The 122,150-nt window shown below is 36.7% G+C and overlaps 2 protein-coding genes across 2 annotated transcripts; one reads left to right on the forward strand and one right to left on the reverse strand.

Moving 5' to 3' along the window:
- Nucleotides 1–269: 269 nt before the first annotated feature.
- On the forward strand, nucleotides 270–2,422 carry LOC149896932 (uncharacterized). The gene is made up of 3 exons (XM_090117078.1): nucleotides 270–404; nucleotides 1,448–1,594; nucleotides 1,967–2,422. The coding sequence occupies exons 1-3, from the start codon at nucleotides 402–404 to the stop codon at nucleotides 2,420–2,422; spliced, it is 606 nt and encodes a 201-aa protein (XP_089973204.1). The 5' UTR covers nucleotides 270–401.
- A 29,799-nt stretch (nucleotides 2,423–32,221) lies between these two features.
- Nucleotides 32,222–116,177, reverse strand: LOC149896933 (ribosomal protein S6 kinase alpha-5-like). The gene is made up of 18 exons (XM_090117304.1): nucleotides 115,159–116,177; nucleotides 107,953–108,021; nucleotides 87,347–87,480; nucleotides 85,502–85,586; nucleotides 71,298–71,413; nucleotides 70,283–70,471; nucleotides 43,918–44,090; nucleotides 43,437–43,518; nucleotides 42,251–42,413; nucleotides 39,920–40,032; nucleotides 39,303–39,422; nucleotides 38,734–38,838; nucleotides 38,190–38,351; nucleotides 37,437–37,555; nucleotides 36,945–37,041; nucleotides 36,407–36,509; nucleotides 35,797–35,948; nucleotides 32,222–35,578 (listed from the first exon to the last, which is right to left on the reverse strand). Exons 1-18 carry the CDS (start codon nucleotides 115,577–115,579, stop codon nucleotides 34,577–34,579), a joined length of 3,405 nt encoding a protein of 1,134 aa, XP_089973430.1. The 5' UTR covers nucleotides 115,580–116,177; the 3' UTR covers nucleotides 32,222–34,576.
- Nucleotides 116,178–122,150: the final 5,973 nt, after the last annotated feature.

Here is a 122,150-nt window from a genome sequence, read left to right on the forward strand (position 1 = left end):
TTTTTTTTCTCTTACGCTTGAGTATGCTCAGGAATAGAACCCTTTCATTTTTCAGGGTCTGATTCGATGTGGTTTAATTGTTATTAAATAAACAAAAATAATAATTAATAAATATTTATTAAAAAAAAATTATGAGGCGTGCACTTTTGGATTTTCCAAATTATTTTAAAATATACTCAGTCCTGCACATACAATATCATGCTATTTGCAACTTTACTATTGAACCTATACATTAAAAATTAAAATGCTAAAAATAATTACATTTTATCAAATGTGTAGGAAATAAAAGCAGCTTACGAGCATGAAGCTGAAATCTTCGGTTCGAGTCTTGGCGATGAAGTTACTATCAAAGAGATAGTCAGCGACATGTACCAGCTTGAAGAGCCTTGCTTGCTGAAACTATGGTAAGTCAAATCCAACTAATTTAATAATATTATAAATGCGAAAGTTTGTGCGGATGGATGTGTATGTGGAGGTGTGTATGTTTGTAACTTTTTCACACAATTACTACTGAACAGATTACAATGAAATTTATCACACATATAGAGGGTAACTTCGATTAACACATAGGATAGGTTTCATCTCGGAAATCCCACAGAAACGGGAACTAGCGGGTTTTTCTTTGAATACGCGGTCGAAGCCGCGGGCGGAAAGCTGGTGGCAATATAATATGAAGCATTTTAACCCATATGAATATTTAAATAAATAGCAAAATGCCTAAATTAATATCTTTCCGGTTTCAAAAACATTTATTATTTGACTCATTATAATTTTTACATGGTTATTTTTTTAGGTACCTAACGGAAAATATTTTGTTTTTATTTATTTGTACTGCCTAAAGGTACGTACCTATTTAAATTAACTCTTAAAATACGTACTATTGTAAATTAAACCAATATCACTACATAGTATAAAACAAAGTCGCTTTCTCTGTCCCTATGTCCCTTTGTATGCTTTAATCTTTAAAACTAAACAACGGATTTTGATGCGGTTCTTTTTAATAGATAGAATAATTCAAGAGGAAGGTTTTAGTATGTAATTTATTAGGTTTTAGACAAAGCGGGCGAAGCTGCGGGTGGAAAGCTAGTTTACTTATAAGAGAACAATATACATGATTGACTTGAAGGACTACACTTATTTTTATCCGGCTTGAAGGACCACGCACAAGTTCCACAACGAAAAACGAAACATAGTTGTCAATTTAAACAAACAAATAACGATGAATATTCATAACTAGCTGTGCCACGCGGTTTCACCCGCGTGGCTCCGCTCCTGTTAGTCTTAGCGTGATGATATATAGCTTATAGCCTTCCTCGATAAATGGGCAATCCACCGAAATAATTTTTCAAATCGGACCAGTCGTTCCCGAGATTAGCGCGTTCAAACAAACAAACAAAAACTCTTCAAATGTATAATATTAGTATAGATTAACACAATTATTTTACAGGAATGGATAAGCGCTAACATTTTGGCACTTCCGAGCACTATGAGTCCAGCTCTGCAATTAACTGAAAAGTTTGTGAACGACTTGAACGCTGCGGCGGCCATCTTTACTGAGATTTCCCATAAGTGCTTGCTATTCTTGCATATAGAGGTCAGATTTTTTTTTATTTAGTTCTCCCAATCAATTTGTTTGGTTTGAATTAAACATTAAATTATTAGAGGTTTACACCGTTTACTAATTGAAGATTAAATTACCAGAATTATGAATAAAAGTTTTATGTGTGTGTGGATACTGGATTGCACCCTTGGGGGTGGTTACAGGTTATGTCGGTAACGAAGTATCTTATTTATTCTTTTTGTTTTGATCTTGCCGTAATTATAAGTCTGTAGCCAAACCATACTACTATTGTTTTTACAACATTTAAATTGTAATGAACGGTCTATGTAAACTGTATTAATCAATTATTACGTGTAAAATGAATACTTTTTATGTTATCAAACACAACCCCTACTCGTGTTACAGTACATAATGAACGGCTTCGGCGATATGATGTCGGCCGCGGTAGTATGGCGCTGGCAGTCAGCGCTGAGACACTGTCTTGCAGCGCTGAGACACTGTCTCGCAGCGCTGAGACACTGTCCGGCAGCGCTGAGACACTGTCTGGCAGCGCTGAGACACTGTCCGGCAGCGCTGAGACACTGTCCGGCAGCGCTGAGACACGGTCTGGCAGCGCTGAGACATTGTCTGGCAACGCTTAGACACTGTCTCGCAGCAATGAGACACTGTCTGGCAGCGCTGAGACACTGTCTGGCAGCGCTGAGACACTGTCTGGCAGCGCTGAGACACTGTCTGGCAGCGCTGAGACACTGTCTCGCAGCTCTGCGTCTCCCGCACGACGCGCTCTGCTGCTGGCACACCCTAGGTGAGGCTCTATGGAGCTATATTGGGAATGTAATAGGTGGTGACCAAAATGTGTAAACTGCACCTTCTCACGTGGTTATGTGAGTATACAGGGTGTAATCGTTAAGTGTGCACAGGCGATTATTCCGTAACTATAACAGATATCAAAAAACTTTAAACTGATGTCGAAAGCCCTTTACCTAATGAGTAAAATGACAGTAATAACTTTTTAAGAATAAAACGGGAAATATCTAAAAAGTTTACATCAAACACTCCCATACATTTATACTGCTAACACGTTCGGCGGCACGCAAGGTACGATTTTATACTGCTAACACGTTCGGCGGCACGCAAGGTACGATTTTATACTGCTAACACGTTCGGCGGCACGCAAGGTACGATTTTGTGTTGCTAAAACTAGAGGCGGCACGAAAGGTACGATTTTATACTTCTTACACAATTGGCGGTACGCAAGGTACGATTTTATGTTGTTTAAACTAGAAGCGGCACGCAAGGTACGATTTTATACTGCTAACACGTTCGGCGGCACGCAAGGTACGATTTTATACTGCTAACACGTTCGGCGGCACGCAAGGTACGATTTTATACTGCTAACACTTTCGGCGGCACGCAAGGTACGATTTTATACTGCTAACACGTTCGGCGGCACGCAAGGTACGATTTTATACTGCTAACACGTTCGGCGGCATGCAAGGTATGATTTTATACTGCTTACACGTTCGGCGGCACGCAAGGTACGATTTTATACTGCTAACACGTTCGGCGGCACGCAAGGTACGATTTTATACTGCTAACACGTTCGGCTGTACGCAAGGTACGATTTTATACTGCTAACACGTTCGGCTGTACGCAAGGTACGATTTTATACTGCTAACACGTTCGGCTGTACGCAAGGTACGATTTTATACTGCTTACTCGTTCGGCTATATGCAAGGTTTGAATTTATACTGCTAACACGTTCGGCTATACGCAAGGTTCGATTTTATACTACTAACACGTTCGGCTGTACGCAAGGTACGATTTTATACTGCTAGCACGTTCGGCTGTACGCAAGGTACGATTTTATACTACTAACACGTTCGGCTGTACGCAAGGTACGATTTTATACTGCTTACACGTTCGGGGGCACGCAAGGTACGATTTTATACTGCTAACACGTTCGGCGGCACGCAAGGTACGATTTTATACTGCTAACACGTTCGGCTGAACGCAAGGTACGATTTTATACTGCTAACACGTTCGGCTGTACGCAAGGTACGATTTTATACTGCTAACACGTTCGGCTGTACGCAAGGTACGATTTTATACTGCTTACACGTTCGGCGGCACGCATGGTACGATCTTATACTGCTAACACGTTCGGCGGCACGCAAGGTACGATTTTATACTGCTAACACGTTCGGCGGCACGCAAGGTACGATTTTATACTGCTAACACGTTCGGCTGAACGCAAGGTACGATTTTATACTGCTAACACGTTCGGCTGTACGCAAGGTACGATTTTATACTGCTAACACGTTCGGCGGCCCGCAAGGTACGATTTTATACTGCTAACACGTTCGGCGGCACGCAAGGTACGATTTTGTGTTGTTAAAACTAGAGGCGGCACGCAAGGTACGATTTTATACTGCTAACACGTTCGGCGGCACGCAAGGTACGATTTTGTGTTGTTAAAACTAGAGGCGGCACGCAAGGTACGATTTTATACTGCTAACACGTTCGGCTGAACGCAAGGTACGATTTTATACTGCTAACACGTTCGGCTGTACGCAAGGTACGATTTTATACTGCTTACACGTTCGGCGGCACGCAAGGTACGATTTTGTGTTGTTAAAACTAGAGGCGGCACGCAAGGTACGATTTTATACTGCTAACACGTTCGGCGGCACGCAAGGTACGATTTTATACTGCTTACACGTTCGGCGGCACGCAAGGTACGATTTTATACTGCTAACACGTTCGGCTGTACGCAAGGTACGATTATATACTGCTAACACGTTCGGCGGCACGCAAGGTACGATTTTATACTGCTAACACGTTCGGCGGCACGCAAGGTACGATTTTATACTGCTAACACGTTTTGCAGCACGCAAGGTACGATTTTATACTGCTTACACGTTCGACGGCACGCAAGGTACGATTTTATACTGCTAACACGTTCGGCGGCACGCAAGGTACGATTTTATACTGCTTACACGTTCGGCTGTACGCAAGGTACGATTTTATACTGCTAACACGTTCGGCTGTACGCAAGGTACTATTTTATACTGCTAACACGTTCGGCTGTACACAAGGTACGATTTTATACTGCTAACACGTTCGGCTGTACGCAAGGTACGATTTTATACTGCTAACACGTTCGGCGGCACGCAAGGTACGATTTTATACTGCTTACACGTTCGGCTGTACGCAAAGTACGATTTTATACTGCTAACACGTTCGGCTGTACGCAAGGTACGATTTTATACTGCTAGCACGTTCGGCTGTACGCAAGGTACGATTTTATACTGCTAACACGTTCGGCGGCACGCAAGGTACGATTTTGTGTTGCTAAAACTAGAGGCGGCACGCAAGGTACGATTTTATACTGCTAACACGTTCGGCGGCACGAAAGGTACGATTTTATACTGCTAACACGTTCGGCGGCACGCAAGGTACGATTTTATACTGCTAACACGTTCGGCGGCACGCAAGGAACGATTTTATACTGCTTACACGTTCGGCGGCACGCAAGGTACGATTTTATACTGCTTACACGTTCGGCGGCACGCAAGGTACGATTTTATACTGCTAACACGTTCGGCGGCACGCAAGGTACGATTTTATACTGCTAACACGTTCGGCGGCACGCAAGGTACGATTTTGTGTTGCTAAAACTAGAGGCGGCACGCAAGGTACGATTTTATACTGCTAACACGTTCAGCGGCACGCAAGGTACGATTTTATACTGCTTACACGTTCGGCGGCACGCAAGGTACGATTTTATACTGCTAACACGTTCTGCGGCACGCAAGGTACGATTTTATACTGCTTACACGTTCGGCGCCACGCAAGGTACGATTTTATACTGCTTACACGTTCGGCGGCACGCAAGGTACGATTTTATACTGCTAACACGTTCGGCTGTACGCAAGGTACGATTTTATACTGCTTTACACGTTCAGCTGTACGCAAGGTACGATTTTATACTGCTAACACGTTCGGCGGTACGCAAGGTACGATTTTATACTGCTTACACGTTCGGCTGTACGCAAGGTACGATTTTATACTGCTAAAGCGTTTGGTGGCACGCAAGGTACGATTTTATACTGCTTACACGTTCGGCGGCACGCAAGGTACGATCTTATACTGCTAACACGTTCGGCGGCACGCAAGGTACGATTTTATACTGCTAACACGTTCGGCGGCACGCAAGGTACGATTTTATACTGCTAACACGTTCGGCGGCACGCAAGGTACGATTTTGTGTTGCTCAAACTAGAGGCGGCACGAAAGGTACGATTTTATACTTCTTACACAATTGGCGGTACGCAAGGTACGATTTTATGTTGTTTAAACTAGAAGCGGCACGCAAGGTACGATTTTATACTGCTAACACGTTCGGCGGCACGCAAGGTACGATTTTATACTGCTAACACGTTCGGCGGCACGCAAGGTACGATTTTATACTGCTAACACGTTCGGCGGCACGCAAGGTACGATTTTATACTGCTAACACGTTCGGCGGCACGCAAGGTACGATTTTATACTGCTAACACGATCGGCGGCACGCAAGGTACGATTTTATACTGCTTACACGTTCGGCTGTACGCAAGGTACGATTTTATACTGCTAAAGCGTTTGGTGGCACGCAAGGTACGATCTTATACTGCTAACACGTTCGGCGGCACGCAAGGTACGATTTTATACTGCTTACACGTTCGGCGGCACGCAAGGTACGATTTTATACTGCTAACACGTTCGGCGGCACGCAAGGTACGATTTTATACTGCTAACACGTTCGGCGGCATGCAAGGTACGATTTTATACTGCTATCACGTTCGGCTGAACGCAAGGTACGATTTTATACTGCTAACACGTTCGGCGGCACGCAAGGTACGATTTTATACTGCTTACACGTTCGGCGGCACGCAAGGTACGATTTTATACTGCTATCACGTTCGGCGGCACGCAAGGTACGATTTTATACTGCTAACACGTTCGGCGGCACGCAAGGTACGATTTTATACTGCTAACACGTTCGGCTGTACGCAAGGTACGATTTTATACTGCTTTACACGTTCAGCTGTACGCAAGGTACGATTTTATACTGCTTACACGTTCGGCTGTACGCAAGGTACGATTTTATACTGCTAACTCGTTCGGCTGAACGCAAGGTACGATTTTATACTGCTAACACGTTCGGCTGTACGCAAGGTACGATTTTATACTGCTAACACGTTCGGCGGCACGCAAGGTACGATTTTGTGTTGCTAAAACTAGAGGTGGCACGCAAGGTACGATTTTATATTGCTTACACGTTCGGCGGCACGCAAGGTACGATTTTATACTGCTAACACGTTCGGCTGTACGCAAGGTACGATTATATACTGCTAACACGTTCGGCGGCACGCAAGGTACGATTTTATACTGCTAACACGTTCGGCGGCACGCAAGGTACGATTTTATACTGCTTACACGTTCGGCGGCACGCAAGGTACGATTTTATACTGCTAACACGTTCGGCGGCACGCAAGGTACGATTTTATACTGCTAACACGATCGGCTGTACGCAAGGTACGATTTTATACTGCTAAAGCGTTTGGTGGCACGCAAGGTACGATCTTATACTGCTAACACGTTCGGCGGCACGCAAGGTACGATTTTATACTGCTTACACGTTCGGCGGCACGCAAGGTACGATTTTATACTGCTAACACGTTCGGCGGCACGCAAGGTACGATTTTATACTGCTAACACGTTCGGCGGCATGCAAGGTACGATTTTATACTGCTATCACGTTCGGCTGAACGCAAGGTACGATTTTATACTGCTAACACGTTCGGCGGCACGCAAGGTACGATTTTATACTGCTAACACGTTCGGCGGCACGCAAGGTACGATTTTATACTGCTAACACGTTCGGCGGCACGCAAGGTACGATTTTATACTGCTAACACGTTCGGCTGTACGCAAGGTACGATTTTATACTGCTTTACACGTTCAGCTGTACGCAAGGTACGATTTTATATTGCTAACACGTTCGGCGGTACGCAAGGTACGATTTTATACTGCTTACACGTTCGGCTGTACGCAAGGTACGATTTTATACTGCTAAAGCGTTTGGTGGCACGCAAGGTACGATTTTATACTGCTTACACGTTCGGCGGCATGCAAGGTACGATCTTATACTACGTTCGGCGGCACGCAAGGTACGATTTTATACTGCTAACACGTTCGGCTGTACGCAAGGTACGATTATATACTGCTAACACGTTCGGCGGCACGCAAGGTACGATTTTGTGTTGCTTAAACTAGAGGCGGCACGAAAGGTACGATTTTATACTTCTTACACAATTGGCGGTACGCAAGGTACGATTTTATGTAGTTTAAACTAGAAGCGGCACGCAAGGTACGATTTTATACTGCTAACACGTTCGGCGGCACGCAAGGTACGATTTTATACTGCTAACACGTTCGGCGGCACGCAAGGTACGATTTTATACTGCTAACACGTTCGGCGGCACGCAAGGTACGATTTTATACTGCTAACACGATCGGCGGCACGCAAGGTACGATTTTATACTGCTTACACGTTCGGCGGCACGCAAGGTACGATTTTATATTGCTTACACGTTCGGCGGCACGCAAGGTACGATTTTATACTGCTAACACGTTCGGCGGCACGCAAGGTACGATTTTATACTGCTAACACGTTCGGCTGTACGCAAGGTACGATTTTATACTGCTTTACACGTTAAGCTGTACGCAAGGTACGATTTCATACTGCTAACACGTTCGGCGGTACGCAATGTACGATTTTATACTGCTTACACGTTCGGCTGTACGCAAGGTACGATTTTATACTGCGAAAGCGTTTGGTGGCACGCAAGGTACGATTTTATACTGCTTACACGTTCGGCGGCACGCAAGGTACGATCTTATACTGCTAACACGTTCGGCGGCACGCAAGGTACGATTTTATACTGCTTACACGTTCGGCGGCACGCAAGGTACGATTTTATACTGCTAACACGTTCGGCGGCACGCAAGGTACGATTTTATACTGCTAACACGTTCGGCGGCATGCAAGGTACGATTTTATACTGCTAACACGTTCGGCTGAACGCAAGGTACGATTTTATACTGCTAACACGTTCGGCGGCATGCAAGGTACGATCTTATACTGCTAACACGTTCGGCGGCACGCAAGGTACGATTTTATACTGCTAACACGTTCGGTGGCACGCAAGGTACGATTTTATACTGCTAACACGTTCGGCGGCACGCTAGGTACGATTTTGTGTTGCTTAAACTAGAGGCGGCACGAAAGGTACGATTTTATACTTCTTACACAATTGGCGGTACGCAAGGTACGATTTTATGTAGTTTAAACTAGAAGCGGCACGCAAGGTACGATTTTATACTGCTAACACGTTCGGCGGCACGCAAGGTACGATTTTATACTGCTAACACATTCGGCGGCACGCAAGGTACGATTTTATACTGCTAACACGTTCGGCGGCACGCAAGGTACGATTTTATACTGCTAACACGTTCGGCGGCACGAAAGGTACGATTTTATACTGCTAACACGTTCGGCGGCACGCAAGGTACGATTTTATACTGCTAACACGTTCGGCGGCACGCAAGGAACGATTTTATACTGCTTACACGTTCGGCGGCACGCAAGGTACGATTTTATACTGCTTACACGTTCGGCGGCACGCAAGGTACGATTTTATACTGCTAACACGTTCGGCGGCACGCAAGGTACGATTTTATACTGCTAACACGTTCGGCGGCACGCAAGGTACGATTTTATACTGCTAACACGTTCGGCGGCACGCAAGGAACGATTTTATACTGCTTACACGTTCGGCGGCACGCAAGGTACGATTTTATACTGCTTACACGTTCGGCGGCACGCAAGGTACGATTTTATACTGCTTACACGTTCGGCGGCACGCAAGGTACGATTTTATACTGCTAACACGTTCGGCGGCACGCAAGGTACGATTTTATACTGCTAACACGTTCGGCGGCACGCAAGGTACGATTTTGTGTTGCTAAAACTAGAGGCGGCACGCAAGGTACGATTTTATACTGCTAACACGTTCAGCGGCACGCAAGGTACGATTTTATACTGCTTACACGTTCGGCGGCACGCAAGGTACGATTTTATACTGCTAACACGTTCTGCGGCACGCAAGGTACGATTTTATACTGCTTACACGTTCGGCGCCACGCAAGGTACGATTTTATACTGCTTACACGTTCGGCGGCACGCAAGGTACGATTTTATACTGCTTACACGTTCGGCTGTACGCAAGGTACGATTTTATACTGCTTTACACGTTCAGCTGTACGCAAGGTACGATTTTATACTGCTAACACGTTCGGCGGTACGCAAGGTACGATTTTATACTGCTTACACGTTCGGCTGTACGCAAGGTACGATTTTATACTGCTTAAGCGTTTGGTGGCACGCAAGGTACGATTTTATACTGCTTACACGTTCGGCGGCACGCAAGGTACGATCTTATTCTGCTAACACGTTCGGCGGCACGCAAGGTACGATTTTATACTGCTAACACGTTCGGCGGCACGCAAGGTACGATTATATACTGCTAACACGTTCGGCGGCACGCAAGGTACGATTTTGTGTTGCTCAAACTAGAGGCGGCACGAAAGGTACGATTTTATACTTCTTACACAATTGGCGGTACGCAAGGTACGATTTTATGTTGTTTAAACTAGAAGCGGCACGCAAGGTACGATTTTATACTGCTAACACGTTCGGCGGCACGCAAGGTACGATTTTATACTGCTAACACGTTCGGCGGCACGCAAGGTACGATTTTGTACTGCTAACACGTTCGGCGGCACGCAAGGTACGATTTTATACTGCTAACACGTTCGGCGGCACGCAAGGTACGATTTTATACTGCTTACACGTTCGGCGGCACGCAAGGTACGATTTTATACTGCTAACACGTTCGGCGGCACGCAAGGTACGATTTTATACTGCTAACACGTTCGGCGGCACGCAAGGTACGATTTTATACTGCTTACACGTTCGGCGGCACGCAAGGTACGATTTTATACTGCTATCACGTTCGGCGGCACGCAAGGTACGATTTTATACTGCTAACACGTTCGGCGGCACGCAAGGTACGATTTTATACTGCTAACACGTTCGGCTGTACGCAAGGTACGATTTTATACTGCTTTACACGTTCAGCTGTACGCAAGGTACGATTTTATACTGCTTACACGTTCGGCTGTACGCAAGGTACGATTTTATACTGCTAACTCGTTCGGCTGAACGCAAGGTACGATTTTATACTGCTAACACGTTCGGCTGTACGCAAGGTACGATTTTATACTGCTAACACGTTCGGCGGCACGCAAGGTACGATTTTGTGTTGCTAAAACTAGAGGTGGCACGCAAGGAACGATTTTATACTGCTCACACGTTCGGCGGCACGCAAGGTACGATTTTATACTGCTAACACGTTCGGCGGCACGCAAGGTACGATTTTATACTACTAACACGTTCGGCTGTACGCAAGGTACGATTTTATACTGCTTACACGTTCGGCTGTACGCAAGGTACGATTTTATACTGCTAACACGTTCGGTGGTACGCAAGGTACGATTTTATACTGCTTACACGTTCGGCTGTACGCAAGGTACGATTTTATACTGCTAAAGCGTTTGGTGGCACGCAAGGTACGATTTTATACTGCTTACACGTTCGGTGGCACGCAAGGTACGATCTTATACTGCTAACACGTTCGGCTATACGCAAGGTTCGATTTTATACTACTAACACGTTCGGCTGTACGCAAGGTACGATTTTATACTGCTAGCACGTTCGGCTGTACGCAAGGTACGATTTTATACTACTAACACGTTCGGCTGTACGCAAGGTACGATTTTATACTGCTTACACGTTCGGGGGCACGCAAGGTACGATTTTATACTACTAACACGTTCGGCTGTACGCAAGGTACGATTTTATACTGCTTACACGTTCGGGGGCACGCAAGGTACGATTTTATACTGCTAACACGTTCGGCGGCACGCAAGGTACGATTTTATACTGCTAACACGTTCGGCTGAACGCAAGGTACGATTTTATACTGCTAACACGTTCGGCTGTACGCAAGGTACGATTTTATACTGCTAACACGTTCGGCTGTACGCAAGGTACGATTTTATACTGCTTACACGTTCGGCGGCACGCATGGTACGATCTTATACTGCTAACACGTTCGGCGGCACGCAAGGTACGATTTTATACTGCTAACACGTTCGGCGGCACGCAAGGTACGATTTTATACTGCTAACACGTTCGGCTGAACGCAAGGTACGATTTTATACTGCTAACACGTTCGGCTGTACGCAAGGTACGATTTTATACTGCTAACACGTTCGGCGGCCCGCAAGGTACGATTTTATACTGCTAACACGTTCGGCGGCACGCAAGGTACGATTTTATACTGCTTACACGTTCGGCGGCACGCAAGGTACGATTTTATACTGCTTACACGTTCGGCGGCACGCAAGGTACGATTTTATACTGCTAACACGTTCGGCGGCACGCAAGGTACGATTTTATACTGCTTACACGTTCGGCGGCACGCAAGGTACGATTTTATACTGCTTACACGTTCGGCGGCACGCAAGGTACGATTTTATACTGCTTACACGTTCGGCGGCATGCAAGGTAAGATTTTATACTGCGTACACGTTCGGCGGCACGCAAGGTACGATTTTATACTGCTTACACGTTCGGCGGCACGCAAGGTACGTTTTATACTGCTAACACGTTCGGCGGCACGCAAGGTACGATTTTATACTGTTAACACCTTTGGCGGCACGCAAGGTACGATTTTATACTGCTAACACGTTCGGTGGCACGCAAGGTACGATTTTATACTGTTAACACCTTTGGCGGCACGCAAGGTACGATTTTATACTTCTAACACGTTCGGCGGCATGCAAGGTACGATTCATACTGCTAACACGTTCGGCTGAACGCAAGGTACGATTTTATACTGTTTACACGTTCGGCGGCACGCAAGGTACGATTTTATACTGCTAACACGTTCGGCTGTACGCAAGGTACGATTTTATACTGCTAACACGTTCGGCTGTACGCAAGGTACTATTTTATACTGCTAATACTTTCGGCTGTACACAAGGTACGATTTTATACTGCTAACACGTTCGGCTGTACGCAAGGTACGATTTTATACTGCTTACACGTTCGGCTGTACGCAAGGTACGATTTTATACTGCTAACACGTTCGGTTGTACGCAAGGTACGATTTTATACTGCTAACACGTTCGGCGGCACGCAAGGTACGATTTTGTGTTGCTAAAACTAGAGGCGGCACGCAAGGTACGATTTTATACTGCTTACACGTTCGGCGGCACGCAAGGTACGATTTTATATTGCTTACACGTTCGGCGGCACGCAAGGTACGATTTTATACTGCTAACACGTTCGGCTGTACGCAAGGTACGATTATATACTGCTAACACGTTCGGCGGCACGCAAGGTACGATTTTATACTGCTAACACGTTCGGCGGCACGCAAGGTACGATTTTATACTGCTAACACGTTCGGCGGCACGCAAGGTACGATTTTATACTGCTAACACGTTCGGCGGCACGCAAGGTACGATTTTATACTGCTAACACGATCGGCGGCACGCAAGGTACGATTTTATACTGCTTACACGTTCGGCTGTACGCAAGGTACGATTTTATACTGCTAAAGCGTTTGGTGGCACGCAAGGTACGATCTTATACTGCTAACACGTTCGGCGGCACGCAAGGTACGATTTTATACTGCTTACACGTTCGGCGGCACGCAAGGTACGATTTTATACTGCTAACACGTTCGGCGGCACGCAAGGTACGATTTTATACTGCTAACACGTTCGGCGGCATGCAAGGTACGATTTTATACTGCTATCACGTTCGGCTGAACGCAAGGTACGATTTTATACTGCTAACACGTTCGGCGGCACGCAAGGTACGATTTTATACTGCTAACACGTTCGGCGGCACGCAAGGTACGATTTTATACTGCTAACACGTTCGGCGGCACGCAAGGTACGATTTTATACTGCTAACACGTTCGGCTGTACGCAAGGTACGATTTTATACTGCTTTACACGTTCAGCTGTACGCAAGGTACGATTTTATACTGCTAACACGTTCGGCGGTACGCAAGGTACGATTTTATACTGCTTACACGTTCGGCTGTACGCAAGGTACGATTTTATACTGCTAAAGCGTTTGGTGGCACGCAAGGTACGATTTTATACTGCTTACACGTTCGGCGGCATGCAAGGTACGATCTTATACTACGTTCGGCGGCACGCAAGGTACGATTTTATACTGCTAACACGTTCGGCTGTACGCAAGGTACGATTATATACTGCTAACACGTTCGGCGGCACGCAAGGTACGATTTTGTGTTGCTTAAACTAGAGGCGGCACGAAAGGTACGATTTTATACTTCTTACACAATTGGCGGTACGCAAGGTACGATTTTATGTAGTTTAAACTAGAAGCGGCACGCAAGGTACGATTTTATACTGCTAACACGTTCGGCGGCACGCAAGGTACGATTTTATACTGCTAACACGTTCGGCGGCACGCAAGGTACGATTTTATACTGCTAACACGTTCGGCGGCACGCAAGGTACGATTTTATACTGCTAACACGATCGGCGGCACGCAAGGTACGATTTTATACTGCTTACACGTTCGGCGGCACGCAAGGTACGATTTTATATTGCTTACACGTTCGGCGGCACGCAAGGTACGATTTTATACTGCTAACACGTTCGGCGGCACGCAAGGTACGATTTTATACTGCTAACACGTTCGGCTGTACGCAAGGTACGATTTTATACTGCTTTACACGTTAAGCTGTACGCAAGGTACGATTTCATACTGCTAACACGTTCGGCGGTACGCAATGTACGATTTTATACTGCTTACACGTTCGGCTGTACGCAAGGTACGATTTTATACTGCGAAAGCGTTTGGTGGCACGCAAGGTACGATTTTATACTGCTTACACGTTCGGCGGCACGCAAGGTACGATCTTATACTGCTAACACGTTCGGCGGCACGCAAGGTACGATTTTATACTGCTTACACGTTCGGCGGCACGCAAGGTACGATTTTATACTGCTAACACGTTCGGCGGCACGCAAGGTACGATTTTATACTGCTAACACGTTCGGCGGCATGCAAGGTACGATTTTATACTGCTAACACGTTCGGCTGAACGCAAGGTACGATTTTATACTGCTAACACGTTCGGCGGCATGCAAGGTACGATCTTATACTGCTAACACGTTCGGCGGCACGCAAGGTACGATTTTATACTGCTAACACGTTCGGTGGCACGCAAGGTACGATTTTATACTGCTAACACGTTCGGCGGCACGCTAGGTACGATTTTGTGTTGCTTAAACTAGAGGCGGCACGAAAGGTACGATTTTATACTTCTTACACAATTGGCGGTACGCAAGGTACGATTTTATGTAGTTTAAACTAGAAGCGGCACGCAAGGTACGATTTTATACTGCTAACACGTTCGGCGGCACGCAAGGTACGATTTTATACTGCTAACACATTCGGCGGCACGCAAGGTACGATTTTATACTGCTAACACGTTCGGCGGCACGCAAGGTACGATTTTATACTGCTTACACGATCGGCGGCACGCAAGGTACGATTTTATACTGCTTACACGTTCGGCGGCACGCAAGGTACGATTTTATACTGCTAACACGTTCGGCGGCACGCAAGGTACGATTTTATACTGCTAACACGTTCGGCGGCACGCAAGGTACGATTTTATACTGCTAACACGTTCGGCTGTACGCAAGGTACGATTTTATACTGCTTTACACGTTAAGCTGTACGCAAGGTACGATTTCATACTGCTAACACGTTCGGCGGTACGCAATGTACGATTTTATACTGCTTACACGTTCGGCTGTACGCAAGGTACGATTTTATACTGCGAAAGCGTTTGGTGGCACGCAAGGTACGATTTTATACTGCTTACACGTTCGGCGGCACGCAAGGTACGATCTTATACTGCTAACACGTTCGGCGGCACGCAAGGTACGATTTTATACTGCTTACACGTTCGGCGGCACGCAAGGTACGATTTTATACTGCTAACACGTTCGGCGGCACGCAAGGTACGATTTTATACTGCTAACACGTTCGGCGGCATGCTAGGTACGATTTTATACTGCTAACACGTTCGGCTGAACGCAAGGTACGATTTTATACTGCTAACACGTTCGGCTGTACGCAAGGTACGATTTTATACTGCTAACACGTTCGGCGGCATGCAAGGTACGATTTTGTGTTGCTAAAACTAGAGGCGGCACGCAAGGTACGATTTTATACTGCTTACACGTTCGGCGGCACGCAAGGTACGATTTTATACTGCTTACACGTTCGGCGGCACGCAAGGTACGATTTTATACTGCTAACACGTTCGGCTGTACGCAAGGTACGATTATATACTGCTAACACGTTCGGCGGCACGCAAGGTACGATTTTATACTGCTAACACGTTCGGCGGCACGCAAGGTACGATTTTATACTGCTTACACGTTCGGCGGCACGCAAGGTACGATTTTATACTGCTTACACGTTCGGCGGCACGCAAGGTACGATTATATACTGCTAACACGTTCGGCGGCACGCAAGGTACGATTTTATACTGCTTACACGTTCGGCGGCACGCAAGGTACGATTTTATACTGCTAACACGTTCGGCGGCACGCAAGGTACGATTTTATACTGCTAACACGTTCGGCGGCACGCAAGGTACGATTTTATACTGCTTACACGTTCGGCGGCACGCAAGGTACGATTTTATACTGCTAACACGTTCGGCGGCACGCAAGGTACGATTTTATACTGCTTACACGTTCGGCGGCACGCAAGGTACGATTTTATACTGCTTACACGTTCGGCGGCACGCAAGGTACGATTTTATACTGCTAACACGTTCGGCGGTACGCAAGGTACGATTTTATACTGCTAACACGTTCGGCGGCACGCAAGGTACGATTTTGTGTTGCTAAAACTAGAGGCGGCACGCAAGGTACGATTTTATACTGCTAACACGTTCAGCGGCACGCAAGGTACGATTTTATACTGCTTACACGTTCGGCGGCACGCAAGGTACGATTTCATACTGCTAACACGTTCGGCTGTACGCAAGGTACGATTATATACTGCTAACACGTTCGGCGGCACGCAAGGTACGATTTTGTGTTGCTAAAACTAGAGGCGGCACGCAAGGTACGATTTTATACTGCTAACACGTTCGGCGGCACGCAAGGTACGATTTTATACTGCTTACACGTTCGGCGGCACGCAAGGTACGATTTTATACTGCTAACACGTTCGGCTGTACGCAAGGTACGATTTTATACTGCTAACACGTTCGGCTGTACACAAGGTACTATTTTATACTGCTAATACGTTCGGCTGTACACAAGGTACGATTTTATACTGCTAACACGTTCGGCGGCACGCAAGGTACGATTTTATACTGCTAACACGTTCGGCGGCACGCAAGGTACGATTTTATACTGCTAACACGTTCGGCGGCACGCAAGGTACGATTTTATACTGCTAACACGTTCGGCTGTACGCAAGGTACGATTTTATACTGCTAACACGTTCGGCGGCACGCAAGGTACGATTTTGTGTTGCTAAAACTAGAGGCGGCACGCAAGGAACGATTTTATACTGCTCACACGTTCGGCGGCACGCAAGGTACGATTTTATACTGCTAACACGTTCGGCGGCACGCAAGGTACGATTTTATACTGCTAACACGTTCGGCGGCACGCAAGGTACGATTTTATACTGCTAACACGTTCGGCTGTACGCAAGGTACGATTTTATACTGCTTACACGTTCGGCGGCACGCAAGGTACGATTTTATACTGCTAACACGTTCGGCTGAACGCAAGGTAAGATTTTATACTGCTAACACGTTCGGCTGTACGCAAGGTACGATTTTATACTGCTTACACGTTCGGCGGTACGCAAGGTACGATTTTATACTGCTAACACGTTCGGCTGTACGCAAGGTACGATTTTATACTGCTAGCACGTTCGGTGGCACGCAAGGTACGATTTTATACTTCTAACACGTTCGGCAGCACGCAAGGTACGATTTTATACTGCTAACACGTTCGGCGGCACGCATGGTACGATTTTATACTGCTAACACGTTCGGCGGCACGCAAGGTACGATTTTGTGTTGCTAAAACTATAGGCGGCACGACAGGTACGATTTTATACTTCTTACACATTTGGCGGTACGCAAGGTACGATTTTATGTTGCTTAAACTAGAGGTGGCACGCAAGGTACGATTTTATACTTCTAACACGTTCGGCAGCACGCAAGGTACGATTTTATACTGCTGACACGTTCAGCGGCACGCAAGGTACGATTTTATACTGCTAACACGTTCGGCGGTACGCAAGGTACGATTTTATACTGCTAACACGTTCGGCTGTACGCAAGGTACGATTTTATACTGCTAGCACGTTCGGCTGTACGCAAGGTACGATTTTATACTCCTTACACGTTCGGCTGTACGCAAGGTACGATTTTATACTGCTAACACGTTCGGCTGTACGCAAGGAACGATTTTATACTGCCAACACGTTCGGCCGTACGCAAGGTACGATTTTATACTGCTAACACGTTCGCCGGTACGCAAGGTACGATTTTATACTGCTAACACGTTCGGCTGTACGCAAGGTACGATTTTATACTGCTTACACGTTCGGCGGCACGCAAGGTACGATTTTATACTGCTAGCACGTTCGGCTGTACGCAAGGTACGATTTTATACTGCTAACACGTTCGGCTGTACGCAAGGTACGATTTTATACTGCTAACCCGTTCGGCTGTACGCAAGGTACGATTTTATACTGCCAACACGTTCGGCGGCACGCAAGGTACGATTTTATACTGCTAACACGTTCGGCGGCACGCAAGGTACGATTTTATACTGCTAACACGTTCGGCGCCACGCAAGGTACGATTTTATACTGCTAACACGTTCGGCGGCACGCAAGGTACGATTTTATACTGCTTACACGTTCGGCGGCACGCAAGGTACGATTTTATACTGCTAACACGTTCGGCGGCACGCAAGGTACGATTTTATACTGCTAACACGTTCGGCGGCACGCAAGGTACGATTTTATACTGCTAACACGTTCGGCTGTACGCAAGGTACGATTTTATACTGCTTACACGTTCGGCGGCACGCAAGGTACGATTTTATACTGCTAGCACGTTCGGCTGTACGCAAGGTACGATTTTATACTGCTAACACGTTCGGCTGTACGCAAGGTACGATTTTATACTGCTAACCCGTTCGGCTGTACGCAAGGTACGATTTTATACTGCCAACACGTTCGGCGGCACGCAAGGTACGATTTTATACTGCTAACACGTTCGGCGGCACGCAAGGTACGATTTTATACTGCTAACACGTTCGGCTGTACGCAAGGTACGATTTTATACTGCTTACACGTTCGGCGGCACGCAAGGTACGATTTTATACTGCTAACACGTTCGGCTGAACGCAAGGTAAGATTTTATACTGCTAACACGTTCGGCTGTACGCAAGGTACGATTTTATACTGCTTACACGTTCGGCGGTACGCAAGGTACGATTTTATACTGCTAACACGTTCGGCTGTACGCAAGGTACGATTTTATACTGCTAGCACGTTCGGTGGCACCGCAAGGTACGATTTTATACTTCTAACACGTTCGGCGGCACGCAAGGTACGATTTTATACTGCTAGCACGTTCGGTGGCACGCAAGGTACGATTTTATACTTCTAACACGTTCGGCGGCACGCAAGGTACGATTTTGTGTTGCTCAAACTATAGGCGGCACGACAGGTACGATTTTATACTTCTTACACATTTGGCGGTACGCAAGGTACGATTTTATGTTGCTTAAACTAGAGGTGGCACGCAAGGTACGATTTTATACTTCTAACACGTTCGGCGGTACGCAAGGTACGATTTTATACTGCTAACACGTTCGGCGGCACGCAAGGTACGATTTTATACTGCTAACACGTTCGGCTGTACGCAAGGTACGATTTTATACTGCTTACACGTTCGGCGGCACGCAAGGTACGATTTTATACTGCTAGCACGTTCGGCTGTACGCAAGGTACGATTTTATACTGCTAACACGTTCGGCTGTACGCAAGGTACGATTTTATACTGCTAACCCGTTCGGCTGTACGCAAGGTACGATTTTATACTGCCAACACGTTCGGCGGCACGCAAGGTACGATTTTATACTGCTAACACGTTCGGCGGCACGCAAGGTACGATTTTATACTGCTAACACGTTCGGCGGCACGCAAGGTACGATTTTATACTGCTTACACGTTCGGCGGCACGCAAGGTACGATTTTATACTGCTTACACGTTCGGCGGCACGCAAGGTACGATTTTATACTGCTAACACGTTCGGCGGTACGCAAGGTACGATTTTATACTGCTAACACGTTCGGCGGCACGCAAGGTACGATTTTGTGTTGCTAAAACTAGAGGCGGCACGCAAGGTACGATTTTATACTGCTAACACGTTCAGCGGCACGCAAGGTACGATTTTGTGTTGCTAAAACTAGAGGCGGCACGCAAGGTACGATTTTATACTGCTAACACGTTCGGCGGCACGCAAGGTACGATTTTATACTGCTTACACGTTCGGCGGCACGCAAGGTACGATTTTATACTGCTAACACGTTCGGCTGTACGCAAGGTACGATTTTATACTGCTAACACGTTCGGCTGTACACAAGGTACTATTTTATACTGCTAATACGTTCGGCTGTACACAAGGTACGATTTTATACTGCTAACACGTTCGGCGGCACGCAAGGTACGATTTTATACTGCTAACACGTTCGGCGGCACGCAAGGTACGATTTTATACTGCTAACACGTTCGGCGGCACGCAAGGTACGATTTTATACTGCTAACACGTTCGGCTGTACGCAAGGTACGATTTTATACTGCTAACACGTTCGGCGGCACGCAAGGTACGATTTTGTGTTGCTAAAACTAGAGGCGGCACGCAAGGAACGATTTTATACTGCTCACACGTTCGGCGGCACGCAAGGTACGATTTTATACTGCTAACACGTTCGGCGGCACGCAAGGTACGATTTTATACTGCTAACACGTTCGGCGGCACGCAAGGTACGATTTTATACTGCTAACACGTTCGGCTGTACGCAAGGTACGATTTTATACTGCTTACACGTTCGGCGGCACGCAAGGTACGATTTTATACTGCTAACACGTTCGGCTGAACGCAAGGTAAGATTTTATACTGCTAACACGTTCGGCTGTACGCAAGGTACGATTTTATACTGCTAACACGTTCGGCGGTACGCAAGGTACGATTTTATACTGCTAACACGTTCGGCTGTACGCAAGGTACGATTTTATACTGCTAGCACGTTCGGTGGCACGCAAGGTACGATTTTATACTTCTAACACGTTCGGCAGCACGCAAGGTACGATTTTATACTGCTAACACGTTCGGCGGCACGCATGGTACGATTTTATACTGCTAACACGTTCGGCGGCACGCAAGGTACGATTTTGTGTTGCTAAAACTATAGGCGGCACGACAGGTACGATTTTATACTTCTTACACATTTGGCGGTACGCAAGGTACGATTTTATGTTGCTTAAACTAGAGGTGGCACGCAAGGTACGATTTTATACTTCTAACACGTTCGGCAGCACGCAAGGTACGATTTTATACTGCTGACACGTTCAGCGGCACGCAAGGTACGATTTTATACTGCTAGCACGTTCGGCTGTACGCAAGGTACGATTTTATACTGCTAACACGTTCGGCTGTACGCAAGGTACGATTTTATACTGCTAGCACGTTCGGCTGTACGCAAGGTACGATTTTATACTCCTTACACGTTCGCCGGTACGCAAGGTACGATTTTATACTGCTAACACGTTCGGCTGTACGCAAGGTACGATTTTATACTGCTAACACGTTCGGCGGCATGCAAGGTACGATTTTGTGTTGCTAAAACTAGAGGCGGCACGCAAGGTACGATTTTATACTGCTTACACGTTCGGCGGCACGCAAGGTACGATTTTATACTGCTTACACGTTCGGCGGCACGCAAGGTACGATTTTATACTGCTAACACGTTCGGCTGTACGCAAGGTACGATTATATACTGCTAACACGTTCGGCGGCACGCAAGGTACGATTTTATACTGCTAACACGTTCGGCGGCACGCAAGGTACGATTTTATACTGCTTACACGTTCGGCGGCACGCAAGGTACGATTTTATACTGCTTACACGTTCGGCGGCACGCAAGGTACGATTATATACTGCTAACACGTTCGGCGGCACGCAAGGTACGATTTTATACTGCTTACACGTTCGGCGGCACGCAAGGTACGATTTTATACTGCTAACACGTTCGGCGGCACGCAAGGTACGATTTTATACTGCTAACACGTTCGGCGGCACGCAAGGTACGATTTTATACTGCTTACACGTTCGGCGGCACGCAAGGTACGATTTTATACTGCTAACACGTTCGGCGGCACGCAAGGTACGATTTTATACTGCTTACACGTTCGGCGGCACGCAAGGTACGATTTTATACTGCTTACACGTTCGGCGGCACGCAAGGTACGATTTTATACTGCTAACACGTTCGGCGGTACGCAAGGTACGATTTTATACTGCTAACACGTTCGGCGGCACGCAAGGTACGATTTTGTGTTGCTAAAACTAGAGGCGGCACGCAAGGTACGATTTTATACTGCTAACACGTTCAGCGGCACGCAAGGTACGATTTTATACTGCTTACACGTTCGGCGGCACGCAAGGTACGATTTCATACTGCTAACACGTTCGGCTGTACGCAAGGTACGATTATATACTGCTAACACGTTCGGCGGCACGCAAGGTACGATTTTGTGTTGCTAAAACTAGAGGCGGCACGCAAGGTACGATTTTATACTGCTAACACGTTCGGCGGCACGCAAGGTACGATTTTATACTGCTAACACGTTCGGCGGCATGCAAGGTACGATTTTGTGTTGCTAAAACTAGAGGCGGCACGCAAGGTACGATTTTATACTGCTTACACGTTCGGCGGCACGCAAGGTACGATTTTATACTGCTTACACGTTCGGCGGCACGCAAGGTACGATTTTATACTGCTAACACGTTCGGCTGTACGCAAGGTACGATTATATACTGCTAACACGTTCGGCGGCACGCAAGGTACGATTTTATACTGCTAACACGTTCGGCGGCACGCAAGGTACGATTTTATACTGCTTACACGTTCGGCGGCACGCAAGGTACGATTTTATACTGCTTACACGTTCGGCGGCACGCAAGGTACGATTATATACTGCTAACACGTTCGGCGGCACGCAAGGTACGATTTTATACTGCTTACACGTTCGGCGGCACGCAAGGTACGATTTTATACTGCTAACACGTTCGGCGGCACGCAAGGTACGATTTTATACTGCTAACACGTTCGGCGGCACGCAAGGTACGATTTTATACTGCTTACACGTTCGGCGGCACGCAAGGTACGATTTTATACTGCTAACACGTTCGGCGGCACGCAAGGTACGATTTTATACTGCTTACACGTTCGGCGGCACGCAAGGTACGATTTTATACTGCTAACACGTTCGGCGGCATGCAAGGTACGATTTTGTGTTGCTAAAACTAGAGGCGGCACGCAAGGTACGATTTTATACTGCTTACACGTTCGGCGGCACGCAAGGTACGATTTTATACTGCTTACACGTTCGGCGGCACGCAAGGTACGATTTTATACTGCTAACACGTTCGGCTGTACGCAAGGTACGATTATATACTGCTAACACGTTCGGCGGCACGCAAGGTACGATTTTATACTGCTAACACGTTCGGCGGCACGCAAGGTACGATTTTATACTGCTTACACGTTCGGCGGCACGCAAGGTACGATTTTATACTGCTTACACGTTCGGCGGCACGCAAGGTACGATTATATACTGCTAACACGTTCGGCGGCACGCAAGGTACGATTTTATACTGCTTACACGTTCGGCGGCACGCAAGGTACGATTTTATACTGCTAACACGTTCGGCGGCACGCAAGGTACGATTTTATACTGCTAACACGTTCGGCGGCACGCAAGGTACGATTTTATACTGCTTACACGTTCGGCGGCACGCAAGGTACGATTTTATACTGCTAACACGTTCGGCGGCACGCAAGGTACGATTTTATACTGCTTACACGTTCGGCGGCACGCAAGGTACGATTTTATACTGCTTACACGTTCGGCGGCACGCAAGGTACGATTTTATACTGCTAACACGTTCGGCGGTACGCAAGGTACGATTTTATACTGCTAACACGTTCGGCGGCACGCAAGGTACGATTTTGTGTTGCTAAAACTAGAGGCGGCACGCAAGGTACGATTTTATACTGCTAACACGTTCAGCGGCACGCAAGGTACGATTTTATACTGCTTACACGTTCGGCGGCACGCAAGGTACGATTTCATACTGCTAACACGTTCGGCTGTACGCAAGGTACGATTATATACTGCTAACACGTTCGGCGGCACGCAAGGTACGATTTTGTGTTGCTAAAACTAGAGGCGGCACGCAAGGTACGATTTTATACTGCTAACACGTTCGGCGGCACGCAAGGTACGATTTTATACTGCTTACACGTTCGGCGGCACGCAAGGTACGATTTTATACTGCTAACACGTTCGGCTGTACGCAAGGTACGATTTTATACTGCTAACACGTTCGGCTGTACACAAGGTACTATTTTATACTGCTAATACGTTCGGCTGTACACAAGGTACGATTTTATACTGCTAACACGTTCGGCGGCACGCAAGGTACGATTTTATACTGCTAACACGTTCGGCGGCACGCAAGGTACGATTTTATACTGCTAACACTTTCGGCGGCACGCAAGGTACGATTTTATACTGCTAACACGTTCGGCTGTACGCAAGGTACGATTTTATACTGCTAACACGTTCGGCGGCACGCAAGGTACGATTTTGTGTTGCTCAAACTATAGGCGGCACGACAGGTACGATTTTATACTTCTTACACATTTGGCGGTACGCAAGGTACGATTTTATGTTGCTTAAACTAGAGGTGGCACGCAAGGTACGATTTTATACTTCTAACACGTTCGGCGGTACGCAAGGTACGATTTTATACTGCTAACACGTTCGGCGGCACGCAAGGTACGATTTTATACTGCTAACACGTTCGGCTGTACGCAAGGTACGATTTTATACTGCTTACACGTTCGGCGGCACGCAAGGTACGATTTTATACTGCTAGCACGTTCGGCTGTACGCAAGGTACGATTTTATACTGCTAACACGTTCGGCTGTACGCAAGGTACGATTTTATACTGCTAACCCGTTCGGCTGTACGCAAGGTACGATTTTATACTGCCAACACGTTCGGCGGCACGCAAGGTACGATTTTATACTGCTAACACGTTCGGCGGCACGCAAGGTACGATTTTATACTGCTAACACGTTCGGCGGCACGCAAGGTACGATTTTATACTGCTTACACGTTCGGCGGCACGCAAGGTACGATTTTATACTGCTTACACGTTCGGCGGCACGCAAGGTACGATTTTATACTGCTAACACGTTCGGCGGTACGCAAGGTACGATTTTATACTGCTAACACGTTCGGCGGCACGCAAGGTACGATTTTGTGTTGCTAAAACTAGAGGCGGCACGCAAGGTACGATTTTATACTGCTAACACGTTCAGCGGCACGCAAGGTACGATTTTGTGTTGCTAAAACTAGAGGCGGCACGCAAGGTACGATTTTATACTGCTAACACGTTCGGCGGCACGCAAGGTACGATTTTATACTGCTTACACGTTCGGCGGCACGCAAGGTACGATTTTATACTGCTAACACGTTCGGCTGTACGCAAGGTACGATTTTATACTGCTAACACGTTCGGCTGTACACAAGGTACTATTTTATACTGCTAATACGTTCGGCTGTACACAAGGTACGATTTTATACTGCTAACACGTTCGGCGGCACGCAAGGTACGATTTTATACTGCTAACACGTTCGGCGGCACGCAAGGTACGATTTTATACTGCTAACACGTTCGGCGGCACGCAAGGTACGATTTTATACTGCTAACACGTTCGGCTGTACGCAAGGTACGATTTTATACTGCTAACACGTTCGGCGGCACGCAAGGTACGATTTTGTGTTGCTAAAACTAGAGGCGGCACGCAAGGAACGATTTTATACTGCTCACACGTTCGGCGGCACGCAAGGTACGATTTTATACTGCTAACACGTTCGGCGGCACGCAAGGTACGATTTTATACTGCTAACACGTTCGGCGGCACGCAAGGTACGATTTTATACTGCTAACACGTTCGGCTGTACGCAAGGTACGATTTTATACTGCTTACACGTTCGGCGGCACGCAAGGTACGATTTTATACTGCTAACACGTTCGGCTGAACGCAAGGTAAGATTTTATACTGCTAACACGTTCGGCTGTACGCAAGGTACGATTTTATACTGCTAACACGTTCGGCGGTACGCAAGGTACGATTTTATACTGCTAACACGTTCGGCTGTACGCAAGGTACGATTTTATACTGCTAGCACGTTCGGTGGCACGCAAGGTACGATTTTATACTTCTAACACGTTCGGCAGCACGCAAGGTACGATTTTATACTGCTAACACGTTCGGCGGCACGCATGGTACGATTTTATACTGCTAACACGTTCGGCGGCACGCAAGGTACGATTTTGTGTTGCTAAAACTATAGGCGGCACGACAGGTACGATTTTATACTTCTTACACATTTGGCGGTACGCAAGGTACGATTTTATGTTGCTTAAACTAGAGGTGGCACGCAAGGTACGATTTTATACTTCTAACACGTTCGGCAGCACGCAAGGTACGATTTTATACTGCTGACACGTTCAGCGGCACGCAAGGTACGATTTTATACTGCTAACACGTTCGGCGGTACGCAAGGTACGATTTTATACTGCTAACACGTTCGGCTGTACGCAAGGTACGATTTTATACTGCTAGCACGTTCGGCTGTACGCAAGGTACGATTTTATACTCCTTACACGTTCGCCGGTACGCAAGGTACGATTTTATACTGCTAACACGTTCGGCTGTACGCAAGGTACGATTTTATACTGCTTACACGTTCGGCGCCACGCAAGGTACGATTTTATACTGCTTACACGTTCGGCGGCACGCAAGGTACGATTTTATACTGCTAACACGTTCGGCGGCACGCAAGGTACGATTTTATACTGCTAACACGTTCGGCTGTACGCAAGGTACGATTTTATACTGCTTACACGTTCGGCGGCACGCAAGGTACGATTTTATACTGCTAGCACGTTCGGCTGTACGCAAGGTACGATTTTATACTGCTAACACGTTCGGCTGTACGCAAGGTACGATTTTATACTGCTAACCCGTTCGGCTGTACGCAAGGTACGATTTTATACTGCCAACACGTTCGGCGGCACGCAAGGTACGATTTTATACTGCTAACACGTTTGGCGGCACGCAAGGTACGATTTTATACTGCTAACACGTTCGGCGCCACGCAAGGTACGATTTTATACTGCTAACACGTTCGGCGGCACGCAAGGTACGATTTTATACTGCTTACACGTTCGGCGGCACGCAAGGTACGATTTTATACTGCTAACACGTTCGGCGGCACGCAAGGTACGATTTTATACTGCTAACACGTTCGGCGGCACGCAAGGTACGATTTTATACTGCTAACACGTTCGGCTGTACGCAAGGTACGATTTTATACTGCTTACACGTTCGGCGGCACGCAAGGTACGATTTTATACTGCTAGCACGTTCGGCTGTACGCAAGGTACGATTTTATACTGCTAACACGTTCGGCTGTACGCAAGGTACGATTTTATACTGCTAACCCGTTCGGCTGTACGCAAGGTACGATTTTATACTGCCAACACGTTCGGCGGCACGCAAGGTACGATTTTATACTGCTAACACGTTCGGCGGCACGCAAGGTACGATTTTATACTGCTAACACGTTCGGCTGTACGCAAGGTACGATTTTATACTGCTTACACGTTCGGCGGCACGCAAGGTACGATTTTATACTGTTAACACGTTCGGCTGAACGCAAGGTAAGATTTTATACTGCTAACACGTTCGGCTGTACGCAAGGTACGATTTTATACTGCTTACACGTTCGGCGGTACGCAAGGTACGATTTTATACTGCTAACACGTTCGGCTGTACGCAAGGTACGATTTTATACTGCTAGCACGTTCGGTGGCACCGCAAGGTACGATTTTATACTTCTAACACGTTCGGCGGCACGCAAGGTACGATTTTATACTGCTAGCACGTTCGGTGGCACGCAAGGTACGATTTTATACTTCTAACACGTTCGGCGGCACGCAAGGTACGATTTTGTGTTGCTCAAACTATAGGCGGCACGACAGGTACGATTTTATACTTCTTACACATTTGGCGGTACGCAAGGTACGATTTTATGTTGCTTAAACTAGAGGTGGCACGCAAGGTACGATTTTATACTTCTAACACGTTCGGCGGTACGCAAGGTACGATTTTAAACTGCTAACACGTTCGGCGGCACGCAAGGTACGATTTTATACTGCTAACACGTTCGGCTGTACGCAAGGTACGATTTTATACTGCTTACACGTTCGGCGGCACGCAAGGTACGATTTTATACTGCTAGCACGTTCGGCTGTACGCAAGGTACGATTTTATACTGCTAACACGTTCGGCTGTACGCAAGGTACGATTTTATACTGCTAACCCGTTCGGCTGTACGCAAGGTACGATTTTATACTGCCAACACGTTCGGCGGCACGCAAGGTACGATTTTATACTGCTAACACGTTCGGCGGCACGCAAGGTACGATTTTATACTGCTTACACGTTCGGCGGCATGCAAGGTAAGATTTTATACTGCGTACACGTTCGGCGGCACGCAAGGTACGATTTTATACTGCTTACACGTTCGGCGGCACGCAAGGTACGTTTTATACTGCTAACACGTTCGGCGGCACGCAAGGTACGATTTTATACTGCTAACCCGTTCGGCTGTACGCAAGGTACGATTTTATACTGCCAACACGTTCGGCGGCACGCAAGGTACGATTTTATACTGCTAACACGTTCGGCGGCACGCAAGGTACGTTTTATACTGCTAACACGTTCGGCTGAACGCAAGGTAAGATTTTATACTGCTAACACGTTCGGCTGTACGCAAGGTACAATTTTATACTGCTTACACGTTCGGCGGTACGCAAGGTACGATTTTATACTGCTAACACGTTCGGCTGTACGCAAGGTACGATTTTATACTGCTAGCACGTTCGGTGGCACCGCAAGGTACGATTTTATACTTCTAACACGTTCGGCGGCACGCAAGGTACGATTTTATACTTCTAACACGTTCGGCGGCACGCAAGGTACGATTTTGTGTTGCTCAAACTATAGGCGGCACGACAGGTACGATTTTATACTTCTTACACATTTGGCGGTACGCAAGGTACGATTTTATGTTGCTTAAACTAGAGGTGGCACGCAAGGTACGATTTTATACTTCTAACACGTTCGGCGGTACGCAAGGTACGATTTTTTACTGCTTACTCGTTCGGCAGCACGAAAGGTACGATTTTATGTTGCTTACACGTTTGGTGACACGCAAGAGATGATTTTATGTTGCAAATATTATAGACCGGGAGATACTGACACAAAATTTCGAGTCATTTGTAACAGGATGGCGGTTCTACAGGGGTCTTAGTACGCAATGACAAAAAGAAAAACGATGGCGTGAACGCTGGTACCGGCGGCTTAGTCGCGTGGGCGTTAGTCGAACTCGTCGGAAAATAGCGAAAGTCAAACGATTTGTAACAGTATGGCACTTATTTTTCCTGTAAGTTTGAGGATCAACAAATATAAATACAAAATTTCAAAGATCTAAGTGTTGGAAATCCTCACTTATATAAATTAATAATAAATTAAGTTTTCAAGTATAACAGCACTTTTTCCCCCTACTAGAAGTATGGCAAATATAATAATGGTCACATTTTATCAAATACTCTCCAAAAATCCAAATGCAATACTGGTACAAAAAGTTTGGCGAAATAAAAATTTTTTGCAGATTTTCGGCGGTATGGCGACCATTTGGAATCGTCCGAAAAGTATGGCATGGCGATTTTCGTAAATGGCTGCACGACGATAGTTACCTGTGCAAAAGTTAGCCTGGTACAAATGGTTGAATGATTGTTTTATTTAAATCAACACATTCGCGTCGGTATGGCGGGCTGTAAGTCACACCGGAAAAGTATGGCATGACACTACCGCCTACTACTTTTTTATGGGCTATCGGTAAATTCTAAAATTTTTGTGTTACAAATCGTTTGACTTTCGCTATTTTTCCGACGAGTTCGACAAACGCCCACGCGACTAAGACACCGGTACCAGCGTTCACACCATCATTTTTCTTTTTGTCATTGCGTACTAAGACCCCTGTAGAACCGCCATCCTTGTTACAAATGACTCGAAATTTTGTGTCAGTATCTCCCGGTCTATTAGTATGTGAAAGAATAAAGATGATCCAATTGTAATCAGCCTTATTTTATTATATCATTGTTTACTACAATGTTGTATAATCAAAATGATAATATTATTTAGTTATTTATTTAATAAATTTATTAAAAATACATTGTGGTTTTATTTTTTCCCTTGAAGCCGATCTATTATTACCAAACTATAAGTTGGATCGGCAAAAGTTATTGTTTTGCCTTAGCAGCTTCAGTACAAATATGTATCTGAATAATATTTTATGAACACATTTTGGACCTAATGAATTAATATAACTCAGGTTAGACATAGCGATACTACAATTTTGTGTATGATACTTATTACTAACCTATCAGAAACTGATTTTATACACGACACAAAATCTATCGTTAAATTAATAATTATTCTATAAATAACTCCAAAATCTGCATATAAGTGTACAATACTGACTCCGGCTCACGCAAAAACTACTGTAGAGATTTTGATTTAATTATTTATGTAGTCCTCGACAACATATTATAAAGTATAGACCTTAAAAATTATAATTTTATATTATTACAAACTGTGTCCCGCGGTTTCATCCGCATTGCTCCGCTCATGTTGGTCTTAGCGTGATGATATATTATAGCCTATAAACCTTCCTCGACAAATGGGAAATCTAACACCAAAAGAATTTTTCAAATCGGACCAGTTGTACCTGAGATTAGCGCGTTCAAACAAACACACTCTTCAGCTTTATAATATTAGTATAAATATAGATTATGTAGTTTTAAAATCATCTACCACGGAATACATTATAATACCTAGTAACAGAAGGTTCACTGTCTAACTTGGCCCTAACAAAAGTCAACTTTAGGCATAAATGCTGCTATAGTTTTGTTATTATTGTGTCATTAAGGAAGGTGGACCCCAAAGACAGGCTGTCCTAGTTTGGGGTCCAAATGTTACATGTTTGTACCTAACCCACAAATTGATCAATAAATGATTTTTATTTTTATTTTAAATATTTGCTAGCTATATAGCTATAATAGCTTAGGGTTGGTACTCGCCGCCGATGTATCATGTACGCAAACACACATTTCACGTTTTCAAAGAAAAACCCGCATAGTTCCCGTTCCCGTGGGATTTCCGGGATAAAACCTATCCTATGTGTTATTCTGATGTATAAGCTATATTGTGGTAAAGTTTCATTCAAATCCATTCATAGTTTTTACGTGAAAGAGTAACAAACATCCATACATCCATACTTACAAACTTTCGCCTTTATAATAAGGTAGGATGAAACATCATAAAAAAAATGAAAAACCTGAGTAGGTAGATGAGAAAAAATTATCAAGTTGTAGCAAAGATAATAATATAACGCTAGTTTTAGGTATTAGATAATAATAAATAGAGAAATTATTTTGAGAGCTTTTGTATTTATACGTTTTTATTCTCAGGATGTTAAATGAAGGTTTAATGATTCTGCTATCAAGCACTAAGCGTAGACTACTAATGCCATCCATCTCAAAGAAAAAGCTTCAGTACTGAGCAAATAATGACCTTTGTATCATTGTATGGTTAAATAAAATGGTTGACTGAAAAAATGTTTATCTATGCAGTATAAATGTAACCCCTGAGTACAGTCACTAACAAAATAATATGGTACACAGCATGCCCTATTATTTAAAGCCCCAATAAGCTATATTAGCAAATATTCGATTTTGATTTTATTAAAATTCATTTACACAATTTTTGTGTTAGACACCTTGTGTAGTCGTTTTTTCCAGATATCATTACGATATCTCTTTCCTTTTCATTGAGTTACACCTCGGTTCGATCATAAATAATAGGAAAATAAAACAATGTAAAATGTTAAAATGGTATATTTATTACAATCCAATATCTCCAGCCGGCATTCGTGTTTACAAAAACATTTATTTAATCGCCGACTCTTCAATAATAACTTCTAACACTTTATAAAATTATATAATCTTTTTTGGTTCAATCCATTAAGTGCACTTCAAATGACGTAGCTTATTTCATATCAAGCATTCGGAAATTTACAATTTCCCAAAAAATTTGAATGTATGTATCTTCGACTTGGTACATTGAAAAATACATTACATTTCGTTTTAAACACATCAAGATGTTATTCGACTACTAAATAAGGTTGCGTTGTACACGAAAGTAACGAAATTATTGCCTAAGGACACAAAATACGAGTTTCACACTCGAAAGACATTCATTGGTGAAGAATTACATCAATTTTGATAAATTGCGAATCGTTTATAATTTAATTTTAAACTCTCTATGATTTACAACAATCCCGATCAGCTTTGCCGCTTGCTGTGAATTTTAAGAAAAAAAAGCAGCGAAAAAAAAAGTTAATTTGACATTTGACAGCAAGCAGCGAACCCGCCAAATTTAAATATTAAAAATTGAAACAGATTATATTCTATTCATCACAAATTTTAAATAAGCTCTGAACAGATTAACACAAGTCTACGATACGAAATATATATAAGTGCAAAATCATTGATATGCCTCTAGACTTGAAGCGGCGTTCCTGCATATTATTATAAACACATACATAAATAATGATAATCTTCCACCGATTTTTGTACTAATTCTAACGTATTTACAATCAAAACAAACGTTTTTGGTAAAAGCGCTTAAAACAAAAAAAAAATCTAAGAAAAAAAATACGTGGAGAACAATTCATTGTGATAATTATTTAAAATTGTGTATTAAAAACGCGTATTTGCTAAAAATTCAACAATTCAAGCACGCTTTGGCACTTTCACCATTCACAAAATATATATTTTTTGGAAGAGATGTAGATAGAATTACCTTGAAAATCGCACTATGTTATATATTTAACAACATACTAACCACAACAGTTTAAAGATGATTTTTAAACGCAAAGCCTTGTCAAAATGTTCATTTCATTTACAATTAGTGCAATTTTAAAGGGAATAAAATCAAAGAAACACGAAAACTCATTTACAAATTTATATCTATTACACTAAATATTTCAAACGAATATACATATACAACATTATATCGAGATCTGTTCAACTGTTTGTGAATTTTGATTGTAAAATAAATTATTATGCTCGAAAGAAAATGATAGAATAAGTAAAAAGGTGTAGATAGGTTACCAACACAACATTCGATCGACGTCAAAGTGAGATGGCATGATTCAACTATCGCGAGCGAAAGAGACAACTGAAGTAAAATGTTGCTAATAAGCCACATTTCAACCTGTATATAAACCTTTTTACTTATGATGGGAAAGAAATGTAAAAAAATGGAATTTTAAACTTTTTTTTTCTAGAACAAGTTAATATACATGTCATAGTACTATAGAGCATAACAATTCTAATATTATTTCATCTATTATTATCAACAGATTGGTAAAATATTCAGTAATCGATTTTAATAAGGTTAAATGAACAGACAGAAAAAAATTTAGTATTGGAATACTTGATTCTTGCGATAGTTTTTATATATTTGTAGTTCTCAGTACATATTAATGATATTTATCCATATATGTATAATATTCATAATAATACTTGATAGTACAGTTGAATTTATTAAAAAATGTTATATTCTTCTTTTTAATGATATTTCTTATCTGTCGCAGGCATCAAGTTAAATTTCATTTTAAAAAGAAAAAAAAAGATTGTCTATGATAAATTTATTTAAAAAAACGCGAAGGCACATTGGGTATAATCGATTACTGTATATTTCACCGAATACACAGGGGATGTAAATAAAACATAACCAATTTAACTATTAAGTGCGCAAACACACATCCGACCTTACCTAATTACAATAATAATTAATTATTAATAATAATAATTGTCTATTCAGAATACATATTAACAAAGAATTAAATCTAATGGTAATTTTGGGAAAACGGGACCTTAAATTAATAGTAACATTAAATAATAAAAAAAAGAAAACACTTGTCCATCGCACACTCCAACTAGGCGTTAGAATAACTTAAGAAAGAATTGTTTTTAAATAAATAACTTTAAACTAAACGATGAGCAAGCGTCCGTGTTGCGTCACTATATTTTTTTTCGAATTTTTTATCGATTTTTTTTGGAATTTTTTCGAACGCTGGAATTAACTACGAATCGTAAACAGTCTATGGGGGTGGAAAAACGATATTTTAGCGATATTTTTCATACTGCGGGTAGGAACGAATTAGTTTTCACCTGCGATTGGCGCGGGTGCGAGTGCGCACGGGCGCCGTCACTTTCACTGTCACGTTTTTCGCGTTTTTCTTGTTGTTTTTCACCGTTTTTCCGTTAACATTCGGTTTGGCCTTGGCGTTCGTTGCCTTGGCTTTACCGTTTCTCTTGTTAACTCTCTTGTTTCTGGCAGATTTACTGCTCTCTATGGAATTGACTCGACGATCCGACTCTATAGATAGAGTCGGGATGACATTTTTAACTTCTGACGGCGACAGACTAATTTCTAAACGTCTACGTCTCGATCTTGTCATTCTGACGTTATCGTCAACTTTTTCTGGCGAAGCTTTCCTATTCCTTTTCGCTTTGACAACTTTTCTGACACTTTCATTGCTTTTACTCTGTCTGCCGTTCTGTCCTTTCTCCCTTAGTACAGGTTTGGTCATCTCTTCGTGTTTGCGTTTCCTTGTAACTCTCTTTTCATTTTCTATCGACTCCTTTTGCGTTATTTCTGGAACTTTCCTAGGCCTCCCTCTACCACGTTTTTCTGGTGTTTCTACCCGACTACGTAGTTCCATTCCCTCCTTTTTGCCTTCGATTTTTCTTCGTTTTCTCGGTACAGGAGATTGCGATACTTTTCTACGTGTCGTTTTAGGGAACGCTACTTCCGTGTCCTCTAAGCCTTGACTACTTTCAATATAGATATAGTCATCTAGTTTAGATTTCGGTTTAGAGTAAGTCTTTTCTACTGGTTTGACTGAGGGTACTTCATCACTCGAATCATCGAAAGTGGGTTCAGCCGTTTCGTTGACTGGCGTGTCTTGTGTGTTTGCTTTTATGAGTTCAACATCGTTCTCTATGGAATTCTTGTTCATTCTGTTCTTGAGGTTGTTTATGGTTTCTAGAAGACTGTTCTCTCTGGTTTCTTCTTGCTCTATGGCGGTTTCAACCGGCTCAGATGTACTCGACTTTCTCTGCTTGTTCTTATTTCTGCGCTTGTAGAGATCAGCTTTTGTCATGTCCTGTGAGATAAAATCAAATGTTAAAAATACATTAGAAGATATCATTTATTCGGACGGAATATTGTCAAGTAACCATTTTAATACTTTAAATGTAAAATAACAGCAACTATCAACTCTACTTGTCTTGAAGACACTTATTTTGCAGCCATTCAGGAATGTGTTCTTTTATCTATTTATCTCGCTCTCTATCACTATCTCCCCCCCCTCCCCCCACTCACCGCAAGCCTGAAGCCCTGTGCATCACTATCAGGCTCGTTAACACCGAGAGCTTGCAATAACGCTCGTACTCCCATCCTTTCGGCTGCGCGTACGCATAATAATGCGCGAACTATGCGCTTGCTGTCCGCTGATACTGTGGCCCAACCCGCGCCTAGAATGGAAAATACATTTATTTCAAAGATTAAGGGGATTCGAATACGTATAATATCGATCTCTGTTTTAAAAAAACATGTACTGTACGCGTTCAATAAATTAATAATTTATAATGTATTAGCTTTCCACCCGCGACTTCGCCCGCGCAGTCAAAGAAAAACCCGCATAGTTCCCGTTCCCGTGGGATCTTAAAAAACTTATCCTATGTCCCGGGGTAAAAAGTAGCCTATGTCCTTTCTCGGGTATCAAAATATCTCTATACCAAATATCATGCAATTTGATTCAGTAGTTAAGGCGTGGAGTAACAGACAGACAAACACTTTTTGAATTTGTATGTAAGCATGTTCGCATGTACGTGTGCATGTACACCTGAACGTATGTATACCTGTAAGCATGTACACATGTGTTTTCCGGGACAGCTAGTATATACAGAGAGATAAACAAAAAAACACTGACCGTCCATAGAGAAGGTGCCGGTTCGAATCCGGTCCATGAGCGACGTGACGGGTTCCTTCCGAGAACTCGGCGCGAACGGCGCTTTGCCGCAGAGCATACAGTACTGGAAACAAGACAAAATAATTATTATACTAATATTTTATCATAAAAATGCTACATACATATTGCATAATAGAATATCTAAATAGATATTTAGCTAAGCAATATGTACGCAGCTTTTCGTTGAGTGGAAAAAAAAAAACAAAATTTATTTCGATCAATGTTTTGTGTGAAGTGAATTTTCTACAATTAATAACAAAAAACTTAATTTAGCAAATTATAATAAATAAATAATAAATTCAACCGCGATCATAATATCTACTGCAGAATGCATGTACTATAAATAGGCACAGTAAGCTTAAACACACAAAAAAATAGCACGATTTTACTTCCCACAAACTTAGCAAATTTACAAACTACCCCCTCTCAAAAAAAAATTTTTTTTCTTCATTTTTTATAATTTTTTCACCATTTTTACTAGTAAATAGTATATACTCACAAAAATAACGCCCAAACTCCACATATCACACTCGGGCCCGTATCCAGAGCCCGTGCCGCGTACGCAGGATACAACTTCAGGCGCGGCGTACGGTAAACTGAAATAAAATAGAATCATTTTAGGAATAAGCTTTTTTGATACGTAAACAAACTATTAATTTCGATTTTTTTTTGTACATCATACGTTGGCACTTGGCATCAATTAGAATATTTTATTTTTAATTGAAATTTCAGAACTAAACAAAAAAAATGTGTGCGTGTACTAGTGTACACACGTAAGAAGTGAAACTTCTTTATGACCTTATTTTTCAAAAAATAATTTACTATATGCAACTTTACAGAAATACGTCGAATCACGCGTGGTAGGGATAAGAAAAAGATGGCGCGTAACGGAAAAATGTCACGCGTAACGAAAAAATGTTACACTAAATTTTTTTCCAACCCCGATAAAGAAGTTTTACTTCAAAAATATGTCCAAATAGATCCAAATTACCTAAAGCACGGTGTCATCATTCGTTGCCGCTCTTCGCTTTCAGGCAGACGACGCGCGAAACCAAAGTCGACAACTTTCACTTTAGCCTCGTTCAGACGGGACGTCGTTAGGAGAATGTTCTGGAAAGTTTATTTTAGTTAAAAATAATAATAGTTTAAAAAACTAAAAAACACGCTTTTAGTTCGGTTTTCTATAAAACGCGTGTTTTTTATTTTTTTTTAACTATTATTTATTTTATCAAATTAGTGTATTGTCATCGGTCCTCAATAAATCTACAAAGTTTGAACGAAATCTGGCCGTTTAAAGTGGGTCAAAATCGCGCCCAAAAAAGTCGGTTACAAACATACAAACATACAGGTGAAGCTAATATAAAGCGTGTAATAATCACCATCAACTTTGTTTAAAATAGTCATGATCAGACCATATTTTATTTAATGTTGTTGAAATCATTCAATAGTCTTTGCTTGTTTGAAGATTACTATTTTACATTTCTATTTAATTTAGCGCTAACTTCTCTTCTCCTTTTGTCTCTTCATCTACATTTTTAGTAATATTTTTATCCAATTATAATAAAACCATCATTTTGAAGTGTTTTGAGAGTAAAATTCCAAAATCGCGTCCGACAATACCATCACGTCTTGCAGTAAGGCGACCATTTTGTTATCTTTAGATATTGCCAAAGCAGTTTCACTTACAACACGGCGATTATTTTGCTATCTTTGAATGCAAAGCAGTTTCACTCCTGACACTCACCTCCGGCTTGATATCCCTGTGCACTACACGACGTGCGTGCATATGTGCTACAGCTAGCGCCAATTGAGCCAGTAACCGGCGAGCTACTCGCTCACCAACTGTCCCCAGTTGTGAGGCCAGTTCCCCGCCACTGGCCAGCTCTGTTACTATGTATGTGAACGCCTGTAACAATAACATCATCACCATCAACCTTAAGGAAAAGTGTGGGTCATATGCGAAATATGACTCGTTAGAGGTTCAGATATGAATATGTTGACTTCGTGTTTTAAATAGCAGACCCGTACGTCAAAAAAATAAACACATAGAATTGTTTAATGATGATTTGAAGAGCACTCTTTGCAATTATTTTCTATCGAGCCGATTTCGTCCAATTATGTATAGAGTCCGTCCACGGTCTTCGAAATATGATGAATATTAACATATATTTTTTTTGATGGGCTAGAATAAATATCTTTTCTTAAAAAACTGCTCAAATAACTTCAATTTGGTCTTGTCAGCCCCTTAAATGAAGGTATTTCTTTTAATTAATTCAAATTAAACTTACAGAATCCTGGAACACTTCGTGCAGTGTGATAATGTACGGCGACCCTTGACACGCTTTGAGCAGTTCTATTTCCTGTTTCACGTCCTTCTTTTGTGTTGATATTATCTGGAATTTGTCGTATTAATTAACTTCAATATTTTCTTAATTTGAAGTTTTTTTTTTTTTTTATTGGCAATAGGGAAGCGCTTGACCACAATCTCGCCTGATGTTAAGCTGAGATGTGGTCTAAGATGGAACGCGCTTCCCTAGAAGGTACCTGTTCACTCTACGCTTGAAGACCCTTTTAAGTTAATTTGGTTTTCTGAGAAATAATTAAGCGTGACTAATAAAACTTAATTTTGTCTCTTTCCTATTATTATTACAATAAAATCTGATTATATTTAACTTAATAATAAATAAATCTTTCTAAGGCAAATTCTACTTCTTGATTCACTAATCTTTTCACTATCCATTATTTATTTGCTACACTAACACATTATCTATAAGTTCTTTTACCAATCCTATTCTAGCAAAAAAAAAAAAATATTTTCCTACAGCAAATTTCCTATAAGAGAAATTACTATAATTACCTTAACAGCATATTCTTTCCCCGTCTGTCTGTGTATACACTTTCTGCAGACCGCATACGAGCCGTCACCGAGGAGCGGCGTGCTCAGATCTACAGCGTACTTTTGGAAGAACGGCGAATCCTGCGAAATAACATGTATAAATAGGTTTTTGTCGAAAAAAAAATAGTAGTAATATAGTTTTAACACAGCAGAAATGAATGCAAATGAAAAAACTTGCTCAAAGGCACAAAATATAAGAAAAATTTGCTTTGGAAGTAGTTAATAGGCTGTTAACATGTAATAATAAGAAATTATTTGCTCGCCGGATCGTATCAAAAAACAAATAAAAAATAGATATGTCATAACCAATAACTAACGATCAGAACTAGATTAACTAGATATAAAACAAAATCCGGCTCGAAGGACCAATAACTCGAGTAAACGTATAGTCAAATAGTTTCATTTAGTCCTTTTTCTACATGATTTAATCTCTACATAGAAGGATACTTAATCCTAAAAAGGACACAAAAATTAACTTTATAATGACTATATAAAGTTTTCAGTTAATTTTAAAGGCGTTACTAAAATCTCACTTTAAATAACTATTAACAAAACATGAAACACATAATAATATTTACCTTAGCAACCCATCCCTTAAGTTTGTCATGCTTTTGTCCCGTCGCCTGCATCCATATCTGGTCGGAGATCACATTCTCCGAGAACAAAATGCTCGGCGCTACGTACGAATAGCCTGTAATAGAGGATAAGTATTTTAGATATACCCTCATTATCGATTAATACAAAAAAATAGCTGGATGAATATTAAGTTGATGAACAAAGTGGATTGCTAGTTGAAGCTATAGTTTCGGTTTGTGTTATATTTCAGCCAATGCCAATTCAAAAAAAAGTAATTAATTTATAAACGTTATTACAGTATATAGACTAGAGTAGATAATTTTTGTAACAAAAAAAAATCGCAGTCGGATGAAACCCATTAGAAAAGGAGGGAAATATGATGAAAATTAAAGGAAAAATAAATTACGGTCAATCTGAGTTCGGGAAAAGGGAGGGGGGAGCTTTTAAGAGAAAAAAATGGTTTCTCTTGATTTCCGACAAAACTACAAGTCCTACGGAAAAAAGTTCAATGGCAAAGTTGTAGATAATAAAAAGATCTACAACTTTTGTATTGACAATTTTTTCACATAACCTCAAAATTTAGGTGAAAAATTCAAAAAACCAAGTTTTTGGTTTTTTATTTTTATCTACTTCAAAATTTATTTTTTTTTCAACGAAATTTGGTGGAAACTTGCTTTATTATGTCCCAAATACACTGTAATTTATTTGACTGAAAATATTTATTTTTTCGCCTTATTTTGAATTAATACCAAAAAAACAACCTAATTTTCAATCAAAAAGTCACCCGTCAAAATATTAGCTTTTTTCAAAAACTTGGGGAGCCTTTTATTCATTGAAATCTCTTCTTTCATATGGTGTAAAAAAAATAAACATTACCATAGTAAATGTTCTCAGAAAATGCATACAAACAGTGTGAAAATGAGCTTTTACTAAATCAGGCACACTTCTCAAACTACCTGAAATGTTTTTATCGACATCATTTTGCTTTTGAATATGCTGTAAAATATTATACTTAGAACAGATAATTTTTTTTCTTTTGAAATATTACCGAAAAGCCGATACAAGAGAAGATATAGAGTTCGAGAAGTGTGCCTGATTTAGTAAAAGCTAATTATGACACTGTTTGTAAGCATTTCCTGAGAACATTTACTATGGTAAGGTTTATTTTTTTTACACCATATAAAAGTAGAGATTTTGATGAATAAAAGGCTCCCAAAGTTTTTGAAAAAAGCTGATAATTTGACGGGTGACTTTTCGATTGAAAATTAGGTTGTTTTTTTGGTATTAATTCAAAATAAGGCGAAAAAATAAATATTTTCAATCAAATAAATTACAGTGTATTTGGGACATAATAAAGCAAGTTTCTACCAAATGTCGTAGAAAAAAAATAAATTTTGAAGTAGTTAAAAATAAAAAACCAAAAACTTGGTTTTTGAATTTTTCACCTTAATTTTGAGGTTATGTGAAAAAATTGTCAATACAAAAGTTGTAGCTTTTTTTATTACCTACAACTTTGCCATTGAACTTTTTTCCGTAGGACTTGTAGTTTTGTCGGAAATCGAGAGAAACCATTTTTTTCTCTTAAAAGCTCCCCCCTCCCCCTTCCCGAACTCGGATTGACCGTAATTTATTTTTCCTTTAATTTTCATCATATTCCCCTCCTTTTCTAATGGGTTTCATCCGACTGCGATTTTTTTGGACTTTTTATTATTTTTAAAGGGATCTACCCCAGTGTAATAGGTGTTATAAAAAGTCAATCTTGAAACATTTATTAATTTCAGCTTCATCAATATCCATTCGCAAGTTGGAATTGGTCGCTAGAACTTTACCAGAGTCGTGACATATTTTTTCTAAATAAAAACAACTTATTGTGGTGCTCATGCGCGTGCGCAGCCGAGATTTCCTAGTAATTTCACCTCATCCCTATGTTACAGGTAATCTGCCCAGTCACGGTTTTATGGGGGAAAGAGCTATAATATAGGCAGGACACATACCTAAAAGTAGCTTTTGATGGTGTGCATTTTGACCTGTGAAAAGTCTCTTTACCTGGGAATGGCCCGTCATGGTGCTCATGCCTATGATTTCCTAGTAATTTCGCTTTTTCCTAGTAATATCGCTTTTTCCTCGAGTTTCGACCTGTGAAACCTACAAGATCCGTTGCCCAGACCATCTTTTCCACGATATTTATGTAGTAAGACATTGACATTCTATTGTTAATTTTTTCATGCCAATCAATTGGCGATTTGTGCTGAACAATGAATTATGTAACATCTGTAAATCTTTCACATTTCTTGCAAAATAAATCATTTCATATCATTTCATTTCTTACTCACCCAGAAACAGTTTGTCGTGATGTTTGGGCGCGTGTGCAGGCGAGTACGTGGGCCGCATGCGAGTGAACTCGCCCGCGAAGTTGCTTGTGTCCGCCGCGTGGGATAGTGCCGGTACGAATGGAGCGGGCACTTCGCGACGGGATACCGCTTCCCAGTCTAAGTTCTGGAAGAGACATTAAATTAAAATTTAAAATCATTATTAACATATTCAAACTCAAACATTCATTTATTCAATTAGACTACTATTTAGTAGCACTTTCGAATCGTCATTACATAAGTATTGCACGCCTCATAAGCGAAGCGTTGAGGTGGGTACTACTGTCACTTCGCGCAAAACATCTGATTTTTCAAACTTAAAATGTCTTTATGTATCATACATTGCACTTGTAAGATAATACATACACACACATATTAAGAAAAAACACTATTTTTAACGTTCATGATATTTTTGATGTCATTTTTGTTATTTAAACTAGTTAAAAAACAGTTTAAAAAAGTTCTGTCTTGGACGTCCGTGTGTCTGTATGTGCGGATCCTTTTTCTTGTTAACACGATAGCGACCGAAATACTTTACTAATCGAGTCTTTTTTTTCTCTTACGCTTGAGTATGCTCAGGAATAGAACCCTTTCATTTTTCAGGGTCTGATTCGATGTGGTTTAATTGTTATTAAATAAACAAAAATAAAAATATTTATTAAAAAAAAATTATGAGGCGTGCACTTTTGGATTTTCCAAATTTTTTTAACATTTACCATCGATTCGGAAAACAGTATCTATGGAGAAGAATCGGCAAGAAACTCCATAGTTGCTCTTTTAAAATCATGTCAATATTACATAATATGTAACTGATATCTAACTACATAATATATTATATATTTTGGAAGGAAATTTAGTAAAGAAGGATTGATTTATGCATTTTTTATTCTTTCTTTTTTTTTGCGCTATCCTTATTCTTTTCACATTTCCTTTTCTACCAGGTTGCCTGGCAGAGATTGCTGTGTACGCCTATTGTGTAATAAGGGATAAGGGCGCCTATTGTGCAAAATTTTTGTACATCATTAGATTGCACTAGATTTCCTTACATTGTTTTGTACAATAAAGTATTGTAAATAAATAAAATATTTATAAAGTGTGTGTGTGTGTGTGTTTGTTACTGAATTGCGATTGTTATTAAACTTAAAATTACCTTGAAAAAAGGATGTCTTTTAAGTTCTTCTGCATCATCTTCGCCGCCGCCCAAACGTTTCCGTGGATCTTTTACTAATAATCTGAAAAAAAAAATTACATTTTTATGATAACACAGTCTTTCAATTTCACAAAAGAAGAGTCACCAAATATTATGTTGCAGTATACCTATAATAATTTTGACGAAACGATTTGACATTACTTGCGTCTGTAGAGACAAGACTCACTTTTTAATAAAGTCCTGGGGCCTTAGACAAAGTAACAATTAAAAAACGATAACGAAGTTAGAAAAGGCAAAAATGTATGGGATTGACATACGCCGCGTTAGATCACGTGGTCTATCTAATGTCAATCCCATACACTTTTCCTTTTCTAACTTCGTTATCGTTTTTTAATTGTTACTTTGTCTAAGGCCCCAGATCTCTTACTACTTCTCCGTTAACTACATACTCATTAGAAACACTACTTCACTTATTACTCACTTCTTTATAAAGTCCTGCACCTCGGGACTGACGTCATTCGGCACGGGGTAGCTACACCTAACTATCCGCTTGGTGATCTCTTGTTGTGTGTTCTTCTCTCCTTCGACCGTGAACGGAGACGCTCCGGTCAGCAGCTCGTATGTGAGCACGCCTACCGACCACCAGTCGACAGCCTGGAAGAGACAATTCAAATTATAGTTATGAGAATGTAGTTCTAGTATAAACGTGTTTTAATAATATTCGGTATTGGATTTGTGCTACTTTATTCTACGTATTAACTTTGGTATATATGTAAACTTTTAGACATGGTTAATAAGTACATAACTTTTAGCTATACTAAGGATAAACTGAACAAGATTTGATAAAATATTTTTTTGTAAAAGTTTTGACTACATTATCATACTGGCCACTGGCCAGTTGCAGGATGATGTAAAAGAGCCTTGTGCCCTTGCAGTGGGAATACTACTTAGAATATTATTCAATTAAGTTATGTATTAGATTTATATCCAATTCATTTTGAACTCTACTTGGAAAATACAGCCAACATTTACAATATAAATTTAAAAAAATCCCGTATACTCATACAATGAAAATAATGATTAAATCGCGTTTAAAATCATTACAACGTATTGACATCAATTTCTTATCTAACGATGTTTCGCCTAGCAACCAACCGCACAGTAAAACCCATCAACCTTGACCACAAACATACTTCCTGAATGTTTATATGTTTTGTATTAGACAATCAAAATATGTTATAGTTTTAGTGATAAGAGACAATAATAATGTTTAGTTACAAAACAATTAGGATTTTTTGTAATAAATTACATTACCAGAATATTTTATTGTTGTTTTTATCGGAGTGAAATAAACAGTTAATCATAGTATAAATATGATGCATAAAATTGTATAAGATGTGCCAAAATCAATTTACCTATATTTTATTGGTAACTAGCGGTCCGCCCCGGCTTCGCCCGTGGTACGTGTTAACATTTTCTCTCCATAAGAACCATCCTCATACATACTTCAAGGAATATTATAAAAAAAGAATTAGCGAAATCGGTTCAGCCGTTCTCGAGTTATGCGCTTACCAACACATTTTGCGATTCATTTTTATATATATTTTATTGATAATCTAAATTAATTGACTAATATTCTCATGTTCTATTTTTTTTTAATTAAAGTATTTACATGACATTGACAAACGCTCTTTAAACTCTCAATTCTATCAAGCCCTTGCCGATAATCACTATTTAAAAAAAATATTAAAATTCAAACGATGTATACAATTAAAAATTAATATGCACATTACTTAAGAAATTACTTGTTATTTTGTACGAAAATCGACCGTAAAATGAGTACAATAAGAGTTATTATAATTTATTTATTCCTTCTAACCCTGAACATGATAGCGACGAGGTTATAATCTACAGAAGGTTGTGTCAATGCAAACTAAGATGTACCTTAATCCCTTATTTGTAGAGTTTAAAATGTATTGTTATCATTCAATGCGGTGTTCTTGGACGATCACTGGGTTAAGCAAAGGTGCTAGCGGATATGTTTTGGATGCACCTTTTTTTATAACATTTCAATGCTAAATTCAGTTAATTAGATGTAAGTTTTAATTTGTAAATTTTATTGGAATTTCAACAAGTAATTTTTAAAACAAGGATGAAGGAATTATTTCTCATAACCTTTAGAAATCTTTTACTTTACACAAGGCTGAATCATTTCCGATTTAAAATTATAATACATATGTAATTAAAAAAATTTAAAACTATTACTTAAACGATGATGAAATTTGAAGATCAAGACAAATTTTTAACCTTATAAAAAATTAAACAGTTCGTAAAAATATTAAATGATTACAACCCGAATATAGTCGAAAGTTATTTTTCATGTTATAAGTATAATAAATAATAATATGTAATAAGTAATAACTAATAACATACATAAACAATACATTGAACTCGACAAAAATTAACTAACACAAGTCGAAATAAATCATCAAAATAGTGATAAAACTAATACAATATTTTATAAACCCCCACTCTATACCACATAAAACTTTTTAAACACAATCAAAAACCGACTCTATCACTACGTAATAAAGTTCAAATTCGCATTTCATTACCCTACCCATGTTACTCCAAAACCGGCATTCTTATTACCTTGTAATAAAGTCGAGTTTCGCGTGAAAAAACAAAAGCGGGTCAACCGTTATGCGAAATTTTTTGGCAACTTTGCCCGTGGTAACAAGTTGGCCGATTGCGGATTTTTAAAACGGTATTATTGAGATGGTTCATCATTTCGTGGACTGTTTATAACGCCATTTAACTGTCTCTGCTTTAAAATGGATACAATGCGGCTAAATATTTTGTTTTAATAACTTCGTCGTAAATAGAGGAATTTATGTTGGTACTTGGTAGTACTGTAATTTTATAAATGTCTAATCTTAAATCATCGTGCATCGACTTCACCAAAGTTTTAATTTTAAACATCTCACTGATAATAATAAAAATTATAGCTGCGATATGCAGTAAGGAAATCAAGATAATATGTACTTAGATTCAGAATTTCAAGGAACAACCTTCTCAACAGCTGATAATTTGATAATATTCTTCATATAGTATGTAACACATTTACAAACATACTCACATTAAAAATAAGTACTTAAAATCTACTTGATAAATTTTGATGCAAAATTGATTTGCAAAACATTTTTCATCATTTTTTTTTGCAACAGCGAAAGCAGTTGCTTTCTAACTAAAAGATATTACGTATAATTTTACATATACTTACTAGGAACCCGACTTTGCTTGTCTTTAAGTTCATATTCATTTCGATTTTATTACTTTACTTAGGTATATATTTTTTCACGTGGCCTATTTCAATCTCCATACTTGACACTAGCATACACATAACGCAAACAGAAATAATGAAACAGAAGTGCGAATCTATAACAAAAAATTTACTCATCTAATATTTTAAAATTTCTGATAAAAAAAGATGCACCGTTATCAAAATTTAACATACAATTGACATTGATTTTACGGATTTATCGCGTACCAAGGTTGCGTGTTAGCAAATCTCTCACACCGGTTAAAACCGGTTATTGCCGGTTTCGATTGCGAAATAGCACTTTCGGGTCATGGGTTCAAACTTGATACACCATTGAGAGCTAAATTTGTAAAGTAGGTAATTATAGGGAAATTTTTCTTAATGAAAAAAACATTTCTTAATATGGAGCTCAATTTATCACGCTGTATGTTTGTATGTTACCGGCTCATATAGACTCGATTTTGACCCACTTTAAACGGACGGATTTAATTCAAACTTTGTACACTTATCAAGGATCGGTGACAATACAATTATTTCACGAGTTTATCTTATTAAAAAACTAGATTTCCGCCCGCGGCTTCGCCCGCGTTTTCAAAGGAAAACCCGCATAGTTCCCGTTCCCGTGGGATTTCCGGGATAAAACCTATCCTATGTGTTAATCCAAGTTACCCTCTATATGTGTGCTAAATTTCATTGTAATCGGTTCAGTAGTTTTTACGTGAAAGAGTAACAAACATCCATACATCCATACATACATACAAACTTTCGCCTTTATAATAGTATTAAGATTAAAAGCATGATTTTTATTTTATTGTTTATATGCTTTATTTATTTTACATAGCTAAGGAAAAATATTGGTTAATATTTATTACAATTTTCAGTTACTAAGTATTTTATCGTGGACAAGATAATTTCTGATAAACCTTTCCATCCTTTAATCATAATTTCTTCAATATCTCATTTGCGTATCTATAGCGAAATTTATCAATATTGACTCACCAGTTTCAGCTTTACAATGAGTCAGTCAATTTCGCAATTTAATATTTGATTTATTATGCTCTTATACCGTTCGAGCGATAATCTTTACAAATATTATAAAGCTGAAGCTGTTTGTTTGTTTGAATTAGCTACTCTCAGGCCCATTTGAAAAAATATATCACCGTTCGATTATCGATAGTCCATTTATCGAGAAAGGTTATAGGCTATAATATCATCACGCTAAGACCAATAGGAGCAGAGGAATGCGGGTAAAACGCGGGGCACAGCTAGTTCGTTAATAAGCACATATAAAACATGAAATTATCTCAAAACTCCATAAGTTTTACATAATATCGTCTCGACCTTAATACCCAAATAAGTAACCTTCATCACTGATAAATTTTACGATGTCAATTTATGTCTTTTGGACTATGTTATGTCCTATGTTCTAAGGAATCTGGGCCTACGTTTCCAATAATAATTTTTTCAATATTAATATTATGTACTACATTAAAATCGACATATTTTCCGGTTTCCCAAGAAAATATTGCAAAAATTTTGAATTTGTTGTTGTTTAAAACAGTGACCTAATAATAAATACCCACCACTTTTTTAGGCTCTATGTTTGGAGAACAATTTTTTATTAAATATTGATATAGGTATGTATGTAGTATGTACTTAATAAAATTTGTAAACTGTTTGTATTCGTATTCCTTAAAAATCTCTTTCGTTTCATACTCCACAGGACCTACCTTCTACTAAGATCACCACTAGTATCAAAAAAAGACGTGTGGCACTCGGGGACTGCCGGGGTATAGCTATTGCATGTTATGCCTTCAAGCCACACCTCCGTGCCCGTCGGAGTGGGGAGCGTGAGGTTTTTCGTTACTAAATTTCTGGATTCGGTCCCCGCGCCGCGCTCAAGGCCCGCGATAGAAGCTATGCAATAGCTTAAAACTTCGTAGATATATACGTATTATTATTTTAAAGAAAAGTTCAAACCTCTGCACAGTATCAACGCAGTAATTTCGTTCACAGCCAAACATAGTATAAAGAATTGACCCACTTAGCAAAGTGAAAAAACACTAAATGAATACATTTTCAAGGTCGCCGCCTCGACGCGACCTACATTACGTATTAGTAGTGAATTTAGCATAGTTTTAAATCATATTGTTTACGCATTTGTAGAACGTTCTAGACGTCCTTATTCCAATAAAATATTTGGTCATTTTCATATACCTACTTTTTTTAATTTAAAAGGACTCAAGGCTCCTATGTGTCATTGAAATATTATATAATCTGTGTGCAATGAGAAATCATGACATTGCGTGACAAAAACATTAGTGAATTTCTTTGCGTCTTCGTACTAAGGTTAAACAAGAATCAAATTAACATAACATGCAAATGTAATAAAAGCTCACAAGGTCTTTAAATTACACAGGTGACAGGATCATACGCATCTCGAAAAAAGGAAACAAGGTTGCAAAAATAACTAAAAAAAACTAAGATTAAATACTCTGAAAGGCGGTAAAACTTTTCCTCCAAAGCCGTTAAAATGCCGCTAAAACCAAACGTCAAAAGCCGCTAAAATGCCGTTAAAACGAAACCCGAAAAGCCGCTAAAATGCCGCCCAAAAGCAATCTAGAAAAGGCCGCTAAAATGACATAACGTATCCCGTTCCAAGTTCAGGGCCCGCCGCGACCCACTGACACCGTTCCGCGGCCTCGGAATATCGCCCTGGCATGTTTAAACGTTCAAAGCGAACTCACCTTTATTACTATAGACATTCAGTACAAAATCGCGTAGCAATACAGTGGAATCTTTCGAAGATTGCAATGAGTAAGTCGTTTTTGCTAATACGAAGTACCTATTGCCGTGTTTTTAGGGTCTTCGATAGTTATTATTGACCAGTGAATAATTGTGAAGTGGTTTTGATTGAAGATAACCGACAAAAAGTTATTCGGTTAGAGAATTAGGCTCTGAACTCGTTACCTTAATTGATTGCTTTTGGTCTATTTAATTGGTATGTTTAGTGATATTTAATGTTGTGTTTAACTCTTTATTATAATGAACAAGTGACATTACATTTTTATAAAGTATATCCAAGTACCCACATTATAATTAATATTACATACAACATCTTCCCCTTTCAATAAGATATAACATAAGGATATTAAAATAATTTGCTGACTAACGATACTAATTTTACAATGAACTTTATATTATATACACTTAAGCAATAGAGTACATTCATTACAGTAAGTTTAGCTAAACAATCAATTAGTTTGCAATAATCTATATCTATCCATTAGTGCAAAAAGTACCAACATTATAATTAATATTACATACAACATTTAATAATTGCACTACTTACGTGCTCTATAAATCTACTGAAATGTCTGATAACTAATCAAATAAGATGGAGGCATGGAATGTAATAGGATAGTATTTCTTCGATCGACACCAATTCACTTGTTTTTAATCGCTTTATTTTCCACCTAGGTATCAAGAAACTGGCACAAACTTCCCATATTATCCAGGTTAAAAGGGAAGAAAGGTAATACCAGGAATCCAGGATAAAAATACCAGCCAATTAAAACCAGACTCAATCAATCAGAACGAACATTACTAAACAATTGAACAAGACATTGAAACTCTGCGGAGATAAAACCGAGGAAAATACGTAGAAATTTTTGAGATTTCGCGAGATTCGCAACACAATCGTGTCCAGACGTCACCGAGTTTATTTTTATCAGTAGTAACGTAAATTACCCTTGGTATAATGAAAGTATTCTATGTGCTATTTTTACTTTGTCTCCCGGTAGGCGGTGGCTGAGCGTAGGTGTCTCTTTACTAGGTTTATGTTATTCTCGTTGGAGTAATATGGCTTAAATAGCTATATTTTATTAGGGGTATTAAAAAGTGATGAAGAGCTTTAGCTATTCATAATCAGCTCACTATTTTTATTACTATTAGGGACACAAACAGTTCATACCATTTTTATAGTCCTAAATCCTGAGATTTATCTTAATTGCATAAAATTTTCAAATAATTTGGAAAATCCAAAAGTGCACGCCTCATAATTTTTTTTAAATAATTATTTATTAATTATTATTTTTGTTTATTTAATAACAATTAAACCACATCGAATCAGACCCTGAAAAATGAAAGGGTTCTATTCCTGAGCATACTCAAGCGTAAGAGAAAAAAAAAGACTCGATTAGTAAAGTATTTCGGTCGCTATCGTGTTAACAAGAAAATCCTCCGCACATACAGACACACGGACGTCCAAGACAGAACTTTTTTAAACTGTTTTTTAACTAGTTTAAATAACAAAAATGACATCAAAAATATCATGAATGTTAAAAATAGTGTTTTTTCTTAATATGTGTGTGTATGTATTATCTTACAAGTGCAATGTATGATACATAAAGACATTTTAAGTTTGAAAAATCAGATGTTTTGCGCGAAGTGACAGTAGTACCCACCTCAACGCTTCGCTTATGACTTATGAGGCGTGCAATAACCTTATAACTTCAATGAATTATTTGAAAATTATGAAGCATACCGTAATACTGCGAATTGGAATGAATAATGCTGGTGGCAAAGAGTGATTATTTTGCAGAAAGTGTTCGAAACGTTAGGTAAAATGGCAACATTTAAATCGACTACTGCGCCAGGTGAAATTATTCTGTACACGTGCCAGGTATCTACGACTATAATTTTGCTTAGCGCAGTATCTTGGAAGTTCTTTTTGTACTTAGAAGTTTTAATTTGCTGCAGTTGAATCTCTGTCGTGAATCAGTAAGCTATATCATTTCTATTCATTTCGGATTCTTGTTATGCCTTTTTTCCTTTTTCTTCAGTCCATAACGTAAATTCCAATCTTTCGGATTATTTTATTACATACTATACTAGCGGTCCGCCCCGGCTTCGCCCGTGGTACATATTTACGTTTTCTCTACATAAAAACCATCCTCGTACTTCAAGGAATATAATAAAAAAAGAATTATCGAAATCGGTTCAGCCGTTCTCGAGTTATGCGCTTACCAACACATTTTGCGATTCATTTTTATATATAAAAAGAAGACAAGATAAATAGTTAGCTAACATATGAGCTCTATATAAATTATTTTTCCTACGACACCATAGACTCGATACTGCATCATGCTAGGAGCCTACTGTTTTGAACGATCAGTTACATTCAAAATACGACCATCTTTAACCTACATAGACCATCCAAATCAAACGACAATCATAACCTATAATTTCCCAACTTCCCTGATCATCCCTCATAGTAAAACACCACGATGAATTGAGCGCGTGTGCGTGAGTCTCAAATGTATGTGTGACGTCACATATAGTAATACACTCACTGTGACAATGCGTTTACGTCCTAACTTCTAACAACCTGTTACCACAGTATAGTGTGTGTAGGTGTTTGTGTTTGCTTCTGTTTTGTGTGTATGAGTATGTTGTGGATGCCTTTGAACTAGTATGGGGAGAAACTTCCGAAATGTTTTATTCGATTTGTGATCAGCTGCTTAATATGTTATCATCAGCTGATTTATGAATTATATTTAACGTTTATTAATGCTTTTTGGGAGTTACGAATGTTATTGACTTTTTAATTATCATAATTCATAAATCGATATAGTGTGTGATTAATGTAGACTACTGTAATGAAAAATTTTAACAGAAAATAACTTACACAAACTATACATATTTAAATAATCCAAAAATAAACTTAAATGCATACCATTTAAAAACGAAAACAAGTGCTTTTGAAATCAGTCAAGTCTTCTTGCGATTTACATTATTTAACATATTATTAGATTTCATAATATGTAGGTACGATTAATCAATCGATGCTTTCAAAAATAGACATTATAATTTATAATTTATTAAGACACTAAATAAACACCGGAATGGAGCACGTCCCACTGGTCTATTTACATTAATGTATCTGTATACAGTATTGCGTATCGAATCGTATGCAAATACTTCCAAATACTATTGTTTTAAGTTATTTAAACTCAAAATGAACTCAAACATTTATTTATTCAATTAGACATTCTTATAGAAGCACTTTTGAATGCCATTGACTGTTACTATTGTTGAATTTTCATAGTTCTGCAGGAAAAGTACCAAAAATAAATAAATATATTAATAAATATTATAGGACATTATTACACAAATCGACCTAGTCCCACAGTAAGCTCAATTAAGGCTTGTGTTGTGGGTACTAGGCGACGATAAATATAATATTTTAATAAATACATATATAGATAATAACACCCAGACCCAAGAACAAATAATTGAGTTCATCACACAAATATTTGCCCTGACCGGGGATCGAACCCGGGACCGTCGGCTCAGTAGGCAGTTACTTTACCACTGCGCCAACCGCGTCGTCATCGACCAAAAAGAGCTAAGGATTGTAGTACGTGACATAAATCACGTATTCCGTTCAAAAGAAGATTTTTCTTGTTATCTATGAGGAACCTTATTTAACCCTGGGAGCTAACTATCACTTAACATAAGAAATAAAAATTTCGTGATTTAAAATATATACCTATTCTGCTCTATTCTTCCGATAGTCCATTTACAACCCAAATTAACAAAAACGCTCACACCACTTCAAAATGTTGCGAACAAAAAGAACAATGGAGTCGCTATTTTATTAAAAATTAAAATTAAAAATCAAATCATTAAACAGAACACCAGTTTCGCTACAACAACGATCGGGTAATTTCATTTGAGGTCACGCGAATATGGCACGTGCAGGTCACCTTAGATACGAGCCAACTACAATAGTTTGTGCAGCTACGGAAGTTATTGCATGGGGAACACGTTAAAACATTATTCGGTTAAAATTTATCTTTTATTTATTTACTATTTACTAGTCTGTCATAACAATAAAACTACCGACCTTTTGAATTTATTTTCAATTTCCCTTCCTGCTCTTGGAAAATTAATTTCATTCAAACATTCATATAATTTCATTTCATTCAAACGCAATCTTAAACATTTATTTATTGAAAAATACTTGTTCTAATAACATTTTTGAATCGCCACATCAAACTCAAACTCAAACTCAAACATTTATTTATTCAATTAGACTTCTTCTAGAAGCACTTTTGAAACGTCATTAAGTACATGTTTTTAACATTTACCACCATCAGTACCATCAGTTAATATTCCCCACCTCACCGCTTCAGAAAGCAGTTTCAGAAAGAGCTTACATTAAACTGTAGCTACTCTTTTACAAAACCTCCTATTACAATTTTTTCGCTGCACTATCCCACAGTAAAAAAACCTCATTTTCGTCGTCAGTAACCAAATAAAAAGCAACACAATCCCCAATCTCGTTTTTACAAGCGAACGCTCCATCTAGCGTTTCACTTTTGCGAACACTTTCACTTGCTAACAGTATCGAGACGGCACTCGGAGGCACGTTCATTTCCTATTTAAACTTAATATAATATCACGCCTCATTTTATGTTTAAATACTTTACGAACATTTTTATTAATCTATCGCAGATAGACCACATTATCTATTCTTCAATCTAAATGTAACAAAAAGTTCTAAAAATAAAAATATCAAAAAAATTATCATCTCTACACATTCATCATCATTAATTGTTCCACAGATTATACATGAAACCTAAATTAAAAAGCGAAAACAAATTCGAATTTCGAAAAACGTATATTCATAAACCAATTGAAAATAGGAACGCGATTGGCAGCACGTTGCTCATGCGTTGGAAAGTCTATAGCTGTCTATAGTCTTACCACAGTAAACCGAATAGCAGCAGTAGCGCAATCCTGCTCATCGACTTAGTATGGACTATGTAGTTGCGCTACTCTCAGCGTCTATTCACTGCGGTCTCGGTACCGTAATCTTGTGTCATCCGTTACCGACCGGTGAAACTTATTACGTCGCGGACCGCTATGTTACGCGCGAGTTGAACGAGTTCGAACTTAAATATCGAACATTACGACGTTCGAAATTTTAAATTAAGAACGTCAAATAGAATGCCAAATTTATAAATTAAAAAACAACCTAATGAGGTTCGAACTTTGAAATTTTGAGTCGGTATGACGTATGAGTCACAGGTTAAACGCTTGGATAGCGGAAGTGGAACAAAAATATAACGTTGATGTTCTAAATTTAAAACAAATGTCATTTTAAATCGTAGTACATTCAAAATTTGAATTAGAAAACAAACATCTAGTATAAACAAAAACAATGTGTTTGCATATTATGAAAACAACAAATTTGATCTAATTGTGACGTGTCCACTTTTGAAATAATAATTAATTTACGACAATATGTTTACTCGTTTACTATTATACCTTTACGTATATGAACGGTACAATGTTCAACTGATGCGATAAGGAAAATGGATTTCTATCTATTTTATATGTCAGTTATAATATAACTGACATTTAAGATTACTTTGTTTACGCTATGAACCGTTAGTCTATTAATTAAATTATAAAAAAACAAGTGTTTTTTTTTACTTAACGTACACCTGAATAAAGTGTAAAGTTCATGACCAAATTTATAATTGTCTTTGCATCTTTTGACTTTTATGAAGATATTTTTATTTCTTATTTCGTTATTTCCTGCAAATGTAATAAACGATTTATTTAGACATCAATATTTCATTTCATTTATAACTAGAGGTCCGCCCCGGCTTCGCCCGTGGTACATATTACACAATAAAAGGTACCTAGCCTATGTCCTTTCTCGGGTATCAAAATATCCCCATACCAAATTTCATGCAAATTGGTTCAGTAGTTTAGGCGTGATTGAGTAACAGACAGACAGACAGAGTTACTTTCGCATTTATAATATTAGTATGGATTACGATTCCATGATACAAATATTTAATTCAAGATATTTTTTATGGACCTACATAAAGAAATTATGGTTTCTTATTAAATACTGTATGAAACATCACACGGACGCACAAAATGCTTTTTTAGTTATTAACCTCGAAATAAAAGCGAAAGCAAGAAACAAAGAAACATTATGGCACTTTACCAACAATTAAAAGTTAAAACGTATTTAAAGGTGTCGCTACACTAATTTTCAAAGACATTTTTTTTTTTTTTTTGTGGTGTCTCTCAATGTTAGCCAGAAGGGCTTCTACATTTTAACGCGGACGCGGGGGTGAACTGAAGGTTCACCCTGGTAGCGACATGCACAAGGGCGTCCCCCCTTGACGGGGACCACGAACCTCGGCTTGAGCTGTCGCTTGAGTGGAGGAGGCCAGAAGGGCCCTAATCGGACGGGCGCTCACCCGGGTGGGCGCGGGAACGCGGAACAAGGGACCTCGTCTTCGCCGGCGAAGACGGTGTACGCTTTCTGCTGTGGTGTGTGCGGTGTCGCGGTTGGTTCGACGTTGGGCTTCAATCGCCGAGTCTAGCCGTGCGTTGGCTTTGGTAATGTCGTCGTCGGAGTCGTCCAAGACGTGTCTCGGCCGCCTGCGACGACGAGTGGGATCGGGATTCGCGACGTATGCGATGGCCTTTGTCACCAATGGGTTGGGGTGGTTTTTAGCCTTGTCGAAGTAGCGCTTAGATGCTTGCTTCATCCATTGGGCTATGGTGGGGAGTTCTAGGTCCCTATGTAGGTCCACGTTACGCACGAACCAGGGCGCTCCAGTCGCCGTTCTCATGAACCGCGACTGAATCGTCTGGAGCTTGTGTATGGAGCTGGGAGCGCAATGCGCGAAAACTACACTACTATAAGTGAGGATTGGACGGACCACCGTTTTGTAAAGTGTCACCTTATGTCTAAGGGACATTTTACTGCGACTGTTTATAAGGTAATAGAGCCGGCTAAGAACATAGCTGGCTTTCTTACGGACTGCCTTAATGTGGGCTTTAAATGACATGTGTGCGTCTAGAGTGACGCCTAAGAATTTGGTGTGCTTTTGCCACGGAATGACTTGGCCATAGAGTTTGATACTATCTTTCAAAGACAATGGATAGTCTAATATATATTATAAAGGCGAAAGTTTGTAAGGATGTATGGATGTATGGATGTTTGTTACTCTTTCACGTAAAAACTACTGAACCGATTACAATGAAATTTAGCACACATATAGAGGGTAACTTGGATTAACACATAGGATAGTTTTTATCCCGGAAATCCCACGGGAACGGGAACTATGCGGGTTTTCCTTTTCAAACGCGGGCGAAACCGCGGGCGGAAATCTAGTTGATCATATTTTCTATTTTTCTGTAATATGTATGCTGTTATGTGTAGCTTACCGCCCGCGGCTTCGCCCGCTTTGTCTAAAACCTAATAAATTATATACTAAAACCTTCCTCTTGAATCACTCTATCTATAAAAAAAAAACACATCAAAATCCGTTGCGTAGTTTTAAAGATAAGCATACAAAGGTACATCTAAGGGAAATAGGGACAGAGAAAGCGACTTTGTTTTATACCATATAGTGATGACCCAACGGGCGCCTATATGTAATTGTAACACTATTAATAATAATATAAAATAATTAGGAACATTATTTAACCAGCAAAATCTACATTACCCCATAGTGTCACAATCTACCTTTTTTTTGGTTAGGACGAAAAGTATTCTATATCCCGAATTAAACTCCAATAAATAAACTTTATAATCCCCCCCTCCTACTTTCCTCAACACACCGTGCCCTCGCCTCCATACACGCGGAAGTGTATACACTAAAAACGTCACGTACACAATATAGCACATACAATATAACGTGCATCTCTCGAGATGTGAGATTAAACACGATTATTAATAAACGTCCGCTAAATAATAAGTGAATGAATTATTCCGAGAAACAGTGTCGAAGAGTTTTCTCGAACAAAAGATAATTTAAGTGAATAACGTGAAGATTGAATTAAAAAAGCGTCTATGTACATAAGAATTTTCAAAATCATCTATTAGAATAATTTTTGTCAAATCTTGGTTAAGTTCATAGAAAACTCCAGACTTTTGAAGGTTAAGAAACTCTTCGTGCACATAAAATAAATGTTAAACGAAAATTTTACTTGCAAGGAAGGAGAATCTGACAGAAATTAAACCACCTCAAGTAAACACATCAATAAATGTAAGTATTTCTCATTTGAACGCATGAACATTCCACATTACCCGTATAACATATAATATAGAACATATATAAATCAAATAAAAAGCATATAATATCTGTTAGAATATAATCATTTGTTCATTAGCAAGCACCCGAGTGCTGGGGTTATTGCATCTTATATAACAACCACTTCTACAAGTGTAAAGCCGTTTTCTTTGAGTGAATGTATTCAATTGTTTATTTATCTACTCGGGGCTTTTGATAATAATATCATTAATTTTAATACTAGCTGTGCTCCGTAGTTTTACCCGCAGTGCTCCGCTCCTGTTGGTCTTAGCGAGATGATATAATATAGCCTTCCACGATAAATGGGCTATCTAACACCGAAATAATTTTTCAAATCGGACCAATAGTTCCCGAGATTAGCGCGTTCAAATAAACAAACAAACTCTTCAGCTTTATAATATTCAGTAAAATTAGTATAGAATTATAGATGACACACAATACTCTATAGGTACCTACTTACAACTTTAATTGCATTTTCAAGTTAAAGCTAAGCACTATACGATATAATAAAAAAGATAATAGTACATTGACATTAAAAGTGCAATAAAAAGCTATACTAAATAACATAGAAACATCGAGACCACGAATTAAAATACCGCACCTCAATGTTTATTAAACACGAGTAATAAATATGCATGTTAAATCATAAAATGTTCTGTATTTAATAACCAACAGCCCGGTTGCATAAGTGAAAAGCAAATAATGTACCCGGTGTTGCTATCTGAACGAGGAACTAATGAAAGTTATTAATCCAATCGATAGATTAGAACAACGCGAAGCGATATTATCGCAATCGGAAGTTGAAAATCACAATGGATTGTCGACCATAAAGTAAAAAAAAAACAGTGAAAGTAGTAAGAACACGCTCCTACAGTCTATGGTTGAAATTCAAAATTGGAACGCGGCGACCTCATTCCGTTAGCGACTTCGCAAGAGAGCGGACGCCGGGCGGGTGGTATTGCAAAAATAATTAATTTAAATATAGAACGCTATCCGATATTTATTTGTGTCCATTCATGAGCGTGTTTGGTAGCGGTATGCAGTAATATTGTCATTGAAGGTACATTATAAAACACGTTCCGCTCTGTTAAATAAATTATTTTGTCGGCTTTCACTTCTTATTGGACAGACTTGGCCGCGCGTTGTGAGAAATGAGAATCTTTTGGAATAAGGAGGTCGTTAACAACTCTTATTTTTAGCGAGACCTCGATATACAAAGATAAAGATGTAAATTGGTAATTAAGAAGCGTTTGATTAAATCGTGATTAATTACAGCAATAAACTAATACTTTAGTTCGCAAAAACTGATGAAATAGACGTACCGACGGCCAATCTTGAACAATATCGATAGAACTAGATTTCTATTAGAACGATTAATTTCCCATTTCTGTAATGTTCCAAAATAAACAGCAAAAATGTCAATTATTTACGATTTCACAACAAAAGAGCGTGACTCATTTACCAAATAGTTATATTAAAACACATTATAGTAGCTGATGACGTGGGCAAAATTCCCGCGTAATTTTATCGTGAAGAAAAGAAATGGACAGGAAAAAGAATCTCGATAATTTGTAAACAAATTCTCGGAAACTAAAGTTCAAAAGTAATGTGTTAAGTGTCCTTTCGCAGAAAGTATTCATTATTTTGGGAACTGACCAACCACAATTTGAAGTATCATTGGATAGGTCTTTGAAACAACCCTTGTAGAAGTATTTATTAAAGATAGTTCATTAAAATGTTTTCTTAATTTTACCATTTTTATTTCCTTTTTTTTTCCAACTTTATTAAAATAGAGATTGAAGAAAATTATTGATGAGATCAAATCGAAAGGTTTACGAAATCTTCTTATCTTCTTCTTATATATAAAAATGAATCGCAAAATGTGTTGGTAAGCGCATAACTCGAGAACGGCTGAACCGATTTCGATAATTCTTTTTTTATTATATTCCTTGAAGTACGAGGAAGGTTTTTATGTAGAGAAAACGTAAATATGTACCACGGGCGAAGCCGGGGCGGACCGCTAGTCTTATATATAAAAATGAATCGCAAAATGTGTTGGTAAGCGCATAACTCGAGAACGGCTGAACCGATTTCGATAATTCTTTTTTTATTATATTCCTTGAAGTACGAGGACGGTTTTTATGTAGAGAAAACGTAAATATGTACCACGGGCGAAGCCGGGGCGGGCCGCTAGTCTTATATATAAAAATGAATCGCAAAATGTGTTGGTAAGCGCATAACTCGAGAACGGCTGAACCGATTTCGATAATTCTTTTTTTATTATATTCCTTGAAGTACGAGGATGGTTTTTATGTAGAGAAAACGTAAATATGTACCACGGGCGAAGCCGGGGCGGACCGCTAGTTATATATAAAAATGAATCGCAAAATGTGTTGGTAAGCGCATAACTCGAGAACGGCTGAACCGATTTCGATAATTCTTTTTTTATTATATTCCTTGAAGTACGAGGATGGTTCTTATGTAGAGAAAACGTAAATATTATGTACCACGGGCGAAGCCGGGGTGGACCGCTAGTTAATTATAAAAAAGTTGTTTTTAAGTTCGCAATAACTTAAAATATACTTAAAGTAATCAAATAGACGGATACATAAACGAATCTACTTTCACTGGTTGGAATTCCTTTACACTTTCGGATTAAGCAGAGAAAGTGTCACGAATCCTTTAAGGTAAAATTAAATTGCATATCTAAAAGATTACAGTATTTCTTAAATAAATATTAATAATGCCATAAACTTTTAATGCTGCGTTTACACTAGAGTTTATAATACATCCAAAAATTCAATCTGTTCTGTTTCCACTTAGAGGTATTTTCATATTCCACTGGAGAAATAAAATATGTATAAACTAGTTTTCCGTCCGCGGCTTCGCCCGCTTTGTCTAAAACATAATAAATTATATACTAAAACCTTCCTCTTGAAACACTCTATCTAGTTATTAAAAAAAACCGCATCAAAATCCGTTGCGTAGTTTTTAAAGATTTAAGCATACAATATAGGGACAGAGAAAGCGACTTTGTTTTATACTATGACAAGATGACAATACTACGACATCATCTGCTCACAGGTATGTTATGCGTGGTAAAAAGGTATTCTTACCACACATAACTTCTTTACACCATTCATTCAATACGAACACCGCCTCCTCACATATCCTACTAGCCTGGTACCTAGTACCTACCTTTAATAAACCACACACTCAAAACTATGTCAATCAGTTGCAAGCACATTCCGGTGCATATCGCTCGCCGTAGCCACAGTATACACAAACACATACACACAATACGCTAATTATTATGTAACAATTCATTTTTCACGTGTACGCACCGTTTCTATTCCAATCACGTTTCTCTACGTGTGACACGGCCTAATGGCTGGATCTAGCTTTGAATTGAATAAGAATTTTCTAACTAAACTGTCACTAAGGTCTGATTTTTCAATCGTCGGTTAAAACTTATTCGTTGAATAACGTATTAAACTACCATTTCAAAAATGTATTCTTCTTGCCCGTATTTGACAGTTTACAGGCGACATTTTAATATTATCGCGTAATACTTTATTGGACGGGTAAGTTTTAACCAAGGATTGAAAAATCGGGCCTAATAGATGTAACTGATATACGAGGGTCACAAACTGTATAGAGGTTTGGTCAAAATTTAATAAAATGCAGTAGGAAAATCAATCACTGTTCAAATAATGTTAAATACACGTCTCTAATGAAGCCTACGACCTCATTTGATTAATAAATAATTAGTCGATGTCTCTTTTACAAAATATTTAAGAAAGAGCATTTTACACTACTAAAATCACAAATAAAAAGTTGCTTTATTGCGCTTAAACATATCTATAAGAAACATTAAAAAATAAACAACTAATACAATGAAATTCTTTATTTACTTTCGCTTGAAGATCCTTTCAATATTGTAACTATATCATCCCACTCTAACTAAATTTACTTTTAAATAAATAAATAAAAGACGGGTTGCACTCCGGGAGTGCCGGCAGAAGTGAAAACTTGATTATTAACGTTCAGCATGTTTGATATCCATCCGTCTTTTTCGATCAGGTCACGTGTCCTGACGCGAGTTTAAGATTTTATACCCATTACAGAAAAAGTGCTCAACGCCGCTAAAGAAGTTTTCACTTCAAAAACTCAAACCACCATCCCTATAAGGACATATTTTATACCTCTAGAGTCTAGATATACAAAAAACCCCGCGTCACAGAGAACGCGAACAAAATTCGGCCACGCTCAACTTCGCAATGACCCAGATACCGAGCGCCTGCGCCCGCGCACCGCGTTGTTGAGAACTTGTATATCATCTGTTTTATTGACCGACTTGCCGTGCCCCGCGGTTTTACCCGCTTAGTTCCGCTCCTGTTGGTATTAGCGTGATGATATGTAGCCTATAGCCTTCCTGGATAAATGAGCTATATAACACCGAAATAATTTTTCAAATCGGACCAGTTATTCCTGAAATTAGCGCGTTCAAACAAACTCTGCAGTTATATACTTATTAGTATAGATTTATATGGATTTGTGCGAGTTTATGATTTAATGTTATAACTTATATGTTAGTTACAATAGTTGTTGTAAATAACGTGAAGAAATGTTGCTATCATCTAAGCTTTTTGCTAAGTAACCGTGAATGTATTCTTACATCTTGCAATATTATAAAGGGTCTATTCATCAGCACGTTACCTTTTCTAAATTATAAAGCACTAGCTTTCCGCCCGCGGCTTCGCCCGCGTTTTCAAAGAAAAACCCGTTCCCGTAGGATTTCCGGGATAAAACCTATCCTATGTCCTTTCTCGGGTATCAAAATATCTCTATACCAAATTTCATGCAAATTGGTTCAGTAGTTAAGGCGTGATTGAGTAACAGACAGACAGACAGTGTTACTTTCGCATTTATAATATTAGTATGGAAGTATGGATTATTTGCCAATTCCCATATTTAATTTCAACATTTTTTCATATTATCTTAAGATTATGCCAAAACACAAACTTTACCTTCACTACCCCTTTAAATACAGATTATTATCTATCCTACAAAATACCTTCTAATATCCAACTAAATATTACAAATTACGCGAAACACCATTTATCCGTATATTCGTATCTCCCACGCATATTGCATATCGCCATCCCTTTCGCACGCAAACGATCTAATAATAGCATCTCGCTCTATTTTCAGAACGAAGGTGACACAAATATATTTCAAGCTACATTGTATGGTAGTTATTCCACTTTACGTGTGGTTTTAAATCAATTTATCAATTATTTTTGAGAAACAAAACATTTATTTCAAAAAGAAATAAGATTTATGACAATAATCAAACATTTTTCAGTTAACGAACATTTACGAAAAAATCTGGAAACAATTATAATTAGAAAAAGCTGCTGAAACTTAACATTACAACCAAATTTTAAATAATTTACAGACACCTCCAATATTGTCAGAAACACTAGACCCTAGTTCCAATAATATCTAAGAATATCTTCAAGACCTCCGCATCTATTTCTGCGAACCATAGATAAGGACCGTCTCGACAGACAATACCTACTTTAGATAAAAAAAGCGACCAAAATCGTTCGGAAGCTACAGAGTTACAGACAGACACAGAGATAGTGTTTTATCATTTATGTTAAACTGAACACACCGGGGCTAGACTACTATACGAAAAATGTATGAAGGAGATAACCAAATTGTTTTTAATCTGTACAATATCACAAAGATATTGATACAATTATTTTAGGGCATTGAGTACCAAAATTGAATAATTGGCGCTATAAGTCTATCAAAAACAAATGGTAAATAGTACAACCATTAGTAAATAACACTTATTTCTTTGAAGTATTAGAACACCATAGTATATTTTAAATACAACTACCAATTCTTTAAACCACCTAATCTATGATAAATATTATACTTAAAGCTGAAGAGTTTGTTTGTTTGTTTGTTTGAACGCGCTAATCTCGGGAACTACTGGTCCGATTTGAAAAATTCTTTCGGTGTTAGATAGCCCATTTATCGAGGAAGGTTATAGGCTATATATCATCACGCTACGACCAACAGGGGTGGAGCCACGGGGGTGAAACCGCGCGGAGCAGCTTGTCTATGATAAAATATCTACTATAAAAGGTTTCGCTTCACAAACACTATAACCCAGACTAGACAGCTTTAGACAAAGCACCGTCTAGCATCCAGAATCTAGATGCAAGCATCCAGACGTTTTATTACGTCTACATTACTGGGACTTCAATTGGGCTAACTATTAAATTTATTAAGGAATGGACAAGTGATGATAAAAAAGGATGTAAGATAATTATGAAGATTGGATGTTATTTATACGTGCAAAGAATCCTTAAACATTTGATTTATAATTATTTTTCAACTAAGGGCCGATTTTTCAATGCTTGGATAAAACTTATCCGTCCAATAAAGTATTACACGATAATATTAAAATGTCACGTAAACTGACAAATACGGGCAATTAGAATACGTTTTAAATGGTAGTTTTATACAATATTCGACGAATAAGTTTTATCCAAGCATTGAAAAATCGGCCCTAAGTATACCTATTTCGTAAAAAGTAAGCGCATGTAATTTTATTTACTAATTAATTATTTACTGGATAGATAAGAGAGTACCCCGAATTAATATTTTGGGGAAACATTTAAAAACATTCATTTTTTACGAATATGAAGCTAAAACATTCAACTTTCCAAAGAGGCCGTTCTCTTACTTTAATGTGTGTAACATTCTTTACGTGTTAGTCATTTGTTTATTTTTATTTGTAAAGTTAAATGTGTTTGGAAAAGTTTCTTTCTTCATCAACTAAATAGAATTTGCAGAATTATTAGGGCCGATTTTTCAATGCTTGGATAAAACTTATTCGTCGAATAATGTATAAAACTACCATTTTAAAAACGTATTCTAATTACCCGAATTTGACAGTTTACGTGACATTTTAATATTATCGTGTAATACTTTATTGGACGGATAAGTTTTATCCAAGCATTGAAAAATCTGCCCTTAGTCATTTAATATCTAATTTATACACAGCGGGTAATATTTTCGTATATATTTAGGAGTGTTCCCTATCGGCCCTATCCCTTGTCTACATATATCGGTTCCCGTATCACTATGCGGATTTGTCGAATGTGTGTTCCATTGCGATACGTGTAGTGGAACGCGGGAGAGACGTTAGATTACCAGCGCCTAATATAAAGTTATAATTTAATAATTAAAAAAAAAACAGTGAAAATTATAAACAGTTAATATTGTACATGATTGACATAATTAGCGGGCACGTAATTTGCAATTAGATTAATTAAATTTTGGTTTCTGTTATACTTTTTAATTAAAGTTACTGTAAACAATCCTACTAATATTATAAATGCGAAAGTTTGTGAGGATATGTGTGTGTGTGTGTGAGTGTTTGTGTTTGTTACTCTTTCACGAAAATTCTACTGACCCAATTGCAATGAAATTTAGCACACATATAGAGGGTAACTTGGATTAGCACATAGGATAGGTTTTATCCCGGAAATCCGACGGGAACGGGAACAATGCGAGTTTTTCTTTGAAAACGCGGGCGAAGCCGCGGGCGGAAATCTAGTAATTAATAACGCTATGTAAAGGTAATATAAATTATTCTTGTGGTAAGCTTTTTTTACTTATATTCAATAGCATAGTATACAGTATACACAATAAAAATCAGGCTATAATCTATATTATCCCCACTCTAAGGACCATGTCCTATTTAGGACTCAGGTCATAATCCACTGCGCCAAGCGCTAGTTAGCCGAAACTTTCTCAACCTACACCAACAATTGCTATAAAAATTGTAAATAATTATGCATTTATTTTCTCTTTATTTCTTCTACAAAAGCCTACCTATTGCACATTTTGACGTTTTCCCTCTCTATTCTATTTTTTTTTACTACAAAAAATCGTGCACTTCCCAACATTTTCAAACGAGGACGTATTGTCCTGTAATAAGTGAATTTGAACAATACACGAACAAAATATTGTAATTTACAATTTGTAATCGTAACAAATTAGACCGCTCGGCAAGTGGGTCACGGCCGAGCGAGACGGCGCGAGTTTCTGTTTGAGAGAGAGCGGGACGGCTATATCGATAAGAGTTTTTAGTAATGAGCCGTGGTTTTGACGGTGTTTTTTCTTTTGTATTTTTCACTTGTTTGTTTATTTAGTTCAAGTCCCGTTAAGTGATTATCTAACCAAGCAACATACATCTGAACATCAAAACATACAAACTTTCTCATCTATACTAATATTGTAAAGCTGAAGATTTTGTTTGAACGTGCTAATCTCAGGAACTACTGGTCCGATTTGAAAAATTCTTTCGGTGTCAGATAGATCATTTATCGAGGAAAGCTATAGGCTATATATCATCACGCTTAGACCAAAAGGAGCGGAGCAATGCGGGTGGAACCGCGGAGCACAGCTAGTTTATAATATAAGTACCGAGGTTGTACTTAATTTTATGAAAATCTTTATTACATTGGGTATTAAAAGGGAATTTTTATTACATTGCTTTGTTTTACCCATTGTATTTGACCTATTTGATTTATACTAGTTTATAACAAGTCAATTTCTACAAAGAGTGTACAATTACACGTTTCATTTTACTTAATATTCAAAGAAATAGAAAAAATAAGAACTCATATTATGAACGTTAAATATATAAAATGTTCCTTTACATTGATTTCGTAGTTTTTGTGATTTTTTTTTTAAGATAGAAAAGATTAAAACTAATTATTGTACGTTAATCCCTATTAAAAATCCTGCTAATCCCATAAAACAAAACTATAGGTTCTTCTAGAACAATAAAAACTTCATACTACAAATTCTCGTCTTTTATTACAATATAAAGAAATAGGTACAAAAATAAGGAAAAATTAAATTGAAACGCACGTTTCTCAAGCGACTTACAACATAACAGACAAACGAACAACTTAATTCAAATTTAACAAATATACAAACGCAACACTGATTGCCCTATTCATTCGAATAATATTCATTTTAAACCTATTCAATATAAGATAGAAAAAATAAAGTAGCAACATCGCATTGCTATTTTGAAATCAATTACAAAATTTCACTGGCGCGGCGCGGCAACGTCGCGCCGATCAGCTGTTTAATGTCAGCCATGTTTGATGAGATGATCTATTGGATTCCTTGCAACTGTGTATTGCAGTACTATTATAGTACAAAGAATGAACTAGACTGTTTATTTAACGATTATATGTATACAGTAAAAATTGTGTAATTATTTTGATAGTTTAAACTTTAAGCGTTACTAGCATTTACTGCGTCCATTCCACTGCGAAACATGATGTCAGATGGAAGACCTCTATTCGGAATACATACTTCAACCATAATTATTAATATTATAGAAGTATTCAAAGACCGAAGTAAATCATCTGTACTAAAAAATACTTCAAATTTCAAATCATCAAAACATTCCATTAACGACACCGCATTTGACACTATTATCCCTAACCCTCCATCTTTCCCTCACACCTGAAATTGCTATACCAAATGCGCTAACATCACCGTGATATAATTCGACTTTCAGATAAAAAACCCAAGTGTAGCGAGGCATTACAGAAGCAAGTACTTTCACCAGTGTTCCAACGATTGCACCAACAGCTGAGTTGTGCGGGAAAGTATTAATATATCGGTATAGTTGTTTTGATGTCAGCGGATTTAAATCGTGATTTATTTCATGTTGAAAACGCGAAAATTAGATTTATACTTCAAATGAGACAAATCTTAATTAATGATTGCTATTAATCGCTTGTAATTTTCACTCGATTTATTCTTTTTGCCAAGAAATAGGTAGTAGAATACTTTAATACGACCTATTTCTTCCTTTCATTGTAAAAACTTGTAGTTATATCACACAAGTAGACTATCGGAAAATATGTTAGACTAGCTTACCGCCCGCGGCTTCGCCCGCTTTGTCTAAAACCCAATAAATTATATACTAAAACTTTCTTCTTGAATAACTTGGACGGATAAGTATTATCCAAGCATTGAAAAATCGGCCCTTAAGCATACAAAGGGACATAGGGACAGAGAAAGCGACTTTGTTTTATACTATGTAGTGACAAGAGCTTATGTACTTAACTTATAAAGAAAACGGAAATGACAAACCACATTTAAACCTCACTCTAACAAAATTATTCACGACACTAGCATCTACTTACACAAATAACAAAAATCCCATTAAAATAGGACAATACGTTCCAAGCAGATAAAACATTCTAAATCCGTGCTTCCAGCTATTTCCAAACACACAAACAAAAAACATTTTACGAAACACAAGTGACATTTACAAGACAACAAGTCTGAAGATAAATGTGTATTTTGTGAAATAGTACAGTTGATTCTATTCTTGTATCACTACAGAAGTTACTCTATAATGTTTATATTTTTAAAGAAAAAAACATTCGGTTGCAACACTGTGTTTTCTAGTTTGATTTATGAGAACGTTTTACAATTTGAAATTTATTATAACGAATTTATTATTATCTCGTATATGTGAATAGCGTGCGAAATATGAAAAGAGAAATTGAAATTTATAAGATACTAGCGATCCGCCCCGGCTTCGCCCGTGGTATATGTTTACGTTTTCTCTACATAAGGACTATTCTCGTACTTGAAGGAATATTTAAAAAAAAGAATTATCGTAATCGGTCCAGCCGTTCACGCGTGATGCCGTGACCAAGGGAAATAGCGATTTATTTTTATACTAGCTTTCCGCCCGCGGCTTCGCCCGCTCAGTCAAAGAAAAACCCGCATAGTTCCCGTTCCCGAGGGATTTCCGGGATTGCGTCATTTTCCCGAGATAAAAAGTAGTCTATGTCCTTTCTCGGGTGTCAAAATATCTCCATACCAAATTTAATGAAAATTGGTTCAGTAGTTTAGGCGTGATTGAGAAACAGACAGACAGACAGAGTTACTTTCGCATTTATAAAATTAGTATGGATATAGAAATCTAGATAACCTACAGAGTATATTTTATCATGTACATAAACAAATAATATACAACTGATATCTACTTTGTTGCAAAACGATAAAATTCATATACCTATAAATAAATAAAATAAAAATAAAATATCCTTTATTGAATTATTATGTACATTAATGGACGACTAAGATCCGTTAGGCAAAAATAAAATATATCATAAACAGAAAAAAGATTTCTTTCGCTTTCTCTATTGGACAATACTACCCTATCTCTACTAATATTATAAAGCTGAAGAGTTTTTTTGAACGTGCTAATCTCAGGAATGGTCCGATTTGAAAAATTCTTTCGGTGTTATATAGCCCATTTATCGTGGAAGGCTATAGGCTATATATTATCATCACGCTAAGTCCAACAGGAGCGGAGCAATGCGGCTGAAACCGCGGGGCAAAGCTACATGCTACATGTTATCATGATATATGTATATGTCATGAAAACATTTCTCATTCATTATGTTTGAACTGTGCACCAATTGCGTATGCAATTATCTTCACATATCAATAATCAATCGAAGAATATAAACCATCAAATTAAACTTATTTTAATTCCCTTCACACAACCCTTCCCCTTAAAGAAAGCGTGCCTAAAAACCAAGACGCACTATTCCCTTACGGATGTAAAACAAATCCAAAACGCCCTATCATTATATATTCAATTTAGCTAACCTACAATTTTCACATACAACCTAGGTATTACGATAAGCGTCTATAGCATATAATATATTCTAGATCATGCACCATGAAGGTTTTATTGATTGTAAACTATATAATATTATAATATACCTTTGTTGTCAACTGGCTTCCTTATCGCTAAGTAAATGTGCCATTTGCTTTGTTAGTAGATTACACCATTCATTGATGTAGGTTTTCCCAAAGATTATTGTAGATATGCTGCAGCTAATTAACCAACTTGGTCAAACAGCTGTTCAATCAAAAATTAAGTAACAAGACCATATGCCGTTTTAGATACTTATGAACTATCTTCTTTTGGTTTAACTACGAACTATAAATATTTGATATAACCTACACGTTTCACAAAAACTAACGTATTTTAAACGCGCTTTATTCATTATATTATTTATCCCAAAGTTTCGTACACTTTCCATGATCCCTGTGAAGTCATCACTATCATCAGTCCATATACGTTCCCACTGCAAGGACCTCATATGCGAGTTCAGGTCACGCTGGCCAAGTGACAGATATGGAAAAAGTAATAATAATGCTTCCACTGCAGTAACACTGCCCTCCCATCCATCCCTAATAATTACAAACTAAAACCAATTTATAAATAATTCAAAATAACTCACAATATCATGCCCCTGACTGCCACAGCGCACCACCTCGGGCGCCATATACTCTATCGTGCCGCAGAAGCTGTACGCTCTGCTCTCCCCCCCACAGAACTCCTTCGAGAGACCAAAGTCTGTTAGCACGATGTGGCCTTCCGCGTCGAGGAGTATGTTCTCGAGTTTTATGTCGCGGTATATTATGCCGAGCTGGAAGGGAGGAAATCGTTGAAAACTTTTGTAGTGCTTTTTAAAGGGATGGAAAATGGAAAAAGAGACGAGATAAAGATTTATTTAGAAGTAGGTGAAGATAATACGAAGAGTGGAAGGAATGCTCCCCTAATACGAGGAATAAAGCTGCTCAATTGACGTGCTAGCTCACAGCAATGAAAGCGATATATTTTTGTATAAGTTTATATAAATACTAGCGATCCGCCCCGGCTTCGCCCGTGGTACATATTTACGTTTTCTCTACATAAGAACCATCCTCGTACTTCCAGGAATATAATAAAAAAAGAATTATCGAAATCGGTTCAGCCGTTCTCGAGTTATGCGCTTACCAACACATTTTGCGATTCATTTTTATATATAAGATTATATTGTTATTTCTTATTTATAAAAAATGATGTAATTTTAGTTAAGTAACTGCCTTGTAATGTTTTGGGTATACATACCTGTAAATTACTTGTGTTGGAAAAATAAAGAATAAAGAATAATCTGATAGAAGATGGCAGTTATAAAAAATATATAAAGCTTTTAGTGTGCTGGTAAAAGAGACTTCTAAAGAATAACACTGAGAAGGAAAAAGCAATCAAGATTTCCGCAGAAATAGCTTTCAGTATGTTGATAGAAGGGAGGGAGGATCTATAAAAACTTCAGTAATTAAATTTTAGCATCCTAAGATAATTAAGTAGTTAAATGACTTCATTAGATGTAGTCCTCATTCATCTGGAAGAAGGCCACAGAATATCTACACAACAAGGACGCGTCTTCGCTCGTGTATACAACATAATATGAATGCAGAACCAGATCTAACCTTATGTAACTGCTCCAAGGCGAGTATAATTTCAGCTATGTATATCCTAACTTCGTCCTCGTTGAAGTGTTCCCTCTGATACAGATGCGTGAACAGCTCCCCGCCGGCGACGTAATCTGTAACAAATCATGTTTATTCATATAAATAACTAGACACTACTTATGATTCAAGGAGATGAAATCAAAGAAAATAACTGCTGCGTTTTTTATGGATTTTTATTTTTGACGTAGTAATATTATAAAATTTTTTAATTTTTAATTGAAAAATATAGTATTAAACTGTAACCATGACAAACTTTATACAGTTCTGAATTTGTCACTCCATGTTCATACGAAGTTTCACGACCAATTTCTATCTACTCTAAATCACACCAACCAAAAAAGACAATCATCAGAGTGACTAATACAAAAACTTTCACAAGCATTCCTGCCATTTCCCACCAACATTTCACGGTAACAGCAAGCAAAGCAATGCACTATCCAACTAAATATAGCCTAAGATCGAGATAATCTAGCTCTCTTGCAGTCAAACAGTTTGACCTACATCTAGGCTAAATAAAAGTAAAATTAAACGAACACTGCTTGCTCGCGGACTTTCTAAAGTTTTTGACGTCTCGAGATGTTAAAGCAACGGATATGAAAAGATTTTTATGATATAACTATTGTTGCAAAATTAAGGGCAGCTTCAATGTTCTGTTTAGTTATCTGTCAGTTATAAAGAGAAATAATGTATGAATAGTCCAGGATCCTTCGCCCATTTTTGCAAGTGATTACTATCAAGCTAATTTTCCGTGAGTAGCTTTATTTTGATGAGACGCCCAATAATTTCCTGTACGAAACTCTCGATTGTGCTAGCTAACAGAGGAAAATTAGCTTGATAGAAATCACTTGCAAAAATGGGCGATGGATCCTGGACTAGAAAATTTACGTCAGATAGGCTACTAGATAGCGGTGATACCGTCCCCAAATTTAATCATTGAACTCTAGCCGAGTCTAGCTGATATGGATTACAGAAGATTTTAGCAATAACAATGAGACATTCTGACTAGATATTAATCTTGAATGATAACTGACTAATAAGTTTATAAAACAATTAGCTTTCCACCCGCGGTTTCGCCCGCGCAGTCAAAGGAAAACTCGCATAGTTCCCGTTCCCGTGGGATTTCCGGTATAAAACCTATCCTATGTCCTTTCTCGGGTATCAAAATATTTCTATACCAAATTTAATGCAAATTGGTTCAGTAGTTAAGGCGTGATTGAGTAACAGACAGACAGACAGAGTTACTTTCGCATTTATAATATTAGTATGGATGTACGGACAGATTATTATTAGCCCCGGAATTATAAACAAAGCAGTGATAAGATTAAAAATGACTCATGAAAAAGAGCGTGAGTGCCAAGCACACGTGTCAGAAGTGAAACTTCTTTTGCAAGATTCATTGATACCAAAATCATCGCCTTATTCGACGACGTGGCGGTATTGCAATGACGCGATTTTGAAATTTTACTCTCAACGCACCTAAAGAAGTTTCACTTCAAAACTTCAACACTTAAGGCTTATACATGCGCTAATAACCTTGACCATACTTGACGGATCTCAAACCTCTCCCGCTGCACCTTCTTTTTTCCTCGCATTTTGTATTTAAAAAGATACCAATCAGTGAAACAAAAAATCCTCGTCAGGGACTGTTGTGTAACTGATAATTTATTAAACAAAAAATTTTCAGAGCTCTAAGTCAGCAGGTTACGAAGTTTATAGAGTATTTGCGGAAAAAACGATGACCACGGCACATTTTTTTTCTAGAAATCTATTAACTTTGGAAAAAAGTCCTCGCGAGCAATTAAAGATCAAAGACCATCCTATTTTATATATTTTTTTCGGTATTGTGCTTTATGTTGTACCAGACTTTATAGAGGTTGAACATAGTCGAAATTGCCGGGTAACGCCTTAAAAATCCAAAAACATCACGCCATGCAGCGTATCATACCGCGTCCCTGACCTAGGCAGCCCAATACCCATACATTATTCATCATATACCAAAACACTATGTTACTTTACATGACGATATTCTTATAACCAATGTCTGGGTCTTTCAGTTTAACATTCAAATCTATTTTGGGATTTATGAATAGTCGAATAAATACATGTGGCATTTATGACTATTGTTATAGACGAATTTTGTCATAGGCTAGTTGTTAAGTGGCTTAATATGTCGTTTGAAACATTTAACGGATTTAAAACACATTTTTAATTCACAGGAGACACGTGGAGGGACTAGACACATTTACAGAAATAACTTTGTCAATAGAGAATACGATTTTTATAGCTTCCTTTAACCTTGGTTGTTAACTGGCCAATGTCCATATATTTTGCCCTATAAATTTTTTTCCAAACATTGAGGGTAGACGATAACTCCGAAAAAAGTGAACCCTATAACGACAGCACTAGAGTGTATTATCGAATGGCGTATATAGTACTTTATTAAGTAAGGTTTTATAATAAAACTCGAGTTACATACACAATCAAGGTCTGAGAGGCTAAAACAATAACAGTTCAATATATCCGCTCCCCGTTGACATTACACAAGCTATCAATTTATCAAACTACTTGGTCGGGTGCAAGTGACGAGCGATTTTCTATTGGTTCTAGGTCTTAATTTCTAGATCTTTATACGCCTTAGTTTCGTCACGAATGATTTAATGTTGATAACTTAATACTTATCCGACAATATCACAAGACGGAATCATAATATTATATTATTAGTAAGTACCATATATTATACCTAAATAAAATATAATTATATTTGTTTCTTATCGTTATAAATAAACTGATGCTCATTTAATTATTTTATAATAGGTTTTTAATTAATATCCAAAGTCAAAACTTAGCTGCAGTTGACGCACGTGCTTCTATTTTATCAAAAGCTTAAAATTTATTTCTTGCAATACTTTTTTCTATGTTTCGAATTTAATTTAAATCAAAATGAATATATTCTGGGAAATTAAGGTGAATTGCCGTTTCTTCTTGCATAATAACGCAATTTACAGTCTTCCTCGATTGAAATTATAAAACGTGAAGTTCAATTTAACTTTAATATTTGCATTTTGTTTTATTTTCAAGAATTTTAATATTCAGAATCCACTTTCGCGTTCAAACTCAAGATTTTCTCATCTTCATTTAACACGCCTTCCCCAATACAGTCTTTTCTTATAAAACATTCTCGAACATTCTAGAAGCTTCTATATCCAAGATGGCCGCCACCCGCCACCGCTCATAACCTACACCGCACACAAACTAGCCGCACGTGCAATGCAGCGAACAATAGTTTTAAACGGAAAAAAGTCCACGGTCCGTATTGTACATTAGGATATTACGGAACGCCCCCGTTTTTTATTCGCAAATGGTAATACTAGATATACCTGTGGTTTTGGTTGGGAGAAAAGTTTTAATTCTCATTTGTATTCTGTTCTGTGTAAGGAAGGCATCTAAGCTAGGCGTCCATTAGAGACGGATCGGGGCGGGTCGCATCGCAACGGGCCGTCTCTAATGGACGCGCTGTTTGCTCCTGCGTCCACCTGTACGGGGCGCGGCGGACCGCCTAGGCGGATTTTATCTAACAGACGCTCGCCGCTCACATCCGCCTGCCTGCGTCCACTAGACGGGTCGGGGCGGGCCGGGCCGCAGCGCACCGCCGGCAGAAATCCGCCTGCGAAGCGATATCCGCCAATGCGTTGCGGCCCGCCCCGACCCGATCCGTCGCTAATGGACGATGTTTCATACAAAACATAGGCCGGCGTTTTTGCGTTGCGATGCGGCCCGGCCCGATCCGCCTAGTGGACGCCTAGCATAAATAAACAAGCTGGCTTAATTAACTGTATTACGCATAAGGGTGCACTCACACACATCAGTCACCGTCACGGCACGTCACCGGACAGGATTAAAAAAAAATATGTATCAATAGTTCTAGTATGACTCTGTTCCCACACGACAGTCGCCGGCACGAAATCTATCAGTGACGTCACCGGTCAGGCACGTCAAATAATCTTTCCATACATGTATCATACTTTTATCCCCACTCACCCGGTGCCGTCACGTCTCAGTTCAGTCAGCGTCGTGCTACCGTCAATTGCTACATGTTCTCTAGCGTGACACACGTCTAATCACTAACTAACCTGATGTATGTGTTCAATGATTCAGTCAAACCGGCGACGTGACTGACGGACAACATGACGGTGACTGGTGTTTGTGGATACGTACACGAACCGTCACCGATCAGTCATCGGTGACTTGACGGTGACTGATGTGTGTGAGTGCACCCTAATTCTGTAGAAATTAGTTGATGATCTCGCCCGCTGTTAAGGTACTTTATATCAATATCTCATTTGAAATATTTTACTCTATTTAGAAGTTAGTATGCATCTAAAATTCTATACATTTGCCAAAAGATACAAAACAATTTGGGAATTTACGTTCAAACGTAGGTTTAAGCAACTACGTTACAAATCATCTTTGGGTATTTCCTATTTCTCTGGAATATGCATTTTAATACATAATTAACACACTTACAAATTCCACACATTTTCAACGAATAAGCGACTTCCTCCTATCTATCCATGATCATAAATATATGATTTCGCACGTGACTGATCTCCAGGCACATGTGCCAAACTCAACTCCGCATATTATTTCTAAAACCAAAAATATAATGAATTTTATTACCAAAACTTTATTACCCGATACATTCCGCTCCAAATAATAAATATTCGTTTGCCATTAAACCAAATCCTAATTAGAATACCTAAACATTAGTAATCACTAAGCAGTGGCCTGAATTGTCGTAACCCAAAATGCTTAAGTGGCACGAATTGTTAAGATTATATCTAATGCTTTTTGACCTCACGACTATTGTTTTTATATTATATTTAATTACACGAGTTTGATAATTTCACGTTGATTATTTTGAAGGTTAGTCTGCTCGTCTTTAAGTTATGGGATCAAAAACTTTAAAAATCATTCACTAAATTTAACAATTAAGAGGCATAGTTCGTAAAAATGCTGCTCGTATTCGAAAAGTCGTATAAACCATGAAAATATATGCGACTACGATATAAACAAAAATTTTACACACTATAGAAAAAAAAACAAATACACTATCCGCAAAAAATACTTATGGACCACCTATTCTTACTGATCACTTCTCCCTAAAGCATACTCTTACCTACTTTAAACACTCAAACAGAAACAAAAATATGAGCCAATCTATATAACATATGTATCCAAGATGCAACGATGTGTGAAATTAATCGATGCACGCGTCCACGTGTCTGCAAACTGCTTCGCAACCCTGGATGGTGAAGGTCCCATATTGAAATTATAGACTATAAGTATTAGTAGAAATTGTATAGACTGCTATAGATTCTTAATTCGTATAAACTTGGCTAAAATTTTTGTGATGCTGAATATGGCAGAATGTACTAACTAAAAGAAAATGTTACAGGATAAAGCTTTCTATTGAGGTTTTAGGCAAACAATACGTTTACGAATAGTCCAGTGCCTATAAATCAAACTTCGTTTGATTTGGGACTATGCTACGTATGCAATGCTTATAAACAATTATTTTTAATAAGATTCGTAGTCGAAATTCGACCTCGTTACACTTACGACTCTGACCTGCATTCCACAACACATACATTCGACAAAACTGCATTGTAATACAAAAACAACGATATTATATGTATCATAGAGACACGTGGAGACCGTATCATCACTACATAGTATAAAACAAAGTCGCTTTCTCTGTCCCTATGTCCCTTTGTATGCTTAAATCTTTAAAACTACGCAACGGATTTTGATGCGTTTTTTTTAATAGATAGAGTGATTCAAGAGGTTTTAGTATATAATTTATTAGGTTTTAGACAAAGCGGGCGAAGCCGCGGGCGGTAAGCTAGTTAATATATAAATAGTAGGTATGTAGTTCGTATTGTTTACCGATTTTGTTTTGAAAGTAGGACCTTTCCCAAGTTAACTATAATGTACTTTTTAACACGATTAAATAAGCTCCATCTGTATGTTATTATGTAAGCGTCTCCTTTAGACTCGATTTTGACCCACTTTAAATGGACAGATTGAATTTAAACTTTGCACACTTATCAGTGATCAGGGACATTACAATAATTTCATTTTAAGGGTGTTTTTTTAACTATAATTATTATCATTTCCAAAAAAAACTTCTTAAGAATGAAGGAACTTAACGAAGTCCACGCAAGCAAAACGCATTCCTATCCAACTATTTTGCCAATAAAATATTGCTTTAAAGTTTCACACGCAAAACAAATTATCCACACCAATTTTGTTTGCGTCAAATTTTATAATTATTACCCCGGCTCCCACAGAAATGAGAAACACCGTTTCGAGCGTCCGTTGCACAAACTTTGAACGCACTGGGTCAAGGCTCTCCGTTTTATAGTGATTTGATATTTTGCAAACGAATAAAATACAAAATTTTATTGACCTTGCCTTGAGTTCGAATTTAAGGAACACGGCTTACGCTGGGTTGCAATATCTCTGAGCCATAATATTTTTAGGGTTAAGAGATGACGTTTTTAAATGCATGATAACTTTTAACACCTCGTTTTTACTCATTATTATTATAATGAGTAAAAATTATTATTATAATGAGTAAAAACGAGGTGTGTAGGAACAAAGCTATGTAGAAACTATCAATTTTAATTTGTAGATTTTAAATTGTTATGTAATATTAATACCGGCTCTTACTGGAAATAGATAAAGCACTTTTTTCTATATCTCTCTTTCACATACATATTTCTATCACTAAATAAAATTGAAATGTATTTAAAACTTACACATCTCGTCCTAATTCCTTTCATGCAAAAATAATGTAACCAAATTAACAAGACCTCTCTATTGTATAACATTGCGTACGTAGAAGAGACCTAAGTATATTAATTGGTAACCTTTGAAAGTCGACCACCCGGGTGGAACCAGGACTAGCAGCTAGTAACTATAAAAAAAAAATGAAAAACTTATACATAGAAGCAATAAAATTTGTTACCCCTTTGAACTGTTACTCAGAGAACTTCTCAGTGAAAAGATAATTTTCAGTGAAAATCTAAAGCACGTGCCGCGCCACGTGTCTTTAGTTACACGAGCGAAAATAGAAAACATGTTTCCACGTTTTTCTTTTAAATTTTTATTTATTTCACGTCCTGCTTATAATATAAATGCGAAGGTTTGAGAGGATAGATGGATTTATGTTTATTACTCTTTCACGCAAGAATTGCTGTATGGATTTGGATGAAACTTTACAATAATATGTATCAGTTATACATCAGAAAAACACATGAGCTATAGAAATAGGAGGTAGCTGATTTATATTTATTAACCCCTACATTTACCAATATTTCTTCACTATCAATGATAAATGTATTATCTCTAATTCTCTAATATACTTTCACATAAATTGTCCTACGACAATTCAAACATCAACAATGTTAAAGCTTACAAATATAATCAACTAGCTTTCCGCCCGCGGCTTCGCCCGCGTTTTCTAAGAAAAACCCGCATAGTTCCCGTTCCCGTTGGATTTCCGGGTTAAAACCTATCCTATGTGTTAAACCCTCTATATGTGTGCTTAAGAGCCCCTTGTACTGAAAGTTTAGGCATTTTAGGCACTGAGATGGCTCGCGCCCGCGTTGCGCAGGAGCCGGCGCGGCATGAACTCCGGTGACCTATGAAGGCGGGCGATTATGCCACAGTATAAATAAATCAGTAGTTCGATTTTATTTGCTATCGTAGGAATGTTGTTGATAAATAAATTTACTACTTATCCTATACCATTAAACGAGCAATATTTGCATATTTATATATTTGTTTGTATATATACAGTGTGGAAATTTTCGATGTGCCCTGAATGGAAAGTACTTGAAATACTAGGGATAGCAAATTTTTCTGAAAGGAAACATTCCTTTTTCAAATTTTATTTTATTATTCAAATCGATAGAAACAATATAAAAGATAATTTATTGTTAATTTCTCGTAAAGGCACGTAAAGGTAAGGCATCTCACCGATGAAGATACAGCTAGATTGGTTTATTTCAGCTACTTTCATAGTATTATGTCCTATGGAATTCTACTATGGGGCAGGGCAGCAGATATAGAAACTATATTTATCTTACAGAAAAGAGCCATTCGTTCTATATATAATTTACGTGCTCGGGACTCACTAAGAGATCTCTTTAAGAATACTGGTATCCTTACTGTACCATCACAGTATATATTTAATAATATTTTGCATGTACACAAAAACGCCGACTTACACACAAGAGTAGGAGATAGACACTGTTATGGCACAAGGAACAGAAATAGAATTGAAATGCCATTTTTCCGATTAGCTAAAGTTAAAAATTCATTTATGGGTCAAGGTATACGCTTTTACAATAGAATTCCTCATAATATTAAAGAGTTTAGTAGTTCTAAATTTAAAACTTATATAAAAAATGTACTAGTTCAGAGAGCGTACTACAGTATTCAGGAATATATGGACGATAAAAACCCATGGAGGGTTGTCGCGTAAAAACCACAGGACAGTTCTTTGGCATGTTATTATAATATATGTTGTTACATATGTATTTTGTAAAATTGTAAAACTGACATGATTTAAAAGAGCAACTATGGAGTTTCTTGCCGGTTCTTCTCCGTAGATACTGCTTTCCGAATCGGTGGTAAATTTTAAAATATGTAATGACGTTTCAAAAGTGCTTCTTTAAGAAGTCTAATTGAATAAATAAATGTTTGAGTTTGAGTTTGAGTTTAAAAATTTTTTGGTCTATTTTATACATACATTTAAAGTTTAAAATGAAACTCTCGTTCTGGATACATTAATTTATTTTCTTCTGAAAATATTGGTAATAATAATTAAAAGTAAAACAAATAAAAAAGGCAAAATAAAAATTGAATATAAGTATGTAATAAGTAAGTTAGTGTATTCAACCAACTTAAAAAAGTGTGACTATTTTACAACAATTTGAATAATAATCAATTAATGATTTGTATTATTGTATACAATATCGAAGCTTTTTAAGAAATGTATAAAATACTTTTTTATGAATGAAGAAAGATGTAAAATTTTCGTCGGCGCCATCTTGGATTATAGTTTTGACCTCATATTCGTTAATTGCTACCCCAAAAACCATGAAAATGACACCCATCACGAAAAAAGTCAAATTTTCGTCGGCGCCATCTTGGATTGTTGTTTCATAAAAATAATATTTGTCATACTCATTGAATACAGATCAACCAACATCATAATAGTCTTTCTACTAGTACTTCAAAACTTTGCCGCTATTCCTATTCAATAACCCATTTTTAAAACATAATTTTAAATCACTACATAGTATAAAACAAAGTCGCTTTCACTGTCCCTATGTCCCTTTGTACGCTTAAATCTTTGAAACTACGCAACGGATTTTGATGCGGTTTTAATAGTTCTTTCGATTCCCGGTCGAAGAAAATGAATTTTTGAAAATCTTTGAATGCAGTTCTATTTCTTTTTAAAAATAAAGGATATTTGCTATCTCCAGTATTTCTAGTACTTTCACCCAGGGCCCATCGAAAATTTCCACACTGTATTTACAAACAAATATATTAATATGCAAATATTGTTCGTTTAATAGTATAGAATAAGAAGTTAATTTATATTTACAACAATAATCCTAGGATAACTAACAAAATCAAACTACTGATTTATTTATACCGTGACATGCTCGCCGTTTTACTCGCCGCTCGGTTCTAATACGCGAGCGGCGACTGCAACGTGGTCGGGAGCAAAACTAGCACAGGTCCTCCTTCGATGACGTCCGGCTGGACTCTGGCGGCACTGACGTGGTGCGCGCGAGTCGCATTTTACGTATTATATTTTATATAGAAAAAAATAAGGGCTAAATTAAAAATCTATCCAAAAATTTCCCTGTAAAACCTGATTAGTAAATGAAATGTCAAATTTTCATAAACATAGCGTTCCCCTAATTCTCATAAAACTGATTATGCTTTTAAAATCGATGTTACTTCTGATTTTTTTTTGATCGAGTCAAATGTTTAATATTGTGTTTTTATCCAAAAAAGTCACTAGATCAAACGTTTATCTGTGCTATATATTTTTTTAGGATTTTAAATATGATGATTTCTATCCAAAAACCATGATTTAGAAACATACATTTCGGAGCAGGGCCCCTTAATTTCATTGTAATCAGTTCAGTAGTTTTTGCGTGAAAGAGTAACAAACACACACATACATCCTCATAAACTTTCGCATTTATAATATTAGTAGGATAGGATTATCTCCACTCACGACGTACCTGTAATAATAATTTCAATAAACTTTCAACGTTTGCGCAATAACCATATAAAACGGGTCAAAGAGTAGGCGATAAGAAACAAACCTGACCTATAATAAGGATTGGAGAAATGCGGTCACAACTACACTTACGTTGGTGTTGATAATTCAATGTAAAATCGATTAAAAACTTTGTAAAAAAAATATTGCCGTTATCTCTTATAATGACAATTTACATTGAATTCACGATAAAAGAAAAAAAGGTAAGTCTCTATCTAACATAAATGTTACCCTTAAACATCATTTAAGTAAGAACGAAGACGAATAAGGAATCATTTCTGCAGAAGTATGTTTTGTTTGGTGTGTAAACAACATTTTGTAAACAACAAAATGTTGTTTACATAAAACTAAACTTCAAAATAACTCGTACTTTCTCACTATAAGGATGTTGAAGCGATATGGCTGGTTCTTTAAAAACACATTCTTCGCTGCGCATCCTCGCACATCTCTAGTGGAGACGCACCCTAAATGCATTGACTCTTCCAAATTGCACATTCATACAGATACATGTAAACAATATAATAGGCACAAAAGAGCACAGATAACATTAGAGAGTCGATTATATTCATCGTATCAGTGGGACAAGGTCGCGCTATGTGGGTCGGCCGTATTGCCCGCGCGTTGGGCAACCGCCCGCGCCGGCTTATGCCGCACCGGTCGAATTGTAGTACATATTATTTTATACTTTACTAACGATCCACTCCGGCTTCGCCTGTGGTACATGTTTACGTTTTCTCTCCATAGGAACCATCCTCGTACTTCAAGGAATATTATAAAAAAAAAAACAATTAAAGGATTGGTTCAGCCGTTCTCGAGTTTTGCGTTTTGCACATAGGTATTATGGCGATTCATTTTTATTACATAGCTAGCTTTCCGCCCGTGAATTCGCCCTCTATGTTTAAACTTAATAAATTATACACTAAAACTTTCCTCTTGAATCACTCTATTAAAAACAACCCTATCAAAATCCGTAGGGACAGATATAAATACTATGTAGTAACTAAATTCACCAGGCTGCTCGCTCTATGCGGACCCGCCTTATATTATATCCAAATTGAAATAAGGTAAAGTACAAATAGTTAATAACATTTTTAAATTTAGTTTCATTTAAACAACCGAGTTCTCAATTAAAAAAAAGTTCTATTGTACCAAACAGCATTAGTATTTTGTTCATACACATTATTGACCTAATTTGTGAACGTTTTTGTATTATTCCGAAATATAATAACGGCATAACTTTGTCAAGGTTGTCTTTTTCAGGTAAGTTTGAAATTTAAAAAATAAACAAATAAGTAAATATTGTTTTTATGTAGATTTCATAATTCAAACATGTTCTAACGTTGTCGAGGTTGCGTTTTTGTACATTTATAGAATTTTAAAATTTTCAAGTGACCCAATTGTTAATTATTATTAGAATAGGCATGACGACAGTATCCATAAATGATCGTATTAGTGTTTTTAAGGGAAAATGTATAATAAATAAATTAAATATAGCGACTTAGAAATCTTAAAAACATTAAGATTAATGAGATTATCAATAAAATAAAACATTGAAATTCTGAAGTTCGCCATTTTGACTAAAACACGCGTGATGTCACGCATAAGTAAACAACTCACGTCAGATGTATTTTGTTGTTATGAATATGTTGAGAATACGCATTTTTATTTATTTTCTATTGTTTCACGTATGCTTTATCGACTCAGAACAAAAATATAATTGCGAATTCACGAATACATGGTTCGGGATTCTCCGCGCCAACTTTATACAATAATTTCTTATTATTTTTTCGCTTGAAATAATTACTAACACATTTTTGAGCATTATTTTTATGTGGATTCACACTGCAATACTGCACACCACTTATAAACTTTGTAATTCGTTTCTATAACACATATTAAATAAAGACTTTTTTAGTTTTCTTCGCAATGCGTACAAATAATTACGTATTTACCAAAGTTTGACGTCACGCCTACGCCATGACACCTGCGAGCTGTTTTGGCACAGATATTAAATATTTTTTGAAAAATGGCTTTAATCTTCGTTAAATTTAAGTATATTACCGAAATATAGGGTTTTTCTTGTATAGTAAACGTATACACACATTATGGAAGAGAATTTCAAAATCTTTCGTCATGCCTATTAGTTTTTACAACTGTGTGTATTTCGAAATTTAAACATGACCTCATTTTTCAAGGCTATTTTTTGTATTCTTCAATATTTTTTTTTAACATTATTTATGAAAATATTATTAAGACTTAGGTAGGTTAACTAGTTTTAAGGTGTATATTATAGTCTTTATTACGAAAAACATTAAAACCTATATAACAACAATAAAAGTAATAAATAAACCACAAACATGAAACCACAACGAAACACCGTGGGAGAATTGTTATCACAATTTTCGGTGTCTAACTGATAATAATTATAATAAACATACATTACTGAATATGTATTTACTAGCTTTCCGCCCGCGGCTTCGCCCGCTTTGTCTAAAACATAATAAAATATATACTAAAACCTTCCTCTTAAATCACTCGTTCTATTAAAAGAAACCGCATCAAAATCCGTTGCGTAGTTTTAAAGATTTAAGCATAGGTACATAGGGACATAGGGACAGAGAAAGCGACTTTGTTTTATACTATGTATGTAGTGATATTTTTTCACATTATTAACGTTAGCTACTATTAAGTATTCTGTGACATTATCATATAAATATAAATATACTAGCTTTCCGCCCGCGGCTTCGCCCGCATTTTCAAAGATTAACCCGCATAGTTCCCGTTCCCGTGGGATTTCCGGGATAAAACCTATCCTATGTGTTAATCCAAGTTACCCTCTATATGTGTGCTAAAATTCATTGTAATAAGTACAGTAGTTTTTGCGTGAAAGAGTAACAAACGTCCATACAAACTTTCACATTTATAATATTAATAGGATTTTATTCAAGACTATAACTTATGGAGAAAATGATAAAAATATTAATATAGAAAAATAAATTATATTTCATAAGGTAGAAATAAATCAATCATTCGTGATAAATTATATTTCTTATTGACAATTTCAATTACTTACACTTATGTATTTAAAACAAATGTTGAGATAAATCCAAACAAAAAGCAAATCTACCCTCTTTATATTATCACTAGCTTTCCGCCCGCGGCGTCGCCCACGCAGTCAAAGAAAACCCCGCAAAGTTCCCGTTCCCGTGGGATTTCCGGGATAAAACCTATCCTATGTCCTTTCTCGGGTATCAAAATATCTCTATACCAAATTTCATGCAAATTGGTTCAGTAGTTAGCGTGATTGAGTAACAGACAGACAGACAGAGTTACTTTCGCATTTATAATATTAGTATGGATTTATTCTAGTAGCAAAACCAGCTGAACAAACTAGTATATCATCGTACAACGCTAAGTTAAATCGCCTTGACCCGCTTACTCGCACCGGAATCGAACCTATTACTCATGTTATCGACTATCGACAACTTCACTGTGTTTGTGTAGTCTGTATTTGAATTTTGCATATCGATAAGGAATTATATGATTTTTAACGGATTTAAAACGCGATTTATTTCTATTCTTTAAAAAATTATATTTATAAAGCATTTGAATGCCATAAAACCAAAATATCAGATTCAACAAAACAATAAAGTACAGTAAATCTAGTACAAGCCAATAAGGTACAAATATTTTGCACAATAGGCGGCCTTATTGCTACACAGCAATCTCTGCCAGGCAACCTGGTAGGAATGGAAATGTAAGAACTATAAACAACACTTATATGTACACTTACCTAATATAAGGTGTAGTTTGGTGTCCGTTTGAAACGCATAGTGCAAAGTGACGAGGAAGGGACACGCTCGCACCGCTTCTAAGACCTGTTGACAAAATAAAATATAGTTAAATCATCATTTTCATCATTCTAATTGTTTCATTGATACAGTATGTGACAGTACTGTACAGTAGGTGAAAGCCATAATACACAAAAAGAAGTGTGATTTTTTTAGGTGTAATGTCGTCAAGTTTTTCAATCTAATTGCATGCTTCGGATAATTATAATTATTTTTCTTCTCTCAATAGAGCATTGTACAATAAATAAATAAATAAATAAATATTATAGGACATTATTACACAAATCGACCTAGTCCCACAGTAAGCTCAATTAAGGCTTGTGTTGTGGGTACTAGGCGACGATAAATATAATATAATATTTAATAAATACATATATAGATAATAACACCCAGACCCAAGAACAAATAATTGAGTTCATCACACAAATATTTGCCCTGACCGGGGATCGAACCCGGGACCGTCGGCTCAGTAGGCAGTTACTTTACCACTGCGCCAACCGCGTCGTCAATGTACATAAAGTACAGATATGTAGGAATACACAAGTCGGAAGCCTTGCTGATGAAGCATTAATCATTATCATTTATCACCTTAGTCGATTATATCTATACTAATATTATAAAGAGGAAAGGTTTGCAATTATGTATGTATGTATGGTTTTCACGCATGAATTACATTTCAATGAAATTTAGCACACATATAGAGGGTAACTTGGATTAACACATAGGCTAGATTTTATCCCGGAAATCCCACGGGAACGGGAGATACGCAGGTTTTTCTTTGAAAATGCGGGCGAAGCCGTGGGCGGAAAGCTTGTTATTTATATTGCTATGAAAAACTTTAATTGTACAATCTTTTACAATAAAACTTATTCACTAGAAAATCCGTCAAATACCTAACTAATCTTTATTTCACGGTGTTTACAATTATCCTATTTCTAAACAAAACAAGCCTTTCCTTCTTTCTAAATCCATTTATCAAAATCACACTATTTTCGGCACACCACTCAACGTAACCCCATTATTCACTCACATCGGAAGTAGTTATCGAAAGGCTTAATGCCACAGTGCAGATTACTCGATGCCTAATTGGATTATTCTGTTAAACATATTTGTATGTTTATACATACTGTGGCGTGTGTGTGTAAGAGCTAGCGCGCACGAGCAACTTTGTCTCCGCAACTATTTTGTCTCTCCCATCAATTTGTATGGGGAGTTGCGTCGCTACGTGCGCGCACTTTCATACTAGCCCATAGGTGGGAGAGACAAAATAGTTGCGGAGACAAAATAGTTGCGGAGACAAAGTTGCTCGTGCGCGCACTGTCTAACGTGATTTTAAATTCTTCATCTGTGAGTGATTCTGCGAGGTTTTTAAATATTTTATGAGTTGTAGAATAGTCGTAGCTAACCTATATATTACAGGTAATAAGCGAATGCTATTAGTTATTTTAAGTGTTTGGCTTAGTAAATGTTAATTGATTTTATGATAGAGATTGTTTGTAGAGAGTTTCTAATAAAGCTTTTTTTGGTCGGAAGAAATTATATTTGCAAGACGAATTAGGTAAGCGATTCTATGCACGTACATTTTATAGTTTGTAGTGTAGATACGTAGCGACTAGCATACATAGCAAAAAGCGTAACAGCCTAAATCCCAAATAAATCATCAACGAATAATGTTTTAAATGTGTTATTAAATGTTCATTTTTTCACCAATCAATACGTGTTTTAGATGAATTATTTCTTCACATACGGATGAAACCGCGGCACACAGCCAGTAAACAATCACCCACCTGTCTCTCCGTCCTGGTGTGTTCGGCCGTCTTCAGCTTCTGCACTATGGACGCTTTCTTGAGCAGTTTCATCGCGTACAGCTTGCCTTCGTCTACCCCACATCGCTTTTTAACTAGGAACACTTTGCCGTACGCTGTAAAAGAAGAAAAATATAGTTTAATTATTTAATCTATTAATGTATCGCATAAAGCTCTCGAGATAGCCCATTTATCGAGGAAGGCTGGCTATATATCATCACGCTAAGACTAACAGGAGCGAAGCAATGCGGGTATAACCGCAGGGCACAGCTAGTAACAAATAACTACACCCAAAGTGAGAAACATTGCCCTATTATTATTATTCAGAATTGTCCGTGAATGGAGTTTACCTGGTCAACGAAAAGACGGTGTATTTTCTACGTATTGTTACAAAAAATACAATAGTAGTAACCAGCTGTTCTTTTTAATCTGCTACATTGAATCTATAGTTTAAGGAGTTTAAACGACTCTGTTTTTAGTCCTACTATTTTGCGAATGTCGAAATCTAAATTTGTTTAGTTTGGAAAGTACTATTTCTGAATTCAGAGTAGACCGTGTGTCTGTTTATACTAATGTAATGTAGACATCTCTCTCAAAATTCGGCACAAAATTCATCAAACCCAAACATTTATTTATTCAAAATGGCTTTTTGAATCGTGATTCTATACAAATCTGCCTGAGCAATTACACATAATATTATACAGCAATTTCGCAACAAGAAACGATATTAATAAATTATTATTAAATAATATCAAATCACATATTATTATAGTACACATTGTAGTATTACGGTGCATTTGCATCAAACGAGCAAATGCAACGTTATGACTTATGATACAATTCTTATGTCCCAAAACCAAACATTAAGTGGGTAGATTTATCACCTCGAGCTAATAATAACAGATTAGAGTTGAAACCATCTGCTGTTACACATCCGGAGGGACAGGACGGACGGACGGACAAAAAAACAGCTTTCTTTTCGACTATACGTAATATCCTATGTTGATTGACAAAATTAATAATTATGCAATGTTTATGTTAATTTTAGTACTTTTTTTTTAATCAATGTAAGGTATTTATAATTCTCTGTTACAACATTATATAAATACAGTTTATGAAAAGATTTTTTTTATTCCATCATAAGTCATAACCTACTAGTATAAGTCTACCTCAAACTAATTATAATTTGAATTATTCGTAAATAAACACTATAAAATACCCAAAACGGGATTAAAACCAACGGAGTAGATAATCACATCGGCTTACATACTCGACTACCTTCAAATACAAAAAAAAGCCTAAAAATAATTCGCTGAGTTGGCACCACGCCGCACTTCATATTAAACTACTGACCCGATTTAAGGGTTCAAAGAATTGGATTTTTTATATGTATATAAAAAAATGTTATATTAGTTGACATTTTGATAAATATAATGGCTTTTACGAAATTGTCTGTATTAACTAGAAATGTATAAAGAATTTAATTAATTCATTCTATTTTAAGAAATTAATTAAAATGAGGTTATTTCAATTCGTATTGTCTAAAAATACAATAATGTATTAATATAAAAAAAAACAGCATTCGTCACTAAGTAATAATATAATATAATATGAAGTATGTAATTTAAATTTTAGAATATCCATTACAAGCACTTAAATTTTTGTAATGAACAATTATCCCGAGTTCGTCTGTCTGTCTATCATTATCTACAATATAAACGATAAAATTAGAAAGTAAACATTGAAACACAAATTTTAATCGAATTTTCTAGAACGATTTTCATCGGCACACATATTAATAACATAATATCAACCAGTTTTCGCGGTAAAAACACTGACCTAGGCGGGACATTGAACCCATTTTTTCGGTACGAAAACATTTGTGCAAACTATCATATCATTTTTTGCAGCATTTTCTGTTTTTCAGACAAATTCCCAAATATTCATATAGGTATTGAGATAATGACGTCATCGCATAATATTAATAATAATAATTAATAACCAACATTTGGTAATTTTTCTCATACGGCCCTACATTTAAGTACCCGAAATATTTTGAATATCCCTTATTAATAGATATTGCGGTTATATTCCTAAAAGAAAGAAAGAAAAACGCAAGAAAGTATACGATTTAATTAAAATTTCACGTAGGTAATATGTATACACAGAAATTTTTGGTATTTCTTAAACTTTTCCTTCATCCTAATTCTTATCATTCAAAAAACTATGGAACTACTTACTACTGGAACATGCTTCCTGCGTCTGTGTTCCCCGACGAGTACAATCTATACTAATATTATAAAGCTGAAGAGTTTGTTTATTTGTTTGTTTGTTTGAACGCACTAATCTCGGGAACTACTGGTCCGATTTGAAAAATTCTTTCGGTGTTAGATAGCCGATTTATCGAGGAAGGTTATAGGCTATATTTCATCACGCTACGGGCAACAGGAGTGGAGCCACGGGGGTGAAACCGCGCGGAGCAGCTAGTTATACAATATGAGGGTCTTCAAGCGTAGAGTGAAGAGGTACCTTCTAGGGAAGCGCGTTCCATCTTAGACCACATCTCAGATTAACATCAGGCGAGATTGTGGTCAAGCGCTTCCCTATTACCAATAAAAAAAAACTATCTTCCAACTTTCCCAGCGAGTAGGTACGTCTCCAATGCTATATTTATGAATCACAGAAGGTCATTCGTAATTTGTTTACGCGTAAATCATTGACATTCGTTCGCACACACACTAGCATAACAAAACCTAGCCATTGTATATTGACCTCCTGGTTGAATGTAAGTTCATAGATGATGGAGTCCTATGACATTTTAGTAGAGACAATTTGTTTATCTAACCAATTTAGTAGGACCTATCGCGACCTATATTATGATCGCGGAAGAATTCCAACCAAGACCCGCGGCCCCGTCCTTATAAAAAGGACCTAGGTATCTATTTTGTGGATAGGTTACTTCTGGTTGCTATTCTAATTTTGGATTTATTTATGATCTTAATGACTATATATACACAACATATTATTATTAATCGTTTGGACACTTCACGTAAAGATAAATATTCAATTAATTACAAATATAAACAATTAATTAACGATCGACCCAATACATTTCTTATACATATCATTAAAAATAACACGTCATAAGTTTAAGCCTAAGACAGTATTTATATTTTATATCCACTAACTACTGAAAGTCCTATCAAAACCGCTGTATCCAAAACACAAAACCATACACACCAATTCGCAGAAGAATATTCACTACAACAATGATTTATATTGTGTTTCGACTTTCGAACAATGAATAGATACCTACTTACAGCACTAGGTACCTACATATCCTAATTTGTCATTCAGAATCGAGTTCAACAGTCTACTGATTAGATTCATTAACGAAATGTTACGCAACCAAAGTCAAAACTGTCGTTACGAATTTTCGAGAAAATTTTCACAATACGAGCTACCTACTAAAAATATTAATCTTGTAATTATTTTGAATTTATTAACATTGCCGATTTATGAAGCTATATTGCAAAATATTTCATTTAAAAAAATGTGTGCGTGTAGGTACTAGTGTACACACGTAAGAAGTGAAACTTCTTTATGACCTTAATTTTCAAAAAATAATTTACTGTATGCAATTTACAGAAATACGTCGAAGCACGCGTGAAAAAGCGGCGCGTAACGGAAAAATGTCACGCGTAACGAAACAATGTTACACTAAATTTTTGTCCAACCCCGATAAAGAAGTTTCACTTCAAAAATTATTCGTTCAAAATTGTCATTCAAATACAGTATGTAGTTATAGTAAATAAACATTCATCAATAAAGAATAGTACGCATTTCATCCCACTTGTCCAAAATAACGACGTAGTGTATTATAATTTACAATCTACGACTATTAGACGAAGCATTCCTTTAATAGGATACTACGCAACTAGTACACACTTGTTTATGCTTTCAACGAATCTTTGTGAATTCTGCACATTTAACAAATAGGTTCAAAACTTCAGAAGGCAGTTTCTCTATAAATAGGTATATCTCAATTGAAGAGCCGTTGCTAATCTTCCATTTCTCCGCTCCTGTTGGTCTAAGCGTGATGATATATAGCCTTCCTCGATAAATGGACTATCTGACACCGAAATAATTATTCAAATCGGACCAGTAGTTCCTGAGATTAGCGCGTTCAAACAAACAAACTATTCAGCTTTATAATATTAAGTATAGATTACAATAGGAGCCAAAGTACCTTTCATAGGTTCTCTCTCAACCTCAACACGTAACCATAAAAGTGAAAAGCGCAAGTCAACGCACCCTATCACCGAAAGACCTCGTCTTCCGTCCTTTCTGAACCAACAAGGACGGTCGTTGTACTTGCCCGTGTTGTGCGACTGAAAAACTGTTTATCTATTTCTGTAAAATATGTACGCTTTGCTGTTTACGAATATGATTTATACTGTATTGTATTTTGCTCGGAATTACTCAAAGAAGAGAAAGATATGCAGAAGTAGCATAAACTATTGAATAACACATATAACAGTATCATATATTATATGTGACTACAATTAACTTCTTAACTGTCTTATTAAAAAAAAGAGCTAACAATAGATAGGCGTCTTTGACACCTTTCCTAGTAGTACAGAAAAATACAAAAATAAATTTTGTCACAGATCCTTGATATGTGTACAAAGTTTGGATTAAATCTGTCCGTTTAAAGATCAAAATCGAGTCTTAATACATACAAACATATAGGTGAAGACATATAATAAAAGCGTGTTAATAGTCCTTTTTAGAGCAGACAAAGTTACGTCGATGAGCTAGAAACAAATATTAATAGACTAGATATGAACCAATGAAACAACTACCATATTCTTGGCAATCGATCCCTAATTTGGGAACACTAAAGCGCCAAATCGCCAGCGTAGGGCTGATAATATGCTAATAGCGATGTAAAGTGCGTTGACACCGCGAACAATGCGTGGAAACGATAGCTGATTAAATGTAATGAGTTTTAAAACGTGTTATATTATTACGCGATCATTATTTGAAATTATACATATGTTCAAAGGGGGTGAAATCGAAGAATCATATCGATGAAAAACCACTTTAAAACGCTATGCTATAAGCACCATTTAGAAAAAAAGATCTTTCATCTTTAACTTATTTAGGAGTCCCATCACGGCGTCGAACGACATACTCTTGTTTCAACTAGCATCAATATCCACTACAGTAACAATCTAAAGATTGTCACGTTACAAAACACCAATGCAAACTGTCCCATTATGCTAGAAATTTCGAGAATTAAAAACAGTACCAACTTTCCAGAAAGCACTCAACGGCGTCATGTTTTATTAATATGGCGTAATAACAATTCAGAACATTCCAGTAAATAATTTCGTATCTAGAGTATTTTCCGCAACCTCAATGCGGAGGTCAAAAAACACGAGACAAGGTCACATGATCGTGATTGGTCCTTTCCAAATTTCACGACTTCCGGCACAAAATTTAACTTGTTGGAATCCCTTTTAATATTACAGATAACAAATTAAGCGTATAACATCGCAGGAGGATTGCAAGGAGGAAATTAATAGAAGTTACAATTTCAGGATCTCATTTTGAAATTAAAATCTAAAAATGTTTAGTTAACCATTAGTGCACATCCTAGGACAGTATAAGTCATAACTATTTCACAGTAACTATTAACCAATCAATGTTATAATCTAAAATACAACTAACAAACACTATAGAAGAAAAAGGTCCAACTTTTTTAAATATCTTTCCACCTTCAACATCTATCCATAAAGCCTAGAATCCCGTTTTCCACCAAGGCAATGTCTTCCAATCTTTTACTACGTGATCATACCATTTAACAACGACCTTGCGATTGAGATGAACGACCCGCGCACGCGAAAACGACCCTTGAAGTATTTGACCTTAGGCATGGACTTTAGGGAGCGTGAACTTTGTACTCAACTTGTATAATTGTGTGTACAATATAGGCAAGTTCAGTAATTTTCCGATTCAGAAACCATACTTAATATTATAAATGCGAAGCTCTGTCTGTCTGAAAAAACTACAGCACCGATTTTTATGAATTTTTGACTGAAAAGGGCTGATCGAAGTTTTTTCCGAGGTTTTGTCAGCGGATGAATCCGTAGGGCACAGCTATAGTATCCAGTAATATGTAAGAAAAAAAGTCAATGTCACTTTTTGTCCACATACCGGCAAACGATTATACAGCACACCTGATGGTAGGCGAAACAAGTTCATAAACATTCACAAAAACTAGTATAAAACGTGATGTAAATTGAAATGGCTAAAAGATCTTGAATTTTGATAGATGTACAATGTAATGAACAATAAAAATAATTTCTTCATTTCTATTATCCCTCATGGTTCTATTCGGATGATTAAAAAATAATCTGGTAATAACTCATATAAATAAAGCTTCAAATGATGGGTGGTTTATGTAATTTTGGGTCACTATATAAATTATCAAGACCTTGCAGCATATGCTGCACTTTAAATTATTAATGCAGCACTGTTTTTCTGGCTCCTTTTACCACATTATTACATGAAGTTTTCACTGTAGCAAAAAGTCTGCCAAACATTGCAAAAATTGCCATTGAATTTACTAAGAAGAAACAAACAAAAATTGAACGAGAAATAGTCAAAATCCAGTTAAAAACTCGTCCACATTCCTCTCTCGCCAATTTCACTATTAATCTTATATATAAAAATGAATCGCAAAATGTGTTGGTATGCGCATAACTCGAGAACGGCTGAACCGATTTCGATAATTCTTTTTTTATTATATTCCTTGAAGTACGAGGATGGTTTTTATGTAGGGAAAACGTAAATATGTACCACGGGCGAAGCCGGGGCGGACCGCTAGTACATACATAAAAATTCATGCATCCACCGCATAATAGTTAAACTATAAGCACATATCATCGAGGTTAACAACCTTAGATCACAACAGCTGTCTATAAAAAAATCGTCTCACCTGGCCGCTCAGCCATAATGCCTTGAGCTATGACGGTTCGACAGCTCCAGGCGGCGCCGGGTCAATTGGTATTGGCCAATGAATATGAATGCCTAGATTTGAGGCAGACGATTTTAATTAAGGACTGAATGTTTGAGAGCATTGTGTGGTAATTGCTAATAGAACTTGATGGAATGAAGAAATGGAATCCAAACGTTTAATTTAAATATACGATAAAAATCTATAAAGAATCTCCTGTGCATTAAACGGAATCAACAACGTTAAATAACGGTTTAGGTTCGCACACAAGTCAAACTTTTCTAGGGCACACGACTGGCGTCTTCCTCATGATATTTTCTATAGCCCGGTTCCAATAAACGATTTGCAATTTTCTTTTTGCGCACCCTCAGTCGGTCTGGTTTTATTGACCTACTGCATTCACCTTCTGCCACCTTTATGATAGCAACTGCTATTCACAGAATGTTTCAATTATATCACATGATTTATTTCTGGTAAACGAGGTTAAAACCAATACCTGTTTAGAAAACTGTTCAAAGTTCTGATATTTCTCCTCAATAATAAGTATGATCTATTTCTTAATAGACTAACTTCAACCTAGTTATCTTTATACCCGGATCTTAACTGACCAATACATCAAATCCAGCCTTATTCTCTGAAGGAACTATAAATCTTCGCATCACAACAAACCTGTGCAACAAACAGATTTATAATACGTATGTCACATAATCGACAGACGCGTGCACGTTCACTATCTGACGTAGCATTTCAGATGGCATGTGTTCGCTTGCTTGTCTCTATGACGTAGTATCTATGGCGTGTGTTCGCTTGCCTGTCACGTATAGGCAATGTTTTAACCTATCTAAAACCGGTGCAAACGCCCACTGTGAACCGAGATTACAGGGACAAGGTCGCCTAGTCCTTTAACCTTTCTTCGGCAGATCGACGCTCTTGGAGGCAAGGACCTGAGGCCCTCAGATTTCGACTGTTGTAATGTCAATGGTATTTTATGAGTGCGTTGACTAATAGTCTTGGTACAGATATTTTTCTCGGAAAAAGTCTACTCATTATATGTTGAAGGTTTTAAATCTTCTGTTGTACAATTATTGGTAATAGCAGTGCTTCAGTGAAAATAGTTTTGATTATCTCTCGACAAAAAACAACAAAATCCATGCATTTAACTATAACTTCTAAACTAATTTTAATCAGGAAACATTGACCAATGCTTTTATCATTATGAATATTACATGCAATTCTCTTTTATACAATACTATAACTATATTAAACAAAACAGTTAAACTAAATAAGTCTACAATATGTGGCGAAGAAGTAATGCCCCCATACGGCAAAAAAGCAAGTCTGGCCAAACCATTAGTCTGGCACACTGGATAAAACCGCATGCTTGCGGGTAGACGCACCACACCTCGACAGGTGTGCGAACACGATGACCGTTACATTTCACGACGATCAAGCCCACATTTCATACATCGCTACTTTTTCTACCTTTCCTCACTTATACTTCCAACAAAACCAGCAATGTGTTCTAAACCGGTTGACGACAACCAAAGTCGTTCGCTCATCAAATATTGCTTTTACATTCATTGCGTGTTCAGTACCCGCGTTTGTTACGCGCAATTAAACATTTCACACATAGCGAGCAATGTAAAAGCGAATTGGAGTTTAACGCCAATTCAGGTTTCGACACGCAACCCAACGGATGTGCTATATGAGCACGCTTACAGATGGCGTCGCGTTTTTTAATATTGCTTAGAAATTCAATTTCGGGTTCAAGAGCATTCAGGTGGTTGCGTTTTCGAAGTTCGAACTTAACGAAAGGAATATTTCTTTACTGAAATTTTATATAGAATTTTAAAAGAACTCTGCATAATATATAGAAACATTCGTCAGTGAACAATTAAAGAAAGATATAGATTAGTGTATTTTACCAGAAATCGTTTAAATAAAACGCTTCTAAAGTGCCTAGTCAAGATTAACAGGCTCTAATCTACACTAATATTATAAAGAGGAAAACTTTGTTTGTTTGTTTGTTTGTTTGATTGTAATGAATAGGCTCATAAACTACTGGACCGATTTTAAAAATTCTTTCACCATTCGAAAGCTACATTATCCACGAGTAACATAGGCTAGGTTTTATCCCGGAAATCCCACGGGAACGGGAACTATGCGGGTTTTTCTTTGAAAACGCGGGCGAAGCCGCAGGCGGAAAGCTAGTTATATAATATACTTAATATGGCGTCTCTACCAGACCATATCAACAGTTTGCAAATCAAGAATTAATCAAATAATTTAACCAGACGAACTTAACTACAATCATTTAACACGTTGTTTATATACGCAGCAGGTATAAATTATAATGCATAAATAAAAAAAACCCTTACCCTTCCGAGAAGAAAATATAACAATACAAGATTTCTGTTAAAACGGTCATATAATCATCAATTAATTTTTTAATGAATTTGATTTCTCGAAGAATATAATAATAGAAGATATTGCGTGAACGATTGTATAATATGCATTTATAATATGTGAAAGTATAAATAGATGTGTTGACGAGGTGGTAAATCGGTATTAAAAAATATTTATAGATATTTAGGAGTACAATTTTCCTTCTAACAATAGATGTCTATCATGAACAAATATCAAATATATAAATGATGAAACCCTATTCGATTACTTCAATAGTTATTTTTATCTTCGTATCCTGAAACCAATACCAAGAAAAACATATCTATTTATTATGAAAACATTTCAATCACTAGCCAACAATTGTATCATATATCCAACACGGGCTACACATTCAAATTTGAGTATGGGGTAACAGCCCCTATTGGTTTTCAATAATAATCTATAAATAGTGATCTCGTTATCTCACTTTGGGTGGCCTGCGCGGTCGCATGTCAACGCTCTCCGCCCTCATGTAACTGAATATTGTAAAACGTGGACTATTTAACAAAAAATTGGCTGAACACGTGACAGAAGGGAAACACCTCAAAATATATATGTCTCTTTCTTTTTCTCTACAATTTCCATCATACTTCTTTGTCTTACAACGAAGTCTTTAAATCAATCGTGTCTGAAGCATTCTACTAAATACATTAGTATCCTAATTTGACAATTCAAATGCACTAACCATTCCAATGACCATAAATCTTATATATAAAAATGAATCGCAAAATGTATTGGTAAGCGCATAACTCGAGAACGGCTGAACCGATTTCGATAATTCTTTTTTTATTATATTCCTTGAAGTACGAGGATGGTTTTTATGTAGAGAAAACGTAAATATGTACCACGGGCGAAGCCGGGGCGGACCGCTAGTTATTATTAATTATTACGTACAAATCTTGTATCGTAAAGATAATACATACTTTGTCGTTTGTAATGTTCATTATACATATTGGAAACGTATTTGAGGTCAGAGTATCGAACTGGTTAGGCGATGGTAAACATCCCAACCATAGGAATAGTCCAGGAGGAATCGGCGCATGAGTACCGAAAACTATTCCACCTCAATTTTTTTACGTGATCCTCTTCAAATTGCCCTACTGATGATATAAATGCATGTTGCCATGGGGCAACCCGGTGCCATATTGTTTAAACCGAAATTGTTTAAACAATTGCAAGGAATTGTTATTTTTCAACCGGACAAATTTTTTTTATATTTTTTATCGAAATACCAATAAAAAAGGTCCAATTACTTTTCACGATAAAGTTAATATTTTCAAAGATATGAATTTTTTAAGGTTTGAAAAATCTCAAATTTGGGTACTTTCGACCCATGAAAAATATATTTAAAAAAAAAATAATATATAAGTAATATTTTTTTTTCAATTCTCTATACAATAGTTAATAATATTGTTAATAGAGATTTAAGAAAATTTCATTGTTTATATCTGTTTTTTAATTGTTAACTTCGCGCGCTTAACTTTAATTATCCCCTATATAAAACATTAGATTTTACGAATTTCGGCTACAAATTAGAGAATGGTACTTTGCTACCTTTATTTATGAATAAAAGCCCATTCCCAACTAATCTTAAAAAACCGTGTAATTGTAAGAAAGCCTGTAAAACCAAAGCTTGTTATTGTAAAAAAAATAATATAAGTTGCATACTTCTATGTGGTTGTGATTCAGAAGACTGTAAGAATATAATATATAAAAATAATATTGATAATAAATAAATACTTATTTTTAAATCTTGTTTTATTATTTCATACTTCTCCATCTATAACTTTCGTTTGAAGAAGTTATTCAATGTAATTAATAAGGTAAAAGACCTAGTTATTGACACTTTAAATTTTATTTTAGTTAAAAAAAAAACAAATCAATTCTAATAAATTAATAAATATAATTTTTGAATTAAAAATTTTAAGATCTTTGGTTTTTTGAGAACATTTCATTCTTTTAATTAAAATCAAATTGCGAGTGTCAAACAACTAGGCCAGTGTCAATAACTGGGTCTTTTACCTTACTTTCTGTTTCAATAACAAAAAAGTAATATAAACTGACAAAAAAGTAATTTTAATTACATGTTTCAATTTATGCTTAAATAACTTTAAAAAAATTGATTTCAGAAAAAAATATATAAGAAACAAATTGTAGACAATTTAATTATTAATAAGATTGCTCTCTTTAGAAATCTTGATAAAGTTGATAGTTTTTAAGATAAATGATAAATAATGATTCAAGACACAGAGGCCGATGCAGCGCATGAGTAAGAGAGAGACGGCGATACTTAAAGGTAAGCGGCGCGTACTTGTGAGCGCGCGAAGTTAACAATTAAAAAACAGATATAAACAATGAAATTTTCTTAAATCTCTATTAACAATATTATTAACTATTGTATAGAGAATTGAAAAAAAAATATTACTTATATATTATTTTTTTTTTAAATATATTTTTCATGGGTCGAAAGTACCCAAATTTGAGATTTTTCAAACCTTAAAAAATTCATATCTTTGAAAATATTAACTTTATCGTGAAAAGTAATTGGACCTTTTTTATTGGTATTTCGATAAAAAATATAAAAAAAATTTGTCCGGTTGAAAAATAACAATTCCTTGCAATTGTTTAAACAATTTCGGTTTAAACAATATGGCACCGGGTTGCCCCATGGCAACATGCATTTATATCATCAGTAGGGCAATTTGAAGAGGATCACGTAAAAAAATTGAGGTGGAATAGTTTTCGGTACTCATGCGCCGATTCCTCCTGGACTAGAATGTCAAACGATAAGAATTTAGAGGAAAAGATAAACAATATTATTCTTAAAATTCCAAATTTCTTTCATAACATAACAATCCATACTAATATTATAAATGCGAAAGTAACTCTGTCTGTCTGTCTGTTACTCAATCACGCCTTAACTACTGAACCAATTTGCATGAAATTTGGTATAGAGATATTTTGATACCCGAGAAAGGACATAGGATAGGTTTTATCCCGGAAATCCTACGGGAACAGCTTTTTCTTTGAAAACGCGGGCGAAGCCGCGGGCGGAAAGCTAGTGTTTTATAAATAGCATATAATTGAGATTTCTTTGAAGTCACAAGTAGTGATATATAATCAATAATAAAAAGGCTTGTTACATAGAAAATTACAATGTTTTCATACAATCCATTAGTGTGAATTGTCAAGTCATTTTCACTCATTCATGCGCAATTTCGTTGTTTTGTTAAATCATCATCGAGAAGCCAATGATCTTACGGTTTATATTTCGGTACATGAATGGGATAATTTTGTAAGCTCTTATTCATTTACCACATTCAGAATTAGTTTCTGAGTTATTACGTTAATTTAAGTAATAGGTACATAAAAGCCAATAAAATAACACAATCAAAATAATTATCTTAAATCAATTAATTACAACGCATTTAAAAACCACAAAAATCATAATCTGCTTACATTAATTAGTTTTTACAAGTTATTTATAAATCGGAGCATGGCCAAAGTACCAGGTGGGCATAAGGTCACAAGCGGTGTAAGGACGGGCGGGTAACGACCGGGCACCGCTACGCCAGTTTCGGGGGTTAACGACCCGGCGCGACGGACGACGTCCTGACAACTCCTACATTGCCATGCTGCCCTGGTACCCGATCGGATTCCGTCCGTATTGGACATTCTTTTCCTGTTAATATTGCAACTTTGTTTGTATGTTTGACCTACAAAACGCTGAGTTCATCATTTCAATGGAAAACTCACGGTAGTGAGTAATTGATATAAAAAAAAAAACAATAATGACACTAAACGATACATAATAGGACCTTAAAAACACATTCAGTACCTAAATAACTACAAAATGAACTTAAAAAGAACAAAAACGCGTTATTTTAAAATCGCCTCCAAGCAGACCATTTAAAACTGGTACCATTAATAATACAACAGATTCGGCAAAGTCGTGCGGTAGGTTAAGCATGGTAATAAGATAACGGGAAACGGTATTCGGTACCTAGATATTCGGTGTCAAATTATTACCGGATGCCCATTGGTCGATCAATCTTTTTGAGGAAGTGGTGAAGAGTTAATACTAATATACGTTGATAGCTAGTGTATTTTTATATTAATAGAGACTTTAATAGAAATAAACTAATACTTAATTTCAGGATAAGTGCAAAATCTATAGCTTAAAATATCACGACTACAATAAATTCAGTAGATGCACACCATAATTAATTTTAATTCGAAATACTATCTAGTACCTACACTCTATTACCTAAATACTATATATAATATGTATGTATAACAATATACACATTCAAACTAGTATAAATAATTAAATATGTTTACCTCATACAAAATACTGTGGCTTGTTTATATCAAGCAACATTCTTACAATCGCAAGGTTATATTTCTATGACATTATTTACTTTTATAGCATTTATATTTTATACCTACATAAATAGTAAACATGTATCTAATAAGAAAAGTGACGTCGTATCGCGTAAAACAAAAATACGCAATCAGCTTTTACGTTGAGATGACGCAAATAATATTTTAATATTCTATGTTCATTGTAGTTTTTAATGATTGACGTAATGAAATGATACCCAAGACATAGACCGGGAGATACTGACACAAAATTTCGAGTCATTTGTAACAAGGATGGCGGTTCTACAGGGGTCTTAGTACGCAATGACAAAAAGAAAAATGATGGTGTGAACGCTGGTATCGGTGGCTTAGTCGCGTGGGCGTTTGTCGAACTCGTCGGAAAAATAGCGAAAGTCAAACGATTTGTAACACAAAAATTTTAGAATTTACCGATAGCCCATAAAAAAGTAGTAGGCGGTAGTGTCATGCCATACTTTTCCGGTGTGACTTACAGCCCGCCATACCGATGCGAATGTGTTGATTTAAATAAAACAATCATTCAACCATTTGTACCAGGCTAACTTTTGCACAGGTAACTATCGTCGTGCAGCCATTTACGAAAATCGCCATGCCATACTTTTCGGACGATTCCAAATGGTCGCCATACCCCCGAAAATCTGCAAAAAATTTTTATTTCGCCAAACTTTTTGTACCAGTATTGCATTTGGATTTTTGGAGAGTATTTGATAAAATGTGACCATTATTATATTTGCCATACTTCTAGTAGGGGGAAAAAGTGCTGTCATACTTGAAAACTTAATTTATTATTAATTTATATAAGTGAAGATTTCCAACACATAGATCTTTGAAATTTTGTATTCATATTTGTTGATCCTCAAACTTACAGGAAAAATAAGTGCCATACTGTTACAAATCGTTTGACTTTCGCTATTTTCCGACGAGTTCGACTAACGCCCACGCGACTAAGCCGCCGGTACCAGCGTTCACGCCATCGTTTTTCTTTTTGTCATTGCGTACTAAGACCCCTGTAGAACCGCCATCCTGTTACAAATGACTCGAAATTTTGTGTCAGTATCTCCCGGTCTAACACGGAGGGGATAGAAAAATAAATTTACGAAGAAATATCATGATAACGATCGAATTATGCTGTGAAATGTCCGTTTCAGTACTGTCGCATAATTTTTCCTTGAATAGAAAATATTATAGCTCACTCTTTCTTTTGTTTACAATTACATGAGATGGCATGACAATAATGTTCGGAGTTATTTTTACTAAACAATTGTAATACAGTCACCAACAACCAGTTTTAGTTTTTATGGACAGGATTTCAAATTTCAATATCGTATATAATTTTAATGTATCAACCACGGTATATATTTTTTTGGTTATACAAGATCCTTTATAACTTGATAAAAAAAGATTCATATAATATTCATAATTTTCATCGTTTAGATAGCACATAATTTATCGCATCTTGAAAAACTAATTTGAATATTCAATTTTGTTTCTTTTATTACAAACTAGCGACCCGCCCCGGCTTCGCACGGGTGCATTGCTGATACTATATTTAGTATCAGCTATATTTAGTAACTACAGAAAAACTGTGAACGTTGTATAATATAAAAACATAGCGGCCCGCTCCGGTTTCGCACGGGTATAAAATATATAGCCGGGCGGCCGGCCGGTACCGCCGCAAACGTTACGTCCCGCAATTTTTAAATCTGTAATATCTTCGAAAATATTTACTTAAATCATACGGTGTAAAGGGCCATATAGATCTATATTAAATGAACAATGTATTCAAGGTATTTAATTGGTTATAGACTAGAGTAGATAATTTTTGAAACAAAAAAAAATCGCAGTCGGATGAAACCCATTAGAAAAGGAGGGGAATATGATAAAAATGTAAGGAAAAATAAATTACGGTCAATCCGAGTTCGGGAAGCGGGAGGGGGGAGCTTTTAAGAGAAAAAAATGGTTTCTCTCGATTTCCGACAAAACTACAAGTCCTATAGAAAAAAGTTCAATGGCAAAGTTGTAGGTAATTAAAACTTCTACAAGTTTTGTAATCACAATTTTTTCACATAACCTAAAAATTTAGGTGAAAAATTCAAAAAACCAAGTTTTTGGTCTTTTATTTCTATCTACTTCAAAATTTATTTTTTTTCTACGAAATTTGGTGGAAACTTACTTTATTATGTCCGAAATACACTGTAATTTATTTGATTGAAAATATTTATTTTTTCGCCTTATTTTGAATTAATACCAAAAAAACAACCTAATTTTCAATCGAAAAGTCACCCGTCAAAATATCAGCTTTTTTCAAAAACTTGGGGTGCCTTTTATTCATTGAAATCTCTACTTTCATATGGTGTAAAAAAAATAAACACCACCATAGTAAATGTTCTCAGGAAATGCATACAAACAGTCTGAAAATTAGCTTTTACTAAATCAGGCACACTTCTCGAACTACCTGAAATGTTTTTATCGACATCATTTTGCTTTTGAATATGCTGTAAAATATTAAACTTAGAACAGATAATTATTTTTCTTTTGAAATATTACCGAAAAGCCGATACAAGAGAAGATATAGAGTTCGAGAAGTGTGCCTGAGTTAGTAAAAGCTCATTATCACACTGTTTGTATGCATTTCCTGAGAACATTTACTATAGTGGTGTTTATTTTTTTTTACACCATATGAAAGTAGAGATTTCAATGAATAAAAGGCACCCCAAGTTTTTGAAAAAAGCTGATATTTTGACGGGTGACTTTTCGATTGAAAATTAGGTTGTTTTTTTGGTATTAATTCAAAATAAGGCGAAAAAATAAATATTTTCAATCAAATAAATTACAGTGTATTTGGGACATAATAAAGTAAGTTTCCACCAAATTTCGTAGAAAAAAAATAAATTTTGAAGTAGATAGAAATAAAAGACCAAAAACTTGGTTTTTTGTATTTTTCACCTAAATTTTTAGGTTATGTGAAAAAATTGTGATTACAAAAGTTGTAGAACTTTTAATTACCTACAACTTTGCGATTGAATTTTTTTCTATAGGACTTGTAGTTTTGTCGGAAATCAAGAGAAAACATTTTTTTCTCTTAAAAGCTCCCCCCTCCCGCTTCCCGAACTCGGATTGACCGTAATTTATTTTTCCTTACATTTTTATCATATTCCCCTCCTTTTCTAATGGGTTTCATCCGACTGCGATTTTTTTTATCTTTTCATTATTTTCAAAGGCTTCTACCCCAGTCTATTAAGGATTAATGCTGTATTGATTAAAATCGCTTCAAAAATTAGCCATTATTTGTCGTAAAAAGTAAATGACAAAAAAAAGTTATTGTGGGTTATCCATAAGAGATAGACATATACCATCGCGGACTTTTCTGTAGACCTTTTCAATGTGTATAATACTTAGTACATTAATTTGATAAAACTCGTAGGGCAGCCTGCGTTTGCAATGTAAGCGGAAAAAATGTAATTTTTTACGACATCACATTAGAAACCTCAAAAATAACAGTACTTTTCCACTATTTAATGGATGTTATTATACATATAAACCTTCCTCTTGAATCACTCTATCTATTAAAAAAAACCGCATCAAAATCCGTTGCGTAGTTTCAAAGATTTAAGCGTACAAAGGGACATAGGGACATAGGGACAGAGAAAGCGACTTTGTTTTATACTATGTAGTGATAGTGATACATAGATACTTAGAGACCAACAGCTATCTATTATTATTGAATAGAAATAATACGTTGTATAAATAATAATTAGTAAATATTTTTATTCGTTTTTATAAGTATAACATCTATAACATTTTATATTCCTCCGTTGTAAATATTTCATTTATATTTTATCTATTATCTCTTCAATTAACTACTTAAAAACAAACATTATACCAGGACATCAGAACATCCTTCCGGGCTACAAGTGCCCCCCCTCCCCTCTCTATCCAGTATGTAATAATGTACACAATATAACTGTCCATAGGCAAACGTGACTTTGGTCCCGCACGTGCGCAAGCGCAGTCTGAGGGAAATATTTCACAATGGAACGACATTGGTCAATGTAAGATTTCTCAGTTGCTTCAATGTTAATTAAATAATTAGTGTGAAAATTATGGATTTATTAGTGTTTCAGTTACGATAAAATAATTGGTATTATTTCCATGGATTTGACATACAATTATTATGTATAATCCTTATTAATATGATTACTACAAATTTCTAAGGCCTAATATCTGACTCACACATTCCACTATTGAACTATAAATGATTATCGAATCGTGGTGTAACTGCATAAAATTAATATACACTATAAAGTGCATTTTTACAATTTTCATCGTTGGAATATCACCTTTACGCCTTTGATATAAGACATACAATCGAATGATATAATTAACTTCCGCAAAACAGGTTGTGTGTTCACTGTTATGTAATAAGATGAAAGAAAACGGATGCTTGCGACTGTATAGTTATTGTTTACTTGTAGTGTGGAATATTTAGTGTAGGCAGATATTTTATAGCCTAGACTTCGCACCTCAGTCTGAATGCCTTGTTATGTTTGCGAAAGACTACATGTTGCAAATAAAAGTGTGACTAATTTTTCTTTCTTTGTTCAATTTCGTGTTGGACCAACAAATCGATACGAGATACTTAATTTTTACAAAGTTTCTCTTATTAGTATGATAGGTAAATTAACGCTTTATCGGACTGCAAGAACCTATATCACAACAATCAATCAAAAGACACGCTACAGCAGTACATACCCGCATATTTATTTAAACATACCCGCATATAGGAAGTAAACGAACTTACGCACTATATTGCGTAATCACTAATTACAATTCCCGTAACCGTTCCCCAGGTTACAGCACACGGTCAATGGTCACCCCACGGTTATCGCGGTTATTCGCATTTAACCCTTTCGACGTACCGTTTCGCGAATATAATTAATAATTAACTACCTCGCGCTTACTGTATTCCTAGTACATACAATGTATTTTATTTACGCCCGTTATCGGGTTTAATTTTAATTCTTTACTCCCATTTCCCTTTTTATTTTGATGTTTAATTTATTGGGGACTAATTTAGCAACGCGTGCTTTCGGTGACATGTAGATTGTACTGTTGTGAATTTTCATCCTCCATTTAGCAGTCCTCCCATTCCAAATTACCTCTTCACTGCAGTACATACTAACGTACATCGGTACATACCTAGTAAACGTAAGTATTATTTCTACACAGAACATAAAACTCTATTTTATTTTAATTTTGCTTACTGCACAAATTCATGAATTTATAATCATTTATCCAACATTATAAACGTATTCTTTCATTATAGCAAATGATAAAGCCTGTATCAATACATCGAATCCATTTCACCTCGCACCCAAATATTCGTTTCACACTTATTTAAAACTTTTATTATTAACAACATTTATTATTACTCCTTCCCACAAATATACTCTTGCCAAATTAACCAGACCATTCTGAACACATCTCTACGACTTCACAACCAATTAGGACCACGTGTCGCACCACGGGGATCGCTGAAGCCCTCCATGGTAAACAAACAGAATTTTCCAGGGAATATTGTGAAAATTTCGACGTTTTCCCCTTAGCTTGCTATACGAATATTTACCAGAATTCATGTCTTGGACTCTCGTCTGAAAGGTCGTGAGCTTTTGCGTAAAAATAACAAAATAGTGATATTATACACCAACAACTCTTTCTGAGCAAAAATAAATATATATTTCTGTGTCTGTCCATAGAAATTTTTTCGTAGCGTTTTTCGAAATTATCGAACATTATTTCACGATGACGACATCTACAACTTATGATCTATAAGATATTATTGCAAAACCTTTTCAATAATAACTCCGACATCCTATGTATTATATTTATTTGAATTTTTCCAACCCGCATCGGCCGATCAAAAATCGACTCCTAGACCACGTGGCGGGGTCAACGACCGCACCATCTGCAGTCAGCAGATAAATGCATTATGCCCCTTATTTTTACACACCACATAGTTACGAAGTGTTATTAAAAGCTATGGCTATGAATAAAGGTATAATAAACACGCTAATTATTTCCAGGCAAAAAATGTTGCCCAAAGATTACGATTTTCCGTATCGCAATTTTATCGCTATTTGTTCAGGCAATTAGAAATAAATTGGTGAAATTTCTTATTATAAATAAACTCATGAATCCTAAAATGTATTGCTCTCTTTGGGCTGTAGAAATTAGGTTATTCTTTACATAGCTTTATAATGAAAATATGCCGCCGTACTGTTTTGAAAGAAATGAATACGTACATAGGTACGTGAGGACTCGTTGAAATATAACAAAACTATTAAAACTAGTGGTTTTTAATTATAATTCAAAAGCAAGAGGATAGTATAAAAAATGCCTTCTTTCTTTAATCATCTTTTCTGAATATATCCTACACACTGCTACTCTTTATAAATACCTTTTATTTGTGACCTAAATACAGTTTGTCAAACCCATCACAACCAAAGCTTAATTTCTAACTCAATCCATTAAAATAATGCTTTCTTGAACAAAAAAAAATAAGTTTGCCTTTTGCAAATTAATTATGTAGTTGCAAATATTTTAGGCAAAAGGCGCCCTTATTGCTCCACTGCAATATCTGCCAGGCAACGTGATTTTAAAGTAAATGTGGAAAGTAATAATGTACTAGGGCAGCATAAAAAACAAAGATACAACTCACCTCCAGTGCCGAGAACTTTGAGCAGGTCAAAGTGCGATATGTCCACTTTTGCAGCACCATTTAGATTAACTGTAACAAAAGTTATACATGTTATTACTTGCATAGTTAAATTTGATATACAGCGATGGCATACTTGATTGTGTTAACGGAATTTTTCGGTTTTAATGGACCATGGGAACTGGTCGCTTTTTGTTTTTGTTGTAAAGGTACTCCTTATAAACATCGTAAAGGTTCAAGGTTCGATTCCTATTAAATGCAGTATGTATGTATCTAAGTGTATATAAACAATCCTAGTTTGACGATGTATCATCCATACTAATATTATAAATGCGAAAGTAACTATGTCTGTCTATCTGTTACTCAATCACGCCTAAACTACTGAACCAATTTGCATGAAATTTGGTATGGAGATATTTTGATACCCGAGAAAGGACATAGGCTACCTTTTATTGCGAAATATGTACCACGGGTGAAGCCGGGGCGGACCTCTAGTATCTTATATAACGAATAAATCCTATGACTCTACTAATAACGATTTCCAACTAAAATATACAAATTTTATATAGAGAGCACAAATGAATATAGAGTCCGGTATAACTTTCCTGAGGCTGTTTTGATAAAGTTTTGAACTAAATTACGGGATAGAACACGTGTAGCCGTATGAACACGTGTCTGCTTGTACTATACAATTATACAATCCTACAAGTTTAATAATAAACATATCTTCTTTAATATGATAAAGACAAAAGGTTTTTTTTTTATTTGTATGTTACGAATAAAATAAACTTAAAAAGTATGTACTCGTATTGATTTGGTTCAGTATTAGGCAAAATTTAAAAAAACATAGGACTTTTTTTCAAGGTCTTTAGAGACAAAGCTACGAAGAGCAGCTAGTATATGATATTAAGTTAGTGTCATTTAAAAAAATACTTCATTAGCCGATCGCACAACAGAAAAATCTCGATAACAGCATATAGGTAGGTACATACGACGAAGTAGATCAATTATATTAGTAACCGATATAGAAATACGTCTATCGTATCTCCTAAAAGTATAATTACATATTTGATATTTGGCAATGAACATTATGTTCTTACATTCAGTTAATACAAAAGTACATACATACATAAATTAATACATATTATAATTAATTTGAACAGCAACTAAAGTCTGCCCTCATTATGCTATTCAACGTATTATAATATTTTGTTAGCAAGAAATCGAGGACGTGAGTCATGTCGTAAAGGAATAAATTTCATATAAAACGTTTGTAGAATTATACTAACGCGTTTTTTTCTTCAATTTCTATGAAAATATTCAATTAATGATTTGCATTCAGATATTTTCTACTTTGGAATCATAAGTCTTTATCTAAATAACAAATTAAAGTTGAAGAATATTTCCTCATATGTAGGTATACATATAGGTAATTTCTATTTTTTTATGGTAAATTAAACATCCCAATGAAGCACCTCCCCTATACACATCTAAAAAACCTCAACAAGGCTTAAATTCCGTGTCAACAGTCGCAATATCAAACTACTAGCTGCTCCGCGCGGTTTCACCCCACCTTGGCTCCACTCCTGTTGCCCGTAGCGTGATGAAATATAGCCTATAACCTTCGTCGATAAATGAGCTATCTAACACTGAAAGAATTTTTCAAATCGGACCAGTAGTTCCCGAGATTAGTGCGTTCAAACAAACAAACTCTTCAGCTTTATAATATTAGTATAGATTATACCTCCAACTATGTACAATGTACTGTATACAAAATTGTAAACAGTACAGATGCTATCAGATAAAACATTAACATAATAATGTATTTATTTCACCGTCTACGATACAAAGTCACAGGTTCTTTGAACTTGTGTCGAATCGTGTCACTTCAATGTTACGAGTTATTGTAAGTTGTATTATTGTCACATTTGTATGTTTGGTATAGTTTATTTGTAAGGTCCTAGATTAAATAATATTTATATAGAATAAAAAATTGTCGACATACAATTTATCTAAGTATTAATTGATCAAAAAAACTGTTTCTTTTTTATGAAATACGATTAGGTACAAGATCTATTAAAGCTATGTATTTTTTGAGGAGTTGGTATGAACTTAACTACAAAATAGGTATATTAATAAATTTGTCCTGATGCAAAACAACACAGTAAACAAGGTTAATTTGACCAATACCTATTTATCTAAACATGTACTTTTTGCGCGTTCATTTAACAATATCTTTGTTATTTACAATACGATATAATATATTCACTGCAACGTGCCTAAAACATGAGATATAATTATTATATTATGTTTGTAAACACAAAAAAACACAGGCGACATCATTGAATCTAGATTTTTTCGCTTTTTTTTAAATACCCTGCATAGCTGCGAGCTCCCTTTCTACTTTAAACAAAATTTCTAGACAGGGTACTTATATTTCTGTCTCACCATCTTGCATCAAAGGAAATGTGACAGCATGACAATTAGACTTCTCTGCACTCTTTTTACTAATTTTAACCCTTTTGTGTAACATTGCAAGGGTGGTTTGGTATACAATTCGTACAACATGTCGAAAATTTTTGAAGAATCAACAACCATAAAACATGTTATAAAATGGTGGTTTTTAGAAAAGAATAACTATCATATCCACATAAACAAATGATTTTTTTTTTTCAATATAATATATCTACTACCTAGTACCTACCCTTGAAAGTATACACTACATAAACACTTAGCTATATCAAAACAGAAGCACGATTTTAGAGGTCAAACATGTAGGTATCCAAATTATGGAAATTGCAGAGTCATTACCATCAATACAGCTAATGGTAGACAGAATAATTATTGGCTTTCACTTATAATAAAAACGCGAGATTGTATCGCCCGAGATACTATGGGAACAATTTGAGACGGTAATGTGGAAGTTATTGTGGTGTTCGCTTTTTAAACGTATACTAGTTAAGCGACCCGACTTTGCACGGATATTGCTTATTAATGTTCCCAATCCGTTATGAACATTTTCTGTTAATCTTCATAAATATGTGAGTAGTTGTGCCCCGCGGTTTTGCCCGCATTGCACCAATCCTATTGGTCTTAGCGTGATGATAAATCTTACACTGAAAGAATTTATAGAAATAAGCACTTTCAAACAAACATGCAACTCTCCAACTTATGAAATATCAAGTATAAATGAGATCTTTGTTATTACTTTAAATTTTAAAAGATACATTTACACACAATTCATGTCAATTCAAATTCACAATAATAGTTTGCAAATCTAATCTAACTACATACATGATTTCTCACATTATCCAAATCTATGTGAACACAAAGTTATTATAAACTAGCGGTCCGCCCCGGCTTCGCCCGTGGTACATATTTCGCAATAAAAGGTAGCCTATGTTCTTTCTCAGGGTCTAAAGATTGTCTGTGCCAAATTTCATCAAAATCGGTCCAGTAGTTTATGCGTGAAAACCATACAAACCTTTCCTCTTTATAATATTAGTATAGATTCACAAAAACAATATACATAATAATATAACTTATCAAGTAAACAGTACACCATGGCTGATAGTGATAAGTTATCAGTAAGTCAAGACAAAGAGGCTGTGACTTATAATAAAATATTTGCAAAATCATGATGCTTGAAACATTTTTTGAGGTCAACATTATAATTATTTTAATTATAGTATGGTTGTTTTGCATGTTATGTACATATTTATTTAAACAAAAAAATAGGTGAGCAAATGAACTGAATACAAAAGCATAGAATCCATACTAATATTATAAATGCGAAAGTAACTCTGTCTGTCTGTCTGTTACTCAATCACGCCTAAACTACTGAACCAATTTTCATGAAATTTGATATGGAGATATTTTGATACCCGAGAAAGGACATAGGCTACTTTTTATCCCGGGAAAATGACGCATTTCCGGAAATCCCACGGGAACGGGATCTATCTATCTATCTATCGGGTTTTTCTTTGACTGCGCGGGCGAAGCCGCGGGCGGAAACCTAGTACATATGTTCATAAGTTATCTTATATCTTAATCTATACTAATTATAATACTAAAAAGCTGAAGTTTGTTTGTTTGAACATGCCTAACTTGGGAACTACTGTATTAGTACCAATTCCACAAAAATTATTGAACTGTTAGATGCAGATGATGTTGTAAGTGATGACTGAGTGCTAAAATATAATATGTACCATGGGTGAAGCCGGGGCGGACTGCTGGTAAATAAAAAAAATATATCATCATATATATTCAAATACATGAAACATCAATCTGCATATTATATTACTTATATAATAATAATGAAAACAGTCAAAGTTGTCTATTAATCAAATATAAATTTTGATCAAATAAATAATTTACAATTCATTCACCTCATACATATAATAAATGAAACCTATTTGGAATTTTATATCTTGGCATTGAAATATTCATGCTATTTGCTTATCATGAAATTAAATATACTCACAAGGTATTTAATATTTATTGAGGGATTTCTATTAGTTATTTAATTTCACTTTGAAGGCATTATTTGTATAATCTTCTAATGTAAATACTAACCTCAGGAAATACTAGTCTGATTTGAAAAATTATTTCAGTGTTAGATAGCCCATTTATCGAGGAAGGCTATAGGCTATATATTGTCACCAATTGTCACGCTAAGACCAACAGGAGCAGAGCCATGCGGGTGAAACTGAATGGCGCAGCTAGGTATAGAATATGGCCATACCTTTCATTCTATATTTAAACAAGTAATCTTTTCAGTGATGGAAGAAAAGAGAAGATATTTATAATTAAACTAGCGGTCCGCCCCGGCTTCGCCCGTGGTACATATGAAAAATAGATGTTGGCCGATTCTCAGACTTACCCGATATGCACAGAAAATTTCATGAGAATCGGTCCACCCGTTTCGGAGGAGTATGCAGACTAACATTGTGACACGAGAATTTTATATATAAGATTATGTTTCTATGTATAGTTAGTTTTTATCATGGGTCCAACAGAAAAAAGAAATTGTTGCACCAGCATTCTTTTAAGATAATCAACCGCTTGATTTGATGTATGGCAGAATAAAATGTACATGTACATTTTTGTTACTACTGTTTCACTGATGTTTCTTTAGAGACATTTTTTCATCTCCAACAGTAATCATATTCAGGACCATAAATAAACTGCACAAAATCCCCTAAATTTGTTTGTATACATTACAGGTCAAATGCTCAATGATCTTAGTTGGTTTCCTTATATTAATTATAATATTATACTCTATTAACAATAAAAGTTTGAGGAAAATCATGTAAAGGTCATTTAAAATATAAATATAAGATGCAGTCCTTATTTTTTTTTTGTATTCTACAATTAAAGAATCAATTGTACTCAAAAGTTTTGGTATTTATAGCCATAAAGCCAGTTATATTATTTAAAAACATATAGAAAAACACTCAAGTTGGAAAGATATTCAAATAACTAATTTTGGAAATTACAATAAATGACCTAACTTCTGAGGTCATTGACATGGCAAAAAAGATAAAAACTTTATGGTTTTTTTTTTGTGCCTATATGGAATCTTTTATATTTTCTATTGATACAAGAGCTACAGCACTGCCAAGTACCATCAAAATCCATTCAGTAGATTTTGCTTGAGATGATACAAACATAATAATTTCTAACAGTATTAGTTGGAAGTACAAAAGTAGGATTTACTAATTACCTAAATTACATTTAAAATTTATTTTTATATCATTTTATTTTATTTATTCACGAAATTAACGACTCAATTTATACTGGCTGACCTGAATTTCATACAGAAGAAACTACATATTATCTCGTTTTAATTTTTTTATAAAGTTTAGAACTTATGTTTCGTTAGCTTTTGTTAGTCATTTATTCCTTGAAACTGATTAACAAGATAGGGATTAATTATTTTTAATGAGATTTATTAATAACAATATTAATTATTTATCAATAAATGATAAATACCTTATACTTATCATTAGTAATCATAGGAAGTACTTAAAAGTAATATTTTGAGTTAAGAGTTTATATTTTTATGCATTTTTAGTGAAACTGCAGGACTATTATGAGAGCAGTTTAAAATTATTTGAGTTCAATCATCAATGTTATTTTAGGTCAACATAGATTACATCACTACATAGTATAAAACAAAGTCGCTTTCTCTGTGCCTATGTCCCTTTGTATGCTTAAATCTTTAAAACTACACAATGGATTTTGATGCGGTTTTTTTTAATAGATAAAGTGATTCAAGACGAAGGTTTTAGTATATCTTTTATAAGGTTTTAGGCACAGCGGGCGAAGCCTCGGGCGGTAAGCTAGTATAATACATAAAAATATGAATTGGAACTTTGTGTTTAATTAGTTTTTTAGAAAGTAACATTTGACCCACGAGTTGACCTAATTATAATCCAAGTGTAATAAATAATTTTTCTCTTACATTAAACCAAATCTGGACTGCATTATAGTAATAGAAGCTATTGATTGTCTCTAAAATATACTCAGAACGAATAATATTAAATGTTTTACTAGTTCAGTGATTTATAGGTTAGAGTTTATACACCTCTAGGTTAGTTTTACAGTTAATTTAGTTTCATAATGATCTTACAAAGTTATAAATATAAATTTCAGGACAAATTTCACACACGGCACGATCTGATCCCATACTAAGCTTTTGTTTCAGTTATGGAAACCATGAATATTAACCCTGAAACCATAAATTATATATTTAATATTTATGGCTAATAAACATAAATATTAAATATATAATTTTAAATAAATACTTATATAGATAATTAACACCTAGACACTGAGCAAACATCTATGTTCATCACACAAATATTTGGCCCGGGTATTGAACCCACAACCTCTGGCTTGGAAGGCAGGGCCACTACCAACCAAGCCAACCGGTCAGTCAAATAAATGCAAGTTATATGATAAATGCTACAAGCTATGACCTACTTCAGACAACTTTATTAAAAGATTATAAATTAATAAGTCACAGCATATGCATTTGCCTCATTAAAAATCATTGATTGAATTTCAATAACCATAAATAATAATTTAATAGAAGATACATAACTTTTATGATCTTTTATGGCTGTTAATCTTTATATGATTATGATAACCAAATAAAGTTAAGGTATTTTCCCGTAACCAAGTATTTACACTAGCGCTACTAACCTTTACTCTTTTTCCTAATTTTACTAGCCTCCACCAGGTTCCAATCGATAGAGTCCCTCGCAGGTGGTGGGACTGTACCACCAATAAGTTCAACAGAACTACTTCTTTTACTTGGCCCAGCTACTGGAGCCGCTTCTTCCACTGTCTTATCCTTGACAGCATATTCCACTATTTCTACACTCTTGTCAATATTCACAATATGACCATTCGTCGGCTGGTCCACACGAGATTTCTTTGCCGGTGCCTTCTTCTGCTTATGAGCACTGTGCCTACGTTTTAACTTGGTAGAGTGTGATGAATTGCGCGAACTCACGGGCGAAGGACACCCACACTCCATACTGCCCTCTTGGTCGCTGCCTTCGTAGTATCCCGACTCGTGCTCAGGCTTTTTGTCAGGCAAGCTCATTTCTACCGTGGCCATGGCTTAAGTCCTTCACACCATGTATGTCAAATTGCTCGCGGACGCCACGTCACGCCAAGCAGAGGAGCGACCGTTGCGCTAATTATTATTTGTAAACTATTTCGACACAGGCGAAAGTAAACACGAAATGCAATTTCGCGAGCATACTCAAAACCGCAATCGCAAATCGAAAAGAGTCGTTAGAGGGCGCCACGGTAACATAACCCGACCGATTTAAAACACCATCTCTCCCGAATCGCCCCAGTATTATACGAAACCAACGCGATATTTTCAGTCAAACATTCCCATCTGCCTTCAAACAATTTGAAATGTCAAAATTGGGACATCACAAATACGCTTTTTCAAAATCACAGCCACTTGCATCGGTTTATCGCCAGGTCGTTGGGAAATCCAGTTGTTTGCAACACGTATAAAATTTCAACTTCACTGTGCACAATCCGTTTGACACATCACACAATTCGATAAATAATTATAAGCTTTCACTAACACTATAATTTGTTTTGTCTAAAAAATCTACTCTAACCTTAGTGTATAATAAACTAAAAAACGTCAGCGCGAATGACGCCTCACTCAGCGCGACAGAGTAACTGAATTGAATTCGAGAAACGCAAAATAGAAACCGTGCGACGTGCGAGAGGCGCTGCCCCCACTACGATACAATTTACGAGGCCAGAGAGAATATAGAAAAAACTCAGATAATTCAAATTTCAAACCATATCTCTGTCACTGTAGAAATGCTCTACATTAACATTTAGTTCACGTTACATTTACATTTCGATTAAATAAATTTATATTATTACATAATTTAGTTACACGCGTTTTCAAAAATTCCAAATATAAAAAAGCAATTATTGAAGTGAAACTTCTTTATCGGGGTTGGAAAATCTTTTTAATTTGCCTAATATTGTATACTAGCTGCTCCGCGCGGTTTAACCCCCGTGGCTCCACTCCTGTTGCCCGTAGCGTGATGAAATATAGCCTAAAACCTTCCTCGATAAATGGACTATCTAACACCGAAAGAATTTTTCAAATCGGACCAGTAGTTCTCGAGATTAGTGCGTTCAAACAAACAAACAAACTCTTCAGCTTTATAATATAAGTATAGATGCATAGATTTTTATGATAAAAATCTATGCACATACATTAATAGGCTTATTAATATGTTATATCTATACTAATATTATAAAGAGGAAAAGTTTGTAAGTATGTATGTATGTATGTATGGTTTTCACGCAAAAACTACTGGACCGATTTCAAAAATTCTTTCACCATTAGAAAGCTGCATCTTTACTGAGCAACATAGGCTATATTGCATTTTCAAAAAAATTAGAGATCCTTACCAAAAATGCAATAATGTAACCCAAGGTGTAAAAAAATCCTCAATAAAACTTCTGTCATCGCGTGCGCTGCGGAATCTATTGAAGATAGAACAAAAAAATGTTCTACGGTATTATAGAATGGATCAATATCTACAAGAAAGTCCGCGATACCATATGTCCATCTTCAGTAGTTATGTTACTACAACAACTTTTTTACGTTTTCAAAGTAAATAGAAGTGCCGACAGTAATCAAACCATGTTATCCATACACATATTATATGTATTAATCCTTATCCCATTAAACGATGTTTTATTATAGACTGTTTCAATACCAGCAAAATACTTTTTAAATGAAAAGAATTGGATTTTCCATTCAAAAGATATAACGAATTTTTAAAAGTGTCTATCTACAGAAAATAGTAGGTATACTGTTCGAGCAGGCCGTAGTGCGGGGCGGGGGTCACGGAGGAATTCTACCAATATGCGTCTTGACGGAACACAGTGGGGTTTTGGTCGGTAGGAATCCGACATAACCCACGGCCCCTCTCCCGGAGGCCGTGGGTATCTATGAAAGATTGCTTGAAGCAATAAAGCCGCCCTTTGCATCTAATGTCCTGTCTGTGTGTGTGAAATTTGTATTTGTGTTGTATGCAATAAAGATTATAAATAAATAAATAAATAAATAAAGATTTCCCCACTAAAACAAAAAAAAAGGCCGTAGTGCGGTAAAGGTGATTTTCATGTGATTAATAATTAAACCTATAGTCCGACCTATAGTAGACTTTTCACTGTAACGATATCGCTATCTATGCGGGTGAAACCGCAGGGCATTGCTTGTTATAATATAAATTCTTGTGACACCATGAAATTTAATAAACAGGCATTGCAATCTAACATAAAAGAATTGAATTATAGTCATGGAGAGGTCTACAACTACTTTAAATTAATTAATTCTCTTAGTAAAGCTATTTATATTTCAACCAAGAACAAATCCATACGCAAACACTTTCATATAACAGTAGACGAAGTAGTCTTTTTTTATCTTTATCGATATTCATGTAAAGAAGTGATTAAAGACGTGAAAGTAACAGACAAACGTGCATTTTCAAACAATGTATCTTTTATTTTTGCATATACTGTCGAACTACAATATCATGGAGGTAAACAAAGCGAGACGGAGCTATTGCTTATCTATCAAGTAGAAAGAGACACAGGATGTAAGAGCGTAGCGAAATGAGCCGTTTGTCTCTTTCTTTTCTATGTTTGTATTTTAAAAAATCGTTTTGTTTTGTATACGATTTTGTTAATTTTTATAATTAGAAAAGTTATCTAAAATAACGAGGAAAATTTCCATAATTTGATGACATTTTACTTGCGAATTATGATTTTAAAACAGTAATTGTTTGAAGAATTATTAATATAATTGGCTTTACTAGAGTAAACGTCTATTAGAAATTCGCAAAAATGTAGGTACCTACATGTTGTTTGGTTATAACTTATAAGTATGTACTTGAAAACTCTGTTTAATCAGGTCGAAATCTAAGGAGATTGAAGAATTTAATTTTCATTCAATTTCAAACGAAATCTCAATTAACTAGTATCGTAATTCTTAGAAATGGGTATTTCAATGCTAAAGTACTTATTCTAATTAATATCAATAACAGTTTTCTCAGATATCACCAGGTTCCACTGTACCAAAGTAGGTATATAAGATTAATTCAACATCGCGAGATGAAGTTGGTTTTATCAAGCAGTGGTAGAACATATATTTACTTAATATTTATATCGGTAACTTAGGTATTTTCTTATCGATTATGGTCAGTTTTATACATTTAAATAATTTGACGGGTTTTGTACGCGATTAATTCATTACCATGAGCCTATGTCCACGCTCGCTGTCCGAAACGCAGGGTCAGGGATAAACTTAAAATATAGGTAGGTACTTATCTATATATAATGATATACATATTTTCTTTCTAAACATAAAATAACATTGCAAATCTGTTAAAAAGTCTATACCACGTCTATACCTAACATCTAAATTCTGTTTAAGTACAAAATATCTATTATTTATATCGCATTTTTATCACACCAGCCATTGACCTGATTGTGATAAAGACGGTTAATAAACCTGCTTTCCACACTCAAACACATTATAATGGATTTCGCAAGTTTCGCTAATAATGTACATAACTAGTAAACAATCCATTATATGTGATTATTATATACAATGTCTTTTGAGTTTATACACCGAATGAAATTTGAAAGACGGCTTTTGAAAACAAATGTTGTCCTATTTTTTGTTTCTACCAAAAGATCGGAAACTGGAAAATTCTTTCATCAGTCGGAAACAGCATTATTACCTACTTACCGGATAAAATAGTTTTTTTGTTTGTTTTGATCAGCAGAGATATTTGTGATCTTCATTCATAGTAACATAATGTTTGATGCATGCTAGTTTGGCTATCATTGCTGCAGAGTTATATTTGTACGTAATGAGATCTCAGCTGATGATTTATCTCAATGAATCATTTCAAGTACAAGATGACCTTAATATCTGGAGATAGGTAAATCATTCAAACATCGGTTATTTGCTTCATAGATTCTTATTGTTTTCCTTACATATACAGGGTTACAGGTTAAGTCGACCTATTCCTGTTAAGAGCGTGTAGTAGGGGTCAAAACAAACTGATTTGATTTTATAATACCATATCCAAAAGTTAGCCGTTGAAGAGTTATTGCAATTTTAATTTTTTTCTTGAAAATGCCACTTTATCTTCGCATTTAGCGTTTAATTTTTTATTTTACTTATTTGGCCTGGGTTTTTTTGAGTTTTTATGTAAAGGTTGAGTTAAACAATAATTCTCAGCAATAAAAATCCATATCGCTGCAAACAATTCAAAGAAATGGCTTTTAAACTAAAAATAATAACATTACAGTAATTAAGTTAACTCGTTTTAAACAAAGATATTGAAAAAAATCTCTATGAAAATGTGTCTGCAGATGTTTTTAAAAACATGTGCATGTTCTTAGCTATGTAAAAAGGTATGATAACCTCAGGTAGCATTCGTAGATTCCAAGAAATCGGGAATCGGGAAATCGTAGTATATTATTTCCAGTCTGTGCACATAGGTACTTTACTTGGTGTACCAACTGGGTAGGTAAGTAGAGGTACCTACCTAGGTAATGTAGTCTTTTTGTGTATTAAAATAGTTGCAAAATATATTTGCAAGCCAGATACGATCGAAAACTCAATCGAAGTCGATTACTTAATTACTGTTAAGTCATTATCTACGCCATAGGTATTTAGCTAAACTGTCTTTTGAATTATAATTTGTAGAAGGTTTTTTTTTCTAAAGATTATCTTTAATGTATGTAGGTACCTGAGTGCAGTCCTGACTCCTGAGTATAATTCCTTTCATTTTAAATAAGTTAATGCCTATTCATTAAATAGAGAACGAAAGGAAATGTAAATTTGCACTGTCATCAATTTCTAGATGATTTCACCTTCTTAGGAAAAATATATTGCTTTGAAGACTGAGGATAGGTAGTTACGTAAATGTCCTACTGCACTAATAAATCATCAAATGTTTTTATATACCTAATTTATTTACCTAATATTAATTTTTATTGCGCTTTAAATTTTTATATATTTTAATTTTCATTTGAGTAAATTTTTATTTAGGTATTGTTATTAATTATGATTGAGAATGCTTATTACTCACATCCGGAAATAAACTCATCATAACCTCGTAGAAGTGGAGGTAGTTCAAAAACAATTTTTATTTTACTGTCAAGATTTGATCAAGATTGACATCTCAGTCTCCCCGTGACTCACTCGCTGCAAAGTTTTCGACACGATGCGTCGGGATAAACCATAATAAAAGAAATAAATCGCGTTAGTCTTTAATTTCTAAATGTAATAAATACCTAATACTCGCGTCAAATACGAGAAAATACTTACAGTTACCTAGTCGCGCTATGTTGATAATTTGAAATAAAAATAAATTATGAATCAATATAATTTCATTAAAATAGTAGGTATAAAATATTAAATTGCGTTTTTATTTTCATTAAAAGTGTCTTGATTATTCGGTTATAGTATTTATGTCAAAATGACAACATCTCAACAGTCAACTGTCAAAAATCATTTTAAAATATGGCCGACCAATTATTGCAATCTGTGACTGCAATAGATCAGATCACGTCAAAATATAAGATCCAATTGTTAAATTTGAAATGTAGTGATGTGTAACGTCGATATTTATGTATCGATGTTTATGCATTTTTATAGATGATATAAAAATGTCTTATCATACTTCATCAGGTTCGTGAATACCACGACAGAAAAAATGGTGAGATGAACGTCTATCCAGAGAAAGGTGAGTGCTTACTTTAAATAATATGTGTAAATGTTTGAGCCTAGTTAAGTTATTTGTTACTTCTAGTACCTACTCCGGAAGAATTGAAATTACTACCGTTTAAAAATAGTACTCCCCACTGCTGATTTGTCGTACAGCGACACAGCGTACTAAATTAAAAGCCACCTTATTAAATATTCTCTTTTATAAGGATACAATACAAAATAAGGATATCTTGAAAGAGCGAGTGTAGTAGAATCTATCACATTTCCACATAAACCCAAAACAAGATGCTAATATAAGATCGAGGACAACAATTAAAATCGAATACGTGTTACATTTTTGTGCCTCATTACACGAATAAAGGTAGTTCATAACGCAATTTGCAATGTATGTAGGTCTCAGTCTATTCCGGTCAAGGTTTAGACCTTGTTACGATATATTCAATGTCCCAACGCATGTAGGGGAGTCTTCCTAGTCTGTTTATTAATTATCATGTATTTAGCGATGAATTAACGAAGAAAGTTACCTACTCACAAAAATCATAGTTGGTGCATGGATGATGACTTCTTTCTTTAAATATTGTTGTGTGTAAGGATTGTGTATTTTTTTCGAAAATAACCTTGTCTCCTGGATAGAAAATGCAAAGAATTTTTTTTATCATCAATTAGAAAATTCTGGAATAAGAAAGCCTTTCTTATTGCCACTGACTTTACTTACACTTCTTGCCTATAGCTAGAAGTTGTTCTCCATTTGTTAACACTTTTACTTATTAGGAGGTAATTTAAGGCCACAATCGCATAAAATTACCTATATGCTGTGTTTACGTGAATAATAAATAAGTAATTTGCGTTTCATTGTCGGTAAATATAAATACAGATAAGGTTATAT

Source organism: Colias eurytheme, chromosome 27, assembly GCF_061535395.1.
Source record: "Colias eurytheme isolate Ceu_HAF_F1 chromosome 27, ilColEury1 Martin Lab GWU primary, whole genome shotgun sequence".
NCBI lineage: Eukaryota > Metazoa > Arthropoda > Insecta > Lepidoptera > Pieridae > Colias > Colias eurytheme.

Bases quoted from the DNA above. Each gene is read 5' to 3' on its own strand.
- LOC149896933 (XM_090117304.1), bottom strand. From the start codon at position 115,579: ATGGCCACGGTAGAAATGAGCTTGCCTGACAAAAAGCCTGAGCACGAG. The intron at 44,091-70,282 runs GTGAGTTATTTT...TGTCTCTTCCAG, and splicing joins GCAGTCAGGGGCATGATATT to GCTGTCGACTGGTGGTCGGT. The intron at 37,042-37,436 runs GTAATTTGGATC...ATTTTATTTCAG, and splicing joins ATGATGACACCGTGCTTTAG to TTTACCGTACGCCGCGCCTG.
- LOC149896932 (XM_090117078.1), top strand. The intron at 1,595-1,966 runs GTCAGATTTTTT...CTCGTGTTACAG, and splicing joins TGCTATTCTTGCATATAGAG to TACATAATGAACGGCTTCGG.